The sequence below is a fragment of the Cibotium barometz genome, chromosome 40 (genome assembly GCF_041138505.1).
Source record: "Cibotium barometz isolate CiBa-2024 chromosome 40, ASM4113850v1, whole genome shotgun sequence".
Classification (NCBI taxonomy): Eukaryota; Viridiplantae; Streptophyta; class Polypodiopsida; order Cyatheales; family Cibotiaceae; genus Cibotium; species Cibotium barometz.
Genome location: NC_141085.1, coordinates 24,375,730 through 24,519,908, shown reverse-complemented (window position 1 = coordinate 24,519,908; position 144,179 = coordinate 24,375,730). Strand labels below are relative to the sequence as shown.

Below are 144,179 nucleotides of genomic sequence, written 5' to 3'. Positions count from 1 at the left end.
CAAACATACCTCAATCGTAGTAATGACTTAAAATCTAAGTCGTCCATGTACCTCGAACGAGATACTGAATTCAAATTGCAGGCCGTTGATCCTCTAGCAACCCTAAAATTAAGTGCATATCTTGGCCATTTGTCTCACTAACCCTAAAATCCAGAGCGTACATCTTGCAAACCCTAAAGTGCATGATGCCACCGAACCTCGTTCGAGGTTATAAAACCGGAAAAGTTTTTTTTTGCCTCATTTGTCAGAAGTCGTTTTCACTCTCCTTACTCTCTTGATTTGGATTAGCATTAGTGGGCCCATTAGAATTGTTTTATAGCTTCATTAGTGCTACTTAGCACTAAGCATTGGACCTTTAGGTTTTAGCATGGAGTCACGCGAGGAGAGCCATGAGGAGGGCCGCTCGTATATTGTGGACCTCATCACGGAGATAGACCGCGAGTTAGCGGCTATCCGTATATATAGGAGTGCTAGAGACACACCGTCGACATTATATATCGTGGTGGCAGACTTGGAGATGATGCTATTGTCCCTTCGTAGCCTTCACGATATTGTTTATATAGATGAGTGGATAGCCCACCATCGCACTGCTCCTGTGTCACATGGCCTGACATATCGTCAAGTCAGTGATCTTGGTCCGATTAGAGATGGAGCCTACTTAGATATTTTCCTCGATAGCCGTGGGATGAGGCCCTTACTATTTCGCGGTGTTCGCATCCTCGTATGGTGGCACACATATCTATAGTCGATATGTTGCCGCATATGGGAGGATGCCGAACAACGGCCAGATTCCCATATACTTCGCAATGCAATTATATGCGGAGTTTGTCTTAGGGGAGGAGGTGGATTACACTAGCCATCGGCGTGGTGGTGGTGCTGAGACCGAGGCCGTCTCAAGGACCAGGGTAGGCGGCCTCCACCAGCCCTTCTTCTTGTAGCTCCTACAGATGTGGCGTTTGTGCTGCCTATGTCGACAGTCGAGGCTCTTGGCACCTAGGTTGGCATCGACGTACGGAGTACCACGGAGAGCATCCACCAACACGTGGTGCACTTGTTCTCACATGATCGATACCGAGACAACAAATGTCGAGGTATTTACACACTTATTACTACTTAAGTTTTTTTAGTCATTTATTTACATGTTTATATGTACTTTTCTATATTTTTACATGAGCGGCATGGTTGATTGTGTCACATAGGGTCCCACACCTACCACTCAGAGACTCACTCAAGAGTTGGTAGAGGCGAGAGCGGAGATTGACTGCCTTAGAGATGCATTGCAGACGGCAGAGACAGCTACTGTAGAGGCACGGCATGCGAGAGAGTGTGACATCTCCAACAGGTAGGTTTCTCTTGTACGTAAAAGAGTTATAATTAAGGTCCTAAGTTATAAATTTCTTTAAGTAATACCTAATGAGAGAGACTAATCAATTATTTTTATGCTTTACTTTTTGCGTATGCTCAAGCCTCAGACTGAGGTAGAGAGTTCTAGAGCTGAGCAGCACATGATTATGGAGCGGATTGCACAGCATAGGGCAAAGCAGTTGATGCTGCATGTTCGGGAGTTCTGCAGATCCTCAGACGTGACAGTGCCCTACTTGTCTTTATATCCACGGCCTGTTATAAAAGAGTTATAATTAAGGTCCTAAGTTATAAATTTCTCTAATACCTAATGAGAGAGACTAATACCTAATGAGAGAGACTAATCAATTATTTTTATGCTTTACTTTTTGCGTAGGCTCGGACTGAGGTAGAGAGTTATAGAGCTGAGGCGCAGCAGCATATGATTATGGAGCGGATTGCACAGCATAGGGCATAGCAGTTGATGCTGCATGTTTGGGAGTTCCACAGGTCCTCAGACGTGATAGTGCCCTACTTGCCTTTACAGAGGTTTTTCGAGACGACCTCTCCCTCTCAGGATGCACCACCATTCCTTTGTGATGATGCTCACTGTGCTCTCTGTATATCAAGGACATTGATAGTACTTGTGGATATGCTCTGGGATGTGGACATTTTTTCCATTTGTCTTGCATCACCCAGGAGCTAGTATGCTTCTTAGCATGTCCCTCTTGTCTCGTGCATGCATCGACCTAGCAATATACAGAGTTCTGGGCATTGATGATCTTCACCTAGGCTTCACTCGAGTAGATGCTAGGATTGGCAGGCCTCTTGGTTTTGCCTTAGCTCTACTGACTTGGGACTCGACGCCGCCGATGACAGAGATCAAGAGCCTGAGGTGCCTCCAGAGATTGAATGGAGTGCACATGAGTTTGATGCATACCAGAGAGTCCTTCACGAGAGCTAGATCACATCATACGAGTGTGTGGGTGGTGCTGGTCTTAGTGGCACCTCGGGTGATGGTGCTAGTAGCAGCAGTGCTGCTTCTCATGAGTAGCGTGTCCTTACAGCAGAGGAGCTTACACGCGAAGAGTGGTAGACACGTATCATTGCTGTGATTACAGATTTTGGGTTTACAAATAGAGACGTCTCGCAGTAGCACGACATAGAGAGAGGGAGAGGGCTATAGCAGCTTATGGGACTTGTGAGCTCCCGAGTACATCGGCACCAGCTCTCATGATCATTCCTTTGAGGTAGACCTCCCCGCTGATATTCGACGATCCCCGTAGCCGGCACAGCCTCCTCGACGTGCACAGCAGTGCCTGGACGCGCACGTCGACCAACAGTAGAGATGACAATTTTGATTGGGTTGTCGTTGATAGTGACTAAACTCAGACTAGCTAGGTTAGCTCACTTACATTGTACTTAGATTTATGGGCAATGACTAACCTCAGACTAGCTGGGGTAGCTCATTTTCATTATGCCTTGATCTTTTGAGTCAGTGGTGGCTAAACCTAGAGTAGCTGGGTTAGCTCACATTCTGATGTACTTATTTGATGTTTATATCATTATGAGTTTTTTCATTTTTGAGTATCATTACATTTTAGTTGATGTTGGTTTTTTTTATTTTTTTAACACTTTGGCTATCATATTGTTTGTTGAAAATCCCCATGCCATTGTACCCAAACATGTTCCGATGGGGACCAAACTTTGCAAGCATGTGGGGGGGAGCCCACCACCACATGCTTGCAAAGTTTGGTCATGATGATCGAAGCATGTTTGGGTTAGTAACTAGCGCGCTCCTGTGCGGATTTTTCAAGTCTCTTGGTGCTTAAGAGGCCATGGAAAATCCGGGTCTTTCCCATACCATCGTACTCAAACAACATACTCCGATGAAGACCAAACTTTGCAAAGTTTGGTCATAATTGGAGCATGTTTCGGTTGGTAATTAGCACCCAGCGTGGATTTTTCAAGTCTCTTGGTGCTTAAGAGGCCATGGAAAATCCGGGTCTTCCCCATACCATCAAACCCAAACATTCTTCGATGGGGAAAAAACTTTGCAAGCATGTGGGGGGGCACCCCCACATTCTTACAAAGTTTGTTCATGAGATCGGAGCATGTTTGGGTTGGCACCTAGGGTGGATTTTTCAAGTCTGTTGGTGCTTAAGACGCCATGGCAAATCTGGGTCTTCCCCATACCATCGTACCCAAACATGCTCCGATGGGGACCAAACTTCGCAAGCATGTGGGGGGGCCCCACCCCCACATTCTTGCAAAATCTGGCCATGATCATAGCATGTTTGGGTTAGTAATTAGCGCCCAGTGCGGATTTTTCAAGTCTCCTGGTGCTTAAGAGGCCATGGAAAATCCGGCCCTTCCCGATACCATCGTACCCAAGCATGCTCCAATGGGAACCAAACTTTGCAATCAGGGGGGGCACCCCCACATGCTTGTAAAGTTTGGTCACAATCGAAGCATGTTTGGATTGGTAATTAGCGTCCAGTGTGGATTTTTCAAGTCTCGGTGCTTAAGAGGCCATGGAAAATCCGGGCCTTCCCCATACCATCGTACCCAAACCCGATGGGGACCGAACTTTGCAAGCATGTGGAGGGGCCCACCCCCACATGCTTGCAAAGTTTGGTCCCCACATCGGAGCATGTTTGGATTGGTAATTAGCGCCCAGTGGTGCGGATTTTTCAAGTCTCTTGGTGCTTAAGAGGCCATGGAAAATTTGGTCCTTTCCCATACCATCGTACCCAAACATGCTCCGATGGGGACCAAACTTTGCAAGAATGTGGGGGGGGGCACCCCCACATACTTGCAAAGTTTGGTCATGATTGGAGCATGTTTGGGTTAGTAATTAGCGCCCAGTGCGGATTTTTCAAGTCTCTTGGTGCTTAAGATGCCATGGAAAATCTGGGCCTTCCCCATACCATCGTACCCAAACATGCTCTGATGGGAGCCACACTTTGCAAGCATGTGGGGGGGCCCGCTCCACATTCTTGAAAAGTTTGGTAACAATCGGAGTATGTTTGGATCGTAATTAGCGCCCAGTGCGGATTTTTCAAGTCTCTTAGTGCTTAAGAGGCCATGAAAAATCCGGGCCTTCCCATACCATCTTACACAAACATGCTCCAATGGGGGACCAAACTTTGCAAGCATGTGGGGGGGACCCATTCCCACATGCTTGCAAAGTTTTGTCATAATCAGTATGTTTGGATTGGTAATTAGCGAGACTAATGCCGATTTTTCAAGTCTCTGGGTGCTGAAGAGGCCATGGAAAATCCGGGCCTTCCCCATAGCATCGTACCCAAATATGCTCTGATGGGGACCAAACTTTGCAAGAATGTGGAGGGGCCCACCCCCATATGCGTGCAAATTTTGGTCATGAGATTGGAGCATGTTTGGGTTAGAAATTAGCACCTAGTGTGGATTTTTCAAGTCTCTTGGTGCTTAAGAGGCCATGGAAAATCTAGGCCTTCCCCATACCATCGTACCCAAACATGCTCCGATGGGGACCAAACTTTGCAAGCATCTAGGAGGGACCCACCCCCACATGCTTGCAAAGTTTGGTCAATCAGAGCATGTTTGGATTGGTAATTAGCGCCGAGTGCGAATTTTTCAAGTCTCTTGGTGCTTAAGAGGCCATTGAAAATCCGGGCCTTTCCCATACCGTCGTACCCAAACATGCTCCGATGGGGACCAAACTTTGCAAGCATGTGGGGGGGCCCCCACCTCCACATGCTTGCAAAGTTTGGTCCCCATCGGAGCATGTTTGGATTGGTAATTAGCACCCAGTGTGTGGATTTTTCAAGTCTCTTGGTGCTTAAGAGGCCATGGAAAATCCGGGCCTTCCCCATACCATCGTACCCAAACATCCTCTGATGATGGGGACCAATTTTTGCAAGCATGTGGGGGGGGGACCACCTCCACATACTTGCAAAGTTTGCGGAGCATGTTTGGATTGGTAATTAGCGCCCAGTGCGGATTTTTCAAGTCTCTTGGTGCTTAAGAGGCCATGGTAAATCTGGGACTTCCCCGTACCATCGTACCCAAACATGCTCCGATGGGGACCAAACTTTGCAAGCATGTGGGGGGGACCCACCCCCACATTCTTGCAAAGTTTGGTCACAACAATGAGAGCATGTTTGGATTAGTAAATAGTGTCCAGTGCAGATTTTTCAAGTCTCTTGGTACTTAAGAGGCCATGGAAAATCCAAGCCTTCCCCATACCATCGTACCCAAACATGCTCTGATGGGGACCAAAATTTACAAGAATGTGGGGGCCCACTCCCACATGCTTGCAAAGTTTGGTCACAATCGGAGCATGTTTGGATTGGTAATTAGTGCCCACCACTGTGCGGATTTTTCAAGACTCTTGGTGCTTAAGAGGCCATGGAAAATCTGGGCCTTCCCCATACCATCGTACCCAAACATGATCCGATGGGGAACAAACTTTGCAAGCATGTGGGGGGGGCACCCCACATGCTTGCAAAGTTTGGTCACAATCGGAGCATGTTTGGATTGGTAATTAGCGCCCAGTGTGGATTTTTCAAGTCTCTTGGTGCTTAAGAGGCCATGGAAAAATGGAAAGGATGCGAGATGTGGCACTCACCTTACCCTTCATTTGGGAGCTACTTATGGCTACCCACAATAGCCCGTCGAGCAACCAAAGCGTCCGTAGAGTTCCTCTTCTTGTTAACTGTATAGGAACGACGAACACTTTGTAGCATCGCCATGCCAGCTCTCCTCTCTCTTCGACCTCCAATGTCGGAAAGCACCTTGCAATTGGCCATGTTGGGCAGATCGATCAAAGCATCAAGCACGCATGCCTGTGATGAAGGCATGAGGTCTTTGAAATAGGAATGGAAGATTGCATGGGCACGACGATGCGCCCCTAACTTTGATAGTTCTTTCCTATCCACACTATGGGTGCCCAAAGGAGGGGGTGGGTTCTTGTGGAAGAGAAGGAGGCTCAGGAAGGGCGGGTTCATGTGGATTATCTAAACTAAGGGGTAGTGGGGGGGAAGAGAGCGGAGGGAGAGGAAGTGGAAGAGGAGGAGCAAGGCTTGGATTATTGCCAACGGAAGGTGTTGCTCGTTGACGTGCTCTCCACTCTCTCTTTCTCTCATGAGCTACCCTTTGGGGGAAGTCTAGTCCTATCATGTTTCCGACTCCTACAACTTTGAGAACCCATTCTCAAGGAAGCTAAGAGAGTAAAAATTATGAAGGCTCAATGATGGGATAGTATTGGAGATAAGTGTGGGATAGTACTAGAGATGTGTGATTATATAGGAAAAATAGGGTATCCAGTTCAAATCTCATTGGATTTCCTATCTAAGATTGATTGGATAATTAAGATAAACATAAAGATAATTAAAGATAAACTATTATCCACTTAAAAATTAATATTATTAATATTTATTAACAAGTCTAAATATTTATCATTACTAGATATATAAATATATCTTTTATTTTATAATTATATAATTACATTTTCTTTTATAATGTATTTGTTTCAAATTTTATTCAAAGGTTTATCCTACACAAAATATTTTTAAGAAATATTAAATTTAAAAATTTATTTTTTAAAATTAAATAACATGAACTTTAAAAATAATATTATTGATTTAATTCCAAAATATAATCCTTTAAAATTAGTGATTTAATTTTTTATATATTAATAAGTTATATATATTTTATTATTTAAAATTTTATATTTTATTTCTCTAAATTACTAAATTAACTTTTTCAAAAATATATTTTTGAAAAACAATGGTGAGGTGGGAAGGAGGTGCCACGTGTCACATGCGTGCATGACATGTGGCATTCTCTTGACATGTGGCACTATTATGGCTGATGTGGCAATTCTATAATGTGGCATGCCATGTCACCAAGTGTGAGGTGGCAAGAAGATGTGGCACTATTATGGCTGATGTGGATCTATAATGTGGCATGCCATGTCACCAAGTGTGAGGTGGCAAGAAGATGTGGCATTAATGATGACTAGGATGATGAGGTGGGGAGTCAACTAGGTTGACCATGTTGACATGGAGGGTGGAGGTGGCAAGGTGAGGTGGCAAGGTGCTTATGTGGATCCTCTCGAAAAAGCTGATGTGGACATAAAGTAGCATGTATATATAAGATTTGTGCCTATCCAAGCCTCACACATGGAGGAATGATATCTAGGCTTTGAAGTTTACCAAGCCTAGATTTCCAAACCTAACTAGGATTGGTTTTAGACTTGAAAAAGGAAGAGTGGACACAATATGGGAATTTTCACTTGGGAGGATTGAAAATGGACCTTCCCATACTCAAATTAAGCCAAAATTTTTTAATAAATTCATGGCAACAAGCATATTGGTCTCTAGAGTTTTTAGATTGAAAGATTCAATTTTTGATTTTCTAGAATTAAATTACAATTGATTTAATGGACCTCTAACAATCATAACAAATTTTCCAAAGTAAATCTACAAAAATCCAACCGTTAGATTTGTAATTTACCTTATACTCACATTCTACTAATCTTTCCCAATCTAATCATCACTAGATCCTTACAATTTAAGCATTTTAAATGGTAGATGTGGTGGGAGGACAAAATAGCATTTTTTTAAACAATTCTAATGCCTTTTAAATATTATAAAAAATAGTAGAACACATAAAAAATTACTCGATAAATCAAGTTAAGCTCTATGTTATTTGTATTTCTGATATGCAAAGTGGGAACATCATATGAGTAATAATATAAAAGTTATAGGCAATTTACTCACATTCAGTGTACTTGTCTAAACCTCCGACAAGGCTTGTATACAATTTTGGTTCCCAAAGAAAAGGGGATTTGCAATTTGGATATTCGATCAGATTATAGTTTTAGGTGCCCAACTTTGCATATGATGTTTCATTAGAAGACCTTGAAGTGAAACTCCTTCGCTAACTAGGAGAGATTGGCTATTCTTCTTGAAAAAATGCCTGTTTTCAGGCTAAAGCCAAGGGCGCCCACTACATGAAACTAGATAACCTCATCTTGCAACCAACCACATATGACATAATATTAGAAAGCCCTTAAAAAGTAGATTCGAAATATGCTGAGTCCAATAAATTTGGATTTAAGGGCTTTCCAAAGATATGTCACATGTGGGGGTTTTGAAAAAAATGTCACATTTGGGGGTTTTGAAAAAAATATACGTAAGGTTCATCACATCCCCCTTTTTTTCCAAAGGTATGTCACATGTGGGGGTTTTGAAAAAAATATACATAAGGTTCACCACGGCTCTCTCAGTTTTTTCTAGAAAAGTGATTTTCTTAGAGGGTCCCCTTTTTTCTAGAAAAGTGATGTTCTTAGAGGGTCCTTTTTGAGTCCAAGTTTTTCCCATAGGTATCCCAAATTTTTAAGGTATTAAATTAAAAACTTCAAAAAGTAATATCCTTGAACTTATTTCATCATACCTTATCATTTATGTCCTTGACCAAAGTAGTCAACATCATAACTACTCTTTAAAGACCAAGGAAAATATGAATCTTTTAATCAGTCCAAGGATTGAAAAATAGTTGCTTAATGGATGGCTATGAAAATGTCTTTCACTTATGTCCTAGAAAGTCAAACACTAAGGGCAAACATGAACTTCTTTAGGAGTTGCATCAATAGGATAATTGAGAAAATTTCCGTTCAAGTGACCATAAACACTAATAAACACCTTTATTTTTAGTACTGTTTGGGAAACACATAGGCCATGTGGATAGATGTTCTTCCTTAGCCAAAGATTTAAGGAGGATGTGCTGGGATCATCATGGCTTAGAAAAGAAAATACTATGCAGTCCTTAGAAAAGTGATGTTCTTAGAGGGTCCTTTTTGAGTCCAAGTTTTTCCCATAGGTATCCCAAATTTTTAAGGTATTAAATTAAAAACTTCAAAAAGTAATATCCTTGAACTTATTTCATCATACCTTATCATTTATGTCCTTGACCAAAGTAGTCAACATCATAACTACTCTTTAAAGACCAAGGAAAATATGAATCTTTTAATCAGTCCAAGGATTGAAAAATAGTTGCTTAATGGATGGCTATGAAAATGTCTTTCACTTATGTCCTAGAAAGTCAAACACTAAGGGCAAACATGAACTTCTTTAGGAGTTGCATCAATAGGATAATTGAGAAAATTTCCGTTCAAGTGACCATAAACACTAATAAACACCTTTATTTTTAGTACTGTTTGGGAAACACATAGGCCATGTGGATAGATGTTCTTCCTTAGCCAAAGATTTAAGGAGGATGTGCTGGGATCATCATGGCTTAGAAAAGAAAATACTATGCAGTTCTTCCTTAAAGGAGGATGTGTTGGGATTTAAGTGGATTAGAAATTGCAATTTCAAGTTTTTCTTGACAGTAGTTAATCAGATATCTTGTGCTTAACCTTAGTCACCATAGAGCATCACCACAACTTTTGAATGTTATGGAAACATCTTGAACACACAAGGAGGGCATTTCAACTTATAAGACTGAGCACCTATGCCCACACATGGATGATAGTCCTTAAGCTAAGGACTTGCTAGAGATTTAGAAGGCTTTGGGAATAAATTTCTCTAACCTTGATTTTGGCAAATTGTAGCTAATGCTAATTAGGCGGCATGCCCTTTACCCTAGTCAAATATAGTAAGGTCCTTAAAGGCTCCTCTTCCTCATTTTCAAAACACCTAGACATTTGGAAATCCTTCCTCTTCTTCAGAAGACAGTTCTGAGGCGGTATGATTCCTTGATTTATACTGTGGTTACAAACAAAAGAATTGAGCAAAGCAGAGGATCGGAAGCACCACCACCAGGCCAAGGCCACCCACGCAGTGCGCACCGGCCACTCTCTCTCTTTTATGCCCACGGAGTCCGACTCTCCCAAACCCTCACGAGTCTCTCCTCTCACATCATGCCATGGCCACGGGCCCATAGCCCTCCAGGTCACAGACGCACAGTGTCACACGACTCACACAGGCTCGCGCGCGCTCTCTCTCTCTCTCTCTCTCTCTCTGGCGGCAGTCTCTAGAGACGCTCACCGACCCCTCTCTCTCTCTCTCTCACTATGCCGCTCACACTTCTCTCTCTCTCTCTCTCTCTCTCTCTATGCCGCCTTGTGGACGTGTGCACCCTTTCCCAACTCTACGACGGATCTAATCGGCTTATAATAAAACCCATTGTAGCTCCTCATTCACTCTTAGTACTAATCGCCTTATAATTTATTTATTGAAGCCGAGGTTTACGAGAATAGTAATCGGCTTATGTCCTACAGTCAATAACTAACGGCAAACATGAACTTCTTTGAGAGTTGCATCGATAGGATAATTGAAAAAATTTCCGTTCAAGTGACCATAAACACCTTTACTTTCGGTACTATTTGGGAAACATATAGGCCATGTGGATGGATGTTCTTCCTTGGCCAAAGATTTAAGGTGGATATGTTGGGATCATCGTGGCTTAGAAAAGAAAATACTATGCTATGCAACTCATGGATGTTCTTCCCTAAGGAGGGTGTGTTGGGATTTATGTAGCTTAGAAAATGAAATTTCAAGTTTTTCTTCACCATAGTTAATCAGATATCTTGTTAGTCACCATAGAGCATCACCACAACTTTCCACAACTTTTGAATGTTAAGGAAACATCTTGAACACACAAGTATAAGACTTAGCACCTTATCTTGAACACACAAGGAAGGCATTTCAACTTATAAGACTTAGCACCTATGCCCACACATGGATGATAGACCTTAAGCTAACGACTTGCTAGAGATTTAGAAGTCTTTGGGAATAAAGTTCCGTTAACCTTGATTTAAGGCAAATTGTAGCTAATGCTAAGTATGTGGCATGCCCTTTCCCCTAGTCAAATATAGTAAGGTCCAACATCTAGACATTTGGAAAGCAAACAGATACACTTCCTCTTCCTCACAAGACAAAGTTCTGAGGCGGTATTTTTCCTTGTGCTCTAAACTCTTCTAGTCCCTCGCAATGGCGGCCTGACGCCATAGACCCTCCTTAACTCTTTACTACAACACGATCATAGAGTCTTGGTCCCGATTTCCTCTAGTATGTCCTGTCGGCTGTGGGCAGCCATGGCGAATTGTGCGAATTGAGCCCTAAATCATATAAGCTCAAGGACAGGAATCTTTTGCTTGCCAATTTAGGTGTCCCATTTGCACAAAACAGAGAAGATTGATTTATACTGTGGTTACAAGAACTGGAAAAGCCAGAAGCTAGAGATCATATATATCGACTGAGCAAAAACATGCAGACATACATACTATGGCGAAGCCAGAAGCTTCGACTGAGCGAAAACCTGCATACATACATACATACTATGGCGAAGCCAAAAGCTAGACGATATTATATCGAGTGAGCTAAAATCATCCGACCAATACGTGAAATCGGCAGCCATGATCATGGGGGGCCGCCCACAAGACGTTTGCGCTTAGCCAGACTTGACGTTGTTGTTGCCGCAGGAGGCGGCGATTTGGGTGAAGATGGTTTTCTTGACGGCGCCGTTACGCCTGGGCGCAGGGGCGGGCGGGTTCAGGGCGCGATCGCGGAGGCTGGAGGGCGGCGGCTGGCCGCTCGCCATTTCTCTCAAACAAAAGAATTGGGCAACGCAGAGGAGCGGAAGCACCACCACCAGGCCTACAGCCGCCCTAAGGCCACCCACGCAGTGCGCACCGGCCACTCTCTGTCTTTTATACACACACACACCCACAGAGTCCGAGTCTGCCAGACCCGCACGTCGCCCCACCAGTCTCACATCGTCACAGACGCACAGTGCCACACTGTCTGTCTGTCTCTCTCTCTCTCTCTAGAAACAATCACCGACCACTCTCTCTCTCTCTCTCTCTCTCAACAATCACCGACCACTGTTTCTCTCTCTCTATATGCACAGACTCTCTTTTTCCCTAATGCCAGCTACCAATATACTGTACACGTGGGCCAACTCGAATCTAATTGGCTTATAAATCTCTTTCCCTAATGCCAGCTACCGACCACCAATATACTGTAGACGTGGGCACCATTTCCCAACTCGAAGACGGATCTAATCGGCTTGTACTTTTTTTATTGGTCAAGGTTTAAGAGAATTTTCATTTGCAGACTTGGTCGTCTTGGAAGAAAACATTTGTTATAATTTATTTATTGAAGTCACGGTTTAAGAGAATTTTCATTTGCCGACTTGGTCGTCTTGGAGGAAACCATTTCTCAATTGCATTGTTACAACTCGGTCGTCTGCGGTCTTTGCCAAAGGAATAGGTAAGTGTAGATAAGTATAGACCCAAGTTCAAAACCCAATTAACCTAGAAAAGGACCTTTTGTAGGAGGCAGCTTTTGCCTTATTAATATAAATATAAGTATAAATACTTATTGTTCAAAAAAATAATCCCATATTCACTCTATTCCCATTAATTAATTAATCACGCCTTGATGGGCATGATTAATTAATCAAGACCTTAGGTAAAGGTCAAGCCCAAGCTTAATTAATTAATGGAGACCTTAGGTAAAGGCCAAACCCAAGCTATGTGAGATGACTAGGCGAACATACATCCTCTCATGAGACCACCAGAGGCGAACAGACATCCTCTCTCTCTCTCTCTCTCTCTCTCTCAAGCGAGATGACCACCAACCACCGCAAACAAACAGACATCCTCTCTCTCCTGTTCGATTTTCACGCTCTAGCAGAATAGCTTGGCAAAAATGATTTTCGTCCTCTCTCCTAGGTGTAAACAAGTGCACACAATAAATTTCAATCTCTACACGGCTTGTATTTATAACTGCATGGGGCAATGAGAAGAATCTGGAGAGCTCACGATTTCACTTCTACATGCGTAAGGTTTTTTAATCCTCCCTAAGGTTCGATTTCCTAACGTTTAGGCTCTTGAATTCTTTCGCCACCCACACTAACAAATTATTTAATAGCAAACAAGCATTTTGGTCCCATATTAACAAGTGGGACATGGTGGTGACACGAGGGTGGCACTTGCTTTCCCAACTAGTTGACATCAGTTCTTACTCTTGTTTGTCTTTCGATGGTAGCACGTATCTTTCCTCACTCACATTTACATGTCTGTTCCTTGAGAGTATAACATCAGTGTTCAACTCTCTATAGTAGCTCTAACAGTCTATTTGTTGGTTTAACGTTCTATGCTAGCTCTAACAGTCTATTTGTTGGTCGTTTAACTTTCTATGCTAGCTCTAACAATCTATTTGTTGGTTCAACTTCTTTTCAGCAAACTATCTTCCAATTGAGTGCGTGCAAAGAACATGCCTATATTAAATTCCACTATTTTTTGCTCTATTTTTTTAAGTGAGAAAGTATGGTAATTCTTGTTATGCTTGCTCTATGTATGTTTTAGTAATGAATAAACCTTGCATTGTCCCTTACATTGTAGTGTGACACAAAATTGTGGGTTTAACTTTGGTCATGTCTCAAACCCAAAAGTTGAAGAAGGGGAGGCGGTCTTGGTGTCAAAGAAAGCAACAAGAACAAGCTCTCACCCTCTATCTCCCTAGATCAAAATAAATACAAAAACATCGAAGGTGAGATTGTAGTCCAGAAGAGGAAATAGGAAAGGCTCTAGGGAAGCATTACTTTCAGCCAAGAGATCAGCTCCAAAAGTGAGGGCAAGTCTTTGTTGGAAGAAAATATTTTGGCTCAATACGATGTGAATTGAAGTGGAAGGGGTATATTGATAAAGCTCATTTGGATAGAATGGATGGTTGGGCCGCATCATTTTCAAGAAAAGAAAGAAACTAATAAAACTTCCCAAAGTGAACAATCTTCTCTAATCAGATAGCTATAACTTTTTCTGTACTACTCAAAATAGAGTCTCAAAAATATCAATGCATAGAGCTTGAAAAAACAAAGATTTTGATATAAGTTTCATAAAAATCAGAGAAATGAGCACAAAGTTATGACTGTTTTAGTGAGAAGTGTCAAAACTGTCTCAAATACATAGTCTGCCTTGATCAGACAGACATAACTTTTTATGTGCTACTCAGAACAGAGTATTGAAAACATCAATGGATAGAGCTTGAAAAAACAAAGATTTTGATATAAGTTTCATAAAAAAACAGAGATGTGAGCACAAAGTTATGATTGTTTTAGTGAGAAGTGTCAAAATTGCCCCAAATACACAATCTTCTTTGATCAAATAGCCATAACTTTTTTTTGTGCTGCTCTGAAAAGAGTATTGAAAACATCAAGAGCTAGAGCTTAAAAAAACAAAGATTTTGATATAAGTTTCATAAAAAATAGAGAAGCGAGCACAAAGTTATGATTGTTTTAGTGAACACTACCAAAACTGTCTGTACCCGCCTGCAGCTATGGGGAGAGGCAACGATTTCCCTCACCAGAGAAGTAACTTCCAAGATGCATGGTGGGTTGAGGTCGCCCAAGGGAGTAGAGGATCCTCTTATAACAGATCTGGAAGCAAGATATTCATGTAGACACACTAAGCTTTGAAGTGAAGAGGGAAAAGATAGAGAAAGGAAGCAAAAGCTTGATTCATGAAGCAAAAGAGACTTCCAATTGGAGAGGACTACAAGAGTAGGAGAACCTAATGCTTAAGGGAGATGAAAAATCATGGGAGGAGCTGGATACAAGGCTATGGCAAGGTTATAAGGAGAAAAAAATGAGGTGCTTGAGAGAGAGGAGAAAGGCCTCTTTTATAGAGAAACTCTCACCCTGTTACATTTCCAGCCAGTAGATTTCTTCACCCCTGGTAACATAAGGACATGGGTCACCATCAATTGTCCTTTTGGGAAAATTTTGATAAGTTTTCCATCTAAAGATGCTCATGAATATTTTAAAATTGAAAAATTCAAGAGTCCTCTCACATGGAAGCCCATAGGGACCCTCTCTTTTCCACATGTCAACATCTTCCATATTCCACTTAGGATTTCTAGAAGGATTGCTCATGAATCTTTTAAAATTGAAAAATTCAAGAGTCCTCTCACATGGAAGCCCATAGGGACCCTCTCTTTTCCACATGTCAACATCTTCCATATTCCACTTAGGATTTCTAGAAGGATTCCTCCTGATCCCACACTCCTCCACACTCCTCCAAATGCCCTTCATGTGCTTGGCATGTGGTCTCCATATTATTTAAGTATCTTATTGAGTCCATGTAGACATTTGGCCTACCCTAAATACATGACTCATTTCTAACTTCCCAATACAATCCAATAATATTTCACTCTCAAACCACTCTATTCCCATACCAAGGTATTTATAATTCATACACAGTGTTTACAATGATTCGCTCCACTCATACTCACATCCACAATCATTCTACTAATTATTCTAATTAATATCAAGCCCATATTTGCTATTACATGAGATAAAGTAGTTGTCATTAAATGATTGACAAGTCGCGAATGAGATTAGCTGCGCCAGCTTCTCCATCACGCTTCTTGGTTCCCATGTCTCCATGGCTAGCTTCTCCATCACGCTTCTCGATTCCCATGTCTCCATGGCTAGCTTCTTCATCACATTGTGGGCCTTGCAAGATTCTCCCACAAGTTTCCACCTTATTGTTATTCTGAAAAAAAGTTATCAATTTTTGTTGTCACATATCCCCCCCCTCAAGCAGAAACCAATTGAACATCTCTTGTAGATAGTTTGTACGTGTTCCTCCTACAGAAGCTCCACCTCCATGTCTTGTATTTTTGAAATAAACCCCTCTTGCTTTATAATGTAATTTCTCCATCCCTTGGGTACTCCACATGTTGAGTGATCCATACTTGTTCATGAAATACGCACCATGCGCATAAACTATGTGCTGTACACATGACAATAGAATTTAATTAGAAAAAGTCAAGGTTAAAACACCAGTTTATTTTTTTATTGTATAACTTACCATATAGTGTGTTACTTTACTCTCTCCCCAAGCACCTAGCACACTTTTGGTGAATTCTATGATATGTTGTTGGAATGATGCTCATTCTTGGGTAGTTGTGCTACTTTGATTCATAATGCAAACCATGTTATTGAAATTTATCCAAAGCTGTTTACGCATATTTACAAGAGCTGGCATTGGACAATCTACATTTGTGGTGATTGCACACAGGTCTCTCCAGAGTCCCCAAGTCTTCTTTGAATTCTCTATGTTTGTTGACTTCTCTAAAAATCTCCTTGCCTTTGATCCAGTCATGGAGACCTTTTGAGCAACCTCGTATGACATACCAGAGGCCTGCTTATTCACTTCAATCTTCATGTTTCCGCCATGGCAGCCCCGAGAATTCAAAAGATGCTCTAATTTACCAAGGGCTGCAACTTTCCTCTCTTGTGTAGGCATTGTGAATGCATAATCGATATGGCACTTAAGCAATCGATCAAAGATTCTCATGAATGTATGAAGTGTGCAAAAGTGAATATTCTTTAGTGGAAAATTAATGATGGGGCTCCAATTTGAATTCCTGTTTGGTTCTCCTAGCATATCACAAGACATGACACCTTCCACCCATCTTGCATTCGGTTGTTCCTCATCTTCCTCTCATTAGTTGACTCGGTTGGATCTACTGCATCTTCTTGTTGCTTCTTCCCTTTCTTGGGACCTTTCAAGGCATCCTTCCCAACAGAACCAACCTTTTGTATACCTTTTCCATTTGTCTTTTTCTGCCTAGGAATATCAATCTGAGCATTGCAGTATGGACAAGGGTAGTATGGACAAGGCCATCTTGATGTTGCGCCTTGAGTACAACCCATCATGCATTTAATTGTCCTTAAATCTCCCCCAAGATGCCAATCCACCTTGAACTTTCTTATGTTTTCTACATCTAAAATTTGACCATCAATTTGCTTTTTGATTACATCTGTTATCCAGGGAATCCTTTCAAACATCCATGTCAATACCTCATGTGTCTCCTTCGGTACCTCAAATGCACCAAGCCACCAGATCTCTTTCTTAGATTGCACACTAAAACTTGGTTTGGTAGTCTTTTCCCATGCAGAGATCATGGCCTCATTCATGAGCATAATGCTCATACGTTCCAGCTTCCGACCTTTCACAATTTGGCACTCATCTAGCTTGAGCTCAAATGAAAGTGTGCTCCCCAAAATTGCAAATAAACTGTAATTTACAATATTCAAAACAAAATAATTGTCTTCATTTTCTACTGAAAAACATGAATAGTAGCAATTGCAAGTTCTCACCTTCTGGGGGGTGAAAGACCATAGAACTTCACCATAGCTTGTTGTAGTCTCTCAATATGAACAAAGACGTTATTGTAGACATCATAGTGAAATTTTGTACTTGTTGTCTTGATTTTCTTTCTGCTCCACCCTGTGTCTAATGTTAGTGTGCCCTCAACGTGATAAAATTGTCCTATAGCTCGCTGCACATCATCATTATTGATACGCTTGACATTGTGAATCACCTTGAGTGTAGGAAATAAAGTGCCAGTGATTCCTTGTCTTAGAAATGCTCTTTCTCGCGCCGGGGGGGGGGGGGGGGGGGGGGGGGGGGGGTTACTCATAAATATGTAAGAATAGCATGTGGGTTCAACATGAGAGGTTTTTAAAATGCCTTTTAAACACATTTTTTACATATATAAGGGTACCATTTAAAGGGGGTATTTAAAGATTGACTAGAAAAAGGGTGTGTTTTATTCATGAAAATTTTATAGATAAGGGGTTTTTAAATTAGGCCTTGAATGCACGTGATATAGAGAGTTTACATATAGTGAACCACCCCGAGTTCTCTTTTAGGCTCATAACTATATGCTAGGATTCCTTGGGCTAAGCCCATGAACGCACCAGATAGTGTTGGAGAAGAAGGACCCTTCTCCCTTCTAGTTTCTCGTTAAAAGGGCTCTCCATGGTTTCCCCACTACTCGATGATTCAAAATAATTTAGCCTTTGTAAAGGAAACATACTCCTTTGTGTGCTAGCTGTATGAGTTGACCTTAAGCTTCCTTGGTAGGAGGATCTCGGTTGGTTAGATGCACTGTCATCACCACCCAATAAGCCTTCATGACCTCAAGTGCATGAAATGGGTTTAACTGGAAAAAATGTTGATTATCTTTCTATGGGATCACGAGGATGTGATTATAAATTATGAAGTCATGAGTGTGATCTTGACAGAAATCACAATGCAAAATTTATGCTGGTGACCTTATAAATTCACTTGAACATCTATCCTAATTACATTCAAGGTCTCAATTGGTTGATATGATCTTGTAGGGTCAAGAATCACGACTGTGATCCTCTATAGAATTACGGTGATGATCTTCACCTAAAGAAGCTTAATGAATGTTTATATGAGTTCCTTGAGGCCCTTGATAACTATTTTAGATATATACATTAACAAATTCTCAAGTGGGGCGACCATGATTGGTGATGTGGCAATCACGACGTGATTACTAATCACAGACCATGATCCAAAGAAGGTGTGTCTTATGATGTGGCAGTCACATGCGCATGATCGTTGAGCCATAAACCATGATTTGTGAGCCAAGATAATGATTGGATAAGATAAGATAAGATGAAATCTATTAGAGATAGGGTGTATTTAATGTATAATCCTAGGGTTGGTGGGAAAGCTGGAATTATTAGAGAATCACAACATGACCAAAAATAGGAAGAGAATGCATATTTCATATTTAGACAGAGAGATATTTTAGGCATTGAAAGCTAAAAGTGAATATCTCTATTGGTTTATCTCGAAAGGATAGAAGTCAAAGATTAGAAGAGAAATCTAGAAGAGAAGCTAAATCTTCAGCACAATATTGATAGCAATCAATATGGTTCCTATTGAGTGATAGTCAAATCGGTCCATTTGAACTAGTCACAACATTGGCCATCCTATGATATGCCTTATAATATGACTAGCCATGGATATTATATATAGACAACTTTTCACTATATCTAGAATTCTAACTTGCTTTAGCTTTATGATAATCAAGGATACTATTTTATTCATTCATACTATATATTTTCTAATATCAATCTCAAAAGAGGTTTCCTGTTTTAATAACCTTTTTTTTGTCTTTCTTATGTGAAAAGAGTCACATATGAATATCTGAATAAGCTAAACAAGGGTCTACAATAGTTTAGTTATGCACCTAATCCCAAGTAAAGATCCTTCATTCTACCTATTTCCTTAACTGCGTCAAATTTCTCTTTCAATTCTAAGAGAAAAATGTCACAATCTTTAGGTCAAATTGGTCATATGAGTCTTACCTGCTGACAAATGTTAGAAAATACTTCTCAAGGTCTCTAGGAATTTTGAAACTCTATAAATTGTAAATAAACCACCATCATGCTCCGCCTATACAAGGGATGACTCTACAATCACACTTGTACTACCAGACACGAAGGAGAGACAACCTTTGCCTTTATCCTCCCTTGTTGTTGATATCATCGTCTCGCGATAAAAGCATCAATACAAGATCATCATGGTATAAGTGTCAAGATCATAATGGTATAAGTTTCAAGATAAGCAATAAGACAATATATATCGATATTACTAGCTACACTACCCCTCTCCTATTTCAATGGATAATGCCCACAGATTGTATCTCTGAAGACTTTGAGATATTCTAGTGGTAGCTAGCTCAACTTCTTTGCCTCCTTGCTCAAGCTATCACCATGAGGTTACAAGAATGCTCACTCCTCTCTACTCTCACACTCATAAACACAAGCATAAGAGGAACAGACACCAAGAATGAAGCTCTCTCCTCTCAACTCTCTCTCTCTCACACACCATAAGACTAAACTCAATTGGAACAAAGGGGAATTGTGTCTTGCAAGGGTTTGTTATTTATATGACTGGCCCTTACGATTGGGCACCCAAAACTTCAAAAAAGATGAACTAAATGATTACAAGTTACATAGGTTTGGGCATTGCCAACCATTCTCATAATTATAATATTTATAGTGCCGTTTCTTCATGACACTTAATTGTGCTATCTCTCTTATGTAATAGAGAGATGCTAGGTTAACCTAAAAATGAGGTTAACAATCGATATAATCATCGATATAGTCATCAAAATACACATTGGTATATGCATTGAAATGTGAACATTACCGAGCCTTACACCGACTATGGTTAACCGATGTTTATACCACCTTTTATATCAACTCTATAAATAAAAAAACAACGTTAGAAAAATGGGATAGACTAGGGGTCAAAAGATAAGGCTCCAAGCCTACAAAAGCATGTACTTATAAAGGTCTTAATGTTGAGAATGCAAGCTCATCGATAGCTGGTGGGCGGATAGTACTAGATATGTGGACAATAGTTTAGTATTGTGTGAAAAATAATGGCCATGCCTAGTTGGTCAAGTGTGTGTGGAAATTAGTATTAGGTTATGTTATGTGGTGTGAACTTATCACTTTTGTAGAATGCATTGATTTTGGTGGAGAATGAAGCTAGCTACTATGGAGCTTCTTACATTGTGTAAGATGAATTAATGAGAGTAATTAGGGTTTATGTGTGTCTCCTCTGGTCTCATGTATTCCCTTTTCATAGTATCAAAGCTTGGTGATCTCATTCTAGGGTTTTGTGAGTGTGAGAAAGAGTGGTGAAGAAGAAGAAGCTGTTTGGAGCAACAAGGAAGAAGTTGTAAAGCACCAATAGAAAGTAAACATAGAGCTTGGCTAAGATTTGAGTTAAACAAACCCTTGTCTTATGGATTGCAGGTATTTGGAAGCCAAAGCAAGAAAATTTGAAGCTCTCCATTAAAGCTTCCAAGTGGAAATGTATGCAAATGAAATGTACTGATTTATAAACATATGAAGAAAAACCTGTAGTTTGCCTACATGCACTGCTCAAAAGCTGACTATACCATGATAGACAAAATTTTTATTTTTGTAGATATGTTTAAACTACTCAAACGCTGGATTTGGATTCAAATAGCTCAAGTTATGAATGGAATAAGATAAGGGTGAAAATTTGGGATTCTTGCTACAACATTTAGTTGAAGTGTGATGTATGTGAAGTTTTCTCACAAGCTTAGTTCATGTTGCAAGTTGATCTTGACAAATTGGAATGTATACATTGTCTTGGTAAAATCATTTTCTATTACTACATGGTATTGGAAAGCTCTTGAGAAGCTAATTTACAAGTTGTTGCAAAGGGGGATTGATTTGGAGCTTATAGAAATTTGGTAGAACAATGTTCAGGCTTCTACTTGATGCCTAATGCAACTATATGTGTATGTGAAAAGAAAATGAGCACATGGGAGTGTAATGTGGAAATGTACATGGTTTGAGAAGGATTTTTAAAATGCTTTTGCATTGAGCAAGTTTACATTTATTGGTTGGTAGAGTATGCTTATTTAAGCATTATGTTTGGCCAAGATGGGCTTGAGAAGAACAACTTTCAGATTTGTAAGTATTGCATGACAACATTCTTAAAAGGCAAATGAATTTGGTGAGTGGAGTAGGTGAAGAGACAAAGCCAAGGGTTCCTGCAGTTAGTGCAACTCCAGCATAACGTTCTTGAAAGGTAAATGAATTTGGTAAACAAGTGAAGAGACAGAGCCAAGGATTCCTACAGTTAGTGCAACTCTAGCATAACTTACAGCACATAGAAATTGGTTGGAAAGAGCATTTAAGGTGTTGTATCACTTCTCACTTTGTGTGTGATATAGATAGAATGTTATGTCATATCTAGGATGTAGATAATCCTAAGGATGCATGGGATACTGTTAAAACCCTAAGATCTCTCTAGATAATTGTCATGCATAAACATGCATAAACCAGGCATAAACTCATCCACCCAACCAGCCCCGAGCCCAAGGGATGCACACATGAATTACAATGAAGTACCTCATACCTTAACCTTGATGTCCCATTTCAAGAGGTATGACTCCAATCCAGCAACATGTAGTTGTAGTGTGAAATGGCATGAGAGTAGATACAATCCTCTACACAAGAGAACATAACATAACATAGCCTCTCTTGAGTGTGCCCCATGCCCCTATTATATAGGAGGGCCCTCAAGTGACTCTTGACTCTCCATTTTCCATGTGTGACCCTTGGATGCCTGACCCTAACCTCAACCCTTAAAGTTAGCCCTAACCCATGCTCCCCTGCTCACAAGCCTAATGTGGGTTAGCCTCCTAGTATATGCACATATAATGTGCACATAACATACTTCCCCTCTCTCAAAACATTGCACTCTTGCAATGAAAATAAGGAAATATGTGCTGAACATTCTCAACTGACTCCAAGTCGAATCCTCTATTTCCCTATCTTTCCACCTAATTTTAACCTCAAGGATTAGTTGACTACGAGGTTTCCTTTCCCTAAATTCAAGTACCTTTTCAAGTTCATGTGGAACATAGGATAAATCTTCAACTTCAACAAGTTCTTGAGGAGTAACTGTGTTATCCTCACCTCCTAGTTTCTCTTTCAATCTACTGATATGAAAGACTGGATAAACTCTAACATGTGGAGGCAGTTTTAGTTCATACACAACCATGCCAATCCAACGTATAACTCGAAATGGACCACAATATCTAGGAGATAATTTCAAGCATATTCCTGTTGACAAAGTCTGAGAGTCTTTAGGAACTTTTAAATAAACTAACGCTCCTGGTTCAAAAGACCAAGGTGAGAATCCTCTATCAATATAAAACCGTGCACTATCCTGAGCACTCCTAATAGAATCCCAAGCTTCGGTCAGCATTTCTTGCATATCACACAAGAAATCCCTCGATGCATCAAGCTTAATGTCCTTAAGATCGACATCAATAGGTGCCCTGGGTTGATACCCATACATAAGCATGAACGGACTAAAACCAGTTGCTGTATGTTTAGAACTGTTATAGGCAAATTCCATCATTGGAAGATATTATTTGCAATTTGATGATTTTTTAGAGACATATGCATGAAGCATATCCTCTATAATCTGATTCACACGCTCTATTTTCCCATCGATTGCGGATGATCAAAGGAACTCATATTCAAAGTAGTATCCTTGTTGTAAACCATTCAGAATAAAGTAGGAAGACATGGCATTATAACGGCAAGAACCAGGGATCCTTCAGTGGCCCGACGTACCCACATCTGCACAGGGAATTATCGGCATCCCGAGTTACCCATATCAACATAGGGAGTCATCAATGTCTCAATGAGTCACATATGTACATCCATAAACCATCAGGTGGACTATATAAATCACCTAAAGGACGGAACTAGAGAAAGAAATGCCAACAAAGGAAGAATCCAAAATTCCTTAATCTGAACACAACAAAATAAACTCGTTGAACTCTAAAGAAAGAGATTTCAACAAGTGAAAATGCCGACGAGATAACACTCATCAAATCATGTAGGCTATAGATAAAAGAAGATTATCTAGAGAATTCCTACACTACAACTTCAAGTGAATTCAGAAAATGAGATTATCTTTGAATGTTGGGGTTAACATGCCAAGTAATGTTAGCAAGGCAACAATCTTGAGCCCAAATTATCCCCCCATAATATAATATATGCGAGGAATCTCTAGCATCCCATACCACCATGATACCACCCATACATACCTTACCAATTTGGAACTCCCTAGTATGCCGTCTAGGAAATATGAATAAAATCTTGCATAAAAGGAATGAAATGGCCTTATCCCATACTTTCACATACTAAAACCTGTCTCTATATATGTGAGACCACATCAAGAAATAACTCTTTCCGAGTACATCATTAGAAAATAATTTGAATTCTTGGCGCCTTTCTAATGATAACTACCCAATAAACACAATAAAGCTGGGGTAGAAAAATAATAATTCACCTAGATACATAAGCAACTAGGTATCTAAGTTGGAATATATATAAGAGTACAAGGAACATACTCCAAAATTACATGCAAAAACGAAGGCAAATGCTACCTTCAAAGCACATGATATTATCCAAAAGATCAAAAGATCCTTATAAAACCATGGATAGAAGTATAGAAGCACCTCTAATCCATGAAAACCATAGTTGATCATAAAAAACAATGCATGCCATCTAATGGTCATTAATCATGCCAAACGAAGCATTAAAATTGGTGGCCAACTCAAAAAATCTGGAGTATATGAATGCAGTGTTGTTCAAGTAGAACTCCCAAGTAAGCAAGAGAAACACATGTGTGTAGCATTCATTAAAAACCCCTAGACAGCTGATGAGTCTATATAAAACTTGGAAACCATCCAATAAAATCCACCAAAACAACTAGATAAACTAACCTATAAATACTAAATAACCCTCAAAAATAAGAATTCTCAGGAAAAAGAAATTACCATGATTTTTTTCTAATTTTTCCTAATTTTATAGGGCCTCAAAATACGCTAATTTTGAATTCCATCAAACCTAGCTTATGGCATTCCAAACCTATATTTTTCTAGAATTTTTTTATAGCAAAATTAGATTTGCCAAAATACCATTGATATTTTATAAATACCAATTTCTAGGATTTCTAAAAATAATTTCTAGAATATTCCTAATTTCTCCTCAGAATCCCATCGTTCACAAAATTTCCAATTCCGCCCGATAATTCTCAAAACCAACAAAAATTTACAATTTTAATGGATTTTCTAAATTTTGGAGCAAAAAATAGATTTTTAAAGGAATTTAAATGGTCACGGGCGCCTGAATAAACTCATCCACCCAACCACCCCCGAGTCCAAGGGATGCACACATGAATTACAATGAAGTACCTCATACCTTAACCTTGATGTCCCATAACATCAAGAGGTATGACTCCAATCCAGCAGCATAGTAGTGTGAAATGGCATGAGAGTAGATACAATCCTCTACACAAGAGAACATAACATAACCTAGCCTCTCTTGTGTGTGTCCCATGCTCCTATTATATAGGAGGGCCCTCAAGTGACTCTTGACTCTCCATTTCCCATGTGTGACCCTTGGATACCTGACCCTAACCTCAACCCTTAAAGTTAGCCCTAACCCATGCTCCACTAGAGCTTGTTCTTGTGCTCACAAGCCTAATGTGGGTTAGCCTCCTATTATATGCACATATAATGTGCACATAAGAGATACATTGGTGAAGATGTATGATACAAACACGAAGACAAGGAAGATTCAGTTAAAACAAAAGATACACATCATAACATGGAACAATATGAGTATACATGATTATGTGCAAGAGATCAAAGCATGTGCAGATGTATTGAAACCTATCAATGCATCAATGGATGATGATGATTTGGCTATTATGTTCAGAGGTTTGGGCACTCCCAAGGGTTATAAGTCATTTGACACTTCTATCACTATAAGAAGTGGTGATCCCCTAGACTGATTGTAAGCAGGGATGTTTGTTTTGATGAGATAAGCAGCTGGTATGCTACTGAAAAAGAAGCTATTGGGACTGATGTGAGTGGAAATGTGGTTGCACAGAATGCAAGTCAGCAATCACAATCTTTGAGTGGACCAGGAGTGTCCTCATCTAGTGGTTCAGTTGATAAACCATGGAGTGGCAGGCTGCGTCATAATACCAGTCCTGCAAATGTGATTAGTACATCAACATAAAGGCAAAGAGAAAGTGGTTGAGCCCTTAGTATGCCTGACATGTCTGTAGGGCATTCTCATGTTGATGGAGAGTCTAGTGGCTCAGAGATGAGTCTTGATGAGGATCTTGGGATACCAGCTATGAGAACACCTGGTGTAAAGAAGGCTATGGAAGCCTTGAATGCAAAGCTGCGAAGATCTGGAAGAGTGAAGAAACTGTGCAGAGGTTTACCTATGATGGTTATGTAGCACATCGCTATGCATACATGGCAAAAGTTGTACAGGTTGTAGAGCCCACATGCATTGATGAGGTTGTTGGAAATGTGTGTTGGGAGAAAGCTATGGATGAGGAGATGGATGCACTATATGGAAATGAGACTTGGGATTTAGTGCAATTGCCTGAAGGCAAGAAAGCCATTGGATGCAAGTGGGTGTACAAAGTAAAACATAACAGTTATGGAAGTATAAGCAGGTACAAGGCTAGATTGGTAGCCAAAGGATATGCGCAGACATATGGCATTGATTATGAGGAAACTTTCAGCCCAGTTGCCAAGATGGCAACAGTGCGAGTTGTGATAACAGTGGCTGTCAAAGCAATGGTCTTTACATCAGATGGATGTAAAGAATGCATTCTTACATGGGGATTTGCAGGAAGAGGTTTATATGTTGCAGCCACTTGGTTATGAGGGTGTGAGTCACCCCGAGCATGTTTGCAGATTGAAGAAAGCCTTGTATGGCTTAAAACAAGCACCAAGAGCATGGTCTGACAAGATTTCTGAATATCTTGTCACTATTGGCTTTCATGTAGCCAATGTAGATTTCTCGCTGTATGTGAGACATAGTGATAGAGGGGTTGTGCTTGTTGTCATCTATGTAGATGACCTGATCATTACGGGGGACCATGATGCAGAGATCTTTGATGTAAAGATCTTGCTTAGACAGAAGTTTGAGATGAAGGATGTGGGGGAGCTCAGATATTTCTTGGGCATTGAGGTGATTAGGTCACCACGTGGTATTGGATTACTGCAGAGACAGTATGGCTTGGACATGTTGTCCAAGTATGGTATGACAGGCTGTAAGCCTATCTCAGTGCCATTGGATCAGAATGGCAAGTTGAGTGCAGATTCAGGAGAGATTTGGGAGGATCCTACTATGTATAGGCACATAGTAGGAAGCTTTATCTACATGATGATCACCAAGCTAGATTTGAGCTATGCTATTGGGTTGGTGAGTCAATTTATGCAAGTTCCTCGGAAGCCGAATTTGGATGCATTGAGACGCATACTGAGGTATGTGAGGTCTACTTTGTATTGTGGACTATTTTATAAAACTTGGACAGAGATATGTGTATATGGGTACATAGATGCTGATTGGGCTGGTAGTATCTCAGATAGAAGATCTACTAGTGGCTTCATGTTTTCTTTGGGGAGTGCTGTTGTGACTTGGAGTAGCAAGAAGCAGCCTATGGTTGCTCTATCTAGTACAAAGGCCGAGTACAGAGTATGTGAGGTAGCTTGGTTGAGAAAGCTATTGCAGATTTGGGTCTATCAGTGGTGGATAGACAAGTTGTCATTTTCTGTGATAACATTAGCAGTATATAGTTGGCCAGGAACAGTTTTCATGCTCGCACAAAGCATATAGAGGTCCACTATGATTTTGTCAGAGAGAAGGTTTTGGCAGGAGACGTTGACCTTGTTTATGTCAGCACACAGGATCAGGTCGCTGACATCTTCACCAAAGCATTGGGTACAGAGAAGCTCCGCATATTTAGGGCTTCGCTTGGTGTACATGAGATGGTGTTAAGCTCGAGGGGGAGTGTTGAGATATCGAGCTCATCTAGTGAGGCGATGGACACTGACCCGCCTGGGGGATAGGCCCCACACTTACACCACTAGCATGGTTGGTGAGATCATGGGTGATATGCGACTAGTGGGGATGGCAAGCCATGTGACAGCCATTCTAGAGACTGGCATAGTTATAGCGCCAGCTCATTTAGTTGGGTTCACACACTATACAGAACCCTAGTATGTATTTGGTTGAGTACTTTTTCATATAGTGTGTACTCTTATCTTTGTATATGCTGTGTTGAGTGTTGTGTGAAGAAGAAGAAGATTTTCAGCCTCTCACCTTGTGTGTTCTCTTTTAGGGTTTTGTGAGTGTGTGTGTGCTTTGCAAGAGCTCAAGCTCTCTTCTCCCCTGCATCTTTTCAATGTTGGCAAAATATGGCATGACTATATGCAAGTCTATGATGGTGATACCATTGGAGAAAAGCATAAAGCTAAGGGCTAATCTTGGTGATGAGTTGGATGATGTTACTATGTAAAAAAAGATGGTTTGGAGCTTGATTTACTTGACTATCAATAGACCAAATTTATGTTATGCATTGGGACTAGTTAATCAGTTTATGTAGAGTCCTAGGAAGCCACATTTAGATGTTGTCAGGGGGATCATGGGATATGTGAAGACTACTACCCATTATGGTTTATTTTATGAGCATAGAAAAGATGTGATGGTTTATAGTTACACAGATGCAGATTGGGAAGGTAGTGCTTATGAAAAGAGATCTACTAGTGGTGTATGCATTTAGCATGGGAAGTGCTGCAGTAAGTTGGAGCAAGCAAGAAGGTTACTTTATCTAGCACAGAGGTAGAGTATAGAGGAGCAAATATGGCTACATGTGAAGTGGTATGGCTAAAAACATTACTTTGGTGATTTGCGATAGTATCATAATGGAGGAGTTATCATATGTTGTGATAACATGAGAAGTATTTAGTTGGCTATAGTTGGCTAGTAATCTGGTTTATCATGCGAGGACCAAACACATTAAGGTCCATTATCATTTCATCCATGGAGAAGGTATTGGATAGACAAGCTGACTTGATATCTATGAAGAGAAAAGAACATGTTACGGATATCTTTACCAAATCACTTAGTAAAGAGAAGTATGAGTACTTTAGAGAAAGACTTGGAGTACATGAGATGGACATGTTGAGCTAAAGGTGGAGTGTTGAGAATGCAAGCTAAAGGTGGAGTGTTGAGAATGCAAGCTCATTGAAAACTGGTGAGATAGCATTAGAGAAGTATGAGTACTTTAGATAAAGACTTGGAGTACATGAGATGGACATGGTGCACTTAAGAGGTTGAGAATGCAAGCTCATTAATAGCTGTGTGCTGGTGGATAGCATTAGATATGCCAGACAGTAGTCTAGTAGTGTGTGGATAATTATTGTCATGCCCAACTATGTGTGAACATTAATGCTAGGTTATGTTATGTGTGAACTTATCACGGAATGTGTTGATTTTGGTGAAGGAAAATAAAGCTAGCTATGGAGATTCTCTACATTGTTGCATGAGATTGATTAATGAAAGAAATTAGGGTTTGTGTGTGTCTCTACTGGTCTTATCTATTCTTGTTTCATCAAATCAATTAATCTTTCATTATATGGTGAAATCATTTTCTTTCTCTACATTGAGTTGGTTACATCTCTCTCTCTCTCTCTCTCTCTCTCTCTCTCTCTCTCTCTCTCGGTTACATCTCTCTCTCTCTCTCTCTCTCTCTCTCTCTCTCTCTCTCTCTCTCTCTCTCTCATCCATTAACCATGGACATCTTCCATCCCTCGTAGATATGATGTCTCCTCATGTACTCTAATATCAAACATGGTACTAGAGCCCAGTTCAAAAGCTTGAACCTCACTATGATCCTCTCACTTACACAAAAAATTAAAGTGCTTATGTGTCTCACTGTTGCTCAGTCCCATGAAGATCTGCCAGTGCTTTTCTTCAAGCCTATTGTGTCCACCTTTTACCTAGCATTTTCTTTAAGAACCTCTGAAGTATCCCTGAAGCTATGCTTACTTGTGTTTCCCTCCCATTCTATAGGTGTTCTTCTGCTCTGAAGTGCCACCAACCCCTGGCGGCTCAACCTATTTGATGGTAGTACACAAGTGCATACATGCCCATCCAACCACCACTAGCTTCTCTCCCATAGTACCTTTCTTATAGACGTAGTTGCACATGGTGACTCTCCCACAACTACTCTGCCCATCTACATGTGGTGGCTTGTCTAGCCTACTCTCCCGTGGTGACTTCTCTTCCAATCCATGGGTGGTGCAAGAGCCCAGTGGGCCACCATCTCCTACTTTTGCATACTGACACTTGTTGCTTATCAACTTTTTCTACACCTAGTCGTCTCCATCTCTCTCATATCATCTGCACCCATAGTGGCTCATTTTTATTCACGATAAGGTTTTGAAAAGCTTAAGGTAAACTATAAGGTGATTGGGTAATTTAAGGTTTTAAAAACCTTCGGTTAAACTCTAAGGTGATTGGTAGTATAAAGCTACTTTAATAAAGGGTAACTCTATGATTCTAATAGTGCATTGCATATTAGTGCTACAAAGAGAAGTTCACATGATAAAAGATTGGGTATGTAATTCTCAGGCACCACCAAGTGTTGCATCATCAACAAGCTTTCATTCCCATCAACAATAGTATTAAACACCATATTAGAGAATTTGGGAAAATTCCAATTCCCATTTTGTAATATTGTAAAAAGGAGACCATGGTAATTCTTTCTAAGCTTTTGTCAAAACCCCCTCATGTGACATATCATTGGAAAGAGCTGAAAGACTAAGTTCTAAGTGCACATTCTCCAACAACTTTCAAGTTCATATTCTTAAGACACACCAAAAAGTAGATTGAAAAGAAAATTTCCAAATTCTTGGGATTTTTCTAAATTCTCCAATACAATCTTATTATCAAAAACATTAGGGGAAGCTTGTGCTTCATTAACATTACCAACATGTACCTCACTATCATCATTTTTAGCACTTGAGCTCCAAGTTTCCATACCACGGAAATGATGTCATAAAAGGCATCTCGTCTCATTGACTCTCTTCCAAGCAAGGGGGGAATCTTCTTCTTGGACATTTCCAAAATTTCATTTGATTTTCTGTGTGTGAGTGTCAAGGATTCTCCACATGGGATGTCCCCCGAAATTTGAATTAAATAAACCCTATGTGTGTTTTCTCTTTTTATATGTTTGTAATACCTTGTGCTATAAAAGGCTCATCATTTCCTATCCATCCCTGCTTAGAGCAAGGGATTGTTGTTTACACTAGATTAATGTGAGTAAAAGTCATATGTGATCAAACACTTGTAAAAGTCATATGTGATCAAACACTTGTTCCCTAGAAAGACCATATTAGGGAGTTGGGGAAAATCCCATTACTGTGGGAATTTAGCTTTTAATTTACTTTTCTTCAATATACCAAATCCAAAGTTGTTGGAGAATGTGGATTTAGAACCTACTCCTCAAGAGCTCTCCAATGATATGTTATATGAGCTGGTTTTGACAAAAGCTTAAAATGATTCATGTAAGGTTTCCCCCTTACAAAATAGGGGAAACACTTAAGATAGTCCACTAAGTCTTAACTTGGAGAAAATTTCCTATTCATCAACACCTTGACCATGCAGAGATTCATGGATACGATTCATTAGGTAAGACCTAGGCCTATCCCGCAGGGGGAGCATGATCTTCTAAAAATCAAATCACCCATAGGGTAATTGATCATAATTTGGGCAACTACTAGTCTTGATTCTCCTAGAGACAATGCTTTTTTCCTCATCCATGTAAGGCACAGCCGACGCTGGCCTAGTCTTCTAGAATAGAATTGCCCGAGAACCTATTTATCTAGCTTAGGGCTTTCACTTAATCTGTTGGAAAGCTACCTGACTAATCGGGTCCACCTGTCCGTAGGATGGTGCCATTGGGGCATTTCATCCTCCCACTTTCCACCCTACTCACGTGTTAATTTTATTTTCTAATTAATTCTACTACACTGTTTGACATAAATGAACATGTTCCTTACTTAAGGCCCTTTTCACAAGGTTTGTTAAAACAACCCTTTGCCATAGTACAATAATGCCAAAGACAAGATTTATAAAAAAAGTTTATACATGAATCAATCCCATACAAGCCAAACCGGCTATCTTATTCTTTTCCTTTATACTGCCGATGATCTAGAACTCGGCCTTCCAGCCTCTACATGCTGGGAAAAACCCTATGGTACCATACACCTCATCGTCGGCTACTGGGGTGGCGAGGACTCAAGACGGCTTTTCGCCCTCTGAGGCTCCATCGCTCGAACCTCCTGCCCCTCTCAAAGGGATGTCTATGCACTAGGGTGGGCTTATTCACCGCACTAGCGTAGGCCCTCAGAACTAGACAACATCATAATCTCTCGCCTCAATCAGCGAACCTTATTCTCCCAATGGTATGAGGGATACCTTGGGCCATTCCCGAGCTTTGCTAACGACCTCGCCCAACGGAACAGAGTTAGCGTCGAAGCGAGGAAAAACTTGCACTCTTTCTCTTAAAGATAACAATTTCAATACAATTCATTGAATATAGCATCACTTCAAATCGTAGCTTCATATTAAAAAAAGTTTAAAAAGGAAAAGATACACATTTATTAACATCAATATTAAAGAAAAAAAACTCTTCTTTAAAAGATAACTAAGCTAACCTGGCCACCATTTCCTTGAGGAGCTTGTAAAACGGGAGAGTTGGAGAAGCTCTAATGGCTACCATCATGGGATAGCCATCAAGCTCAGTCAGGGAAGTAAGCACGAGAAGACTTGCTGGGAGTACATGATAACAACTAAGGGAGGTAATAGGTACCAGGGGGAGCAATCCTCAACCCCCAATACAACTTACTTCCAAAATTCAAACGGATTCTATAAGTACTCAAAGGATGAGTGCAATATATTTCCCCACTTCCAAGAGCATGAGGCTGGGAACAAGAGAAGATCAACTTAGATCTCCTTAGGGAATTGGCAGAGGCACCAGCTTTCAATATGGTAATGCACGGGGAAGGTTCTTCCAGCCTCAAAGGATTGAGGCATGAAGATGATTTGGTCGCACGAGGAAGTGCTAGGGGAATTGAATAGGAAATGGAGGAGGGTATGTCACCACTAGAGCCTATACTAGAGGAGTCTTGGGAGACTTAACCACTCTCAAAGCACCTCTCTCAGGAAATGGAGGAGGGTACACCACCTCTAGAGATTATTCTAGAGGAGTCTTAGGAGACTTAATCGCTCTCATAGCACCTCTCTCAGGAAACAAGGATGTGTTGAGAGAAAATTCAGAGAAAACTTACACACCAAGATAAAAGTAGATGCAATGTTAAGAAGCCCACAATTCCAAGAGTACATGAGAGGCTGTTCTTACAACAGGGGAATCTGGGAGAAGAAGTCTTGGATGACGATGCAAAAAGTAATGTAGGAGCTATTCTAATATCACCTAACCCAAGGGTACATGTAAATCGACATTCTAGATCCGCAAGTGGCCAAGGCATGGGTGCAAGAGCCCATAGGAAGGATGGCATATGACGCCCACCATAAGAATGGCTAGAGAAATAGGAAGGGGATTGCTAGGGAGTTAGGTACCACATTAGCACCACAAAGAGCCACATCGGTCAAGTCTAATTAATGTGGAGAGATTAATGAAAAAACTCAAGATATTTGAATCGGTGTGCAAAACTTGTGGTCAGATCAGTGACCAAACAAAAATACTTGTGTTCTCCCTTACACAAAACGGAAAAGTGCACCAATGGTATCGATCACTTAAGCTAGTTGATAGGATTAATTTTGCACATCTTAGAAGTGTGTTCGTACTGAGTTTTGCACAAAGTAGAGATAAGTGGAGCCTTATGGCTTAATTATACAACATTAAGCAAGGGGAGCATAAGTCTATGAGAGATTATATCTCACATCTGAAAAACCTGAACTCAAAGTGTAAGCCTAGGGAAAGGTTAACAAATGAGCAATTGCTACCATGCTTCCGTGGGGAGTAAGAGACACAACACGGATGCATGGCTACTTATTATTGGCTAAGCCAACATCACTTGATGATTATTACAAATTAGCCATCAACTTTGAGAGTAACATGCTTAAGTTACCACAACCTAATGACACCAAATTTGTCACCATGGTAGCTCCGTTCACATGCATCAAAAAGCCAAACAAGTGCTACAACCTCATAGAGACTAATAAAGGATATGATCTTAGATAAGCTAAGTAATGTGCTTCTAGATAAAATAAAGCTAAAGGAGTTGAGGTATGTGCCCACAAACCAACATCTATATTCCTGACTCAAAGAGACGAATAAAGGATATGATCTTAGATAAGCTAAGCACTGTGCTTCTAGATAAAATAAAACTAAAGGAGTTGAGGGATGTGCCCACGAACCAACATCTGTATCCCTAACAAGAGTTGGTATGGTGCTACATATGTTGATAAAATCATAAGTGTCCTCAGCTAAGGCCTCGCTTGCCACCATTGATGTATTGCACACATTGTATGTGACTTGGGAAAAATTGTGATACAAGTATGTGTAGGTACCCATGTCACAGACACAATAACTACAAGTACCTCAAGTACATCTGTTACCTTCTACATGACAACACTTATCTTTACCTACACCACCTAGGCAAGGGTATGCTATAGGGGAAAATCTATCATACATGCAAAACCAGACGAGGGGAATGTATAGAGTACTTGAAGTGCCTATACGGCCACCTATCTTACAACGAAAACCACGAAAACCTTGCATAATGCCAATTAATCAAATGATCATTATTAAAGAGGTGCCAAAAGAAGAAGAATATGCACAAGAACCTTGGTAGACCATGGAGGAGCTAGATGACATTTGGGAGATAACCCGGAGTATTTTTTGATGTAAGGGAACACACCAGTGCAAGTGTTCTAGGTTGCAACACAATGGAAGGGCAAGGGGGTGAGAGCATATGAACCTTCTTAAAATAGCATGCCCATGGACATTGCTTACAATGTTCTTGTTCCGGGGAAGAAATTTTTTGAGTTGTCTATTTACTTGAATTCAAAATTATTTGAGGGGAGTGAAAAGTTTTTTGGACCCAATTGTTTACTTTAATTTAATATTCAGAACTTGGAGGGAGAGTAGTTTAAAAAAGGTTTTTCAGTCGACGTTGCCCATGTGATCCCTCTCTAGCTGCTACTCTGCAGATTGAGTTTCTCACTCCTCTCTCTCTCTCTCTCTCTCTCTCTCTCTCTCTCTCTCTCAAAGCATGGAGAATAGAGCTCTAGAGGTAACACCCTATCTTGAAGGAGGCACTGTAGGATGCATGATTGTAGAGAACCCACATGTTTTTTTAGAAATGTTGGTGGAGGAAAAAGTTCCATTGGAGGATATTGAACTAAACTCAGTGGCCTTGACTAGTTTCTCAGGTCACAGCTCCATTGGGGGAGAACATATCTCCATTGGGGGGAGATTGAACCAAACTCAGTGGCCTTGACTAATTTCTCAGGTCACAGTTTCGTTGGGGGAGGACACAACTCCATTGGGGGACATTGAACCAAACTCAATGGCCTTGACTAGTTTCTTAGGTGGTCAAAAAAACTACTTGGGAGGCTGATGTGCATGAGATTGATGAAGACAGAAAGTAAAGAATCATCATTGATATGGTGAAGTTTTTCAATGACATGACAGTAGGCATGGGGACACAACTCATGTGTGAAATTTTTAATCGATTCTCACAACATCTTGTGGTGCAAGGATTATGAGATCAACTCTCTAGAGAGGAGGATCAAGTGCAAGGAGCCATCTTAGCCTATGTCCGCCACCGCAGGACATTGGCTACTATCAAACAACCAACAAACAAACATGAATTATTTTTAAAGAAGGCCATATCGACTATGGTGATGAACTCAACTCAGCACATGCCACTTTCAGAGGTCGCACGAGTCCTTCAGGTGTCTCTGTGTAGCTTGTATAGTGCAAGATCACATGTCTATGCTCAACTTGATCAAGGAAATCGATTTTTCTCATTGGCAGCATGTTGGAAGCAAAACCGTACAAGTAGAATCATGGATGAAATGAAAGATCTTATATACTCATTCTGGGAAACTCAGTCACGTGTTTCCCTCCAACAAAAAGGATGTTTGTAGAAAGAGAATAGGAATAAAGAGTTACATCAAGCACCCAATGCATCTACTTGACAAGTCTCAGGTATTGACTACAATCGGCTAGGTGCAATCAGTATGGTGCATCATAATGCTACTTGATGAGTCTCATGTATTGACTGCAATTGGCTAGGTGCATTATAATGTGACTTAATATCATCTGCAACTTCTAGCATATGTGAGATAGCATTTTGCATATCTTATTTTGTGCCAAATAGCACCTTCAAAGCATGGTAGCAAGCACTTGTTACTCACTTCTAACTGCTAGTTAGCATATCTACTAGTAACTGCTAATTAGCACATGCATACCTCTAATATATGTGTGCTAGTACCTGCAAACTATATGCTAATTAGCACCTATGAAACTCTGCTAATTAGCATCTTCAAACTACAAGTACATGCTAGCCAGCACTTACAAAACACTCCTAACTAAACCCTATTTTTTTAGAGAGATTTAAGTAGCATTGAAGGATCATCATAATGTTGCTAACTATAACCTACATCTTCTAGCATATGTAAGATACCACTTTGTACTACTTATATTGTGCCAAATAGCACCATTAAAGCATGCTAGCTAGCACTTGTGATTCACTGCTAAATTGTTAGGTAGCATCTACTATCTCTAAGGCGGTCAATCTCCGCTCTCGCCTCTACCAAGTGAGTCTCTCAGTGGTAGGTGTGGGACCCTACGTGACACAATCAACCATGCCGCTCATGTAAAAATATAGAAAAGTACATATAAACATGTAAATAAATGACTAAAAAAACTTAAGAAGTAATAAGTGTGTAAATACCTCGACATTTGTCGTCTCGGTATCGATCATGTGAGAACAAGCGCACTACGTGTTGGATGCTCTCTATGGTACTCCGTACATCGATGCCATTTATTTACATATAAACATGTAAATAAATGACTAAAAAAACTTAAGAAGTAATAAGTGTGTAAATACCTCGACATTTGTCGTCTCGGTATCGATCATGTGAGAACAAGCGCACTACGTGTTGGATGCTCTCTATGGTACTCCGTACATCGATGCCAACCTGGGTGCCAAGAGCCTCGACTGTCGACATAGGCAGCACAAACGCCACATCTGTAGGAGCTACAAGAAGGGCTGGTGGAGGCCGCCTACCCTGGTCCATGAGACGGCCTCGGTCAGCACCACCACCACGCCGATGGCTAGTGTAATCCACCTCCTCCCCTAAGACAAACTCCGCATATAATTGCATTGTGAAGTATATGGGAATCTGGCCGTTGTTCGGCATCCTCCCATATGCGGCAACATATCGCATACGAGGATGCGAACACTGCGAAATAGTAAGGGCCTCATCCCACGGCTATCGAGGAAAATATCTAAGTAGGCTCCATCCCTAATCGGACCAAGATCACTGACTTAACGATATGTCAGGCCATGTGACACAGGAGCAGTGCGATGGTGGGCTATCCACTCATCTATATAAACAATATCGTGAAGGCTACGAAGGGACAATAGCATCATCTCCAACTCTGCCACGATATATAATGTCGACGGTGTGTCTCTAGCACTCCTATATATACGGATAGCCGCTAACTCGCGGTCTATCTCCGTGATGAGGTCCACAATATATGAGCGGCCCTCCTCGTGGCCCTCCTCGCGTGACTCCATGCTAAAACCTAAAGGTCCAATGCTTAGTGCTAAGTAGCACTAATGAAGCTATAAAACAATTCTAATGGGCCCACTAATGCTAATCCAAATCAAGAGAGTAAGGAGAGTGAAAATGACTTTTGACAATGAGGCAAAAAAAAACTTTTTCGGTTTTATAACCTCGAACGAGGTTCGGTGGCATCATGCACTTTAGGGTTTGCAAGATGTACGCTCCGGAATTTAGGGATAGTGAGACAAACGGCCAAGATATGCACTTAATTTTAGGGTTGGTGAAGGATCGACGGCGGCTGAGATTTGAATTCAGTATCTTGTTCGAGGTACATGGACGGCTTAGATTTTAAGTCATTACCACGATCGAGGTATGTTTGACAGCGGTCGAGATTCATTTAATACCTCGATCAAGACATTTAAACGGTTGGGATCGCATCTTCAAATGTGCGTGAATGGACGGGTCAAATTTTGTAGATGAACTTCGTTCGAGGTTTTTAAATGGTCTTGATTTCATCTCTATATCTCGAACGAGATATGTGGATGGATGAGATTGCATCTCTATACCTCGAACGAGGTATTTCAATGGTCGAGATTTTATTTCAATATCTCGTTCGAGATATGTGGACGGTGGAGATGGGCTGGTCAAATATGCTGAATGTACATTTGAGCGGTATGTCTAGAGGGATACACCGTGTGGCATTGATGTGGATCCGAGTGGCATGAATATCTTGATCGTCGAGATAGTGTGGTGGCGGTGACCTGTACTAGTGACATGGATGACTGGAAACCCGGATCTCTAGCGTGGCATTAGTTGGTATCTCATTCGAGATATGTCGCTTTAGGCTTGGGAGGCACGTGTCGTGTTTTAATTGATGGCGATATCACGATCGAGGTACTCCGCCTGAGATGCATGGATGTCCCAATTTTAGAGAGAGTGAACGAAAGTCAGTACCCTCATCTTGCAACCACCCATGTGGGGGTTTTGACATACGATACATAAGATTCACCATGGCCCCATTTTTTCTTTAAAAAGTGATGACATGGATCGTCTTTTAGAAGGCCTTTTTTAAAAGTCTAAATTTTCCTAATTCGGAAACATAGTTGCATATATACATAGATTAGGCTTATTAGTAGTGTTGAAGAATAGAGTATTGGTAGTATTGTGAAGAGTTTACCAAGGAGGATGATGTCTGACTATATACCAAGTAAATGAGGAATGGGTTAAGTATATTTATTTCAATATGTTGAATAACCTAGAAGCATAGAGTATGAGTGCTCAATGTAAACATGAGGAAAATAAGTTAGTTAATTAAGATTTCATTAGAAAGATTACATGGTTGATTAAGGTAACGATCAAAGGCCAATGGCATGCAACTAATTTAACTGCGATGTTATGAATTGATATCAATGATCACCTCGAATTTTAAACTCTGTAAGTGCGTTGGAAATTTCAAAGTAGATGGCTGGATGATGTTAGCATATATATATATATATATATATATATATATATATATATATATATATATATATATATATATATATATATATATATATATATATATATATATATATATATATATATATATATAGATTAGGCTTATTGATAGCATTGAAGAATAGACTATTGGTAGTATTGAATAGTTTCCAAGGAGGGTGATGTTTGAATATAAGCCAAGTGCATGAGAAATGGGTTAATTATAATATTTATTTCAATATGTTGAATAACTTAGAAGCATAGAGTATGAGTGCTCAATGTTGTAAACATGAGGAAAATAAGTTAATTCATTAAGATTTCATTAGGAAGATTACATGGTTGATTAAGCCAATTTATCTTTTGGAACATTTGGCTTCCAAAGACGAAAAAGAGCAATATGAGGAATTGCTAGACAAGTATCTCAAGTTGTATTTTAAGGATTATACTCAAATAAGAGGTACCACTAATGTTGTTCATGAAATCAAGTTGAATGAAGGAGTTAAGCCAATAGCTCAAAAGATCAGGAGATTAGGGACAATACAGAGACAAATTTTGGAGACAGAGGTTACCAAGCTGCTCTACAGGCTGGTTTTATCTATCCACTTGAGGATGATGCTAAGTGGGTGTCTCCTATTATAATTGTTTCTCCAGTTGATGATGCTGAGTGGGTGTCTCCTGTTATAATTGTTTCTAAGAAGGGGAATAAGTGGAGAATCTTTGTAGACTATAAACCACTGAATGTTGCTACCACAAGAGACATCACTACCCTCTTAGGATGATATTCTAGATCAAGTAGCAGGGCATAAAAGTTACTCAATTTGTGATGGTTTTAGTGGATACAATCGTATCAGAATAGCTCGAGGACCAGAAGAACACAAGTTTTATTACTCCATGGGGAGTGTTCTACTACAGAACACTCCCCATGGAGTAATAAAATGTTGCTACCACTGAATGTTGCTACCACAAGAGACATCACTACCCTCTTCCCTCTTAGGATGATATTCTAGATCAAGTAGCAGGGCATAAAAGTTACTCAATTTGTGATGGTTTTAGTGGATACAATCGTATCAGAATAGCTCGAGGACCAGAAGAACACAAGTTTTATTACTACAGAGTGATGCCTTTTGGTTTTCCTAATACCTATGTTAGCTTTCAAAGTTGGGTGGACAAGATTCTTGCCCCATACTTTCGGTAACTTTTGTGAGGATATTCATGGTTGATTTCTGTGTATATAGTGACAGGATGCTGCATGTAGAGAAGCTTGATGTTGTCTTTAAGCATCTTGATGATGGTAGAGCTCAGTTGAACCCATCCAAATGAAAAATAGCAAGGGCTAGAGTAGTGCTTCTGGGACATGAAGTGAGTGAGAATGGAATAGCCTCATACCCATCAAAGGTTGAGAGTTTGTTTTGCAAATGGAAAGCCCCAAGTCAACCAATGAATTGATAAGCTTTGTTCAAAGCTCAGATATTTATCCAGATCGTTCTGTATGCTGGCTGAGTTTGTTTACCCTTTGCAAAAGGCAAGTTAGCAAGATCCTTTCAAATGGAGTCAAGTAGTAGAATAAGATGCTTTTGAAAGCCTTAAGGATAAGTTGTCTACCCTGCCAACAATAATGCTCCCAGATTGGAGCCAACCATTTTATCTAAGTCTCAGTGTTGGGAAACATGCAGTAGGGGCAGTGTTGATGCAAAAAGGAACCAAGAAATCATATACGAGGCCAATTCTTTGTTAACTTTCCAAGTACCTGCCTTATAACAAGCAAAGAGGACCTGCTTTTTTAAAGTGAGGTAGCTCCTACATTGTTTCCATGCCTTTAAGATATGGCATGTATCTAGGGAAGACAACATGAGAGCCCATGAATTGGCAGAGTAGGTCTTCTCCAAGGATTTACATGCTATGAGAGTCCAAGGACCATTATATCAAGGTAGATAAACCCTTTATGTGAGGAGGAACAGGTCCTTCTGATAGGTTTTGCAAGAAGAGAGCTGGATGCTTCAAAAAGGAGGGCAACTGTCAAAAGAGCTATGAAGTATGTTTTGATTGGATACACATTGTATCATAAAGGAGGTGATGGTATTTTGAGAAGGGTTTTATATTAGGAGATGAAATTCAAGATGGTCTAAAAGCTTGTCATGAAGAGGGATGATGAGCTTTTCAGAAGAAGATTCTAGTTCCTGAGCCCATGCATCACATTATGAGCCATGGGGCTTTTGAGAAGTGGGGAATAGATGTAATAGGGCCTCTTCCATGGACTAGAAGTATAAATTTTTACATCATCTACAGTGGACTAATTGACAAGGTGGCCAGAGGCTAGGGCAACTAGCAGTGCTACTAGAAAGTAGGTTTGTAGGTTTGTGTATGAAATGATTTGCTATAGATTTGGAGTTCCTTTGGAGATGGTCAGTGACCAAGGGAGGGAGTTCAAAGCTGGTTTAGTCAAAGATTTAACCAAGAAATTGGGGATTAAGCATAGGTTTACCACACCATAGCATCCCTAATGCAATGGGTTGGTAGAAAGCTTTAATGGAGTTTTGTAGAGATTGTTATTCAAACTTGTGGAAGATCATCCCAATGATTGGGACATGTACCTAAATAGAGCACTTTGGGCATTCAGTGTGTCTGAAAAGAATGCTACTCCGTATACCCCATATCATTTGGTGTATGGAGAAGACTGTGTGTTACTAGTAAATATGATGCTACTATCGCTTGATTTTTTGTTACAACATAACATGACCCAAGTGGAGAAAGAGAAAAAGAGGTTGACCATTTTATACTGTTGGACAAAGGAGAGGCTATTGAATGGTATGAAATGATCAATCAAAAAACACCATATTAGTGAATTTGGGAATTTCCCAATTCCCATTTTTGAATACTTAAAAAAGGGGGACATGGATAACATGTTTGTAAGTTTCTCAAAACCCCCTATCATATGACCTATCGTTAGAAAGCGCTTGAAAAATGGAATCTAAAGAGCTATAAAGCGCTCATTTTGGATTAGTGGTATTCAAGTTATGGTTAATCCAAACTTTTGACCACGTGTTCCAAACTTGTGGAAAATTCCCATATTCCCCAATATGGTGTTAAAAGAGGATATAGACTTTTAATGATAAGTTGGGAAGCAAATATTTGAAGAAGGGAATGTTGGTCTTAAGGTACAATAATGCTCTGTATACTACATTTCAGACTAAGTTTAGAGTCAAGTGAGAAAGGCCTTTTATTATACATGAAGTTTTTTCTAATGAGACCTATCAGTTAAGGACTTGGGAGGTTAGATGCATGAAGTTTTATTATACATGAAGTTTTTTCTAATGAGACCTATCAGTTAAGGACTTGGGAGGTTAGATGCATGCAAGCAAGGTTAATGTACTAAGATTGAGGCCATATCATATCAGGGTTATGTGAAAGTAGAAAACACAGTGTGAAACACTTGAAAGCGTTTCACTACAGGGTTGGGGCAATATGTGAGAGGAGCCTAGAGCTCAAAAAAAACATGAAATGTGGGAACATCTAATGTATATAGAAGGAGCATCGAAGAACAAGGGAGGTGACGCAATTGTTCCAGAAGGTGGCGAGGCGAAAACGGACCAAAAAGGGGGAATTGAGATAATTTATGGGAGAATCGTCAAATATACAGAGAGGAGAAGGAAGATGAGCAAGAGTGAGTGAAGTGTGTGAAGTACCTACAGTGAAGAAACTAGCTACATACAAGAGGATCTTCTAGTTTTCACAAGTTGCAAAAGTGGTTTTCTGAGCAATTGAGATGAAATTGGGTAAATCAGAGCAGCAGAGAAGGCACTAAGTCTAGAGAATCAGTCAAGAGATGTGTCCCCAGCAATTTCTATGAGGCCACTTTGTTAGAACATGGTTTAGTTCAATTCCTCTTCATCTGTAACTACTGGTGTCAGTCACTTCTATGTTGATTTGTATCTGTTTGGAAAGGACCTATGGTTTGTAGTTGTGGATTCACTGTGCAGTTCAAATTCGTGAGTGAAGCTGATAATTGGGAGAGTGTAAGATTCCTCCCCAGCCTCTCAAAATGTCCAGCATCTTCCCCTGTAATCAATCCCTCTTCAGAAATATAAAAGACTTGTTTCTAACTGTTTTAACCTAGAGAGAGAAAATATTCTAGAGAGAGAATATTCAAATTTTTAATATTTTTGGATAGAAAATTATCTCATCTTATTAAAATAAGTTCCCCTGAAACAGAAATTCAAAAAGAACTTTCCAATGTGCAATTAGAATTAATTGGAAATGGGTATAAAGGACCTTAGCCTAAGGGTCTAGATTTCCAGAAATTTTTGGATTATGGTCCAATTAAGGTTCCTATGGGCCAATAGCATCAATCCATGTGTAGGGAGGAGATAAATCCAATTTGTAAAAGAAGATACCCAAAAATGAGTAAATGCTCACATAAGATGAAGAGTTGAAAATGTACAAGGTTTATTAGTAAAAAACTATGAGCAATATTAAAATGACTCCATTATGACACATATGTAAGGAAGGGGAGTTCTTTAAAGGAGGTGCATATTTCACATAAGATGAAGAGTTGAAAATGTACAAGGTTTATTAGTAAAAAACTATGAGCAATATTAAAATGATTCCATTATGACACATATGTAAGGAAGGGGAGTTCTTTAAAGGAGGTGCATATTTCACATAAGATGAAGAGTTGAAAATGTACAAGGTTTATTAGTAAAAAACTATGAGCAATATTAAAAATATGAGATATTTTGGGTATAATGATTCCATTATGACACATATGTAAGGAAGGGGAGTTCTTTAAAGGAGGTGCATATTTCACATGCTTGAATGAGTTTTAAACTCATAAAAATTGAGATATTTCATCTCTCCTCTCTCCTCATTCAAGTCTAGTTCCAAAAAGTTAGCTTAACTGACCTAAAAATGGTCAAATATTGACCAAACTGATTTAGAAAATTCTAGAATCAGTTTGTTTGGTCAGGAGCTCAATTTTTCCTATAAATAGAAGCCTCCCCCTTGTTGAAAAATATATAGTGTTTATGCATCGTTACTCTACTCCACCTAAGCCAAGAGCTATGAATTCATTAATAATTCACTAGTTTTTGGAGCTTCCCTCTTCTTCAATCCCCATTAGTGGCTCCATCAACACACTTAACCAATTGATTGGTTGGGGGCCTCTACCGTGAACAAAGAATCAAGCAATTTGTAAGGTAATTAGTGAATATTGATCTTTTCTATAATTTCTCAATGTTTCTCTCTTCTCAACCCCTCTCAAGCTTGAGAAGCTTAATTGGTATGGTTTTTTTAAATGCTATTGAAGTTAATTAGTGAATAGTAGTGAAGAGTTACATAATTTAATAAATGCTATTGAAGTTAATTTCCATTTATGTTTAAATTCTAATGGTTTTTATGTAATTTCTCTCTCTCACTCAAGAAATGGTCATACTCATGACCCATTCTCAATCCAAATCAAGCTTTTCATAAAGCTTTTCCTTAACCCAAGATTAAGCTATGCTTGAGGTCAATTTAATGGCTTTTTTCTATGCTTTTAGTTTATGTATATTGATGATTCAATCCATTATGGATTAATGATCCAATTAGAGATCATTTTAATTATTTCCTTAATGATAAGCTTTATCCCTTAGAAAAATTGAGATTTATCAGTCATCATAGCAGCGGAGCTATGGCAAAATTTTTATAAAAATTATGCATAAAATAATTTCATTCAAAGCATAAAAAGAGGACTTCCTACCATATTCTAGGAATTATCATCCTAGATTAATTGAAAGAATTTCATTATAATCATGGAGAAATTGAATTTTAATATCATGCATAAAGGATAAGTTTTTATATCAAAAGTGTTATTTTTACCATTTTTATTTCATGCATAGAAGTATGCATAATGGATAAATTTTTATATCAAAAGTGTTATTTTTACCATTTTTATTTTCATGCATAGAAGTATACATAATGGATAAATTTTTATATCAAAAGTGTTATTTTTATCAATTTTTATTTTCATGCATAGAAGTATGCATAAAGGATAAGTTTTTATATCAAAAGTGTTATTTTTACCATTTTTATTTTCATGCATAGAAGTATGCATAATGGATAAATTTTTATATCAAAAGTGTTACTTTTATTATTTTTATTTTCATGCATAGAAGTATGCATAATGGATAAATTTTTATATCAAAAGTGTTATTTTTACCATTTTTATTTTCATGCATAGAAGTATGCATAATGGATAAATTTTTATATCAAAAGTGTTACTTTTATTATTATTTTTTTCATGCATAGAAGTATGCATAATGGATAAATTTTTATATCAAAAGTGTTATTTTTACCATTTTTATTTTCATGCATAGAAGTATGCATAATGGATAAATTTTTATATCAAAAGTGTTACTTTTATTATTTTTATTTTCATGCATAGAAGTATGCATAATGGATAAATTTTTATATCAAAAGTGTTACTTTTACCATTTTTATTTTCATGCATAGAAGTATGCATAATGGATAAATTTTTATATCAAAAGTGTTATTTTTATCAATTTTTATTTTCATGCATAGAAGTATGCATAAAGGATAAATTTTTATATCAAAAGTGTTATTTTTATCATTTTTATTTTCATGCATAGAAGTATGCATAAAGGATAAATTTTTATATCAAAAGTGTTACTTTTATCATTTTTATTTCATGCATAGAAGTATACATAATGGATAAATTTTTATATCAAAAGTGTTACTTTTATCATATTTGAATTTCATGCATAAAGGTATGCATAAAAGTTGATTATTTTACTATAAAAGTGTGTCTTTTATTATATTAAATTTCATGCATAGAGGTATGCATAAAAGTTGATTATTTTATTGTAAGAGTGTTATTTTTATCATATTGGATTTCATGCATAGAGGTATGCATAAAAGATATTCTTTTTATACTAAAAGTGTGATTTTCCTCATAAATGGATTTTATGCATAACTTAGATGCATAAGAGAAATTCTTTTATTCTAATAGTGTAATTCCTACCAAATTGAATTTATGCATAAGAAGATGCATAAAAGATTGATTTTAATTTCGAAAGCGTTAGTCTCCTTAAATGGAATTTATGCATAAATAAATGTGTAGAGAAATCTTATATCAAATATAAGAATTCTCTTAAAAAAGATATGAAATGTGATAAGATGTGATAAGAGGTGTATGAGATGTGATAAGATTTGATAAGATGCATATGGAAAGTGATAGGATGTGATAAGAGGTGTATGAGATGTAAAAAGATGTGATAAGATGTGTATGAGATGTGATAGAATGTGTTAAGATGAGTTAGGATGTGTTAAGATGTATATGGGATGTGTTAGGACGAGAATGGATGTAATATGGTTGTATGAATGTGATGTGGATGTATACATGTAGATGTATATGTATGAATGTGAATGTTGATGTGGATGTGGATGTATGGATGTAGATACGGATGTGGATGTATGTATGTGAATGTGGATGTATGAATGAGGATGTGAAAATGGATGTATGCATGTGAATGTGGATGTATGAATATGAATGTGGATGTGTGGATGTGGAAATGGAGGTATGGATGTATGAATGTGGATGTGGATGTATGCATGTAGATGCGTATGTATGAATGTGAAATTGGATGTATGATATGGACGTACGAACATGGATATGTATGTAGAATAATGAATATGAAGGTGTATGTGAGATAATGTGTAGTCTATATGAGTGAATGGATGAGAACGAGTACACATTGAATGGAATGTAGAATAAGTAATGTGGTCCGAGAGTGGATAATATGGAAAGACAAGAGTTCGTTATAGAAACTGTATTTTGTGACTGTTTGTAAATGACTGTTTTATGTCAAGAATGCTGGAGAAACATTTTGACCGTCTTGAGGATTAAGGTCATGAAGACCGAACTGATAAAGTTGCAACTCTGCTGACGGAGAGTCAATGGAGGACGTCTCGCGTAGCAAGGTTGATCGAGGTCTTGCCCAGCCTCGGTTCGATTTAAATGGTGAGCTTCCGGTACGGTGGATGAAGGACCAAGGAAGCGGCCTATGAGTGAAGCGCTAGGTCACCTGCCCGAAGGATCCTAGAGGGTGCTGACCTTAAAGGATTGTTTTAAAGCTAGTTGATGCTAAGAAAAAGGCAATTTCATATTGGGTGTATAAGTGGTGTGACTAGTTTTATGTTTGCATGAACTTCCCGGCTAGGGGGCCTTGGAACTCTTTTCCTTGGTACCCAGGACAAAACCTAACCAAATTCTTAATTGGATCCCATCACTACAGTGGTTGGGCGGTTGGCTAACCCATGGGACTGGATGGGGTTAGGCTGGACTGATGAATCTGTAAATCGAGATTTAATTTCTATTATTACGATAGATGAAGTAAATCCCGGATAGAAATTGTTCTATGGATAGGAATCAACGGCTGTGCCTCTTGATGGGGAAAAAAGCGTTAATCCCAATGATCCAAGTGCAAGTTTCTTCCTTGATTTGACCAAGTACCGTTAAAGGTGCAGTCAGATCAGTTGATCCGTAATGATCTTGACTACGTTAGAGTAAAGAGTTATCCTGGTGGAATCGCCCATGCTTTCCGGGTAAAGGAAGTTTTTCCGGTTTCGGTTTTGGACAAACCGACGGATTAGTCTCTTGTCCGGATATCCGTGGGCGAGGCCCCGAGTGTGAGACCCCTACCCACGCATGATGTGCTACTTCCGCTGCTAGTATCCCGAATCCGTTGCGCGGTGGAGACCGGGATCTCACAGTTGGTATCAGAGCGAAATTGAAAGCTAATAAAGATAATTAAATTCTTATCTGAAATTAGTAATAAGAATTCAGAAACAGCATTTTCATAATGTATTTTCATTCCGTCAGCTTCTTTAATGAAGAAATTTTAATCAAAGAAATTATTTTTTTAGATGGAAGTTCCCCATTTATCTGGTATTCCCAACCTCACCCAGTCTCAAGATATGATTGCATTTGCCTTCGAGCATCTCATCTCTTCCGCTTCAACTCAAACAAGCCGAGCAAGACTCGCACGCCATTTCGCGGATTTATATTTTCCTACCCCAGCGGAGAGAATACAACATAAGTGGTTTGCAGGGCAATATGTCCATGCCTCTTGCGACCGCCATACAATGCTGTGGCAGAATCTCTCATTGACTATGATCCTGTTAAAGCTGAAAATGGTGCGTGGTGTCATTCTATATCATTCGACGCCTCGAAATTTCAGACTTTCATGTCGAATTTATAGACTCCTTAGTCGATTTATCCCTAAGGAGAAAATTATAGCCCCCTTCGCAGTTAGAGAACTTATGTAACAGGGCATGACTATGGCCCAGTACGGTCCTCTTATATGTCTTCCGAGGAGATTTTGAACTCAGAGCCGAGTTGCTCTATGTACTTATTGCAACTTGTATATAAATATACAAATATTTTTTTTAAGTGATTGTTTACGGACGATCGGATAAAGAAAAATCTGTTTATCAGATTTATGTCATAGATCTCCAATAAGATCAACTGAGGAGCCAATTATGTCAAAAGTTATCAAGACGCACAAAAAGGTTGTAATTGCATGATATAATACAAATTGTTAATTCAAATTGAAATTCGTAAATTAGTAATTGGGTCTTCAATTGGAAGTACCGCAATTGTATGGAACCCTGACTTGCTTGAGGCCTAGACATGATGGTATTTACCTTATAGTTTCGAGTTTCATGACTATCCGTATATACCGAGGGTATAACTGTAACTCTTTACCGACAGTATATACGAGTAAATCTAAGACTTGAAATTATAAGCATTAATGCTATCCAGTTGATGAATTCAAATGTGGTTGATATGATTTTTAATTCTGTTTGGGAACTGATGAATTGATTGGGATTCTGATTGAAAAATGATGATTTTTGAAATTTAGTTGAAATATAATAACCTGAGCAAAACCACAATGAGGATGAATGGGACGAGTCCCTGTAATGATAAATGATGATAATGATTTCAGCAAATCACTATGAGATTAGTGGATTGTGCTGTCAAATTGCTACTGTTAATACTTGAGACGGTAGATCAAGTTAAGGGATGACAAATTGAGAACTTGCTTAACTGAAATTCCCGTGGAGGAATGTTCAGAAGGAAATTTTTTCGGTCTAATGGACCATTATCGTAGGAATGATATGATCTAAATGAATTATTATTTAATGATGAGTTCTATATAAGGAATATTTATCCCAGTATTCTGTTGGGTTGACCAGAATATAAGGAACCTAGAATAAATTGGATCTTAAGAAAAAGAGCTGTCCTCTACTTTGCAAGATGAGAACATCTCGCACCTTTTTAAGTGGGGTAGAAGTTTGTAAGATTCCTCCCCCAACCTTCGAGGTATACAGGAGTAAGAATCTCCGTTTCTGATCTTATTATTATTCCCTCTCTAAATAAAAGAAAGATTCTGTTTAAAAAGGGAAGACACTTTACCCAGAATACCTTCTCAGGAGCCCACCTATTTTAAAGATTCAGAACAATGAGTTCAGAAGTGAGAACCAGTGTTTTGGATGCCAAGGTTTTGACCATCAGTTAAAAGACTGCCTGACTCCTACCATGAAAAGGGCACAGGAAAGTCTAGAACCCAAATTCAGAGACCAATTCCTTCATACCAATCTAATCAGGATCCGTCTCGAACAAGATTGCTTAACTCCATTAACCAGGTCCGACCCATTGATTAGGGTCGAGATGACCAGTCAAATGCTTGGCGACTTAGAGCAACAGATGCAGGCAATTCATAAAGATATAAACGCTGCCTAGGATTGACAGAGACAATATACAGATAAGAAGAGGACAGTCAGAGAATTCAAAGAAGCAATTATAGTCTTCATTTGAATACGGACCAAAAGAATTTCTTTATCTCTAGGGAAGTATAAGTAGTTATCCCCCAGATATTGTGGACCAAAGAAAGTAAGTGACTTAGCCTACGAACTTCTTTTATCTCCTCATCTCAAAGTTCTTAATGCCTTCTATAGAAATATGTGCCAAACCCAAATCATGGAAAGATGGTAAAACTTCATGGCTTCTAGGTTACGCTAACTCCTTCCTTTATATAAGTCGTAACTTTACTTATCGCTCACAGTAATCTTACTTCCATCGATCTCCCTTCTTCTTAAACTCCTTCATGGCTTGGCAACAGGAATTAGTTTTATCCATGATGATTTCTCACCTTCAAGACGCAAGCGAGTCTGTGAAGAAGGATTTTATAGAACAGTATGAGCGCTCACTTTTTCCTCACTTGGGAACGTCTGTAGCTCAGACCAAATGGCGGACCTATCAAGACATAACTAGGGTAACACCCTGGGGTCAGCAGTACTTTCGTAACAATGTCCGCTTGGCCATGGTTATCGAAGCCTTGGGTTTGGGTCCCCGATACTACTGCGTCATGAGATCAAGACATCTTGGGTTTTCTGAGCGGGTCTTCTTACTGGCGTGTTTTCTTCCTCATCAGAAGATATGCCTTTACCCCGTTTTTGGTTTGCCTCTCAGAGGTCCTTTTGTTAGAACACCTCATACCACTGAGATAGGCGCGCCAATAACCAACAGAATCATTCCCATAGATGAGTTACCTTATACGTGCGCAGCTTGTGAGTGCTGCTTTTGTGATCATATGATGGACGGGCTTATGGAAGTGTAAAGAGTTCTTCTATCTTTACTGTATATGTTCCAAGAATGAATAAAGTTTAAATCTTGTTCTTGTCTTGACCCTTACTCTCTTTGAGACTTTTTTAATTGGTGATTAATCTTAATTAAAAAATTTCTCTCAGTCTCATACTTGTGCATCTTGCGAAATTACCCCCAGTTTGCGAGATGAGGGCATCTCGCGTTTTTCAAGTAGGAGAGAATGTAAGATTCCTCCCCAGCCTCTCAAAATGTCCAGCATCTTCCCCTGTAATCAATCCCTCTTCAGAAATATAAAAGACTTGTTTCTAACTGTTTTAACCTAGAGAGAGAAAATATTTTAGAGAGAGAATATTCAAATTTTTAATATTTTTGGATAGAAAATTATCTCATCTTATTAAAATAAGTTCCCCTGAAACAGAAATTCAAAGAAGCAGTTATAGTCTTCATTTGAATACGGACCAAAAGAATTTCTTTATCTCTAGGGGAGTATAAGTAGTTATCCCCCAGATATTGTGGACCAAAGAAAGTAAGTGACTTAGCCTACGAACTTCTTTTATCTCCTCATCTCAAAGTTCTTAATGCCTTCTATAGAAATATGTGCCAAACCCAAATCATGGAAAGATGGTAAAACTTCATGGCTTCTACGTTACGCTAACTCCTTCCTTTATATAAGTCGTAACTTTACTTATCGCTCACAGTAATCTTACTTCCATCGATCTCCCTTCTTCTTAAACTCCTTCATGGCTTGGCAACAGGAATTAGTTTTATCCATGATGATTTCTCACCTTCAAGACGCAAGCGAGTCTGTGAAGAAGGATTTTATAGAACAGTATGAGCGCTCACTTTTTCCTCACTTGGGAACGTCTGTAGCTCAGACCAAATGGCGGACCTATCAAGACATAACTAGGGTAACACCCTGGGGTCAGCAGCACTTTCGTAACAATGTCCACTTGGCCATGGTTATCGAAGCCTTGGGTTTGGGTCCCCGATACTACTGCGTCATGAGATCAAGACATCTTGGGTTTTCTGAGCGAGTCTTCTTACTGGCGTGTTTTCTTCCTCATCAGAAGATATGCCTTTATCCCGTTTTTGGTTTGCCTCTCAGAGGTCCTTTTGTTAGAACACCTCATACCACTGAGATAGGCGCGCCAATAACCAACAGAATCATTCCCATAGATGAGTTACCTTATACGTGCGCAGCTTGTGAGTGCTGCTTTTGTGATCATATGATGGACGGGCTTATGGAAGTGTAAAGAGTTCTTCTATCTTTACTGTATATGTTCCAAGAATGAATAAAGTTTAAATCTTGTTCTTGTCTTGACCCTTACTCTCTTTGAGACTTTTTTAATTGGTGATTAATCTTAATTAAAAAATTTCTCTCAGTCTCATACTTGTGCATCTTGCGAAATTACCCCCACCAGTTTGCGAGATGAGGGTATCTCGTGTTTTTCAAGTAGGAGAGAATGTAAGATTCCTCCCCAGCCTCTCAAAATGTCCAGCATCTTCCCCTGTAATCAATCCCTCTTTAGAAATATAAAAGACTTGTTTCTAACTGTTTTAACCTAGAGAGAGAAAATATTCTAGAGAGAGAATATTCAAATTTTTAATATTTTTGGATAGAAAATTATCTCATCTTATTAAAATAAGTTTCGCTGAAACAGAAATTCAAAAAGAACTTTCCAATGTGCAATTGGAATTAATTGGAAATGGGTATAAAGGACCTTAGCCTAAGGGTCTAGATTTCTAGAAATTTTTGGATTATGATCCAATTAAGGTTCCTATGGGCCAATAGCATCAATCCATGTGTAGGGAGGAGATAAATCCAATTTGTAAAAGAAGATATCCAAAAATGAGTAAATGCTCACATAAGATGAAGAGTTGAAAATGTACAAGGTTTATTAGTAAAAAACTATGAGCAATATTAAAATGACTCCATTATGACACATATGTAAGGAAGGGGAGTTCTTTAAAGGAGGTGCATATTTCACATAAGATGAAGAGTTGAAAATGTACAAGGTTTATTAGTAAAAAACTATGAGCAATATTAAAATGATTCCATTATAACACATATGTAAGGAAGGGGAGTTCTTTAAAGGAGGTGCATATTTCACATAAGATGAAGAGTTGAAAATGTACAAGGTTTATCAGTAAAAAACTATGAGCAATATTAAAAATATGAGATATTTTGGGTATAATGATTCCATTATGACACATATGTAAGGAAGGGGAGTTCTTTAAAGGAGGTGCATATTTCACATGCTTGAATGAGTTTTAAACTCATAAAAATTGAGATATTTCATCTCTCCTCTCTCCTCATTCAAGTCTAGTTCCAAAAAGTTAGCTTAACTGACCTAAAAATGGTCAAATATTGACCAAACTGATTTAGAAAATTCTAGAATCAGTTTGTTTGGTCAGGAGCTCAATTTTTCCTATAAATAGAAGCCTCCCCCTTGTTGAAAAATATATAGTGTTTATGCATCGTTACTCTACTCCACCTAAGCCAAGAACTATGAATTCATTAATAATTCACTAGTTTTTGGAGCTTCCCTCTTCTTCAATCCCCATTAGTGGCTCCATCAACATACTTAACCAATTGATTGGTTGGGGGCCTCTACCGTGAACAAAGAATCAAGCAATTTGTAAGGTAATTAGTGAATATTGATCTTTTCTATAATTTGTTTAAATTGTCTTTATTGAGATAGAGCAACTACGAAGGTATGTCTGACATCTTGGAAGTCAGAGCTATCTCTCATAATTGAAGCAGACATCTTTTGTTGAGAATATATAATTAGATAGGGTCAGAAGAGTGTCAGCTAGGAAGTTGTGCATCTAGGGGATCAGCTGATGAGATAAAAGAGTTGTTTAATCTTTTTGGATTCAAGGGAAGTTATTTTGAGTTAAGTCGGACAATCAGAAGAAGTCACACAAGTTTGTGGGTAAGTTGGTCATTCTGGATCAACTGTGACTTGATTGTGATTAGCTTGATGTCTATTGAGTTATATCTTTATGTGTTTTGAGTGTTTGGAGGGTTTAGAGGTGTTAAAGGTGTTAGAGGACTCATAGCTAAAAAAGTCTATTCTAGTTGAGTTAGTTGTCTAGGCGACAATCAGATCAATTAATAGTAAGTCGGTTGAGGACAACAAAGTGACTTAGGTATCATACCTTCATGAAATTAGGGCAGCCAACGGGGCTAGGAGGATTCAGACATAAAAGAGAAAGTTCCTGAACAACCAAGTAGGATTTTTAAGTCGGTTGGTTCTGCCTCTGGAAAGCAGAATTGATAACAGTTAAGACTATTTGGATCAATGTCAGCAGAAGGTCCGCAAGGCATAAGGGGATGTTTAGTGTGGTTCTGGGGTAGAGAGATTGAGGCTAGCTAGACGAAAAGGACAATAAGAGACTAAGTTGCATTATACATTAAACGAGATTCATTTTATATGCAAATAATATCTGTTTTATACATTTGCCCTCTTTATACGGGCATATTATACGATGACACATAACATATTTTGGGTTATACGTTTAGGCCCTTACATTTTAATTGATAACTTTATCAGTCGATCGATAAAGTTATCGATCGAAATAACTCACTATAAAAATAGTACATCATTCCCAATGTACTATGTGCATGACTTTCAATATCTGAAAGCTGTAAGCTAAACAAAGGAGGCATTTCCTTCCAAGGTAGTGCTTCTAAAATTGGAAAATTAAAAATATTTCTAACATATTAAGTAAAATAACCTTAGATATAGGTTTAGATGTATGTGTGCCTATGTTCGAAGTTTACTTCATGCTTGTACATATATTTTAGAAAATAAAAATTAGTTTTGTCTTTCATTGTGTTCGAAGCTTGCTTCACACTTGAAAGATAAAGTCTTAGAAATAGGATTTATCTTTTATTGTGTTTGAAGCTTGCTTCACACAGAATATAAAAGTTTAGATTTAGGTTTTATCTTTTATTGTGTTCGAAGCTTGCTTCACACGTAAAAGATATTGCGCAATATAGGAAACAGGTTTTATCCTTGAGCATTACATCAACGGGCCTTCCTCTTATGCCGGATCCATTTGTTGTTGTTGCCAAGCTCACGACACAGAATGCCAGCCTTGTTTTATGCATATGGTGCCAAGCCCACAACGAGATGCCAAGACTAGAACAATTTAGTCTCTCTCTCTCTCTCTCTCTCTCTCTCTCTCTCTCTCTCTCTCTCTCTCTCTCTCTCTCTCTCTCTCGTAGACCAGTCCCACATCAGCTCGTCCAATGTACCGTGACCCATTTGGGATGTAGGCCTAGGGCATCTACGTCTCTCTCTCTCGCTCTCCCTCACTCTCGACTCCCGCACCCCTACTAAAAATAATCATCTCTCTCTCTCTCTCTCTCTCTCTCTCTCTCTCTCTCTCTCTCTCTCTCTCTCTGGGGCAACAGTCCCACATCAGCTTGTCTAATGTACCGTGACCCATTTGGGATGTGGGCCTAGGGCATCTGCATCTCTCTCTCGCTCTCCCCGAATCTCGACTCCCATGCCCCTACTAAAAATAATCCTCTCTCTCTCTCTCTCTCTCTCTCTCTCTCTCTCTCTCTCTCTCTCTCTCTCTCTCTCTCTCTCTCTCTCTCTCTCTATATATATATATATATATATATATATATATATATATATATATATATATAGGATCTCTCCATTTCTCGAACGTGCCCCTACCAACTTGCCCCCCAACCCCCCTGAGTAGTGAGTAATATATCTCCCAGGGATGCTTGCTCCTGTCTCTCACTCCCATAGAAAAATTTTAAAATTATTGAAAACAAAGGTTTACAAATTTGAAGATTTTGAGGACGTTTAGCTATTGATTTTTCACATTTGCTTGCTAATTAAGAGATTTCACCTTTGCAATTTTCACAAGGGTATTACACACTTAACTCTTGACCCCCTTCACTCTAGCCAACAATCCCTTTCCTTCATCATAACCTTTGTTAATGATGGTTGTTACTCCTTTCTTTCTTTTAGGTTGCTGAAGCTAATGGCTTACATAAACTTAGAAAGTTTCTTGAACAAATGCGGGCTCTTACTATTATGGATTCACAAGATTTTAAACATGACTATAAAGACATATAAACTGTCATTTATATATGGTGGTGATATGTGGATGTAGGTTAATAATGGGTCTATGCACTTTTTCTCACATTAGAAGGTTTTTTTTGCCGAGCATATGTATGCACTTTTACGAGTGTGTATAAGTGACCTTATCATGTCACTTCACTTGTACTTCACTCATTCCCATGAACCTACTTTGAGTGTTGTGATTCCATCTATCTCTCCTTGCTTACTTCATCTATGTATGTGTTGCTACATTGATCTCCACTCCAATTAATGTTATTGAAATGGAGAATCATGTGTGCAAAACTCAAAAGCTAAGATATGAGAAATCACCATGAAAGATTGCATGTAGTTAAGATAGTAATCAAATATAAGACCATGATGCCTAAGTGATTTAGCCTCTCACCAAGAGGATGGAAACAGCCTTCCATAAGCCAAATGTATGTAACCTAAAGGCTCCAAGATTGTCCAAAGATACCAATAATGGCTCGTGAGCCCTTTTTATACTTGCACCATAACCATAATCCCTAAACCTAACTAATGAAGTTGCTACCAAACATCGCTTCCCAAATATTTTGTCCTCAAAATCTATCATATGTATAATTATACATCAATGAGATGTGAAGGTTTTATCATATCTATAAGACCATATAACAATAGATAGAATGATCTCCAAAAGTAGCCATGTCGATAGCAGCCAATGTAGAACTAGATCCTCTAAGTATGAGAAAAGAAATGTCCTTGCTCTTTTTGATTGAGTGAGCCTTGAATCACACCTAGAAAAATTCAACCCATAAGATTTGCTTCTATTGAAGAATAACAATCAATCCACATGTAGGAAACTATTATGACATCCATGTCATACTTGAAAGCCCTTGCAATTCCTTCATTAAAACACCTTGAAATGGGCTACAAATGAGTTGAGGCACCCCCAAACAACAAGCAAGCGTGAACGACGCGAGAGCCAGAGGAAGACCGAGCCAAGTGGGAAGGCTGGAGGCCATCATGACAATGCTATACAATGACAAAACAAATGCTCTCTCTCTCTCTCTCTCTCTCTCTCTCTCTCTCACACACACACACACACACACACACACACCATGTGCACACACGATTCAATCTATGCCCTTGCGCGTACATAAGTATGTCTATTGCCTCTTCGAACACATACACACAATAGATAATTATGATGCACTATGTTATTGGTCTAGCTGCAACACACAACTAAATGCTCCTCTCTCTCTCTCTCTCTCTCTCTCTCTCTCTCTCTCTCTCTCTCACACACACACACACACCACATGTGCACACACACAATATCCAAGCCATGCCATTGCTGCGCGTACTTAAGTATGTCTATTATCACTTTGAACACTCATACACACAATAGATAATTATGATCCACTATGACATTGGTCTTTATGCTATACAATGATGAAACAAATTCCTCTCTCTCTCTCTCTCTCTCTCTCTCTCTCTCTCTCTCTCTCTCTCTCTCTCTCTCTCTCTCTCTATCACACACACACACACACACACATAAACACACACCCCATGTTCACACAAGATCCAAGCTGTAATACACACAATAGATAATTACGATGCACTATGACATTGGTCTATTTGCAACAAAATTACAAAGGTTATAATGAGGTTCAACCGGTAGCACATCTATATACGAATTTTAATAGGCACAACTGTCATCATCAAAAAATAAGCATCGTTGTCGGTCATATCGACAACGTGACCTTGTCATATCGACGATCGATCTCCCGAGCCATCTCCAAAGCAATCACCTCAGCATAATCTGGCAAAGACACTTAACATGGAAAAAAAACTTGCTCAACCAATTAAGACCTTGTAATGACATTATAGAAATGTAAACAAAATAGTCACAACCAAATAACAATCTTGGACATGATCTTACTCAATTTGCATCCGCCACATGTGCACACACACCACATATGAGTTCATGCATATAACATCACCAATCAAAGATCTAAAGACGTGAATCTCATCCAATTTATCATCAACAATTGTTTTGATTACATAACTAAAACATAGTTATAGTGAAACCATAACAAAAGGTAGCAAGCCGCAAAAAAAAATGTTATCTTAAACGCATGAAACCAAATGTCATAGTGTAATTGAAATATGGTGCAACAAAATGAAAAGGCGAGCTGCTCACTAGTTGTATGGAGAGACCCCTGCCAAAAGATCCACCTCATCTTTGGCAATCTCTGATGTGCCTGCCCTAACTCCTAGTTGCCTCTTCTTCTCAAGAAGGAGGGGAACCACATGTGATGTGATGAAGCACATCATCAATGTCAATGGCCACACATAATCGGTTAGAGTCCATGCACACCCGCACACCCGAAGGAGGGGAGTAGTGCCACAACCCAACTCAAGTGCTATCCCATCACATGCGATGACAGAGAAGCTCCAAATAACATGCCACAAAGGTGTGGCGCCTCTCCATGCCCCCTCTCCAATCGCGTCCATCAGAGGCCCTAGCCTTGCTATCAGAAGAAGGTAATGATGGTAGACAATGGTGTCCATAGGACTCAGCCACAAAGCCTCAAATAGAGGCTGGCTAGAATTGAGGTAAACAGGAGGATCACAACCATGTCTAAGAACCAAGAAGAGCATAGAAGTTGAACACTGCACATCGAAAGTAAAAAAATTTAGCGATTGGCATTTGGAACAAGTTCAATCATCTAACTGAGCAGCATAGTTATTGATTTTATCTTTGTACCATAGACGAAGAGCCCATAAGCTCTATAGAACCATAAGGTGTGTGATGCATGACCACCACACGATGCCAAATGTACAAGCCACTCACCCTAACATGTCTCTCAATCCAACCAGTGGCTGGCCCTGTAGACAAAACAAACGAGGCAACACCATCCAATCATCGACACTCAAGATGACCTGTGAAACTCTACTTGCATACCTGCATGGGAGCTCATAACAACCATCCACTGTTTGACATGGAGGCGGAAGCCACACGTATGCCATAGCGCACGTGCTCCTCACTAAGAATATCCCACTGTGGGCAAGGCGCCGGCTCAAAGAGCACTCCACCAAATGGCAAGTCCAAGAAAACAATATCAACCGACCAACTGACCGATCTACCATTGCGGACATACTCTCTACCCTTAGGACAAAATGTCCTGAAGTGATCATGTACACCTAAGTGTACATGGAGTTTTTTTGTCCACAAGCAAAGTCTCTACCTATGGCCACATAGTCCCCCACAATGGCTAGACAATGGTGATCCCTACTAGATGCAACAAAGTTACGTTTGTGTGCACCAACAAAAATGAATGTGCATGTCCTCTTGGCGACAGAGTGCTGTTGTCACGCCCTATAACATCAAAACAACCATTCTTCAAAGCATATTAAACAATAAGCCAAGGCAACATGGTCGATAGCGAGAGAGAGAGAGAGAGAGAGAGAGAGAGAGAGAGAGCATGGGAGAATGGAGAGAGAAGGGCGTAATATAGTAATGTGTGTAAGGGAAAGAGAGAGATAGAGAGATATTACAGCTGTGTATAATGGTATCTCCTTGTCAAGGGAAACCAAGGCTCGGCACCCTTGGTATTCTTTCTCCTAATTCTCATGATCAAATCAACATCTTCAAGAGACAACTCCTTAAGATATTCCTCCAGATCAGTAGGTAGTGCATATATAAACGTATTCACCAACTCATACCAAAGAGATATAGCAACCAAAGCATGTGTGTTAAGACTACATGCAAAATCTCAAGTTAGTCCAAATCACAAAAATCAACATAATTTTAAATAATCAACAAGCAAGCTTTAAGTAATCAGACACTTACAAATTCATGCGTTGGAAGGAAGAAAGGAGAGCAATCTTGCTCACCTTCCTTGGATCAATGACCGTAGAAATCACACGCACATGCTTCTCACGACGATGAAGGAACCTCTCGGACAATGGCCCCCATCCAAGCCATGGTTCGATGATTACCCTCCCAAACATAAAACATATTATTGGACAAATGTTTCAAGCAAGGATGCAAGCTCAACTCATCTTCAAACTCCTTGTTCACATCTAGCCAAATGGGATCCCAAGTAGCCATAATCTCAGCAGCAGTCACCAAACTAACCTCACCCTGGTTAGTGCAAATGGAAACTATGAAAACCCCCTTTTGAGGCACATATCCCTCCTTACCAAATGTAATCTTTAACCTAGATAGATCATCCCTAAGTCCTCTCACCTTTGCAAAAACACTCTTAAAGAGGTTTCACCTCTTTCAAGGGGTTCGAGGCATTTTGCAAAACCACAGAATTACATGTGCATCATACAATCCCCAAAACATTATCTCTCTCACTATGTCCCTCTCTCTATCTCTCTCACACGTGCTCTCTCTCTCCTCTCACCTTTGCACTGTTAAAGAGGTTTCACCTCTTTCAAGGGGTTCGAGGCATTTTGCAAAACAAGAATCTCCACTGCAAAAACCACAAAATTACATGTGCATCATACAATCCCCAAAACATTATCTCTCTCACTATGTCCCTCTCTCTATCTCTCTCTAACTCTCTCAATCTCTCTCTCACCTGGCATCCAATCTCTCTCTCTATCTCTCTCACACATGTTCTCCCTCTCTCTCCCTCTCTCTCAATGATGTCTCTCTCCCTCTCGCTCTTTCGAGCAGGCAAAGAGAGAGAGATTGATCACACTGATCACACTATGTAAAGGGTTGAAATCAATTATATCAACATTTGTACCATGTACCAGAACCACACATATAAATGATAAGGAAATAAACAAGCGAAAGCAGAGGAAGAGGGTGAGGAAGAGCATATATAGTTTTTTGTAGATAATGAATTTTTGTTGCAAGCCTAATTGAACACATTTGACCACATGAAAACAATATTCTGAAATGACAAACATAGGCCACTTTAATCTAGAACTTCTCCCTTCCTTGTTACTTGCCTTGCATTATCATACTCATTGGCATCTGAATACATATAGAGGCATGCGAATCTCTCTCTCTCTCTCCCTCTCTCTCTCTCTCTGCTAGCTCGAAAGAGCCTATGCCGACACAGGCTCTTTCGAGCAGGCAGAGAGAGAGAGAGAGAGAGAGAGAGAGAGAGAGAGAGAGAGAGTTTCTTTATCCATTCAAAGGGTCCTTTTCCGATTGACAGAGTACAATGAACCGAAAAGGTCTAGTACCCAAGAATACATAAGGACTGACCATTTCTAGGGACACTGATCACACTATGTAAAGGGTTGAAATCAATTATATCAACATTTGAACCATGTATCAGAACCACACATATAAATGATAAGGAAATAAACAAGAGGGTGAGGACGAGCATATATATATATATATAGTTTTTTTGTAGACAATGATTTTTTGTTGCAAGCCTTGTGGGAAACCAGTCAGTATTGAACACATTTGACCACATGAAAACAATATTCAATGATTGAGAGAGAGAGGGAGAGAGAGATCCGCATGCCTACATATGTATTCGGATGCCTATGTTTGTCATTGGGAGCATGTTCGGGTCGCTTTTGATGATTTTGATGGCCCGAAGCCTCTCTCCGGCATGAGTTCCTGGGGCGGCATGCCAGGATCCGGCAGCCATTGCAGCAACCTGCTCTTGTCAGTCGTAGCTGGCGCTACCAAGCCGGCTTAATGGCCGACATAGGCAGCATATCTGGGCTTTCTGAATTCGGGGCCTTGTCAAGCTGGCCCGATAGCAGAGTAGCTGAAAACCACCTCCATCACGCAACACCAGGTGGACTGGGCAGTAATGCCAACCCAGCTGGGTTCTGCAACAGTAACAATAACAGCGGTGGGTTGGCAGTTATGCCTTCGTTGTCGTCTCTCTTCAACCAGGCCCAATCCTCTTCCTCTGCTCAAATGTCATGCAGCAACAGCAGCAAAGACGGCCTTCTGCTGTGTTTGGAAACAAGGACAGCCCAACTGGAGGTGGTGGTGGTAACAATAGCGAATATTCAAGGAACACCACTATGGATAATGCAACTGCAGCTAACATTCAAGAGCTGCTATCTTCCAAGGTGCCGGTAGCCAAGAAGATATGTACTTTAAATAGCTATCTTCCATATGCTTAACACAGCTCTTAAAGCCAAGAAGATATGTACTTTAAACAGCAGAACTTATCACTTAGACAGCAAGTACCTCAAAGCGCACGAGGATACTTATCATGTCATTTAGTTAAGCCAAGTTGTGACATTCAATTGTGTCATGGAAGACACCCAAGGCACAGAAAAATGACACTTATTCTCCAAGTGGGATGCCCTATAACTTCAAAGTGAAAAGTATAACAACTTCCCCCATCACCCAAATTGTACGTTGCACATCAAGGTCAAAAACCTTAGATTTTGCCCCAAGCATATTGTATAACCTCCACATTCCCATCACAAAACTTTGCATATATATATCAACAAATCCACCAAGCATTGCCAATGCTTCATCAAAAACATTCCCTTGCCTTCTGTTTCACTATTGAGCCTTTGCATTATTCCATAGCCTCTCTCTCTCTCTCTCTCTGTCTCTCTCTCTCTCTCTCTCTGCTCGAAAGAGCCCGTGCCTCTTTCAAGCAGGCAGAGAGAGAGAGAGAGAGAGAGGCTATGGAATAGAGAGTGAGAAATGCGCTTACACACATATCAAAATGGGAGGCCTATCTCTTCCATACCATGCGCTTGCAAACAAGCAGTGAAGAGGAGGAGGAGGTTCTCTTCCATAGCCTCTCTCTCTCTCTCTCTCTCTCTCTCTGCCTACTCAAAAGAGCCTGCATCGGTGCAGGCTCTTTCGAGCAGGCAGAGAGAGAGAGAGAGAGAGAGAGAGAGCACAACAGCACTTCAAATGTAGAGGACAATGGGCACTTACCCGGGACCGGCGAAGCCGCCACCCATAGATGCAAAGGCAGCAGAGGATCGGCGGATGCAGAGGTGGATTGGCATATGCAAAAATGCAAAGGACCAGCAGAGCCATGGATGTAGAGGAGGCAGGGACGTGGATTCAGAGCTGTGGAGGTGCGGAGGTGGAGGCGAAGACAAATGAGCCAACATGCACGGAAGAGAAGAGACAAATGAGCAAGAGGCACGACGCAGACGAGCAGACATGGATGAGCATAGAGGGAGGGAGAAGGGAGGGAGAATAGAGAGTAGAAGAGCTGCTATTGTTCCCAAGAGGAAAATAGGGAAAGAGGGCTAGGGTTCCCAAGAAGAAAAGAGGAAAAAAGGGAAAGAGGGCCAAGAGATAGTCTACTCTACATGGTGGGTGAGGTCTAGGAATGGGAAATCCAGGCTGTAGTGGAAAGGTGGGAGTGCATCCATCATAAATCAAACCATACGTGCATCTAGGTGTATCAACATGTGTCTCCCTCCTCTGGAAACTTGAAAGAGATGTGGGTGCACTTTGACCACGTTCACAGGGTTGCTGGTTGGTCCACTATGGCTGCTCATGTTTGCAATCCTTTTTTGCAAGGGTTGTTAACCATTGCCACTTGTGAATTCAAAGTTGAGGACAGATTTTCCCAAATAGAATTCAGGAAGATGTTGAACGAAGTGGTGCAAAATTGTGGTTTTGACAAGCCTGAGTTTCGAGGATTTATGGCAGATGAGGCAAGTGCAAACTGGATTGTTGTCCGCTTTGTGTATTTTGGAGGGAGACCTTGTCCAAACAGAGAACGCTCATGTGTGTTTCATTGAGAGAAAAGCATGGTGGCCCAGACAAAATGTAGTATTAGGTCACCTTTCCATGAAGAGCACAAGATGTTATGTAGAAAATGGAGAAATGCTTGTTCAGAAGTGGCAGCTACAAATTGTAAATATGCCTTGCAACAGTGGTGGAGGAAGGGACATGCTATTGAGAGCGAATTGGCATCACTTGAAACATGGATTGCTTGGTGGGAGGTCCGAGCAGCACATTGGAGTTCATGGTTTCTCAGGAACAAGATGGCCCTTTCCTGCCCCAACAACAAATCTTGCAGAGATCAAACACTCGAGCATGAGGACTGTTGTTGGAAATAGAAAACAATTGTCATTGTACGAAGCAACTGCAGTGGATCTAACTATGGCTATGCTTCAGAGTGCCCAAAGTAAGTTGTAACGCTCACTTGGTGGGAGGGTACAGAAGAAGTGGACCTGGATTGCAAGAGATGAAGGATCAATTTCTTATGAGACAAGTAGGGTCATCCTCTACAAAGAGGTTGATTGACTTGACACATGTTGCAATGGATGAAGCTGGTATTCAAGGTGAGAAGGCTAGGCAGCAAGAGTAGAGGTCAGTGTGGCGTTAATGGCCTACTTTGTCAACACCGAGAGAGGTACTTGACAATGATAGCCATAGGCCGGAGTATGTGACGTACACAGTGAACAAAAGACAAAGCACAAGTGTGAATGTGCCATAGGCCAGAGTATGTGACGTACACAGTGAACAAAAGACAAAGCACAAGTGTGAATGTGCCAGAAAGCCCAGTAACCATTATCAAGGAGAGAGAAATAGCAAGGACATTGTGGGCTATTCGTAGAGTGGATGCCAAGTCCAAGATCACTTGTTTTGGCCTGCTCGAAGAAACAAAACAACAATGTAGTGCATTAATTTATTATCCAGGAGCGACTCCTAAGAGAGGTATACCAGCACCATGCTTCTCGGGGCGTCGTGTCTACCCTGAATCCACAATTGTGCCTGGTAGAGTACGTGAGGGGTTTGTATGGTTTTGTGCTTCTACAAGCACACATTGCTAGAATGTGGACACAACATGGGTCATAGCTCCCCCTGGTCCAGCACCTGGAGTGTGGCCTATTTGCTAAAGGAACAAATCTTTCATTGGTTGAGGTGGCCAGTCTTGAAAGGACCGACTTCTTGTTGGAAATAGATAAAGCCACTACCAGAATGAGTACAAGGGTGACAACGAGCGTGGGATCAACACCAAAGGTCCTAAGCTCATTTTGACCTAAGTATCGAGGTGCAAAGGTGGCGTGTTGGCATTCAAATCTTACTAAAGAATTTCAAGAGAATGTGCAAAAGGGACACTCACTTGTTGCTACCATTACAAGAGAAGATATTGTCATATGTAATGAGTTTCACATGTTTCATGTGAGCACTGTGAGGGATCCCATGCAGCTAGGGTGCATTATGTGGTGACACTCGTAGAGTTTCCAGCCTACTCATATCCTGATTTTCAGATGAGGGAAGCAAAACACGAGGCATACCTCCCCTGCAAACACATGTATTATGCGTACTTGCAGGTTTTGAATCTAGATGCATCTGTCCATGAATTCATGCACCAAGCAGCCTTGACAAAGGTAAAGTTATTCTAGGCACTTTTCGGCCGTCGTTACCATGCAAACCTCAGTGTGCCATGAGATATTGTCCCTTGATTGCAAGCTCTGACAAGATTAGGAGATGCCATATAACCCTATGCCTCCAAAATTTTCTTATGCTTGGGCATGGCGCATGGGAGCTTCCTGCAAGTTTTGGTTAGTATTGTTTTCTATCTAGGGTTGCGGCTTTATTGTATGTAAAGTAGAATGGTTGCTTTACATACGAGAATGGCTGCTTCTTTTTGTAGGCAAAAATATAATTATGGAATTTTGGTAAACATGCTATGACATAATACCTCCTGTGTTCTTTCCTTTTGGTGGATTCTTTCTTGGCAAGTGTCTTTTTCTTTGCTTAGGACACATAGAAAATCTAACAATGTTCATGTGTGAAGATTGGGACGGAAAAAAGACCGCAAAGATAAATTCTGCATTGAAAGCTTTCTTTTGGAATTTGGTTTAAACTTCACTTGTCCAGCACTTTCACATGTGGGAATGTCTCTTTTAATGCTTCTTTGACTATCTAATAATACAAAAGAGTGAAGAACAATAATGCGATGACATGCACGGTTTTCCTTTCGCACTTGCTCAAGGCAGGGCTTGGCTCGTTCGCGGTTGCTCGTGAAATGGGCATCCTCCAAATGAGTTATACACATTGTTAAAACGTTTCCATGTCATAGAAAACTATTAGACATCCATGTCAAAGTTGAAGCCCTTGCATTTCCTTCATGAAAACATCTTGAAATGAGCTGCAAATGAGTTATACACAAAAGCATAAGTCTTCATCATAATAGCCATTGGAATCCATTAAGATAGAGAAAAGACCCCCAAATATGCCTCTGCAAAATCTATCAAGAAAATTATAGAATTTATATCTTCCCTAATAAGAGGCAAAAAGTCTATGGAAATCATGCGACATAGTCAAGAAACATCCTCCATAGATAGACCTTATTGTTGCACATAGGAAAGTAGTTGTTCCATATAGCTTCATCCAAGTGTAAATGCTTCCATTTGATGAGGAACTCCTCTATGCTTCTGTTCAACTCTCTTGTCCTTCTTCCCACAATCCTCTCTAGCTCATAAATTATTTCTCCCTCTTCATCCATAGGTGAAAACTCTTCCACTTCTTAAGGTATAGAACCCACATACTTCTTGAGATTAAATGCATGGAATACATTATGGATTCTTGTAGAAGAAGAGACTTGGTCAAACTTGTAGGCCAAATCACCAACCCTTTTGAGTACAAGGTATGGACCATAGTACCTATGAGTAAACTTGGGATTATTGAAATGTGCAATGTAAAATAAACGGGTTATTTGGTTGAGTGTGTGAAAGCACCCTAGAGGTGCAAAATATTGTGAAAAGATAAGAATGGCACATAAGATATTGTGTGAATGGTGAGAGCCACATAAAAGAATGTGAAAAGGGGATAGCCACATGGCATGATGATGTGTAAAGGAGATTGTACTAAAGTCTATCTATTAGAAGACTTTCATTGCATGGTTCATAACACATTACAATACATTGAGTTGAGTGTGCCTATCTTGTCTACCTCTCATTAGTGTGCAATTAACATTATGGAGTTTCTTGATTACTATGAGCCTCCTTAAAAATACGATTCATATGTGATTAGCACTAGGATTAGCATGATTTTGTCTTTTTTAACATGGTATCAAAGTAAGGTTTAGCTAAGCCTAGGTTATTATGTGTGTATAGTTTGTGATTGATGTTTTCTTTATGTGTTTAGTGTTTTAAGAAAGAAAAATGGCACTCATTATTATGTAGAGGCTACATTCATTGGAATGCTGAGAAGAAGGGGGAGCTACCCGTCATCAATAATCTTCAAGGAGTTGCAATGCTGAAAATAAAAATTATGGTATTATTGCAAGTTCAATGTTGAAGTTTTTGGTTACAATTTATGTTAAGATGCTCATGGATTTAGGAAAGATGGAAGGTGCCTCAAAGGGAACCACTTTGTTACTACAATTTTTTAATCACTGGCTTGGATGCTCAAAAAGGTTGAGCATGTGTGTGGTGTTAACCATGAGGAAGAATATTGTGTGCACAAATGGGTGCATGATGGAAGCTTGGACAACAAGAATGTGAAAAGACAGGACAATCTTGCAAAATGACTGAAGCTCTGTAGATGAAATTAAGCAACCAATAGTCATGGAAAAGCTTGTGGAAGCTTTGAAAAGCCTCAATAGATGGAGGCATAATATGCAAAAGAGTTGAGCCAGTAAGAAGACCCAGAAGAGAAGCTAGGAGCAGATAGAGAGCAGAAGGCCCTGTTAGCTCCAGCTGCTTTGATTGCTAGCAATGCATGAAGGCTGGGGATATATTTCATGCGCTCCCCCTTGTCGTGTAGCGGGGGAGTTGCTCTCGTGCCAGCTCAGCAAGCTACGACACTATTGTCCAATGGCTTACAAGTCTTCGCAATAAAATACTTGACTACAACAAATCATGGGATCCAAATGCCTTTCTTGTTGATGATGCAACCGCCGAGATAAATGCCATCAGGTAAATCATGTGCATGCCCACATTATTGCTCACAAAGTATTATCTCTTTCTCTTTGTCAAACTAGCTAAACTTTTATTTCTAATTTATTGCAATCTTGAAAATAGGGTGGTATTCAACATACCAATTTATTTATGTTTATGGCACGTTCGTCGAAGTTGGTTGAAGCACTTAGTGAAGAAGGTACAAGATTAGAAAGTTAGAGCTATCATGTTTAGACGCCTAGGTGCAATCATGAACATGCATGTCCAAGGGGGAGCTTCGGCGGAGGCCATTGCCATAGACAATATAAAAGATAGTGTATTGCCATAGACAATATAAAAGATAGTGTATTGGAGTTCTTGGCCGACTTTTCACATGAGGAGGCCTTTATTGAATATTTCCGTACTTATTGGGTTTCAAAAGTTGGTAAGTTCAACCTTCTAAGCTTAAGAAGTTGAAAGTTTGATTGAAGCTTTAATACATCATTGGAACCTAATAAGTCAATATTAGATAAAGTGGGAAAAATCCCATTCCCATGAAAAAAGTGAGGGTATGGTAAACTCATCCAAAAGTTTGTCAAAACATATTCATGTGACATATCATTGGAAAGAGCTTGAAAAGTAGAATCTAGATCTACTTTGTCCGACAAATTTGGAGTTTGCATGTTCAAGTTATGGCCAAAACAAATTTTTTAAATACATTCCCATTTTGAGGGATTTTTTCCATTTTATCTAATATTGACTTTAATGTACTTTTTATGCATTAGTACTCACCTGGGCCTTATCTTTTTGTAGAGATGTGGGCAAGAAGCTTGAGGATGCTTCCACATGCAAATCAAGATACAAATGGAGCTATCGAGTCATATCATGCTACTTTAAAGTCTCGTTTCTTATGTGACAAGAAGTACATATGGGGACGTAGAATTGATTGGCTTTTGCACAAACTTATGACGGCATGTTTGTCGTATTTTTGGTATATAGATGAGACAAAGAAGGGTGGCTTTGTCATAAATAAAGCCATAAAAAGATTGATTGAGCATTCACTGGAAGGAGCTCAGAGCATCCCAGATGGAGATGTACTATTTTTTAATGAAGGCACAAGGGTTATGGCAAAGGTAAAAAGTCAATCCTCGGGCGCCAAGATCCATTACATTGTGTATAATGCCGATTGTGATTGGGGTTGTTGTAATTGTGGATGGGCAATGAAGGACAATATGTGTAAGCACCAAGTAAAGGTCATGCTACTAAAGAGTTTTAATTTAAATACTATCATTGGTAAGTGTTTGGAGTTGTATGACAATGGCCATGACACATGTATTGGCTCAAATTGTATTTCTGTCATGGAGGAGACTCATAGCATTGAGAATGTAGACCATTCTCAACAAGGTACTCAAGAGCCAAATGCGAAGAAGCCTAATGCGACAGATTACTATAAGCGCATTGTACACATGGTGGAAGGAAAACCAAGCTTACAAGCACATTTTGATGCCTTAATGCAAAGGTTATTGCTTCAAATGCAAGAGGTGCAAGCAAGGGACGAGCATGGAGCATTGCATCCTGCTGAGAATTTTCAGATTGTACAAGTTGGTTTTGGAAATTCTATACAACGAGCAAGACCATTCATTGAGCGTCCTCTTGGGAGAAAAGCATATACAGAAAATAGTGCTCTTCCTTTTCCACGGCCTGCAGCTACCAAAAAACGCTCCATGCAAGCAACTTTGGATGCCAAAGCTTTGGATGGGGATGCAGAGTGATCATTGTAGCTAGTGACATGAAACACTTGGGCTTAATTTTGTTCTTCATTATGCTTATGTTAGTGCTTTTTTTTAAGTAGCTTCCTTTTAATGGATATGAACTTTTTTGAACCATGTATAGCATTGATGCATGTTGATCGAAAAGTCTTTCTTATAAAAAGCACCTTGGCAATTGTGTATTATGCCGATTGTGAATGTGGGCATGTGAACGAGACTCAATTGATTGTGTATTATGCCGATTGTGTATGTGGGCATGTGAATGAGACTCAATTGGGTATTACTAAATTGATCACCTCCCAGATCTCAAAGCTCCCCACGATTGGCTCCATGTCCACAGGATCATCCCATGTCATGTTGCCTATAGTGTACTCATATATTTGTTGATTTGCATTCATGTGAGCGACCATTGTGATTTCTCGTACAAGAGGCTGCATGACCTCCACCACCTCCAAAATATTGGACAACAATAACAACCGATAGTTATTTGCATATGCAATCATATTAATGTAATTATTCCCATTACTATTAACATTAGCCCATTGACAACCATGATGAGCATATGATCATATAAGCCGAGAGGGCTGGTTCTGCTGAGCTGGCATGAGAGCGGGCTCCAGGTGGAAAGTGTTTCATGCACTCCCCCGCTACACGACAAGGGGGAGCGCATGAAATATATCCCCACCCCAACCAAAGTGACGCATTGAAGGCAAATCCAATCAGAAGGGATAAAGAGAGGTGGTGATCTCGACTATCGCACGATAGCCATGTAGCTCCAAAAAAAAAAAGAACCGACAGCACCTCATAGGAGGGAGAGAGGAGGGAAGACAGTGATCATTCTATCTTAGAGACAAAGTGACGATGGCAAGAGCACAGAGAGCAAGAGGTTATGCAGGAGATCTCCACGTAAAATTGGGTGGGTTACGCTATTGTTTTAAAAAGATAAGATAGGGTTTCAAACCCTAAAGTATAAAAATCCCTTCACACCCAACCACGTCTTTATTTTAGCCCCTATTCACACAGTTTATGGTTGAGATTATTTTGATTTGGAAAGAACTTAGCTTCATGTTACAGGCATGCAATTTGGTCAAGGCATATGTGTTTTTTTATACACATAATTTTCTAATTCCCTTCATAGCCTTGAAATATCATGCAAATATCAACTTTTTTACTACATTTGATGAGTGCTCTACCCTTGCCTTGATGCATAAAAAGGATTGTATTTTTTCTCATCCAAAATTAAGGGTACCCTGCCCGAGCCTGGGGAACTCAAAACGGATGTATTTGTGTTGTGTGTTGAGTTGTGAATGCATGGGAATCACACTTTGTGGGTTGGTTTCTTCTCCCAGGCACATGGGTGTCCAAAAAGCACTTGGGTGGATCCACCCGAGCAAAATGGTGCTCGAAACGAACTTGAAGTTTCTAGGTTAGTAAATACATGCGCACATACTTGATGCACACTCCAATTTGCATTGAGGGGGAGTGTTGAGATTGGCGATGCCAAATTGTTGGGGGTGAAAAGGTGAGTTGGTCAAAGGAGGGATGGTTAGTTCATACACCTAAGTTTACATTGAGAAGGGGTGTTGAAATGTGTAATGTAAAATAAACGGATTATTTGGTTGAGTGTGTGAACGCATCGTAGAGATGCAAGATATTGTGAAAAGATAAGAATGCTACATAAGATATCGTGTGAATGGTGAGATCCACATAAAAGAATGTGAAAAAGAGATAGCCACATGGCATGATGATGTGTAAAGGAGATTGAGCTAAAGTCTATCTATATTAGAAGCCTTTCTCATAACATATTACAATACATTGATTTGAGTATGTCTATCTTGTCTACCTCTCATTAGTGTGCAATTAACATTCTGGAACTGTGCATCATAAACAACTGCTCACTTATGTCATCACCTCCCCATTTGCTTGATGATGCATAGTTGCCTTGTTGCAACTTTCCACTTTTAATGTCATTCTACTTTTTATAGCAGTCCTTTGCCATGTGCCCTGGTTTGCCATAATAATAGCACTCTATGCTATTTGCATTTTGATTTCTTTGCCAACCACCTCGGTCTCCTTGGCTCCCCGTGCCTCTAGACTGGCCTCTTCCACCTGTGTACGATTGCTGCTATGAATCATTGAACTATTGTTGTCCAGAATTCTGATTTCCTTGTCAGCCACCACCTTGGCCTCGACCACAACCACGACCTCTACCTCTGCCTCTACCTGAATTGGAGTAAAAAGCTTGTTCTGATGTGTTCTTGCTTTGTGTGAAAAAGAGTCCTCACCTAAAGACTTTTCTTCTATGATCAACATAGACACGAAGTCCCAAAAGTTGAAAATATTCTCCCTGAGTGCAATGGAGGTCTTGAATGGCTTGTACTCTTTGCCAAGCCCATTCAAACAAACACTTACCAAGTCATCATCTTCCACCGATACATTGATAGACCCAGAGAATTCAACAATGTCCTTGATCTTTAAAGCATACTCATTGATAGACATGCTTTTCTTTTCCACAATATGCAGCTCTTGTTTTAGAAGCAATTTTCTTGCCTTTGTGTTGGTTTGGAACATCTGCACCACGCTCTACCATGCAACTACTGCAGTGTTGGCATCCTGTATGTGTCCTATCATCATGTCTGTGACACTAATTGAAAGCCAGTACATGACTTTCCTTGCACCCTAGTTCCAATCCTTGAATGCCTTTATGTCTGCTGGAGTGGCATTCTCTTCAAACAACTCAGGAGGCTTCTCATTGTCTCCTTCGACATAGTCCCAAAATCCTTACCCATAAGGAAATTGGTCATTCTGAACTTTCAGGCATGAAAGTTGTTCTTGTCCAACTCCTCACTGACAATCTGATTGATTCCGTCAGACATGTTTTCTTGCAACACATAATAGTACTCCGTACCACATAGGCACCTCCAAGTCTGCGAAGACAGCTCCTCAATCGAAGATGGGTAGCTCCTAGAGCTACCAAGGGGTGTTGTATCTAAACCAAGAAGGGAAAGAGATGATGATACTCTTACCCGTGTACCGCTTCCTTTCTTACTTGTTCTTGTCTCTTGCATGCCTCCTTATCTCTCACACGAACTGGAGCTCTGATACCATAAAGAGAATGTGGGGGAGAGAAAGAGCTTGAGTTCCTTGCAAGCAAACACACACACACACACACAAGAGAGTGCAAGACACAAGAAAGAGATAGATGGCTGAATTTTCTTCTATTTTCTTCTCTTCTCAACAACCATATAACTAAAAGATAAGAGTAAATACATAAAGGGAAAGTACTCTCCTACAACAAGATACAAAATGGTTGGTCTATAGTGTGAACCCGACTATATGAGCTAGCACTATAACTATGCCATAACTCTAGTACTCCAAAGTGGCTCTCACAAAGCTTGTCATCCATTTGGCGACATATTGACCATAATCTCACCAACCATGCCAGTGGCATAAGTGTGAAAGTTGTCACCCAAGTGGATCATCAATGTCTGCTGTAGCACTAGTTAAGCTCGATATCTCAACAATTAAGATTGGCAATGCCAAATTATTGGGAGTGAGAGGTGAGTTGGTCAAATTGGTTGGAGGGATGGTTAGTTTATAAACCTAAGTTTACATTGAGGAGAGGTGTTGAAATGTGCAATGTAAAATAGATGGGTTATTTAGTTGAGTGTGTGACCGCACTGTTTGTGTATGGTCTCAGAACACCACCTAGCTCTACCCAGAGGAAAGGTGAGACTGCTTGTGATCAGATTCATCATTCACGGTTTCTGTACTCGATAAGAACATTTGCCTGGTTTGTGATTTTCATTTTGCATGGATTATGTTTTGGCCAAATCAGGCTTGGTGTAAGCCCATGTACCTTGTACTTATAAATACTCCAAGAAATACAATAGTCTTGAGCTTCCGGCCCCAGTGGTGGTGTCAAGAGTACATTTTTATTTTCAGCTTTGCCTTTATTGTGTTGTTCCATTAAATCTTAACTGTTAACTGAACTATAATTGTGTTTCGACTTTCGATTACATCCACAAGATCATTGGGTGCAGTTTCAGTAATAGTATTACATACCTTTAGGTGGTAAGTACTCATGGGATGATTTATTAGGAGGGATCTAGAGCTTGTGGGCTAATAGGCTAGTCAACGTACATCATGGGATTCTCCATAACTAGACGTAGAGGGTAGGAGATTGAGGAGCAGACCTAGGGCCATAGCCAGGTAAGGTGCTTATGTGTGAGGACAAGTAATGTACTCATGATGGTGCCAAAGCCATGCAAGGTGCTCATTTGAGAAGTCGCAATTACATGGCCAGGTGATCTGCCCATGATGTTGCCATAGCTAGGCAAGGTGCTCATGTGAGAAGACATAATGTCTGGCCAGGTGGTGTTGCCATAGCTTGGCAAGGTGCTTATGAAAGAAGACATAATGCCGTGGCCAGGTGATGTGCTCATGATGTTGTTGATACCCCTGAGGCAACAGAGTGGGGTATGATGTGAAGACGTCGAAAGTGAAGCACCTCCCAATATCTATGGTGAATGGGAAAGTAAGATTGCGACGCTAAGGCACTGGTGCAGGAAACTAATTGTAGGCTTTTACGAATTCTATTAATATTGAGGGAAGAAGCTTGCACACGTTTAAACTAATTGTAGGCTTTTTCAGCAGTAGCACGATGCAATAACATGGAACATAGCCTGGATCAAGGTAGGTTAATTTCAACCAATGAAATCAGTTCCCCATGCCCAGAGGCCCGCATTCCATAGCAGCCAGAGGCACTCCCAGCTATCCACCATCAATCACTTCTAGCCTAGAATCGCATGAAATCTTACATGGAAACAGCATGATGCCTACCAGGAGAACATTCTCCGATCAATAGCAAGGATTTGTAGGACTCAAACTGTTAATAATCTCATTCCATGAAAAGCGGGCCTCTCCAAGACTGTTAGGAAGGAAAAAGCTCATCCTGCTGTTCCCTGGCTTCATGTACTTATCCCATTGCTACAGAATCAAGAAGCCATAGCTTACACCAGAAATGGAATTTTTTTAGTTAACCAACAAGAGTACAAGAAGATCTTTGCAAGTCAATTTACAAAATAGAACGAGCAAAGCTCATAATGTACAAAGGCATTGGCTTCTAGTAAAATATATGGAAGGGTCTCTCTACAAGTTAGAGAATGGAGGACTGGTGTCAACATTATCTTTGTTTCACTATTGGAGATGGTCTCACACCCTTGCCCTTCCCTTTCTTCCCACTGCAAAACATGTCATCATCCTCTTCATCATCCTCGTCATCAAACTTCCTCTTCCCCTTTCCTTTCTTCGCAGCAGCATGATCTTGCACTGTGAAAATAGTAACCTTATTCTTAGCTTCGTCTTCAGATTCCGTGCCCTTGTCATCATCTCCCATCTCATCTTTTGGTCTCCAAATAAACAAAGACCTACAAAAAAATCCAAAAACAGTAACAATCTAAGACGCTACACATCTGCAACAACAAAGAAACCCAAAAAATGATGCGATATCCAATTTTTCACCTTGAACTCCCTGAGGCGAGGACATTTAATCGAGGGTGAAGCTTATTTACAGGAGTAATAGTTGTAATGTTCTTGTCCACAACCTCAGCTACGAGCTGCCCTGTGCTTATATCAATAAAGTCAATAGGGTGCAACGCAATGCCGTCAAAATCGTCACTTATATAGCGGCCAATGACTGCCAAATTCTCTGCAGAATCCTGCATAATATAGCACTTCAACTTGATAAGGTTCACTTAGCAGAGCTACTTAGGGCCCTTGAACACATAAACCAGCCACAAACTTTATCAGATGGTGTGCAAGGGCAGGATATACAACCCACCCAGTAACAATGTACTCGGACTACTATGTAAAGCCCATGCTATGACAACATTCTACAGAAACACACAAAAAATGACAAAAGAGTTACAACCTTTGGATCCCATTCAGCACGAAAGCATGTGAGGTAGCGGTTGAAATCATGACTGTGCACAATCTCCCTGCTAGGTTCTGCCAGGTTACTAAAAATGCAATCAAATACTCGTAGTCGGTTATCCTGGCAAGTTGTTAAAATCTTGTTTCCTGTTATAGGTGAGAAGTATGCCGAGTTCACCACTCTCGGATGCGGGAGTTCTGCTAAATGGCTCTTGGAATCCAGATACCTCAGGTCCCAAATTCGTGCCTGGTTACGCAATGATATAAACAACCTTCATAAACCATGAAAGCACAATGACAGGCAAACACAGGAGACCAGCAGACATAATACCATTACCCAAAATATAGAAACAATGGTACAGTTGGACATCTCAAAATTCATAAATATGTACGTGTATACGTATGTATGTATGCAGGTGTGTGCATGAGTGCACGTCTCCACACATGCTCATACCAGTGTATGTTTGCATGTATGCATGTATAGGCATGCACACACGCATACAAGCACATGTACGAGCAAACATGCATGTAGATACGTATGTACAGAAGTATGCACCCATGTACATATATGTCTGTGTGTCTATGCATGTATGTATACCAGGTGCACATTGCCTCAACTCACCATATGATCATTGCCACAGCTGATGAAGAGGTCCGAATCGACTGGGTTGCAATGTAATCCAACAACCTTTGATCCCTTCTTATGTATTAGTAGTGGATTTCCTATGGTTTTATTCGTCCTTATGTCAACCCTGAAGACCAGCCATATATTTCAGAAGAAAATCACAAGTCGCTGGGCAAAAGGGTTACATCTAAATGTTGCATATGCTCAAGAGTGGAAAAGCATTGAGATAGCTAACGCATGCACATAAGCTACACCCTATCACATAAGGGCCATAACATTACTTACTGATACAAAAAACCAAAGTTGTCGCTTGCAAGCACGACATTCCTGTTTGAATTGACATCCATTCCATAAATCATTCCCCACGTTGAAGGGCCCTGCACGTACATGTTAACATGAACGTTTGTTCAAAATATTTTGAACCAAGAACTTCTCAACTTTAGTTACACCCACGAACTCACCCTCACGCAGATACACATTTGTGCGTACGTACACACACCATAGCACATGAAATGGTTTTGATCATATCATTCCACAAACAGAGTGAACTACATCCTGATTGACGAGACAAATACTTACGTTCCATCCATCAGGGTTTAAATCAATTGCTTTAGTAGGCAGCCCAGTCTCCAGGTCAGTACAGTTTATTGTACCATCAGAGCCTGAGGTATATATCATGTCAAAACTGGCAGGATGAAACCTGCAACAGTGTGAAAATATATCATCTATGTCAAGAAACACCATCTAGACAAACTGTAAAAAGCAGCAGAAAAGATGGGAATAATACCTTATACTATTTACGATGCATGTATGTATCGTGCTGTAAACAGTCTTTTCGTAAACTTTCTGGAAGTCCCAAATACCAATTTGACCCTTCTGTCCAACTCAAGAAAAAAAGAGCGTTAGAGAGACATATAGAAAGAGAAGGGGAGGGAGGTGTAAAGATAGGCAGGAGAAAGGGATACAGAAGTGTATATATATATATATATATATATATATAGAGAGAGAGAGAGAGAGAAGTATAGAAACGTGTAGAGAGAGGTATATAAAAATAGATAGACATGTAGAGAGAGGTATAAAGATAGAGAGAGAAGGGAAGGGAGGTTTAAGGAACAGTCACCTTATCCCCTGAAATAAGTATGTTGTCTTTAGTTGGGTGAAATTCTAAATAAGTCACCCGCCGGCTGTGCAGCTTAATGATGGCACAATCCACACGATTTGGGATAACTGGGGGCGGCACCATCTGCAGCACACAAAGGTCCAGAACATAAGCAGGGAGCATCCAGCCAAAGTAAAGATTCATAAAATACACAATCCTTTCACTGAAGTCCACTAACAGTCTACCTCTTCCTCTTGGTCCCCACCAGCAGACAGTGAGGGACAGGTAACAGGAAGAGTAAAAGGCAACAGTTCAGAGGGGAAGGAAGAGAGAAAAGGGTGTGGGGGAGGGGAGGGTGGGAATAAAGAGGTTCCTCTAGTGCTGTACTCCGCTGTCAAAATGCCCCATCAGTCAGCATATGTAGCACTAGGTCCAGGAAAACCCAAAACCTGGCCCCTATAAATAAAGGTATTGACACCAAGCCTAGAAGGTAGAGTTACACTGCTCTTCCCATGCCCCATCCGAGGCAGGTGTGTCAAGACTTTCAGCCACCTGGAAGGGAATTATCCAGGGGATGTCACCTGTGCTGAAGGCACTTGAATTTCCCGCTACAAAAGGAAACTTTCAATATGCACTATCTACTTGATAGTGCAGTTGTGTGACCCAAGTGTGTGCAAGATGTCAACCGAGTGCTGCTGGCAAGAGGAGATCATAACCAGGGAGGACGGGAAGTAAATGAGGTAAAAAGGGGATGAAGGAGAAAACGAGGGGACTAGGCAGGCAGAATAGATCCTCATGCAGCTGCGGGTGGGAGGCTGAGGTAGCCTGCGCTAGCTACAGCGGATGGTAGAAATACTGGTACAAGTTGTGATTTGCTAGCTGAGAGGGGAATACACGCCCTGCAAGGAGTGCAAACATGATTTTTTCAAAACAGAGCTGCTATTTTTGGGTCGTATCGTAAACCAAAATGGTATCTAGGAAGACCCAGATAAGGTGAAGCAAGTCCCGTGAGTGGCCAATTGTGAAGACAGTATGGCAAGTGAAGTCTTTTTTGGGTGGGTTTCAGAGGAACTATGCCAAGAAAAAGTTCAATCCTTTGCTTGCTTTTTGGTTTAGCCTCAAATTTAGCTTAACATGGATTTCAGCCCGTAATCCGAGCTTGGGCAACCCCTGGCCGCAGAGCACCAGATGGATCTTCACAGAGATACGGGCCCACGGCTTTAGCTCAGCTTTTGAGGATAGATTTGCAGCCAGCCTACTCCGAGCTTGGGATCACCTCAGGCCGGCCCTGTTGGAATATATTATCTCTAGATGGTCTACATCACCATTTTCATGCTTGTACTGGCCATTTATGAGGCCCTGCATATGCATATTTATTTAGGCATTGTTTCCCATTTTTTATGCCTTTTATAGCATTTTTATGCTATTATGTTGCTGTCGGCCTATTGTAGCTGGCCGACCAGCTCTCTTGAGGGGTATATAAGGGTTGTCCCCCTTTCCCCTCATTCAATCTCATTTTTCAGCATTCTCTTGAGGTCATTAGCAGCTGCTTCTACTTCTTATCATTGTGCAACACCTACGGGCGTCCCTCGTGCTCAGTTTTCAGCAATAAACATCAGTTTCCAGCATTTACACGTCTTGTACCTAGCCCTACGTCTGTGTTTTCTATTTTCTTCACTTTCTTTCAGGCCCTTCAGCAGTTAACTCCGGTAGCCTCGAAGAAGCGTCTTTGGCAGCCCCCGCTTTGGAACCCCCTGATCCATTTACCTAGTGGCCACATGTTGAGGGCCCAACCTCATGTATCATGGGGAGCGTTGAGCATAAGACCTGCAAGGTCCCTTAGAGACTGACTTGAATTCAGACAGCTTCCCCTGGAGGCTCGAGAGAGGCCTGGCTGGGATCCGGGGTAGACACAGACTCAGCCTCGACATCGACTCTGCTATTCCCCAAGAGTGGCTAACCCCCATCCCAAACCCGACCCCCTGTAGTAGCTGGGCGTGTTTACTAGGCATGATATTCTCTTGGCAGTCCGTGGCCCGGATGAGAGCTATGCCTTGCTCACTTTTTCTATTGGACCCCATGGCAGACTAGAGAGATCAAAGCCCCCTTTGGATGATTTCAGTGGCGGCACCTTACAGAGGGTGAGGGTGATCGGATTTCAGGCACGAGTGGCACATTGACCCCCACCGGCCAAGGTGGCCGGGGAGAGACTCTGGCAGTTATGAATTTGGGAGAGCCGGGCCCTAACACGGCTCCAGTGGGACCTAGGGGAGTGGACTTGGCGTGATCATGCTGACCGGGAGGAGACACTGGATACCCCATTCTTCACATACACTGCGCGGTTAGGCCGCCGGATTCAGATGCCCCAGGTTGAGAGCACCCCGGCAGCAGCAGTACACTTGGGCCTCTCACAACAATTTCTCTCAAATTTTTGGAAGAGGCTCTAAGAGAGTTTTTGGCATCGAAAGATCACCCTCTTTCTTTGGCTGTTGGCACAGGAGTTTAGCAGTTGGCACGTGGTTGGCCATTGGCAGTCGACGAGCACCTTGTCCGAGGTGCGGCCACCCTCAGGAGTTTCAATGACATTGTCTTTGGGATTGGCCGAAGGCTTAGCACATTTGGCATGGATTCTCTACATTTTCACAAGGACAAGACCTCGACCCATATCATTTCATGGGGCACTGTCGCTTGGGCCACAGAGGCTGAGGTTGTCATGGCTTATGAGGAGGAAGGTGGGGGGCTAACCCTTCAGGTCTCTCACCTTTGCATTTCGGCAGTTCTAGTCCCAGCCCCATCAATTGATCATTGGACTCCGAGCTCATGCAAAAAATGGGAGATTCATAGCAGCATTGCACCCTGGCACATCTGGAGAGCTTGATGTAGTGTAGCCATTGAGGGCTGGGCAGCCTAAGTATTTGCAGACCAGCCTGGTCAAGGAAGTAAGGGTTGGTCACCTTTAGCCCAGTTCGAACACGTTAAGTAATTTAAATGACACTTTTGTAGGGCTTGCAAAAGACTTCACAAGACAAAGTAAACAAGGAAGGAGACATCAAAAGGTCACAGTCAAGGGTTTGTTGTACGTGTTTCAAATTCCATACTATAAGAAAATACACCGAAAGGTGGGGACTCTTCAATGGGTTTTGGGACCCAATGAGGTGTCTTAAGTTTTCTCTCTCTTCTCTCTTCTCCCAAGTTAATGCACCACAGTAATTGCACAATTAACTCAGCAATGTGGCAAACAGCTTTCATGTGTGGCATTATTTTAGTATACATAAATTAAGAACACAGCAAGTAAACTTTAAATATTCATTCACACAACATCTGCACAGGGCCAGGATGCCCCTCCTTTATCAAAGTTTTTCTGTAAATAGATGATAATGAGAGTATAAATCTGTTGCCGTGCTCTTCATGCAAACCAACCACGAATGATGGAGAAATTAATTTTCTCTTCCATACTCTTTGTAGAATCTGCAGGCCTGAATTGCTCTTCAATGGCTGATTTGGGCTGGATTTAGACTGCTGGTAAAAGCAGCTCTACAGTCTTCCACTTGGAATGGTGATGGAATGAAAAATGATGGGACATTGGGGAAGGGGAACCACCCCTAACACGCTCGGCCAAGCTGTAAGGGCCCTATCACTAGCCTCGACATTTCCCAGTATGGAAGGGGTCTGGTGGACTCCAGGATGTCTAAATATTTGGAAAGTACAAGCTTTGGGAATGGGGGATTATCCTAGAATACAAAGGACCACACTCTAAAATTTAGGAGAGTTGCTATTTTTGGCCCAACCCCGATGGAAATTCTATTCGCGTCATTACATCTGGAATTCAACAGATACCAAGAGTTGGCAAAGTGCCTATGACAGAATGTCTACTAGTTGGGATATTTTTAGAGGTAAAGATTATGGGAGAATCCATCCCTTAGATTGGGACATGTGGCAAGAAAGTGGATCAAAGTGAGACAAGTGGCCTCACACTTGTCAGAAAGTGGATCAAAATGAGACAAGTGGCCTCACACTTGTCACTCTAGCTATTTTGTGGCTCTCCACTTGTCATTGTAGCCTTCTCTTGCCATTTTAGCTCATGGGAGTCCCAAATCTATAAATTGGAGCCCTCTCTCTTCATTAATGGAGGCTCTCTTGCTGCACACTAGCCTCTACCACCGTTACAGGCTACCCTAATGATGGCTACTCTCTTTCTCTCTCTCTCTCTTGAAGGCTGCCCATGAAGAATACCAGCTGTTGGGGACTTAAGGCAAGGGTATTTAATCATTTTATTATGATTTCTAGCCATTGTACTTGTTGTACCAACCATTGTACTTTCTGTACCTGCTGCACCAACCACTGTACTGGCTGTACCAGCCCTTGTACCTGCTGTACCAACCACTGTATCGACTGTACCAGCCATTGTACTTGTTGTACCAGGCACTGTACTGGTTATACCAACCATTGTACTTGCTGCAGCAGCTTTTGTACGTGTTGTACCAGTCACTATACCTACTGTACCGACCACTGTACCTGTTGTACCAACCATTGTACTTGTACCGGCTGAATGGAGAGTTGTACTTGCTGTACCAACTCTATTGCATGAAGACCCGTGGTTTTTGGGGAAGAATCAGTACCCACACGGAGGTATATGGATTATATTGTTGGCTCGGCATTTCTACAGCCTGTGTTCCGGCTTGGTAGCCTCATGTTGGGCTGTGTTATGGCATTTGTATATGGATTATCTGGCATCTCCCGTGGGGAGAGGAAGGCCCTCAAAGCTTGTACATCATATTATTCTCCTTGGGTAATAAAATACTCCAAGGGGGGGGGGGGGGGGGGCCAATCCGGCCTCTATGCGGTGTCACATGTGCAAGCTCCATTTTCAACATTTGTGGATGTTTTGTCCAGCTTTTATGTCTTATGCAAAGTGGGGGGGGGGGGGGGGGGGGGGGGGGGGGGGAATCCGGCCTCTATGCGGTGTCACATGTGCAAGCTCCATTTTCAACATTTGTGGATGTTTTTGTCCAGCTTTTATGTTTTATGCAAAGTGATGATGGATATGTGTTAAGGCTGTGGCCATGTTTAAATGTTTTAATGTGCATTGATGGTATCAACAAGTGTGCCAAAGGCCCTAGTCCCCCGGGCACCCGCCGCGAGTTACATTGGTATCAGAGCATAGGCTTTCTTGGAAGCGGAGGCTTTCTTGGAAGCGGAGGCTTTCTTCTATCACTAAAGAAGAGAAAAGATCTCAAGTGGGGGCCACACTTACCATCATTGCTATTAAGCATGGGCAACCACTTCATAGCCTATGAAGCAAGAGCATGAGCAATAGACAGCTTGGTCTAAGGATTTATGAATTCACAAAATTTATCTTGGAAGTATGGACTTGGCTTTATGTGCACACGTTTAGCACTCTTTCCATATGGATATTGTGGATTATGTTATCAAGCTTACAAGCAAGCTATATCGAGATATATCTCATGATATCTTAAGGATATGGTGACGAGATATTTCTTTGGGCTTCATGACCAACCTGGAAAAGAAAAGCTAAGTATACTTTAAGTTTGCAAAGTTGGTGCTTTGGCTATTTACTATGAAGTGCTTTTGATGTTCACTAACCCTTGTATAGCCATGCAAGGAGAAAGGTGTTATCGTTTGCCTTGAGATGGTTTCAAGGAAACATTGTTTATGGCTCCCTTTATTGGGATGGATTATATCTATGGAGATTTCTTTCTTGGACGAGATTTATATAGATATTGGGCTTCGCAAGCAATTTCTATGGACGAATCTGTCCAAGTTTATAGAGAAGAAATCTTTGGATATCTCATGGATATGATGCTTTTATGGATAAAGTCCACCTCTACTCCAAGGTGTGTGGTTAGCACGGAGTATGTGGTAAGAGTTATGGTATGCAAGGATTATGGTATACAGGTCTATGGATTCCTCGACTTCTTTTCTAGGGATTTGGATTCATCCTCAGGTTTATGGATTATGTTTACGACTCCCTTTTACTGGGCTGGATTATTCTTTTTGGCTCCCTTTATTTGGGATGCATTGGACTTATGAAACTCATTGTTCACATACCCTGTGTAGTGTTCTCTTGTCCTACGTGCTCTCTTGAAGATTGTTTCTACCATATCTGGGTGGAACAATAGAGAGCGGATGGAAGGGAACATGGACACTTGAAACCGGCCTTTAGAAACTCGACGGGCGGTAAGCACACTTAATCATACTTAAGACTCTTTATGAACTGGAATAATAAACTTGGAGGAAGAAGAAAAAGAATAAGTGGAGCTAGAGTGCTCCTGCACAAAAGACCAATTGGCCCCAATGCGTGGCGCCCCCGCAAGTATTTATTTATCACTTGAAGTCGGCGTAGCCCTTGTACAATTCCCGAGAAGATGCCTCCTTGCTTCACGTGGAGGAGATCTCCTTGAACTTTCACCCCAGTTTGTGTTGTGGGATACAAGAGCCTTGGCCCCCTTTTTATACAAATTTGGGGGTGAAAAGCATAGCTTTTCCCCCTAGGAAAAAAACTACTAGAAGTGCTTTTCTCTCCTTTATTGAAAATAAACTCTTCGAAGGTTTTTCACTCTTCTTTTTTTTTCCCTTTTAAAAAAAACAAAACAACAAATAACACATGGCGAATAGCGTTTTCGAAAATCCACGCAACTTTTCCTTGCGTTTTGGGCTGTCCGTCGCCTTCGCGTTCTGCTGCTTGGCGTTTTCTCTTGCGTTTGCTGCCCGGCGCTTTCCTTGCACTAAGTTTGCCTACTCGCCTCTTGCGCTGAGTCCTACTGGACTGCTAGCTAGGCCTGCCTCTGACACATGGCAGTGCCTGTGCCATGGAATGCATTATGAATCCTCCAATGATCCGATAGCTGAAGACGATAAGAAACATCACTCATCTTCTCAATCACCTGAAAAGGCCCATAGTACCGCATACTTAGTTTAGGATATAAGTGTTGTTTACCCTTCATTTTCTTGAGTCTAGCCTTCTCAAATCTCAAAAGCACCCAATCACCCAAATCAAAAACCAATGATCGACGGTGAAGGTTTCCTGCTTTCCTCGGTTTCTCTTGAGTCCTTTGAAGAGCCAACTTGACCTTCTTGTAAGCCTCATCCATATTCCCCTATCCCGATAACGAGATAGTATTTGCTTTATTACTTTGGAGAGAATGATTGTGGACTGTAGATAAGCCAAACGCAAGATCTCGGAGGATCGGAAGCTTGGCTGAACTGTACACAGCTGTAGAAACACCTCAATGAACTGATCTCGAGCCTATGCACTCTTCCCAAGGGCATGAGGAAGGACTGCACACCTGAGGCTGAGAAAAGAAGGCGGTGGACTGTTCTAAGCTATGTTAGAATGCTGTAAATGCTTGTGAATGATAGAATACCTTTACCAGATGACTGGTGTATGCTTGGATGATGCACTGAATGCTGGATACTGATGTAGACTGATGAATCAAGGCTGAAACTGCTGGGACTCTGCAAACGCAGGTCTGTAGGGCTGAATACTGTTGTAGGACTGTTGTAGAACTGAAAACGCAAGGCTGGTCTGCTGTAGAGCTGTAAACGGCTGTAGTGAACTGAACACAGGCCGGCTGTGATCTATGCAAAAAACGCAGAGATGCTTGCTGTTTTGGGCCTGTGGATGTATTGTATGGTTGTGCCTATGGTCTATAGGGACTGCAGAACTGCTGAATGGTCTACTAAACTACTGCGTTGGACTGGTAGGGCTGATGGAAGCAAAAACGCAGGTTCTCAAGGCTGGAGAAGCAAACGTAGAAGCTCCAAGGTTGTTAGGGCTGAAGGCAAGGGTACTCCTAGGGCTGAGGAGGAAAGCTCTTAGCACACTAAAGACTGAATGAATAACTAAGCCCTATGCAAGCCTATTTATACTAGATAGGAGTTGGTCAAGTTGGCTGGTCATAATTTAATAAACTTCATGTTTATAAATGACAATAAATGCTAAATAAATACCATAAAATATAGAAAAAATACTAGATAAATCCTAGTAAATTCCCTAAGGCTTCTGAGATGTTCTACATGATGCACAGGCATATGAATGCATATTATACAGGATGCAGAGTGCTTTCTGATGCAAACCCTAAGGCTTCTACTCACTCTACATGCATGAATGATTCTCTCCAAGTGGGTTAAGGGACTTGACTGAGTGACTAACCCGCCAAGGCTGAGGAATGACCTACGTAGCTCGTGCCTGACTTATCCTGGACTGAGGATGTACAATGGGGTCACGGCGTACGACAAATATCATCCTATTGGGTTCTAATAATGTACAAATGTTGCACTGCTGATGATGAGCCAGTTTGTCACCACGCACTAAGTGCAGAGTGCATGTGACATTCCCTCCTGCTTAGCTTGGCGGCAGGTTCATGGCTTCTAAGTAGTCTGCCAACAACTGGGGGTACTCCTGGAAGAACTCCTCGTCTAGCCATACGGCTTCGTGGGTACCTCGATCTCGGAATTTCGTATAGAACTAACGTATCCGTCGACCGGAACCATGCTTCCATCGATGAAGAAGGATCTGCTCATGCTCAATAACTGTTGCTTCGTCTACTACGTCTGGCTGCTGTTCATCTGAAACATCAAACACTTCTAGACCAACATATGGTTTTAGCCAAGAAACATGGAAAACATCATGCATTGTCCAATTGGTAGGCAACTTTAATTTCATGGAGACATCACTTAACTTCTTAACTATTGGAAAAGGACCAAAACTACGGAATGAAAGCTTGGGACAACGTTTGCCCACTTGTTTCAATCTCTGTTTCATGATACACAAATAGACCCAATCCCCTTCCTTGAAGTGGACATCTCGTCTAGACTTATTTACCTGTCTGCTATATGCTTCCTGAGCTTTGGTAGTGGTCCTTGACTGACTCAATGATCTCGGAAAATGCTTCCGTGGTTTTATCAACCTCTAAAGATGGAGACACCATTCTCGTCAAAAGAGAAGAAAAACGGCAACCAAAGGGTGCTTCATATGAAGTCCGTCCAACACTGGATGAATGAGTGTCATTCAAGATAGCTTGGACCAATGGAAGATAATGTTCCCATTTGGACTGCTGGTGATGACAGTATGACTTGAGAACATCAAAGGCCAACTAGTTATAAATTTTTGTTTGGCCATCCAACTGCAACTTAGTTCCGAAGTTTTCAAATAATGCCCTCCAGAAATGCGAGGTAAACTTGGAATCTCTATCTGATGTTATGGTGCTAGGCAAACCACAAACTGGATACCAATGCTTGGGAAACAGACGGGCTACGTCCTCGGCTGTGGCCATATGCTTACATGGGATGAGCATGCAGAATTTACTAAAGCGATCCACAATGGTAAAACACTAAGTGTTACGGGATCCGGTGGATGCTGGTAGAGGCCCTACAAAGTCCATAGATATGTCGATGAAAGGTCCGTCGGAGATAGGCAAAGGTTGAAGTAAACCTGCCTTCTTTGTATGGGGAACCTTGACTTTTTGACAAATCTTACAGGCTTGTACATGTGCGTAGACATCACGCCTCATCTTTGGCCAATAAAAGGACCGTTCTAATTTCTCAAGGGTACTGTTGATACTCCTATGTCCTCCAACTAAGGAGTCATGGGCATCATGGAGAAGAGCGGAACGCTTTTCCCTAGTAACACAAGGACGGTTCTTGTAGAACAACCAACCGTTCTGTACTGAATAGTGGCTAGGCTCAGAATTGAGGACCAAACTGTATTGAGTACCAAACTCAAGGGAGTCGACATATTGGTCTTTCATACTATCTAAGTCCTTCCCCGTGATTTCAAGAATGGTATATTCTTGGACTGCCTGGATGCTGGACTTTCGACTAAGAGCATCTGCTACTGGGTTATGCTTACCAGGGATGTATTCAATCATACCTCCAAACTGTTGGAAGATTTGACTACCTGGCCTGTCGATCACTCCACTGGGCACTTGGCATAGTCTGAAGCCACTTAAGTGCTTGGTGGTCTGTTTTCACTGTGAAAGCCTATCCATAAAGAAAAGGCTTCCAATGCTTGAGCGCTGTGATCACACCCAAAAGCTCTTTGTCATATATCGAATAATTCTTTTCGGCGACATCCAACTTTCTACTGTAATATGCCACGGGTCTATTGTCCTGCTGGAGGACTGCACCTACGGCTACATTGCTGGCATCACTGATGACCTCGAAAGGTTCGTCTCATGATGCTAACTTTAGTACAGGTGCTTCTGAGGCAGCTTTCTGGAGTGCACGGAATGCATCAAGCGCCTTGCCTGTGGAACAAAGTGGGTGTACAAAGTCAAAAGAAAGTCTGATGGTACTATTGACAGGTACAAAACAAGACTTCTGGCTAAAGGCTACTCCCAGAAAAAGGGAATAGATTATGAAGAGACTTTTGCTCCTACTTCGAGAATGACCATAATAAGATCAGTGATTGCATTGGCTGCCCATAAAGGATGGAAAGTGCATCAATTGGACATCAAAACTGCAATCTTAAATGGGGATTTACAGGAGGAAGTATATGTAAATCAGCCCATTGGTTTTGTAGTTCCTGGTGAGGAACATAAAGTATGCAGGTTGCACAAAGCATTGTATGGGTTAAAGCAAGCTCCAAGAGCTTGGTATGATAAGATACATGCTCATCTAACCAGCCAAGGTTATGAGAATAGTCCAGCTGAAAGCACATTGTATGTGAAGAAAACCGATGCCGATATTCTCATAGTCATCTTGTATGTAGATGACATGCTCACAGGTACAAGCAAAGCACAAATTTCAGATTTCAAAGCTGATTTGAAAGCTGAATTTGATATGTCAGATTTGGGACCTTTACACTACTATCTCGGCATACAGTTTATGCATATAGATGATGGCATTGTTATGCAGCAAACTAAGTACATAAAAAGTTTGCTAAAAAGGTTTCACATGGATGAATGTAAGCCCATTTCTACTCCGGTAGAACCAGGTGTACGGCTTAATATGCATGATATTGGAGAGCCTTTTGAGGCCGGCATGTACAGCCAGGCAGTGGGATGCCTCATTTACTTGTGTAACACGAGGCCAGACATATCTTTTGGAGTGTCTTTGTTGAGCAAATTCATGCACAGCCCAGGCACAAAGCATTGGCAAGCAGTCAAACGCATTTTTCGTTATCTTAAGTGTATCCTAGATCTTGGTTTGTTCTATCCCAAGGGGGTCAGCTTGCAGCTTTATGCATACAGTGATTCAGATTGGCCTGGTGATTATGATACCAGGCAATCCACCAGTGGGAATTGTTTTTTTCTTGGCAGTTCATGCATATCTTGGTTGAGTAAAAAGCAACCCACTGTTGCTACATCTACTTGTGAGGCTGTCATGGTTGACATATACGTACGTACGGATCCGATCCGTACCGTACGGCCGTACTGTACGGATCGATCCGTACGTGAGGTTTTTTTTGGCTGAAAATCGTCGTGCGCACTGCATTGTCTGATTGGGCGCCCGCGTGGCCTTTGGGTACATACTAGGCCTTTGATTATTGGGCTTTGTATTGTATACACTTATTGCAGAGAGCGTGCGTTACAGAGAGGCGAGAGCAGAAAATTATCGAAAAAGACCACGCGAACACATTTGCACAGCGTTGGAACTTTGGCGTGCGTGTAGGTAAACTGAGCATCTTCCTCTCTCTCTCTTTCTCTCCCTCTTGAGTCTTATCTCTTTCTCCGCATCACGCAAGACCTCTGGCTTGCCGCTTATAAGTTATTCCTGAGTCCTTTGCATATGTGCTGCGCACTTGGCAGGTGCAGACAAAAGTCTCAAGAGCCATCATGCCAAGCCAACTAACCCGTATTGGCAAGAGCACACCAATGTCATCCGCATTGTCAACACGCCAGGGCAAGCTGGATCTGGCACGCGACGATGGCAATGCAAGTATTGCAACTTTCAGCTCACCAGTACCATTTCTCGCGTCGTTATGCACTTGACAGGCATTGGCACAACCAATAACTGTGCAGGGTGCAAGGCAGTACCAAAGGACATTAGGGATAAGTTGATTGCTGAGAATTTTCCGGCAATGGGTGCAGGGAAAAAGGTGAAAGGTAGTCAACAGACACAGGATGCTCTCCATGATGCACTCTTGGGAGACTTGGGTGGTTCTTCACAGGTTCAGGAGGAGCAGCCCTCTGGCAGTAGGAAGAGGGCTCGTACCAGGCATGAGCAGCAGGACTATGTGGAGGATGATGGAGAGATGCATGCACCAAGGCAGACTACCTTGCCTTCTCGAGTGGCCTCTCTTTCTTGGGTGAAGGAGCGCCAGAAAGTGGCTGAGATGGAGATTGCTCACACTCTCATTGAGTGCAACATCTCCTTTCATGTCTTGAGGACTGAGCAGTGGCAGAGGATGGTCAGAGCCATAGCCCAGGACTGGTCGGGGTTGGAATACAATAAGATGCGGACCACTATGCTTGAGGAGCAGAAAGCATTGATAGATAAGGCATTGGTACCAGTGAAGGCAGGTTGGGGGCAGTTTGGGTGCACCATCATTTCAGATGGCTGGAGTGACATTCGTAGACGACACATCATTAATATTCTTGTGTCGTCTTGCCTTGGCACATACTTTTTGCGTGCTGTTGATGCAGGGAAGGCTGGGGAGCGAATTACAGGTGAGTTTATCTATGAGCACATCCGGCAGGCTATACTTGAGGTTGGCCCAGAGAATGTGGTGCAGGTTATTACTGACAACGCCTCCAATTGCAAGGCTATGGGTGAGATGATTGAGGCAGAGTTTAAGAACATTGTTTGGACTCCATGTGCAGCTCACTGTCTTGACTTGTTGATGGAGGACATTGGGAAGTTAACATGGGTGTTGCCTATTGTTTCCGATGCCACAAAAATGACTACTTTTTTCCGCAAAAAGCACAAGGCATTGGCTATCTTTAGGAGTCACAGTACACTTGACATGGTGCAGCCCTTGAAGACCAGATTTGCATATATGTATCTTGTGTTGCAGCGACTCTATGCAGTGAGGGATCCACTTCTACAGACAGTAGTGGACCCGAAGTGGAGAGAGATGCATCACGCACAGGAGGAGTCCACTAGATACATACAGCGGCGGGTGCTTGATGAGTCCTTTTGGTCGGAGGTGCAGGCTATGATAGCAACATTGCAGCCAATTTATGTGTTGCTGCGTGTCACAGACATGGAGGGCTCCACCATGGGCCTAGTCTATCATCTCTTCTCAGAGATGAAGACACACATCAGAGGCTGCAGATCATTGGCGCTTGATCGGTATGTACTTGCTTCTGTAATGATTACTCTATTAAATATTTAGTATAATACTATAATGTATAATACTATAATCAAAATTCAGCCTGTTAACTAATGTTGCGTCAATGCTTTTACAGTCGGGAAGAGATCTTGGCTATTGTAGACAAGAGATGGACATTTATGAGTCGGCCCATTCATGCGATGGCTGCATTGCTTCATCCTTTCTACAAGAAGCCAACTCTTTTTAATGACAGGAGTCTACTAAAGGGCAAGGATGCGTACATTGGCTTGATTTGCGAGGAGGATGAGCAGTTGGACATTGATGCAGAGATCGCTAGCTATGAAAATAATTTAGGGTCATCCTTTACTAGAGCTGTGGCGTTGAGGCCGGAGGCAACGAAGTTCTCTCTTACATGGTGGCAGAGTTATGGAAGACAAGGTCTTCCAAAGCTCACTCGTATCGCTTTACGTGTCCTCTCACAGGTAAAGTTTTCTATCTTTACATTTTCCATACATGTGTTATGGACCTGGGACCATGGTTCATTGTCCAATGTCTATTGTCTATGACCATGTCCAATGTCCATTGTAATTTGTCACCATTGACACGTCACATGTGACATGCAGGATTGCTCTGCTGGTGGATGCGAGCGCAATTGGAGCGCTTATTCGCTAATTCATACGAAGATCCGTAATCGACTCAGCACTGCACAGCTAGAGAGATTAGTCTACTGCCGAGCAAATATGAAGCTTGTGCGAGATTACCACGCTTTGGGGACACCCAAGCAGGTTAGAAAGTTGAAACTTTGGGCTAGCGTTTATACATATTACAAGCGAATATTTGTAATTACTAATTACTACTTTCTATGCTGTTAATAATGTGAACACTGAATTGCATTTTGTTTTTTAACAGACAGATCCATCAAAATTGAAGTTGGTCTCGGAGGGGAGTGCAGAGGAGACTGAGCAGCAGCAGCAGCTTGTGAGAAACGATCAGGAGGAGATTATTCGCATGCTGCACAGAGAGCTGGAGAGTGTGGATCGACGTGTGACGAGGTCACGTGCGCGAGTTCTCAGTCTCCCGTTAGTCGGGCGAGATGCAGATCCAGAAGTTTCACGAGAGACCATTCGGCGAGGAAAGCTTCCTGTCCGTACTCCTCGGAGACGGGCAAATGAGGCTGTTCCTCTCATTCAGCCTACGGAGGATGATGATCCAGGACAGCAGAGTATGATGGCAGAGCCAGAGTATGATGAAGAGGGCAACGTCCTGACAGATGGGGACTTGCTCTCTTCAGGAGTGTCATCATCCTCATCCGATGAGGAGTTTTGAGATTCAGAGAGTAGAGTCTCGAGAGTCGAGTCGAGACTCTTTGTTATTGCTTAGTGTTTTTACTTTTGAGTCTTGACTCTTGACATCAGACATTTATGATTTGTTATTTGTATGCTCTAGTATGAGCCTTTTAGGTTGACATCAGACATTTGTTATTTGTATGCTCTAGTATGAGCCTTTCTACGTCTATTTTGTCTTGACAGATATACAATGTGCCATTGTGTCAAGTATATGATGTGTGTTTTGAAATTAGTACATGCAAAGTGGTTTATTTTGATTCTTGAATATTTTATGTACCTTAAATGTAGAAAGGTGTTGAATGTCCTATTGTTTGCCAATGGTACGTATTTTTACGTACATAAAAAATTTTACTGTACGGAACACCGTACAGTACGTACATATACACAACGTACAATACGTACACATCAACCTTGGAGGCTGAGTACAGGGCAATCTTTACAGCTACAGTAGATTGTGTATGGTTGAGGAGATTATTGGCTGATCTTCGTGAGTGTCAGCAGACACCCACCAGCATTCTCACTGATAGCCAGAGTGCTATGGCCGTGGCACGAAATCCAGTATTTCATGCACGTACCAAGCACACAGAGATTCATTATCACTATGTCAGATAGAGGCTACATGTAGGGGAGATCAGTTTATCTTATTGCCCTACACAGCATAATGTTGCAGATCAAGGTTGATGCGTACATACTGTACGTTGTGTATATGTACGTACTGTACGGTGTTCCGTACAGTAAACTTTTTTTATGTACGTAAAAATACGTACCATTGGCAAACAATAGGACATTCAACACCTTTCTACATTTAAGGTACATAAAACATTCAAGAATCAAAATAAACCACTTTGCATGTACTAATTTCAAAACACACATCATATACTTGACACAATGGCACATTGTATATCTGTAAAGACAAAATAGACATAGAAAGGCTCATACTAGAGCATACAAATAACAAATGTCTGATGTCAACCTAAAAGGCTCATACTAGAGCATACAAATAACAAATCATAAATGTCTGATGTCAAGAGTCAAGACTCAAAAGTAAAAAACACTAAGCAATAACAAAGAGTCTCGACTCGACTCTCGAGACTCTACTCTCTGAATCTCAAAACTCCTCATCGGATGAGGATGATGACACTCCTGAAGAGAGCAAGTCCCCATCTGTCAGGACGTTGCCCTCTTCATCATACTCTGGCTCTGCCATCATACTCTGCTGTCCTGGATCATCATCCTCCATAGGCTGAATGAGAGGAACAGCCTCATTTGCCCGTCTCCGAGGAGTACGGACAGGAAGCTTTCCTCGCCGAATGGTCTCTCGTCGTGAAACTTCTGGATCTGCATCTCGCCCGACTAACGGGAGACTGAGAACTCGCGCACATGACCTCGTCACACGTCGATCCACACTCTCCAGCTCTCTGTGCAGCATGCGAATAATCTCCTCCTGATCGTTTCTCACAAGCTGCTGCTGCTGCTGCTCAGTCTCCTCTGCACTCCCCTCCGAGACCAACTTCAATTTTGATGGATCTGTCTGTTAAAAAACAAAATGCAATTCAGTGTTCACATTATTAACAGCGTAGAAAGTAGTAATTAGTAATTACAAATATTCGCTTGTAATATGTATAAACGCTAGCCCAAAGTTTCAACTTTCTAACCTGCTTGGGTGTCCCCAAAGCGTGGTAATCTCGCACAAGCTTCATATTTGCTCGGCAGTAGACTAATCTCTCTAGCTGTGCAGTGCTGAGTCGATTACGGATCTTCGTGTGAATTAGCGAATAAGCGCTCCAATTGCGCTCGCATCCACCAGCAGAGCAATCCTGCATGTCACATGTGATGTGTCAATGGTGACAAATTACAATGGACATTGGACATGGTCATAGACAATAGACATTGGACAATGAACCATGGTCCCAGGTCCATAACACATGTATGGAAAATGTAAAGATAGAAAACTTCACCTGTGAGAGGACACGTAAAGCGATACGAGTGAGCTTTGGAAGACCTTGTCTTCCATAACTCTGCCACCATGTAAGAGAGAACTTCGTTGCCTCCGGCCTCAACGCCACAGCTCTAGTAAAGGATGACCCTAAATTATTTTCATAGCTAGCGATCTCTGCATCAATGTCCAACTGCTCATCCTCCTCGCAAATCAAGCCAATGTACGCATCCTTGCCCTTTAGTAGACTCCTGTCATTAAAAAGAGTTGGCTTCTTGTAGAAAGGATGAAGCAATGCAGCCATCGCATGAATGGGCCGACTCATAAATGTCCATCTCTTGTCTACAATAGCCAAGATCTCTTCCCGACTATAAAAGCATTGACGCAACATTAGTTAACAGGCTGAATTTTGATTATAGTATTATACATTATAGTATTATACTAAATATTTAATAGAGTAATCATTACAGAAGCAAGTACATACCGATCAAGCGCCAATGATCTGCAGCCTCTGATGTGTGTCTTCATCTCTGAGAAGAGATGATAGACTAGGCCCATGGTGGAGCCCTCCATGTCTGTGACACGCAGCAACACATAAATTGACCGCAATGCTGCTATCATAGCCTGCACCTCCGACCAAAAGGACTCATCAAGCACCCGCCGCTGTATGTATCTAGTGGACTCCTCCTGTGCGTGATGCATCTCTCTCCACTTCGGGTCCACTACTGTCTGTAGAAGTGGATCCCTCACTGCATAGAGTCGCTGCAACACAAGATACATACATGCAAATCTGGTCTTCAAGGGCCGCACCATGTCAAGTGTACTGTGACTCCTAAAGATAGCCAATGCCTTGTGCTTTTTGCGGAAAAAAGTAGTCATTTTTGTGGCATCGGAAACAATAGGCAACACCCATGTTAACTTCCCAATGTCCTCCATCAACAAGTCAAGACAGTGAGCTGCACATGGAGTCCAAACAATGTTCTTAAACTCTGCCTCAATCATCTCACCCATAGCCTTGCAATTGGAGGTGTTGTCAGTAATAACCTGCACCACATTCTCTAGGCCAACCTCAAGTATAGCCTGCCGGATGTGCTCATAGATAAACTCACCTGTAATCCGCTCCCCAGCCTTCCCTGCATCAACAGCACGCAAGAAGTACGTGCCAAGGCAAGACAACACAAGAATATTAATGATGTGTCGCCTACGAATGTCACTCCAGCCATCTGAAATGATGGTGCACCCAAACTGCCCCCAACCTGCCTTCACTGGTACCAATGCCTTATCTATCAATGCTTTCTGCTCCTCAAGCATAGTGGTCCGCATCTTATTGTATTCCAACCCCGACCAATCCTCTGTGTATCCAACCTGGGCTATGGCTCTGACCATCCTCTGCCACTGCTCAGTCCTCAAGACATGAAAGGAGATGCACTCAATGAGAGTGCGAGCAATCTCCATCTCAGCCACTTTCTGGCGCTCCTTCACCCAAGAAACAGAGGCCACTCGAGAAGGCAAGGTAGTCTGCCTTGGTGCATGCATCTCTCCATCATCCTCCACATAGTCCTGCTGCTCATGCCTGGTACGAGCCCTCTTCCTACTGCCAGAGGGCTGCTCCTCCTGAACCTGTGAAGAACCACCCAAGTCTCCCAAGAGTGCATCATGGAGAGCATCCTGTGTCTGTTGACTACCTTTCACCTTTTTCCCTGCACCCATTGCCGGAAAATTCTCAGCAATCAACTTATCCCTAATGTCCTTTGGTACTGCCTTGCACCCTGCACAGTTATTGGTTGTGCCAATGCCTGTCAAGTGCATAACGACGCGAGAAATGGTACTGGTGAGCTGAAAGTTGCAATACTTGCATTGCCATTGTCGCGTGCCAGATCCAGCTGGCCCTGGCGTGTTGACAATGCGGATGACATTGGTGTGCTCTTGCCAATACGGGTTAGTTGGCTTAGGCATGATGGCTCTTGAGACTTTTGTCTGCACCTGCCAAGTGCGCAGCACATATGCAAAGGACTCAGGAATAACTTATAAGCGGCAAGCCAGAGGTCTTGCGTGACGCGGAGAAAGAGATAAGACTCAAGAGGGAGAGAAAGAGAGAGAGAGGAAGATGCTCAGTTTACCTACACGCACGCCAAAGTTCCAACGCTGTGCAAATGTGTTCGCCTGGTCTTTTTCGATAATTTTCTGCTCTCGCCTCTCTGTAACGCACGCTCTCTGCAATAAGTGTATACAATACAAAGCCCAATAATCAAAGGCCTAGTATGTACCCAAAGGCCACGCGGGCCCCCAATCAGACAACGCAGTGCGCACGACGATTTTCAGCCAAAAAAAACCTCATGTACGGATCGATCCGTACACGTGCGGATCCGTACAGTACGGCCGTACGGTACGGATCGGATCCGTACGTACGTATATGTCAACCATGTTGCAGATCTATTCACAAAGGCTCTACCTCGAGAAAAGTTTGAAGCTTTCCGCAAAGCTTTGGGCTTACTCTCATATAGAGAGTGATCTGCTACCTTGTACAGGTTCACACTTCCACTACAGGGGGGATTTGTAGGCATATGCTCACTTATGGTAGTGCTATGTGTGAACAGGGCTTAACCAAGGACACTTTTTCCCATGTGGTTTTTCCCCTTGGACATCAAGTGTGAAAGGACACTCGTAACATATAATATTTTGTACTTCTATATTATATGGATGTGGCACACATGCAAGGGTTGACTTGCATTTTGTGGATACCACACTTTTGGCTCTCTCTCTCTCTCATTTTCTGTGTGTGAGCTTCTCTACCCTGCACCTAACCCTAATGTGCAGGTTTGTGTGTGTGAGTGTGTGAGTCCAACACCCAACAATGTAGAGCTGATTATCTTGCAAAAGTTGCAAGACTTTCTCCACATCTTTCTCATGCTGCTCCGCAGTGGCTGAGAAGACTAGTATGTCATCAAGGAATATGAAAACACACTTCCCAATGTGGACTGCGAAAATCCTAGACATCATCTTAGTGAAGGTTGCAGGTACATTTGTAAGTCCAAAAGGCATGACTATGAACTCGTAGTGACCACGCTCTGTCCGAAAAGTTGTTTTTGGAATGTCAGCTTCAAAAATGCGGACCTGATGGTAACCACTCTTGAGGTCGATCTTAGTGAAAAACTTAGCACCGTCTAAACGCTCCAAAATGTACTCTATCCTTGGCATAGGAAACTTATTCTTGATAGTGAGTTTGTTTAATGCCCTGTAGTCTACACAAAGGCGTGTGGGACTGTCACTCCATAGGGAGGCTCATGCCTGGAACTGTGTCTTACCTATGGGACTGTCACTCCATAGGAAGACCAGGATTTACGTTTTACGTCGTGCCATTTTTGTGCCGACAGATATTTTGTACTTGTTCCATGAACGAGAGATATGTCCATGATACTATTTGCACATGCACTCATGTTTTGCATGTTTGAAACTGTTTTCGCATGACTTGTATTTTTGTGTTTGCCTGCTTGACGTGCCACTTACTGAGCGGGGATGCCTGCCAGTGAGTCGTGAAGCTTGCTCTGTCTTCTGACGAGTTTTGTTGCATGTGAACAGGTGGTAAGTGTATTGCACATGTTGGTTTAATACTTTATTCTCTAACCTTTCATTTTATAAGGTTGTATGTTCACATTCACTTAAAAGTGGGCACCCACTTAGGGGCCAAGGTGGGGAGCCACACTTAACTTGTGTGTGTGTGGGGGTGGGTGCATGGTCACCTACCCACACCACCATGGAGCTGGCCGCCCACATGCAAACATGGGGAGTCAGCCAGCTCTAATTGTTTACTCCCCTCCAACACCCATAATAAAGGCAACCACCCTTCGTGGAGGAGCAACCGGCGATCGTTTCCACCATCTATCCGGCGACCATCTCTTGCGCATGTTCTCCCAGGCTGCGCTTCTGCTCCCAGGTGGCTGCTGAACTGGCTGCGCTGCTCCTCTGCAGGCGACTGGTTGCCAACTCCACCAAGCTGCGCATGCTGCCACCCCTAGCAGACTACGCTGCTACTCTACTGGCGGCTGTGCGCCTGTTCTCCAGCCAGCTGCGTTTCTGCCCTTCGGCGGCTGCACTACAGGTTGCTGCGCAGCCTACCACACCAGCCGGCTGTGTGTCCATCACCAGCCGGCTGTGTGTTCATCTCCAACAGGCTGTGCTCTGCAGCCAGGCCGTTGTCCACCACCAGCAGCAGGCTGCGCTCCAGCTCCAGCAAGCGGCTGTTGACTGTGTGTTTCATCTCCAGCAGGCGGCTTCTCTTCAAAGTGGCGGCTACTACTCCTCTTCCTTCTCCACAAGAAGGTGGCTGTGACCTGCACAGCGGGTGGTTGTTTTCCTTTATAGGCGGGTGTGCCTCCTTTACATAGGTAGCATCTCCTTTCTTCAGGAGGTTATACTTTTCCCCAGGCAACTACTCCTCACGACATGCTGCCGCACCTTGGTGTCCCGCTCAAGTAGCTGCACACAGACACCATGGGTATTGGTCTTCCACCTGCAATCTACAAGTAAGTGAATTTCAGATTTAAGTAAAGAACTTTGTGGTAAATCTGATAAGGGATTCTCGCCACGGCAACACCCGTTCGGTGCCGGGTAGTCCAAGCTCTTGGAGAACCACGGTCCAAAGGTGCTGAGATCAGGAGAGCCAGGCGTTAGTACGGGAGCGCCTGTTTGTGCGTGGTCTTGGAACACCAGTGGGGCGCTCTCCGCAGAGTCCAGTGAAGGCACAGAACCGTAGAGACTGGACCATGCAAGTGGTCGTTCTACTTCGAACGTCGACTTCGAGCCTCTTGTTTGGTACTGTATTCATTTGTACATGGACATCATCTGGTTCTTGGAACCCATGGAGCATTGTATTTGTTAAATACTCCCAATAATATATCATATATGTGTGGGAGAAGGAAGAATTAGGGTTGGGTTAATTCATGTGTGTGGGAGACATACACAGAGAGAACAAGGGAGAGAGAGAGAGAGAGTTGTGGGGATAAGTCAACTCATCAAAGATGTGTGAGTGTGTGACTCCCCTATCACACATGTATATTGCACTAGTACACATAGTGCACTTAGTACATTAAAAGTACTAAGTGTACTATGTACTATAACTTATGGGCTTGTACACACTATAAGGGTGGGCATAGTGCCTTTACCCCAACAACCTCCCACTTAAAGGCAAAGTGCCCTTAAGTAAAGGAAAAGAAAAAATCAGCATGTACATGATAATATACAAGGCCATATCAAGGCTGAAACTGGCCTCATCCAATGCCCATCAAGTTTCTGCAATGAGCAAACCGCTCCGGAGGCAAACTCTTTGTCAACAGATCAGCCGGGTTGTCATCCGTATGAATCTTAACAAGCTGAATTTGCTTGTTCTCTATCACCTCTCTGATGAAGTGATACTTCACATCCACATGCTTCGTCTTTGCATGAAAGACAGGATTCTTTGCCAACTGGATGGCACTCTGACTGTCACAATGCAACAATGGAATATCCCCTGTATAACCCAAATCAACCACTAACCGAGATAGCCATAATGCCTCCTTGCAAGCCTCTGTGGCTGCAATATACTCGGCCTCTGTAGTAGATAAGGCAGTGCACTTCTGCATCCTGGATATCCATGACACAGCACCTCCTGTGAATGTAAACACATAACCGGTAGTAGACTTCCGGTTATCTGGATGACCGGCATAATCCGAATCCGTGTAACCATGCACTAATGCATCCTGTTTGCCAAAGCAAATGCACATATCCTGTGTGCCCTTCAGGTATCTCATGACACCTTTCACTGCTTCCCAATGCTTCTTGCCAGGGTTGGCCATGTATCTAGAAACCACTCCCACTGCAAATGCAATGTCCGGCCTAGTAGCAACCATGGCATACATGAGACTGCCACAAGCTGAAGCATACGGAACCTTGGCCATATCAGCCCTGTCTCTATCCGACTGTGGGCTGTCCATAGCACTGAGTTTCACATATGGAGGCAAAGGAGTACTAGTCTTCTTCCCCCCGTCCATATTGAACCTCTGCAAAACTTTGCCAATGTATTCCTTCTGAGACAAATACAACACATGCTGATTTCTGTCCCGAAGTATCCGCATACCCAAAATGTGATTTGCATCACCCAAATCCTTCATATCAAAGGTTTCATGCAGCCTCTTCTTCAAGGCATCCATCTCTTTACGAGATTTCCCGGCAATCAACATATCATCAACATACAAGATGAGGATCAATAGACTGCCATCCAAAGCTTTCTTGGTGTACAAGCAGTGATCTATGTCACTTCTCCTGAATTTCTGAGATTTCATGAATGTATCAAATTTATGATACCATTCCCTTGGTGCCTGTTTGAGCCCATAAAGACTCTTTTTCAGCTTGCATACAAGCTTCTCCTTTCCACTTACTGCATAACCCTCTGGCTGTTGCATATATATCTCCTCATGGAGATCACCGTGAAGAAAAGCAGTCTTCACATCCATCTGAATCAAGTCCAGATCATCATGCGCAACCAAAGCCAACACAGCTCTAAGTGTGGTCATTTTGACCACTGGAGAGAAGATCTCATCAAAGTCCACACCATATTCCTGCTTGAAGCCCTTAGCCACTAACCTGGCTTTGTATCTTGGCTTTGCATCTGGTGCAACTTTGAGCCTGTAAACCCACTTACATGGCAAAACCTTCTTGCCTGCAGGCAAATGCACCAACTTCCAAGTTCCATTTTTGTGCAGAGAATCCATCTCTGACTTCATGGCACGCTCCCAAAGAGCCTTGTCTGCCCTCTGTAAAGCTTCCTTATAACATGAGGGCTCCCCACAGTCAGTGAGCATCAAGTAGTCAACCCCTGGAACAAACCTGTCAGGGGCTCTGGAGGGTCTTGTGGACCTCCGTACCCAATGACCATCATTTGCAGGTTGCTGTCCAGCCTGCATATCACCCATTGGTGGCTCCTGTTCCATGCCATAAGGCTGAAAAATCATGCCCGGTATCTCCTCTAACTGTGGTATATCCATAGGGATATCTTCTGCCATCTCTGGCTGTCCATTTGGACCATTTTCAGCACCATTTAAGGGCTGGTTTTCCTGCTGTAATGGCTGATTTACAGCCCTTTGTTGTTGTCCATGATGTCCATCATCATCAAAGATGACTCTGCCAGGCTCCTGTTGCCTTGCAGGCTCCTTATACATGCATGTTTCATCAAAAATGACATCATTGTTGCGTATGATCTTTCTATTCACGGGATCCCAAAGTCTATACCCCATTTCACCTCTGTCACCATATCCTAGGAATATGCATTTGTGAGACTTAGGATCAAGTTTGGTGCCCATTTCCCTGCGTATGTGCACGTACGCAACGCAACCAAACACTCTCAAGTGCTTGTATGACGGAGGCTTCCCTGTCCATACTTCTTCTGGCACTTTCCCACCAAGCCTCGTGTTAGGTGACCTGTTTATAAGATGAACGGCTATCATAACAGCTTCAACCCAAAAACCATGAGGTAATGCAGCATGTGACAACATAGAACGGACCTTCTCCTGTATGGTCCTGTTCATCCTCTCTGCTGTCCCGTTTTGTGGAGGATCATAAGGAGTAGAGAGCTCCCTCTTGATGCCTTTAGCATCACAAAAGTCCTGAAACTGTTTGGACATATACTCTCCACCATTGTCGGAACGCAAAGCCTTCAGTGTTTTGCCAGTTTGATTCTCAACAAGAGCAACAAACTTCTGAAACACCGAGAATGTATCACTCTTCAAACGAAGAGGATAGACCCACACCTTGCGTGTGGCATCATCAATAAAAGACACAAAATATTTTGCCCCTCCCAAAGAAAGCTGAGGCATCTCACATACATCTATATGCACAAGCTCTAACTGAGCATCTTTCTGTCCAAGAGCTTTCTTGTGGGGGCACTGTAGTTGCATACCATATATACAATGCTCACAAAACTGAAAACTTGAAAACTTTAGAGAAGGCAAGTAACCCAAACGAGACAATTGCTCCATTCCTTTGACACTCATGTGTCCCAACCGGCTATGCCACATAGAGATTTCCGGCAGCTCGGTTGCATTTACATTAGCATGGTGACAAACACCTGCATGCATGAAGTAAAGAGTGTCCACCTTAGAGCCTCTGGCAACAACCAGTGAGCCCTTACTAATTTTCCACTTTCCACTACCAAATGTGGTAACATAATCAGCATCATCAAGCTGTCCAGTAGAAAGCAGATTCTTCTTGATCTCAGGCACATGCCTGACATCATGGAGCATAAGCTGTGAGCCATCTGAAAATACAAGCCTCACATCACCTCTGCCAAGAATCTTGCATGCATGGTTATCACCCAAATAAACCACTCCTTCATTGCCAGCAGTATACCTGACAAACAAGTCTCTGCAACCTGTGACATGAAAGGAGGCACCTGAATCAATGATCCATGAGTGCATACCATGACCACCTGTAAGAAGTGAATGGGCATCAAGTGAAGACGTAAATACGACCTCATCCTCACTGCCACCTGCATGTGACACATTGATTTCTTCAATCTTGACTCCACTTTTGCCCTTTGGCTTTACATCTTTGGCTTCATCTTTGTCTTTGTCTTTGCCTTTTCCCTTTTCTTTTTGATCATTTTTCCATTTGTAGCATTGCTTTTTAATGTGTCCCTTCTAGCCACAATAATGGCATTCCAAATCCTTTTTGGAGCGAGACTTGCTCCTTCCCCTTTCTTGGCTTTTTCCCCTTTGTTGGGATCTCCCACGTGCATTCATTGCATTGGACTTTCCAACAGAGTTGTTTTTCCTGTTCATCTCTTCTTGAAGAAGAGCACCCTCAACATCTGCATATGACAGCATAGCATGCGAATTGCTAGTGGCTGTCCTGAATGTGTCCCAACTCTCTGGCAAAGTGCATAACAGAAAAGTGGCTTTGAACTCATCGTCCATTGCCAACTTTTGATTAATGACCTGGCTGACAATACCATTAAACTCATTTAGATGGGCTGTCATAGACGGCCCTTCCTTCATCTGAAGACCTATGAGTTTCTTCAACCAATACACTTTGCTTGAGGCACTTTGTTGGGCATACAAGTCCTGCAATCTCTGCCACATTCCCCAAGCTGTCTTCTCTTCACGAATGCTGAAAGTAATGAGTCTAACACAGACAACATGATAGTAGATCTTGCCAGCTCATCCATATCTTCCCACTCTTCAGCAGTAAGAGAAGCGGGCATTACATCCCTTTCTTTGATAGGCTTGTGCTGCTTTTTCTGGAGCAACACATTGTAGCACTGGGTCTGCCAAATATCATAGTTATGTGAGCCTTCAAGCTTCTTGATGTGAAGCAATGAAGAGCTCTCACCTGTGGTTGCCATAACAATATGCAACCTGTCAATGCCTGACTCCCTGCAAAATGTGCAAACACTGCACCAAAAGCACACAAAGTGCTCACTGTTGTTCTCCCAAGCTTTATCTCCCACTGCGGAAGCACAAATGCAACTTTTCTCCCACTTTATGTGATGAAATCATCAAAATCTGGTTGCTGCAGATTTTGGACAGCACCTTAAATGTGCTCTGTTGCCCTTCCAAAGTACTGTACAGCAGTACCAAGTGCTCACCAATGATGTACCAAACCTGTACCGGCAAGTACAGCAACTGAAATTGAACCTTTTGGTCACTCAAAACAGTGTACAGCCATGCCAAAACTTGCACAAAGCTGTGCCAAATCTGTACCAGCAGGTACAATAGCAATAAATGCTCTCCTGGCTGTCCAAATGAGTGAAAATCAGACTTTTACAATCCTGTATACTGCATACAACAGTCCCGAACAGAAATTGGGCAAAAGCCCCTTGACTGCAAGCTGATTTTTGAGGATTCAAGGCATAAATGTCTTGCCTGCTGCTTTGCCAAGCTCAACAAGCATACGAACTTGAAAAGCCCCTTGATTTAAGATCAATTTTTGATCATACATGGTACATTGACGCACATGAAGGCATCCAGAGTGTTCACGATGCTTCCCCCTGGCCACATATACATCAAATACATGAAAGCCCCTTGATTTACAGGCACATTGCGTGCTTGTAAGGCATCAACACATTATCCACAGCATCAAATGCGATTGCCTGCATGCAAATCAATCCAATCGGCACAAAAGCCCCTTGATTTGCACTGCAATTTGCTGCAATTTTGCCCAAATGTGCGATTTTTCACATCATACAGCATGTATAAGTGCTTAATTGCACAATTACATCAAAAGCCCCAAATATCGACATCCAATTTCCTGCAAATTGATCCTGATTGTGACCAATGTCACCCAATTTTGCCAATTTTGCTCAAAAATTGAGCAATTGGGCACCTGTACCTGCTCAATTGATTGAATTGATAAGAAATTCCCAAAATTGAAGGCAAATACCTCTTAATTTTTTATTTTTCTTTTTGTTGCAAGAAAAAGGGGTTGATGATTTTTGCTGTTGCAGAAAATCTGATGCTGTTGCAGATTCTTGGAGGTGATCCTTGCTGCAGATTTGATGGATGCTTTAATCAAGCTGATGCGTTTGTTGCTATACGGATGACGGAGGGCTGGTGCAGTCGTGAAGAGCAGACGAGCTGCCTTGTTGAGAGAGATCATCGAGTGCAAAGAACGCGTATGAAGGCGGAGGGGTATGCGTTCTTGCTTCGACGCCAAGAGGCAGGTGCAGGTCAGCGCTGACGTGGAGCGAAGCGCCTTGGAGAAAGTGACGTATTCGCCTTCGCCTGGCCAGCGCTACACGTACTCGCTCACGTAGCCAGCTGTCGACCAAATCGCCACGCTGCCTTCGCTTGTGTTTGCCTGCTTCGCCTAGCGCTCGCTTTGCTGCCTTCGCCGTGTAGAGCTACACGTGTTTTCGCTACACGTTCAGAGAACGTGCGTGCTCTTGGGTGTCCCGCTACCACACTCGCCTGGCTGCTACACTCGAATTGGATTCAGCGCTTCAGTCTCCTACCTGCTGCTCTCAATGAACACAGTGGCCTCTGCGTTTCCTAGCATGGTGGTGGAGACTTGAAGAAAACTGCCTCTTGTAGCAACATGGGAATGCACTCTCAAATTAGAGGAATCTTGAAACCCTAAAACACAGCCTGCTCTGATACCAGTTGTGTGGGAGAAGGAAGAATTAGGGTTAGGTTAATTCATGTGTGTGGGAGACATACACAGAGAGAACAAGGGAGAGAGAGAGAGAGAGTTGTGGGGATAAGTCAACTCATCAAAGATGTGTGAGTGTGTGACTCCCCTATCACACATGTATATTGCACTAGTACACATAGTGCACTTAGTACATTAAAAGTACTAAGTGTACTATGTACTATAACTTATGGGCTTGTACACACTATAAGGGTGGGCATAGTGCCTTTACCCCAACAATATATTGAGGGGGGGGGGGGGTCGGCCCGTTCCGGTCCCAGTGCTGGTGTCCATCTATTTCATTTCATTTCATTTCAAATTTCAGTTGTTATTTAGTTGTCCATTTCAAATTGTGATTTTAAGTTGTGCTATTACGCGTGTGGGTGTCCAACGCCCACTTGACAGGATCGGTTTCATTGGTATCAGAGCACGGTTGTTTCCCTCTTCCTAGTGGGGAAACGAACCTGTGTATTGGACACCCCGCTTCTAGCACACTTAACACAATGGACAGCCAAGGCAACCCTTTGGAAGTGCCTAATTCGAGAGGCCCATCAAGTGCCTCGCGTGGTTCTGATGCTCTACGAGGAAGGCACAAGCCCCTTGAAAGGGTTAATGATAGTGAATCAAAGGGTCAACTGTCTCAAGGAAAGACAGTCATGCTAGAAGAAGAGCCTGATGCAATGAGAGCTGAATTGGAGCATATGAGAAAGCTTCTGCAGGCACAAGAGCAAGAGCTAAAATTTTTGCATGAAGATCCCCATGTGCAAAGTGCCATTGAAGCAAGGAAAGCCGATGCAATGGTTGATGTGACTTTTGAGTCCATGGCACGGGAAGTGGGCAAGAAGCTGTCACATGCACTCTGCACTCAGTGCATGGTGACAAGATGGCTCATCATCAGAAGTGCAGCAGTTGTACAGTTTTAGAACCCAGTAGGATGATATTTGTCGTACGCCGTGACCCCATTGTACATCCTCAGTCCAGGATAAGTCAGGCACGAGCTACGTAGGTCATTCCTCAGCCTTAGTGGGTCAATCAGTCAGTCAAGTCCCTTAACCCACTTGGAGAGAATCATTCATGCATGTAGAGTCAGTAGAAGCCTTAGGGTTTGCATCAGAAATCATTCTGCATCCTGCATAATATGCATTCATATGCCTGTGCATCATTTAGAACATCCCCGAAGCCTTAGGGAATTTACTGGGATTTATCTGGTATTTTTCCCATATTTAATAGTATTTATTTAGCATTATTTGCATTATTGGGCATTTATAAATATAAACTTTATTAAATGACCAACCTCCAGTTAGTATAAATAGGCTTGCATAGAGTCTATTTTCTCATTCAGTCTTCATTGTGCTAAGAGCTCTTCTCCTCAGCCCCAGGAGTATCCTTGCCTTCAGCCCTAGACCAATCCAGCCCTTGGAGCTCATAAGCTTGCTTCTCCAGCCCCTTGAGAACCCCTTGCTTCAGTCAGCCCTAGGCGCCTGCTATCAGCCTCAAATCAGCCTTGATTCAGTCCTCTACAGTCTCTAATTCAGCATACTGTCAAGCCTCAGTTCAACGCCAGCAATCAGCCTGCAGCCAGCCTGCGTTTTCTGTCCTGCAGCAGTACCTTCATGCGTTTCAGTCCAGCAGCATCAGTACCCTGCAGTTTCTGTCCAGCAGCCCCAAAACCTCTGCATTTCAGTCCATCAGCAGCCCTACAGGTCTGCGTTTCTGTCCACAGCAGTTTCCAGCCCTGAATCAACAGTCTACAGCAGTTTCCAGCCCTGAATCTGCAGTTTGCATCAGTATCCAGCCTTCTGTGCATCATCCATGCATGCAGCAGTCATCTGGTGAAGGTAACACAGCATTCATAAGTGTTTTCAGCATTCTAACATAGTGTAGAACAATCCACCTTCTTCTTTTCTCAGCCTCAGGTGTGCAGCCCTTCCTCATGCCCTTGGGAAGAGTTCATAGGCTCGAGATCAAGTCATCGAGATGTTTCTACAGCAATGTACAGATCAGCCACTCTCCAATCCTCCGAGATCTTGCGTTTGGCTTATCTACAGTCCACAGTCATTCTCTCTAAAGAAATAAAGCAAATACTATCTCGTTATCGGGATAGGGGGCCCTTCAGTGGGTAATTCGGGACCCAATCTGGTGTACAGTTCTCATATATCTCTCTCTCATCTCTTTAAAGTTTGAAGTATTGAAATGGATTGCTAAACTCACGAAACTCAGGATACAGAAGACGGTGTGAGCATTTGTGTGACAAGATCTTCCAATACAAAGACTTCCGTTGCATATCACATTGGTATCAGATTCAGATTGTCCACACACACCGTATCCTAGCGTGGGGGCATCCTTGGATGGTTAGATTGCGTTCCGGCATGACCACCGACTTCAGCATCATGTCTACAAGAGAGAGTACTCATCAGCCGGAAGACGTCTCCCCCGAAGGAGACCTCGTTCTTCCGCCTATAGCAGACACCATAGCTCTTCTTAGAGCTCAGAACCAGCTGCTCATGGAGCGTCTCCAACTCTTGGAGGCAGCAGCAGCACGTCCTTCTACACCTCCAACAGCACCCGACTACATCTCCCTCTTCTTTCAGATGGAACAACAAAGGAGAGAGGACGAGGCCCGAAGGAGAAGAGAAAAAGAAGAAAGACGAGACTATGAGGAAGCCCAACGCAGGATCGACGAAGACCGGCGTCAGGCTGAACTCGCCGCTCGGGAACACCAACGTGAGCTTGATCCTCGAGAACGTATGTTACTCGAACACCAACGGGAAAAGGAGGCCATACACTTGAGGTATTAGCAGCTCTCCTCAGTCTCCCCAGTCATAGGTGTCACCAGCCAGCATCCCGCAGCAGCATCAACCACCATCATTCGCAGTCAACCAAATTTCAGTAAGTATGATGGTAAGTGTGATCATTCATCAGTTAATCAATTTGTTCATCAGTTTAATGCTCATTTTCCATTAGCTAGGATCACAGACCCACAAGACAAAGTCCACTTAGCGGCTCCCCATCTCACTGGTGAGGCAGTCACTTGGTGGCAGCATTGGTCTAGTATTCATACAGACCAGGCCACAGGTGTCACAGCCTTTGACTGGGACATCTTTGTCCATGACCTGAAGACCAGATTTCTCCCGCCCCAGTACATGACCGGTCTGAAAGACGAGTTCTATGAACTCAGACAGAACGGATCCCCAGTGCTTCAGTTTTCCGGTAAGGTTATTACTTTAGCACAGCAGTTAGGGTTATCTGAGCAGGCTAAGATGGAGCAATTCATTCGTGGATTGGACTCTACCATTCGGTTCACAGTTCGTAACTTTGAACCAAGTACATATGACCGGGCTCTGACTCTCGCTCAGAATGAAGAAATGAAGCTGAACGGAGGCAAGCCCAAGCAGTCATCTCAGTCCAGTACCAAACCCCAACAGGGGAAGGGTAATTCGTCTTCTAAAGACACTAAGAGAGACAACAGTCCTAGCTCTAGTTCAGGGGGTAAGGAATCCAAGCCTAAGAAGACCCCTGAGGAAAAGGCTCAAGCAGGCATCACTGGAGGCTATCTTCCTCCCGAGGAGCAAAGACAGTATAAGTCAGAAAATAGATGTTTTTTCTGTCATACCATTGGGCATGGTAAGAAAGATTGTCCAAAAAGACAAGCGGAGCAAGCCTCCAAAGAGCCTTCTGCCACAGTTGCCACAGTATCCCCCGCTCCTCCAGACCTGCCTGCTACCACCAATGCGGTTCAGATCTTACCTTCTATGCATTCAATGCCATCCGTGGTACTTGATGCTCAGCAGGAGGGTGAGGCAACAACCACACAGAAAAGCCTGATCCGAGCTTATGGCTCTGCCAAGGGCCAACAGTTCATAATTCTTTTTGACATGGGCAGTTCTGAGGACGCCATCTCTCCCCAATTGGCTACCAACATGAGCTGTACCTTAGTGCCCTATCATTTGGAGGTAGACGGGTTTACACCTGGTCTCCGCACCCACATCTCTCAGAAGGCACAACAATTTTCTTTTCAAGTTCAAAAGGCCTCATTCCAGCGAGATTTCATTGTCTCTCCTCTTTTGGGATGTGACATGATCTTAGGAATCCAGTGGTTTCGTCAGTATGAACCTATTCCCAATTGGGGACAGGACACCTTTATTATCTCTAAAGGTTTTCCTGAGCCTGTCATGATTCGGAGGGATAGGAGCATTCTTGGCGTTCCTATGATTTCTCATCTCCAGGCCCGACGAGCTATGTGCAAGGGAGCAGAAGGAGCATTAATTTATGCTCAGACAGCTTCTATCTCATCAATAACCGCTGTCTCATCATCTTCAGTCCCTCAGTTGGCAGATCTCCTTTCTCATTCAGACATTTTTAAGGATGATCTCCTACCCAGTATCCCACAGTTATTAGCAGAACCTCCTAGCAAGTTTCCCTCTTGTCTTTCCAAGACTTTCAAGGGCAAGTTAGAACAGCAGTCAGTTCTCAAACATTTGAAACATGTTCCTTATGGACACATTTTCACCACAGACCACCAAGCACTTAAGTGGCTCCCGACGATGCCAAGTGCCCAGTGGAGTGCTCAGCACACTAGACAGGGTCAGCTCTTCCACCAGGTTGGAGGAATGATCAAGTACATCCCTGGTCAACATAACCCAGTAGCAGATGTTCTTAGTAGAAAGACCAGCATCCCGACCAGTCAGGAGTCTACCATTCTCAACATCTCTGGAAAGAACTTAGAAGATCAGTATGTCGATTCCGCAGAGTTTGGTACTCAACCAGTTTGGCCCTCAATTTTGAGCCTGGCCATCATTCAGTTCACAGACACGCATGTAAGTTTAGACGGGATATCCACTTCAAGGAAGGGGATTGGGTCTCTCAGTGCATCATGAAACAGAGATTGAAACAAGTGGGCAAACGTTGTCCCAAGCTTTCATTCTGTAGTTTTGGCCCTTTTCCAATAGTTAAGAAGATAAGTGATGTCTCAATGAAGTTAAAGTTGCCTGCCAGTTGAACAATGCATGATGTTTTCCATGTTTCTTGGCTAAAACCATATGTTGGTCCAGAAGTGTTTGATGTTTCAGATGAACAACAACCAGACGTGGTAGACGAGGCAGAAGTGATTGAGCCTGCGCAGATCCTTCTTCATCGATGGAAGCATGGTTCCGGTCGACGGATTCGTCAGTTCTATACGAAATTCCGAGATCGAGGCACCCACGAAGCCGTATGGCTCGACGAGGAGTTCTTCCAGGAGTACCCCCAGTTATTGGCGGACTACTTGGAAGCCATGAACCTGCCGCCAAGCTAATATCAGGAGGGAATGTCACATGCACTCTGCACTCAGTGCATGGTGACAAGATGGCTCATCATCAGAAGTGAGCATAGAATCTGTCCTTAAACTCCTTCCAGGTACAAATAGGGTCCTTGGTGATCTTTTCAATGACCAATGAGCAGTGGTCCCCTTCAAAAACATGCTAGCATGGCGTACTTTAGACTTCTCAGTGAAGTCCTCATCGCTAAAAGCAATGTCAAACTGTGCCACAAATGCTAACACTTTGGAAGCATCATGCTCTCCATGAAAAACATCAAACTTAACAGACTTGTCACCTGCTTTAAATTCCTTGAGCTTTCTGGCATGAGGCTCATGGTCCTCTCTTTTTCTTTTCCCTTTATTCAACGGGGCAGCCCTATCTGCATGGGCTTCATGGGCCATCATGGAAGTTTCATGAAGCACCATGGCATGTGCTCCACGAACTTGAGAATCGGATGCATGTGACTTTCCTGCATAAGGCAATGTCTCTCCATGAGACAACTCAGAAGGCAAAGCTCTTCTAGTGGCAGACCTACCATGTAGGTTTGCATGTAGAGATGGGGCCAGCCCATAGGGCTACCCCAGTGCGAAGAGTTGCACCCTTAGTGTGGGCATGGGGGAGGTGTAGAACCACCCCCAAGGGGCCAGGAGGGCCCAAGCTGTGCCCACCAGCCATGGCATGGGCTGGAAGGGCTGTCGGCCAGCTTTAATGCTGCTGGACAGGCAGCCGACAGGGTTAGAAACCCTACCCAGCAGGTCGGCCAGGTGTAGGGGCAGTCCCACACCCATGCGCAGATGTGCCCAGCAGCCTGGTACTGTCCCACACAGGCATGCGCAGAGTGGCCAGCTTATTATATAGTGTGAAAGCACTTTATTGAAAAAGACCTAGTCGTGGGGCTTTATGAAGCTGGCCGACTGGATGATAAAGGGAGTATAAATACTCCAGCCAATAATCAATGAAGTCATCTCATAATTCACCAAGTGCTCCAAGCAAACAAGGGCCAAGACAGCCAAGAAGTTGCTAACGCAAAGGGGTGAAGGACTGAAGGTCAAGGGCAGGATTTTCCAGCCAAGAAAAGGTCAAGTTTCTGTATTTGTTTTCAGATTTACATCATTCTAATAAAGCAAATACACCATCCGTGGGGTGGGGGCCCTACAGAGGGTAATTGGGACCCAATACTGTGTCCTCTCCATCTCCCCTTTCTCTCTCTATTTTCTGCACATCTCCTTTCAGTTTGTGCGTTAATTCCATCGCGAAAAGAGTGCTGATTTCTGAGTTTTGAAGTACCGATCCTTCTCCGAAGCTTCTGCACATTACAGTGGTATCAGAGCCTACTTCAAGGACAAAGATTCAGCAAAGAAAACCAGAAAATTTTTTCGCTCGTGTGGTTGGTTTTTAGACACCGGTGGACTACCCCTTTCGGAGTGACTCCTGTCCCTCGAAGGGCGGTTGGTTTTTAGCCTCCGGAAACCTCCGGAAGTCTCCCACACAGATAGTGGATGGTCAGATTGCGTTCCGGAAAGGAATTGCATTTTCCCGCTATGGCGAGTTTCGGCGACGAGAGAGAACCAGAACCATGGGACCAGAGTGCACCAGGCAACCCAGCTAGGGCACCCGGCTTGAGTGTCACAGACATGTTCCGGCAGATGATGCGGGCAATCGCAGACCAGACAACCAAGTTGGATGAGCAGAAGGCGAGGATTTTGGCTCGGGAGGAGCGTTCTCGCTCTCCAGCGTCGCGTTTTCCATCTCCTCCTCGCGTTTTCCATCTCCTCCTCCCTCTCCTTCCGTATCCCAGATACCAGATCCTCGTCACACGACGCCATGCGACGAGTGGAACACGAGCGTTACCTCAGAGCTTTGGACGCCAGATTGACACCGGCGGCGCCCTCGAATCATTTTCCCGAGAAAATGAATTTCAGTAAGTATAATGGTAAACTCGATCCCACTACTCTTTATTCATGGTTACATCAATTTGAAGCTTACTTTGCCGCAGTTAGGAAAACAGATATTGACAAAGTGATCTTAGCTAGTTGGTAGGCCATTCCTTGGTGGACTCAGTGGGCTCATGCCCACACCAGAGCAGGTATGGCAGCTTATGTGTGGGACGAGTTCGTCCGCGACCTTAAGCAGCGGTTTCTACCGCCCCACTACCTTGAGTGACTCGAAGACGAGTTCAGGGGAGCGCGTCAGAACGCGCAACCAGTCCTTCAGTTTGCCAATAAAATTTTGACCTTGTGTCTGCAATTAGGCTTATCTGATACGGACAAGAAAGGGCAGTTTTTGTATGGCCTGGACACGCAAATCCAATGGGAGGTGCGTATGTTTAGGCAAGCCACCTTTGAGGACGCACTCTCGCTTGCGCAGAGTGCAGAAATGAAACACAATGGTGGCAAGCCCCCGACTTCCCAGCCGGCTACTCCCAAGGCTAACGCCTCGGGGGGCAAAAGCCAGAACCAGACGGGGTCTTCCCCAGGACAGAGCCCGGGAGCCTCTGGCTCCAAGAACTCGAACAATGCGTCTAAGCTTACTCCAGACCAGAAAGCGGAGGCAGGCAAGACAGGTGGCAAGTTGAGTGCTGAGGAGCTTGCTCAGTACAGGAAGGAGGGTAGATGTTTCTTTTGTCACACAAAAGGACATACTTCTCAGGATTGTCAAAAGAAGCCTCCAAAGGCTGCCGCCGCCTCCACAGCTTCCGTGGTGAGCACAGCTCCCACACAGACCCCAGCGGCTACCCCTAGTTCTTCAACCCCCGGTGCTTCAGTTGGAGCAATTATTAGCCAGGAGCTCGAAGATAAGTAGAAGGGCGCCCATGACCAGGAGTATGAGCGCAACGAATTGCTCAAGTCCTTTGGCTACATAGGTGGCCAGAGGGTCGTTGTCTTGTTTGACAGCGGCAGCACGGAGGATGTGGTCACGGAACAGGCCGCTAGGCGTGCCCGTTTCAAGCCGACTCCGAAGGACAAACAAGTTGAGGGTTTTAGCACAGGTATGACAACGAGCGTTAAGTATGAAGCTCTAGGTGCTAAGTTAGTGATTCAAGACAGAGAGTTTGTGCGTGACTTTATGGTTGCCCCTCTTGTAGGAGCAGACATAATTTTGGGTATCCAGTGGTTTCACAAGTTTCTTCCTGATGTCAAGTGGGACAAGCACACGTTCCAGATCGATCGGAATGTGTCAAACACCCCGGTGACCATTAAGTGTGAGCCAGGTATTCCAAACTTTCCGCTCATAAGCCACTTGCAGGCTAAGCGAGCAGTCAAGAAAGGCGCACAGTGTGCGATGATTTACATCCAGACAGCCCAGACGGTGGCCAGTGCTTCCGAGAAGTACTCGGTTCTCCATGAAAAGTTCCAGAAGATTTTTCTTCGGGACAGTCTCCCTCCCCAGCTCCCCCCGTCCAGACCGGAGGATCACAAGATTGACCTCCTCCCACGCTCGGAACCCCCGAGCAAGTTTCTGTATCGCCTTTCTAAGGCAATGGAATCGGAGTTGGACCGCCAACTCCAAGAATTCTTGCAAGCTGGCTTCATCCGCCCCAGCGTGTCGCCATTTGCAGCACCGATCTTGTTTGTCAAGAAGAAAGATGGGTCTTCTCGGTTGTGTGTCGATTATCGTGCACTCAACAAGCTGACTATCAAGAGCAGATTCCCGATGCCTCGAATTGACTATATTCTCGAGAGGCTGAATGGAGCTAAGGTGTTCTCCATACTAGATTTAAAGAGTGGGTACCACCAGGTACGGATTGTAGAGGGGGATATCCCCAAGACAGCCTTCCGTACAGAACGGGCCCACTATGAATTTGTGGTTATGCCATTTGGATTGACGAACGCCCCAGCTACATTTAACCGCATGATGATGCGTATTTTCCGGGTGTTGATTGGAGAGTGTGTGTTCATATTTCTAGACGACATACTCATATTTTCAGCTACAATTGAGCAGCATGACATTGATGTGGAGAAAGTCCTTAGGTTGCTGGAAAGCAACGAGCTCTATGTCAATGAAAAGAAGTCAGAATTTTATGTGTTCCAGGTACATTACTTGGGATATATAATTAGTGCTGAAGGCATTCGACTTGATCCGGCTAAAGTGGCCGAGATTGTTCGGGACCCAAATATCTGCGATTCAGACCACTAGACTTGACCTTGTTGGTACAGGACTAGAAGACATGAAGCACACGTACGCGGATTCCGAGGAATTAGTGGGAACAGGCATTGGATGCCACAGGACCATGCCATTTTCTGATACGCGATGGTTGGCTTTTCTACAAAGGCCGACTATGTGTCATGAAATCATTCCGGGCAGTTCTTCTCCATGATGCCCATGACGCCATTACAGGTGGTCATAGGGGCATGAATTCGACTCTGGAGAAATTAGAACGGCAATACTATTGGCCAAAGATGAGGCGTGATGTGTTTACATATGTACAACGCTATGACATTTGTCAAAAGGTGAAAGCTCCTCGTGGAAAGAAGATAGGGTTGTTACAGCCTTTGCCAATTCCTGAGGGTCCTTTCCAGGACATTTCAATGGACTTTGTCACAAATCTGCCTCCCAGTCCGAGTAAGCGTAATACGCAGTGTTTAACTATTGTTGATAGGTTCAGCAAATTTGTTATGCTTATTCCTTGCAGGACCAATGTGACCGCCGAGGATGTTGCCCAGCTATTCATTCGGCATTGGTACCCGATTGGCGGGATTCCTAGGACCATAGTGTCAAACCGAGATGCCAAGTTTACCAGTCATTTTTGGAGGGCATTGTTTGATAATTTTGGTACTAAGTTGAATTTTTCCAGTGCATTCCACCCACAGACAGATGGCCAGACAGAGATATACAACCAGTTGGCCTTTGATGTGCTGAAGTGTTATGTCCACGATCAGCAAGGTAAGTGGGAATCGTTTTTGCCTTTAGTTCAAGCTGTTTTGAATGACTCTTTTTCTTCAGCTATTGGCAGGACTCCATATGAGGCAGCGTTTGGAAGGCCTTTCCAGTCGTCGTTAACCAGGACTTCGTCTTCAGTACCGGAGGCGAACAGAGTGACGAAGTCTTACCAGGAGATCCTAGAGTCCGTTAAAGACAGATTGGCTAAAGCGCAAGAGGCCTACACTCGACAGGCCAATAAAGACCGAAGGGACATGAAGTTTTCGGAAGGGGATTGGGTGTGTATCTTCGGATTATGAAGCAAAGATTGAAGCAAGTGGGCAAGCGATGCCCAAAGTTGTCTTTCAGGAGCTTCGGACCATTTCCCATCCGGAAAAAGATTAATGAGGTGTCTATGCAGTTAAAGCTACCTCCGAGTTGGACTATGCACGATGTATTTCATGTCAGTTGGTTAAAGCCATATGCAGGTCCACCCCTTCAGAGGTCAAAGACGAAGCGGAACCAGACATTATTGATGAAGCAGAGGTAATGGTTCCAGAACAGATCCTTCTGCACCGTTTCAAACATGGCTCAGGCCGAAGACTACGATAGTTTCTCACGAAGTTTCAGGACCGAGAAACTCATGAAGCGGTATGGCTCGACAAAGAATTTTTCGAAGACTATCCGGCATTATTGACGGATTATTTGGAGGCTATGCAGCTTCCGTCAAGTTAAGCAGAAGGGGATGTCACGTGCATCCCGCACTTGGATGCCACGTAGACATTTCTGTACAGAAGGTGCAGGACCTGGGATGGTGAACTGGTTCCATGTGAGCCCAGTCCGGGACGAGTCAGCCAGGGATCCATCTCAGTCGTCCGAGGTCAGGTGTGCATTGTCCTGCACATGAGTCCAAGGTCAGGTGTGCACTGTCCTGCACATGAAACAATGCCAGTCCGCGCTGTGAGTCTCCCTCTGGAATGATGTCAGATGTTCTGTGTATCTAGTTTGCAACTGGATGCCAGACCTCTGTGGGCATGTAGGTTTGCATGTAGAGATGGGGCCAGCCCATAGGGCTACCCCAGTGCGAAGAGTTGCACCCTTAGTGTGGGCATGGGGGAGGTGTAGAACCACCCCCAAGGGGCCAGGAGGGCCCAAGCTGTGCCCACCAGCCATGGCATGGGCTGGAAGGGCTGTCGGCCAGCTTTAATGCTGCTGGACAGGCAGCCGACAGGGTTAGAAACCCTACCCAGCAGGTCGGCCAGGTGTAGGGGCAGTCCCACACCCATGCGCAGATGTGCCCAGCAGCCTGGTACTGTCCCACACAGGCATGCGCAGAGTGGCCAGCTTATTATATAGTGTGAAAGCACTTTATTGAAAAAGACCTAGTCGTGGGGCTTTATGAAGCTGGCGACTGGATGATAAAGGGAGTATAAATACTCCAGCCAATAATCAATGAAGTAATCTCATAATTCACCAAGTGCTCCAAGCAAACAAGGGCCAGGACAACCAAGAAGTTGCTAACGCAAAGGGGTGAAGGACTGAAGGTCAAGGGCAGGATTTTCCAGCCAAGAAAAGGTCAAGTTTCTGTATTTGTTTTCAGATTTACATCATTCTAATAAAGCAAATACACCATCCGTTGGTGGGGGCCCTACAGAGGGTAATTGGGACCCAATACTGTGTCCTCTCCATCTCCCCTTTCTCTCTCTATTTTTTGCACATCTCCTTTCAGTTTGTGCGTTAATTCCGTCGCGAAAAGAGTGCTGATTTCTGAGTTTTGAAGTATCGATCCTTCTCCGAAGCTTCCGCATATTACAGGAAACAACCGTGCTCTGATACCAATGAAACCGATCCCGTCAAGTGGGAATAGACTCCGTTGGACACCCACACGCGTAATAGCACAACTTAATATCACAATTTGAAATGGACAACTTAATAACAACTGAAAATTGAAATGAAATGAAATGTTGATAGATGGACACCAGCACTAGGGCCGGAACGGGCCGACCCCCCCCCTCAATATATGATATATTATTGGGAGTATTTAACAAATACAATGCTCCATGGGTTCAATGAACCAGATGATGTCCATGTACAAATGAATACAGTACCAAACAAGAGGCTCGAAGTAGATGTTCGAAGGAGAGCGACCACTTGAGTGGTCCAGTCTCTACGGTCCTGTGCCTTCACTGGACTCCGCGGAGAGCACCCCCATAGGAGTGACAGTCCCATAGGTAAAACACAGTTCCAGGCACGAGCCTCCCTATGGAGTGACAGTCCCATGAGCAAGACATGGCACAAATACTGGCTCTTCCATGGCGTGACAATCCCATGGATAGAACACACTCCAGGTCATACACGGGTGGCACCAGTCTGGCTCCCGTCCATATACGACACCATCCTACTAACACACGGGTGGCACTAGTCTGGCTCCCGTCCATGTTAAGCAAAATTACTGGCCTCTTCACATGAGACACCGGCCTGGCCTCAAGTGAACGAGACACAAAACTAGAGATGGACCAAATGGTCGGCCAATTGGTGACATACACAGAGTAAAACATGATCAATGAATGCTAAACATGTTTAAACATAATCACAGTGCTTAAGAAAAGAGGTAAAATATTCAGTCCTATAACAGCACTTGAGAGAGTAGTGTCGAGCACAACATACCGTGTGTAGTGTTCTCTTGTCCTACGTGCTCTCTTGAAGATTGTTTCTACCATATCTGGGTGGAACAATAGAGAGCAGATGAAAGGGAGCATGGGCACTTGAGAGGGTAGTGTGAGTTGGTGGCTGAAATGCCTACAAACTATTGGTGGCCGAAATGCCTATAAACTATATGTAGCAAAAATGCTTATGGAACACCAAGCTATCTATGCCTACGAGTGATTGTTTTATCTTGTTACTTGAGCCCACCTCTCATCCAAGGTGTGTGGTCAGAGTACCAACACGGAGTGCAAGTGGTAAAGTGGACATGACACCTGGTTGGCACGGGACTTATTTTGTCTCGCCCATTTACTTGGGACATGGATTATGATATCTGGACTTATGGGACTGTTTTGTCTCGCCCATTTATTGGGGACATGGATTTATTTATTTTTATGCCATATTAGAATCACTCTCTCCCCATACAGAGGCCAAGAGGTTCATTGTTCATCTCACCATACATGTGGATTCATGTTGAGATTGTGAGAGGGAAATTCAATGAACACTAATACACGTGAATTCGTGTTGCGATTGTGGAGTGAGTGTTTCATTGTTTCCACACCATGCTTGTTGATCACAGTTGGGATTGTATGGGAGAACATGGGAACTGTTAGGATTGGGAGAACTATGGAGAACCAGCTTTTCTGTCACCATCGTTTGTGCTCTTGAATGGCACCAGTTTGTGTGCATAGCACATGTTTCTGTGCGAGGCACTAGTTTCTTGTGCATGGCACTTATTTAAGTGTCTTAGCACTTGGTTGGTGATTTTCTTTGGCATATGATTCTCTCATTGATATTGGTGATTGAGACACAATTGGCTCTTGTGCATATGTCTAGCATATCTTCCACGGAATTCTCACCCATTTATTTTGGAACATGATTTTAATATTACTATTATGGACACTTATTTAGTCTCACCCATTTCTTTGGAACATGGATTCTTCAGTTATATTGGATTTTTGAGACTGTCTCATCTCGCCCACTCGATGGGACATGATTATATCTTGAATATATGACTTGAAGCTTAAAGTTGCGGACAACTTTTAAGAAGCTGGGGAGGATGTCACTAGCCTAGACATTTCCCAGTATGAAAGGGGTCTGGTAGACTCCAGGATGTCTAAATATTTAGAAAGTACAAGCTTTGGGAATGGGGGATTATCCTAGAATACAGAGGACCACACTCCTAAAATTTAGGAGAGTTGCTATTTTTGGCCCAACTCCGATGGAAATTCTGTTCGCGTCATTACGTCTGGAATTAAGTAGATACCAAGAGTTGGCAAAGTGCCTATGACAGAATGTCTACTAGTTGGGATATTTTTAGAGGTAAAGATTATGGGAAAACCCATCTCTTAGATTGGGACATGTGGCAAGAAAGTGGATCAAAGTGAGACAAGTGGCCTCACACTTGTCACTCCAGCTATTGTGTGGCTCTCCACTTGTCATTGTAGCCTTCTCTTGCCATTTTAGCTGATGGGAGCCCCAAATCTATAAATTGGAGCCCTCTCTCTTCATTAATGGAGGCTCTCTTGCTGCACACTAGCCTCTACCACCGTTACATGCTGCCCTCATGATGGCTACTCTCTTTCTCTCTCTCTTGAAGGCTGCCCATGAAGAATACCGACTGTTGGGGACTATTTTGGAGGCTCCCATCGTGAAGAAATACTTAAGGCAAGGGTATTTAATCATTTTATTATGATTTCTAACCATTGTACTTGTTGTACCACTCCTTGTACTTTCTGTACCTACTGTACCAACCCTTGTACTAGCTGTACCAGCCCTTGTACCTATTATACTAGCCACTGTATCGGCTATACCAGACATTGTACTTGCTATACCAACCATTGTACTGGCTGTACAAGCCATTGTACATGCTATAGCAACTTTTGTACCTGTTGTACCAGCCACTGTACCTGCTATACCAGCCACTGTACCTATTGTACCAACCATTGTACTTGTTGTACTGGCTGAATGGAGAGTTGTACTTGTTGTACCAGCTCTTTTGCATGAAGACCCATGGTTTTTGGGGAAGAATCAGTACCCACACGGAGGTATATGGATTATATTGTTGGCTCAGCATTTCTACAGCCTGTGTTCCGACTTGGTAGCCTCGTGTTGGGCTGTGTTATGGCATTTGTATATGGATTATCCGGCATCTCCCGTGGGGAAAGTAAGGCTCTCAAATCTAGTACATCATATTATTCTCCTTGGGTAATAAAATACTCCAAGGGGGGGGTCGGCCCATTCCGGCCTCTATGCGGTGTCACATGTGCAAGCTCCATTTTCAGGATTTGTGGATGTTTTGTCCAGCTTTTATGTTTTATGCAAAGTGATGATGGATATGTGTTAAGGCTGTGGCCATGTTTGAATGTTTTAATATGCATTAATGGTATCAACAAGTGTGCCAAAGGCCCTAGTCCCCCGGGCACCCGCCGCGAGTTACAGGCCCCATAATCAGAACAAATCCCCTTTTTAGCCCCTTTGGATTTCCACAAGGTCAGTCCCTGGCCAAGCCTTAGGCACCTGGCCAGGGCTGCTTCCAAGCTGCATATCTGCTACAGAAGTCCTCCAACGTAACCCATTCCCACACATACTTCTCCCTTGCAGCTTTCTGCCCATTCATTGCTGTCCAAACCTGATCATATGTTCCAGGTCAGCTCATTCTTTAAGGCAATGCCTCCGGACACTTTCTCCCATCACACGCATGCATCCTAATCCACCTATGTGCACCCCTAGATCTTACTGTCGCTCAGGATTTTTTCCTTTTATCAAATTAGGTGCTCACCCAATTCCCCAGGAGAATTACACATGCACCTATGCTCGGGACGATACCTGTGACACTTCATGACCCGTCAACTGTAATACCCCATCCTAAACCTCTACATTGCTTTGACTGATAAATGTAAAACTCAATTATAACAGTATTGCATGCAACTGCTGTGGGCTTGCCTTCCTAGACAGCTGCAGTAAGATACAGACCTTTGGGAGTTGACTTCGTAACTGTCGTTCATGTACAAAGTCCATAATGCCCAAAGACTGTCTTCTTGGAGCAGGTACAACTCCATGCTCCGTCGCAACACGATGGGGACATGTCGCAGTTGTATGACCTGCATGTATTCAAGATGATGCTATAGATAAGCAGAGAACTGCTTGGCCTGCAGAACCTTCACAGATATACTTCAAAATAAACAAATTAGTGCATACATGAGAAGCCATACCAGGTTGTTTGCAGAGGAAGCATGGCCTGTTAGGGCAGTCCACATAAATGGAACCCACAAAACCAGCTTGATGATCCTTGGCCTTACAAACCTGTGATTCAAAGCACACAAAAAAAGAAATGAGTGGCAAGTTCTACAATCAAAATAGCCACGTGCTTATTTGAGCTACATGAACTCTTGAAATCCTCGAAGAAATTGTGAGTTGCACAATTACGGCTATTCAATCATCATGCAGAAAAAAACCTAGCTATTACAGCATCTCACAAAGGCAATTATCATCACATGCATTTCATACTCTACCATGAAATCTTATATGACCCTCACCAATAATAAATACTTCAAAATCAATCTCATAGGAAAGAACTAATGTACTCTCTCTCTCTCTCTCTCTCTCTCTCTCTCTCTCTCTCTCTCTCTCTCACACACACATGCGCGCATATGTGTGTGTGTGTGTGTGTGTGTGAGAGAGAGAGAGAGAGAGAGAGATTTTGCAAGCTGCAACCAATTGTTGTAAACAAATTGGGCTTGGCTCAACTTGAAGCTAAAGCATAATCTTATCATGAAAAAGGCATGGATAAACAACAATTCTGAAAACCAAGTCTACGAGCTTTGGATGCGGTGTTGGTTAGGTTAACCTAGAGCTAACTGAAATTGCATGTTGCAACAACAAAATGTGGGTAAATTATGGTAACATTAATTACAAGCAAAACAAGAAAAACAAATGTGATTAAGGAGTTAACCTTGCACAGTTTAGCTGCCTTGAGGCTGATGGTGATGGGTTTTTGTCGCTGTTGCTTCTTTTTGAGAGGGAGAGAGCCATTTTGTGTAGCCGAAGGGCCTACTGTATCAGTCCCGGGCTCTTCATCTTCATCTTGTTCTTCTGAAATACCCTCTTCTTCTTCTTCTTCGTGTAGTAGGTCGCACTCATTGTCCATCTCTTCGTCAGAGCTTTCCTCAGAATCGCTCTCCCTCTGCACCACAACCTTGCGCACACTCCTCTGAGGCCGACCCGCCATTATTTTTGCCTTTCAACTGCTGTCTTTTCCTGCTCCGCCTTTGCTTTCGTCTAGCCGCCAGAACCCGTCACTCTCTCTATTATAAGACACCCTCTTTTCGCGCGAGACTCAACTGGCACGTTCCCAGCCGTTAGATCTTGTCCCCACCGACTCCCCAAATGCGCCACTTCAGCACCCACACTCGTGGTGGTGTTTTGTCCAAGTGGCCTGCCACGCAGTCATCCAACGCCCTGCTGGCTAAGGGTGTTTACACACTTGGGTGGAAGCCCACGAAAAAGTTTTGTCTAACCAATCAAATCACCACAATCACTTGCCCGTCTGACATTTCTTTACAGATTGTGACCACGCCCATGCACCCTCAGCGCTGATGTGTTTGTTGACTAGAGCCCAACAACCACCGTTCCAGTTGTTTATCAAAAAGGTGCCTGCCCACAACTCTCAACCTTTTTTGTGGGCAGGCCCGTAGTCTATAAACACCCTAAGTGCTCTTAGGTGTACTCACCAGAGGGACGAGTGATAAGGTTCAACCTTGATAAAGGCTAAAAAAGATATTAAAAAAGGGACACACATCATAGAATATTTGACTTTGTGCAAATGTGTCACCATTTCATGTGGATAAATGGTGAGCTATGTCTAATTTGTGGAGAAGTGTCGCCATTTCATGTGGATCAAAGGGCAACTATGTCCTTGTGTCATCGACAAACATGATACAAGTACTAACAAACATGATACAAGTACTCACAAACATGATACAAGTACTGTAAAGGTACACTTCATGCAAAGCTCTATGTTTTTATAGGTGTGAGGACTACCAATGTCACTTCTTCCATTATCAATTTGTCTTATCCAAGATCACAATTTGCCTTATCCAAGATGACACTTTTTCCATCACCAAATTGTCTCATCCATGATCCAAGATGACAACCATGCTTTCTCTTCTAAAAGTATAAAAGTGATCCAATCATTGTCGCATCCATGATCCAAGATGACAACCATGCTTTCTCTTCTAAGGATATAAAAGTAAGTACATCCAATCAATATCTTCAATCCAAGAGTATAAAAGTGAATACATCCAATCAATATCTTCAATCCAAGAGTATAAAAGTGAGTACATCCAATCAATATCTTCAATCCAAGAGTATAAAAGTGAGTACATCCAATCATTGTCTTCAATCCTTCATGTTAACTCTTTGGCCCCTTATAGTCATATCCTTTGTGCTTATTCCTTTTTGCTATCAAGTGGAATAGACTTGTTAAACACTCTTACTTATTTTACATAGCCAAAAATGTTCTTTAAAGCTAAGCTTACCCCTTGAATAATCACTTAGACCTAGTCTCAATACACACACCATTAGAAGAACAAATTGTGATAAATTTGAGATTAATTCACACAAATTTGACAACAGTAAGGCATATAAAAGAAGATGTGACACAAACTCTCACCCACTAATGGGTGACCATGACTCAAGGGGTTCACACACCATTGCTTCTACAAATCATATGTATTACTTCTTCTTTTTGAGAAGGAGAAGCACACACTCTTTCACTTCTTTGTGGAGTGAGGGGGAGAGGTCCCCCCCTCTCTCTTCTATCTGAAGATTAACAGTAAGTAGCCAATATGTAGAGAAGTTTGTCATCAACATCTGCATGTTTTTGAGAGTTTTAATGCAGTGATAGTGATGATAGAAAAGTTAATTCATCAACATCTGCATGCTTTTGAGAGTTTTAATGCAGTGATAAGTGATGATAAAGAGGACTCCTTTGTCCTCAAGACTAGCCAAATCAGACATTGATGGTAATATCATTCATTCAACATTGGCATTGAAGTATGTTGTTATGTTAAGGGAAATTTTAGCTAGGGAAGGCAAAAACATTATTGATTCAAAGAATGCAGAAGATCTATTAGTGACTCATGAGGTTAATAAGCCAGCAACATCTTCATTTGTGGGCTTAGATGCTCATAATAATACTCATGATGAGAGAACGGATGTGTCACAAAGCATCATTCCTTTGCTAATTGGAAATACAAAAAAGCAATATTCTAAAGGCACACATTGCTAAGTATCAAGGATTCCGAGGGATTACATTGAAAAATGGAAACCTAATGTTAGATTTTTCATAGAAATTTGGAAGAGTAAAGGTAATTAGGGCATAAGTATGATGGGTATTATTAAGGCATAGAGTTTGTGCCAAAAGAGGATGGTGGCATAGTAATGTCTTGGACAAAGTATAGATTTCTCTTTCATTTAACTTTTACCTTTTGACAATAGATACTTATATACCTATCTCATGATAGTATAGTTGCTCCCTTACCTATCTGATGGAATCTCTCTTGTCAATGAAGGCCTTATCTTTTAGTATTAATTTTTAGTTTAGGTACTCCCTGACCTATCTAATGACATCTCTCTTTAATTTTGTTAATGAAGGCCTTATCTTTTACTTCTGACTTTTAGTGTTAAAACCCTCTCTATAGACACTAGCATAATGACCTTCATCCCATATATCATGTCACCATGTATACCCCATTATACATTTAGTTTGGTGTTATAGTATGATCATATGTACACTTTTCACCTTACCATGTCTCTATATATTTCCATTACAACAAGTAAGGTGCATAATGCAAACACCTAATCAAGGAGTGAGGAAATATTTTTGTGACTAGTCAAATTTCTCTCGTTAAGACAAGGGTAATGTTAAGGGTGGTCCAAATTTGATCTAAACTAAGATGGAGCAAAAAGCATGCCTTGGGTTATGACCTTAGTCTCTACACACTATCACTTTGGTGAAACCATCTCTAGTATTATCTAGCCTCATAAATGAATCTGCTAAGTGATTATTATTTGCATTTGTTTTGATTCTTTTATTTTTATTTTTTATTTAATAAGAAGATAAAAATATAAAAGTAGGGCACCACCCTGTAGAGACCCAAGCAATGGCACAGAGACCTCATACAAGAGTATTTAAGAACCGCTAAGTATCTCTACAATGATGGTTTTTTTTTTAAATAAAGCCCTTTATTAATAGGTTTCTAGCCACAAGGTCCCATCCCATGGAGATCAAAGCTATGGTTCCAAGGGTCTCTCACTAAGAACCAAAATTCCTAGCTAGATTGCACATGGCGATGGTTATCTTCTTGAGGGTTTTTTTATTTATTTTTTCTTTGTTTTTTTTAATAAACTAGTTTCACTTTCACAATTCACCTAGAAGGCTCTATTCTAACTAAAGGAGGGCACACTAAGGAAGGTGGAGTACTTGACACACTTTAAGGTCGATCTCAGAAAGGATTGTAGTAGACCAAATCCTAAATGGTTATCCAAGTAATAACTAGAAAAGTGATAAACTAGTTACGTAATGATGCAAGCAAGCACTCAAAAAAACACTAAATGGAAAATCATAAAAAGGATTGAAATTGAAAGTAATAGCAATAGTTGAGGATGGGTTTAGAATACACCTGGGCAAGTGGGAAAATCCGGTCCATATTGAGGTTGCACGTCCACTGAAGTTGTAAATCTAGATCTGGTCTGCAAGACTGTACCTCAATAACATGTAAATCAAACTTATCTAGCAAGCTCATCATCAGATAACCATAGCTCATAAGCATGCTCCAATTCGACATCACTCGGTTGATTTATCCCCTCACTTGGGTTTGCTTCTAACATATATGTTTCCTCCTCTGGTAGATGAGGCAACGGTCTGAGTGCATCCTCACTGTGATATGGCATGGTTACTCTAGGTAAGTGAGCTAAGTAGCTATCGTAAGCTAAGCTATCTAGGAAATCACCCACCATGCTCCAGAAGGGACAAGGAATAGATAACATTATTTCATAGAATGATGGTGTAAGTCCATAAGTTCTTTCCCTCCTCTCCTACTCTACAAGCTCTTCCTGCACATATCTTACTTGATCGGGTCCTGGGTAAAGGACACTCACGTCATCATGTCATTGTGGTGTCTCTCCTATCATGGATTGCAATAGTCCTATACCATAGCACCTAAAATAAGTTCTATAGTGCCAACATAAGTAGGATGCTGTGTACAACATGCGATACAACTGCAGGTAGAACATGTCCACAAAGGTGGCTCCACAACATCGCTCCCCTAGTGGTACATAAAAATAGCATGAGTGGGTTTGAAAAGGAGGAATACTTAGCTACCCTTGATAGAACCATTCCAGGCAATCCGGGTCTAGGATAGGGTCACTCGTATATCGATCCACGAAAAGTCCATACTCATGGCATGTAGTCATGTAGTCCATACTCATGGCATGTAGTCATAGCAGAGTCATACTTCATTCTCTTATTTGACATGTGCTCTTTCTTATCATCTTTTTTTAAATGATTAGTCAGATTTTTAGTACGTGTATAGGTGCTATATTTCTGTACATGGTGAAAGCTATATTTTCATGGGCTAGCTTTTTCCAACAGACTCCCTCTGGATATGGACATGAACTTTGTCGGGGAGAAAACCGTGGAGGGTAACAGTAATGATATTAGCATAAGTCTCCCCTTCCTACTTTCTATCATACCTTGACCTCGCGGAAGGTGTTGTAGGTTTTTTTCACCATGTCTCGTGTTATAGGGTTTCTCTTTGAGATCTAAACTTGTTTGGGTGTTGGTGGTGAAGGTTATTTTACAATAGTTTGTTGGGATTTGAGCTATTGAAGCCTTTATCCATATTGATGTGAGGAGATTTGGAAATTTGTAAGTGAAGGTAGTGAGACTAGTGGTATACTTTTATGTTTTGGTATTCAAATACAATGGTTACCCTCATAGTAGCTTAATAAGCATTTGGGAGCTAGCACCTATGGTTCTTAACTGACCTGAAAAAAATAACAGTATTTTTGGTGCCAAAAGGGTTAAGAAACAAAAAAGACGTGTTTTGGAATAACTTTGGACAATCTAAAAAAATGTCGAAAAAAAAATATTTTAAAAAATGGAAAACTTCCAAAAACTCTCAAACTTGTCTGGGGTATCCATAGGGCCTTCAAACACCCCATATTCACATGCACCTATGATCTGGGTGTCTATTAGAGGCCTATTTAGATGATATTGTGTCTATCGAGCTACATGCCTACCAACCTATACTAGGCTCAAGACCTTTAATGTGGTCGGAACTCAGTTTAGCATTGTACAAGGACCTGCACTCATTGTCAGATTTTGAGCCAATGGAAGGATCACCAATCCCAAGAAGTGAGAATCCTAATCAGACCTCATCAATCAATCCAGCTACCATTTTTTTTTTTATCGTAGCTACCTTAGAGGTTCGGCCTCAACCGCTACCTCTGAACCACATCTTACTACATACAGACCACATGATAAAGGAGTTGAGGTAAACTCCAGAGAGACACCTGGGGTAGTGTCATCGTTACAAGCAAGGAGCGTTCACGTTGATATCCCTATCCATACAACTCCTGTTGCACTTGTTGCAACTGTGACTATCAAACCACCCCATGCACAAGTGTTTATGATAGTGGTAGAACATTAGATGAAGTGTACGCAGTAGAGGTACTAATCCAAGCTGCTAAAGCAAAGTAGAAGAGACTTTGCAATTAGCACAGCAACGATAAGTAGCCCAAATAGTTCACGATACCCAAAACGAGTCCCAAGCCAAGACTGCGCAAGTAGTACCCGACAGTCTTGATACAAGTAATACCATTATGTCTACCTCAGGGAAAGAGCTAGGATCGTAAATCTTGGATCAACATCTTCTCACAAATGATTGGGAGTATGACGCATCAATAGAGACTCTTGTGGATTTTGCCACAAGCCAAGCTATGGTGTTAGTTGGGAAGGGGTTGTCCAATCAATATCTGGGGCCACAACAAAGGAGGAACGATTATAGGGTATCTATAATTGCATATATAGGATCATTGAAAATGAAAGGATCCAAAGACCTATGGCACACATTGGGACATCCAAAGCAAGAATATGCACCATCAGAGAAATGGTAACAACCGAGCAGATCCTACTTTTGTAGTATCACCCGATTATACCATGGACTAACCCACATCTTCTAACCCACAAGGCCATGCAAGGAGAATACTAGCATGAGCTTCACCTTCTTAAATGCAAGAGTTTCCCCCACCCACGACACTACTAGTACGATGCCTCACCCACAGTGGTAAGCACCACACCACCTATGACTAACACAAAGTTACCTTCTTTGAGCCACATGCCCCATGGCTACCACGATAGCCACCACCACTTTATACATGGACCCCCCTGCGTGCCTGGCATATCTACTATTAGGATTTTGGAGTTCTGGAGCACCCGACACCAACTACAAAGGTTAAGCACAATTGGGTGCAAGGGATAAAAGTAAATATCCTGAGGATCAGTTAATACTATGTTCCCCCCTAAAAATTTTCCATAATGATAGTGGGATCAGCATCACATTCGATATTTTGCTTAATGAGTGTTAGTTCTCCTAGGCTTAGGTCCTCATATAGGTTTATATCATATTGAAGCAATAAGAGGGTTAGTGTAGACAAAAAGAGAGTAAAAGTTTGAGGAGGGGCTCGAGGAGTTACTACTAGCAAACACAAATGACCTATCTCCGAGGCTCGCTCAAGGAGTAGGTGCATCTCATCTGTGGGTTCTTGTCGTTGACTTCGTTTTTGGATGGCCAGTTGACGTTCCAATTCTTGGATGTGTGAATCCTTGGTGCTAAGAAGGTTTGAAATAATTATTTCTCTGACCATCCTGGTAGCATCTAGCTCCTCAAAGGGCCTTGTTGCTTCTTCTTGCGCTCGTCTAGCAGTAGCCTCTCTTCCCTGAGCCTCAGTGATCCTTTGAAGTTTTTTTGTAGCCAATTGTTGACTATCTCGTAGCTGTTTTGTGACTTGTGCCATCACTTCTTGGTGGGCGATCATCATTTTCTGCATCTCGGACTGATTGGTGTGCTGATGGTATCATTAAGCGTTCTAATCTTCTCCGCATTTTCTTTGTTGTTCTTTTCTCTTTCTTGCTGCAAGTGGGTCACTCTATTTTCTGCAAGTGGGTCACTCTATTTTCTCCGCATTTTCTTTGTTGTTCTTTTCTCTTTCTTGCTGCGAGTGGGTCACTCTATTTTCTGCTTCCTTCAAAGTTAAGGATAGTGTTTGGATTTGGCCCTATAGCTCTTCTTCCTTGGCTAGGGAAGTGTGCTTGAGCTCATGTACCTATTGGGAATGGATTATAGCACAACCGTCAGACTAGGCGGCTACCTTAATGAAGAATGCCACATGTCTTTCTACGATTGGTCTAGAAGAAGTGATTATTTCACGAAGTGAAGCACTTTGGACCAGTTCACAGTGTGAACTGTTTTGTACCAGTTTACGGCATGAAGCATTTTTGGATCAGTTCATGGCATCAACTGTTTTGTACCAGTTCACGGCATGAAGCTCTTAAGATCAATTTATGGCGTGAACCTTTTTAGACCATGCGTGTGCCAGATTGATAACTTATATTTCTCTTCATGCTCAGACGGATGAAAAAGTTGAATATGCAGCGGAATAACATGCCTTGGGCTTGGGAAACGAGAGCATACGGCTTATGACATGCCTATGCCTCTTACAAACAAGAGCCTTAAGGATAATACACAACAACATTGAAGATGAACACTTAGTGTACATGTGCTTAGCTTAAAACCACTCAAATATTGAGTTTGTTGATGAAAAAACCAGAAATCTTCAACCTCTTTGGCTTATGAGATGAAGACAATTGGTTCATGGTTGCATCATTTCTCCTTGGAAGAAATGGGTTAACGATGAAGACTTGTAATGTGGCACTTATGGTGTGTGCCCGGCCTCCAATGTTGATGAAGAAGAGCCTCCTTAGTGTTAAAGACCTCCTCCTTTGATGGTTAAGACCACATTAGTGTTAAGCAACACTTTGGTTGGTGATTAAGATCACCATTAGTGTGTAGAAAACACAATTAGTGCTTAAAAGCATATTTTTAGTGTCAAATGATACTTATTTTGGTGATTAGTTTACCATTAGTGTTTAAGAACACTTTATAATTACTTCCCTTTGCTGGATTAACAGATTAATTACTGTTAAACAACACTATTAGTGCTCATAAGCACATTTTGAAAGCTTTGAAAGCTTGAAAGTTGATGTTGATGATGAAGCTCGATGAGAGTTAGGCTTATGGATACCTCATGTGGTTGGCCACTCTTCAAAATCAAGAGAAAGAACAGCAACAATCATTCACATCATCACTTGGATGATTAGGGCAAGGGAGGAGATGATTTGAGCAAGAAAAAATCAAAGTTGAAGCTTTAATGGAAAGCTTCCATGGAGAAAGAGAGAGGCGACTGGTTTTTTTTACTGTAGCAGACGATTTAGTGCATCAAATGAGCTCAGATTTGAACTGTGGAGTCCTCATTGAGTGGACTACCAAAGCCCTCAATCACCTTGACTAATGATGACCTACAGTCGGCGTATGGCTGTACGGCTAGCGCTGCTGCAGGAAAGTGGCCGCCGTCGACTTGCTGTAGCCGTAATGCCGCCGCGTGGAGACTTCTTCTCTTCAAATTGGCCGTACGACGACCTGATGCACCCACAGCTCCTCTACGTCTCCCATGTTGAAGTCTCAGAGAGATATGCCCTCTACACGCTGCTGGAAGGCCTCCACCAGCAGAGGGTTGAGCTCCACACAAGGGAAGATAAGAAAAAGTGAAGATTTTTGACCTATTCTACACCACAAGAGTCCTAATCAACCTAGGCTTTGATACCATGTTGAGAAAACGTGGTGCTCATGTTGAGAAAACGTGGTGCTCATGCTAGATCAAGTGTGTGGAGAGGAGAGACACAAAATACAAGAACAATATCTTGCTTATTATATGTTGTTTATGAATACAACTAGGCCTTGCTCAATACAAAATGCCTCCTAGCTCCACCTTTAAATAGATGAGATAGTGGACCTTAAGTCCCTTCACACTCACACCCTTCTCATCCACTTCTACATAACCTTAGTCTCTTAATATACTAGGAATCCAACAAGTAAGTGATCAATCACCTCATTAATGAAATGTGAACCGTGCGATCACTGACTAACTCTAATGGGCAGCCGAATCTTGAGAGAATTTGCTCATATAAGAACTTTGTTGTTGCTCGTGCATCAGCTTGCTTAGAGGCTTTGGCTTCTGCCCATTTTGTGAAATAGTCCGTAGGCCACGGTTACATATCGGGCTTGTGATGGCGGGCTTGTGATGGATGCACCGCTGAACTAGGTCCAACAAAATCAATCCCCCATTTCTCGAAAGGTTGTCTTACAATGAGACAGGGGTGAGTGGCATCATGTCCCTATGTTGCGGCGGGATAGCAAATCGCTGACATTCTTTACACCTTTTGACAAACTCTATGGCATCCTCGAACAACGTAGGCCACCATAGTCCTACTTAAAGAACCTTGCGAGCTGTAATCTCTCCAGCAAAATGTCCTCCGGCTATCCCTGAATGTGCTTCATCTAATATCATTGACGAACTCATCTTCTCTCATGCATATTCTTAGGACATTGTCCTTCCTTAGCTTATATAGTTCTCGCGCAATTAATTGATAAGGTGCAGCAAGCTTAACAAGCCACCACATTTTATCTTTGTTCAATGGTCATTCTTGGCAGAAAACCATAAGCTAGGTAATCGGATATTTCCCCACTCCATTCGGGCACCATGTCTAGTTTGAACAAACAAGCATCAGGAAGTTCATCATCAACACCAGTTGTTGCCGGTTCCCCATTTGGAAGTCTCAATCAGCCAACACATGTTGTGTCCCCTTTCTCACCATAACTGTGAAGTCAAATTCCAATAGTAATAGCAACCAACGTGTGATTCTTCCCATGGTGCAAGGCTTGTTCACCAAATATAATAAGGCCTAATGATCCACAAAGAATACGAATTTGTTGACAAATAGGTAATGTCAATATTTCTTGACTACATAAATCATGGCCAACCCCTCACTCTATGGTAGTGTAATTCACCTCTGCATCATTCAATTGACGACTAGCGAAGCAGACTAGGTAGTCCAATTTGAACTCACCAGGCTGTGCCTATACACATCCAATAGCAAAATTCGATGCATCGATATGCACATGAAATATAAGGTCCCAATTAGGTGGTCTTAGAATTAGCGCGCTAGCCAATGCCTGCTTCAATCGATCATATGCTTCTTGGCATTCCTTGATCCATTCAAAGATAATGAGTAGCTTGTATAATGGCATGGCAATTTCAACATAAAAGATTATGAAGCAGCGGTAATACCCAACGTGGCCCATAAATCTTTGCACACCTTTGTAATTAGTGGGTGGTGGTAGTTCCAAGATCAACTTGACCTTTTTGTCATCTATGGATATACCATTCTTAGAGACAATGTGTCCCAATATCACACCGTGTTTGACCCAAAATTGGCACTTTAAAAGGTTTAGGGATATACGATACAATCGACATCGCTTAAACACCTTCCTTAAGTAAGCCAGATGGTCTGTCCATCGAGAGTGTGCACACATATCATCAATGAATACCTCCAACCACTTCTGCAAGTAGTCTTTGAAGGCTGTACACATAAATTGTTGGAATGTTGCTGGGGCATTGGTGAGACCGCAAGGCATGACTTTGTAATCAAACGTCCCCCACATTGTATTGAAGGATGTCTTATGCTGGTCTTCTGGTGCTACAGACACCTGATTATAGCCTGAAAATCTGTCCAAGAAGCTATAAGATTCTTCACCAAATACTCTCTCCAAAACCTGTTCCGTATAGGGCAATGGATAATGGTCTTTCCTAGTAGTTGATTGACCTTTTTAAGATCGACACATACCCTAAGTTTCCCATTCTTCTTAGGCACTATTACAATTGGTGAGACGACCAATCCGTATGTTCTATCTCATAGGTGAAATCCGTAGCAATGAGTTTATCGATTTCCTCCTTTACAAGTGCCGCATATTTAGGATTCATCTGGTAGTGGCTTTGCCTAGTTGGTCTTGATCCTTCCATGATTGGGATCGTATTTGCACCACCTCAAGTGGTACACCCTTCATCTCTTTGTAGTTCCACGGAAACAATCCTTAAACTCCTTAAGGAGAGTAACAAGCTCATTTTCTTCAACCGAAATCAAGTCCTTAGCAATATAAACAGGTTTGGCTTCCTCCCCTAGTCCCGCAAAACAATATTCAGTTGGGCCATCGTATGATGTGGACAACCCATCTTCCTTAACTCTTTTTGCCGTCAGTCGGACCACCTTTCGTTCGTCAACTATGTAGGTTTTGAAATGGTTTGGTACTACTGAATGCAAGTTTGGTTTATCCTCATTCTCAATTTTTGTTTTAGCCATAACTTTCCTGGCTTCTCGCTCAGCTTCTACCAAAGCTTTGTTTCATTTTTGCCCCCTAGCTTTTGTAAGCTTAGTCATTTCTAGTTCTTGAGGGATGACTTCCTCCTTATGTTTCCCTTCAAGTGATATCTTACTCAATTTCTCACCCCAATCCTTAGAAAACTTGTCGTGTACCTTAGTGGTTTCGAGGTATCTCAGCCCCACTGGGCATCCGTGGGTTTTCTTCATAGTAGGGCATTTTGTTGAGCAATATATCGCTTCTGCTTTCGCCATCTTCCATTGGGCGCTAGTACGGCCCTGTGACCTAGTCCCTTCTATCCTCATGTTTGAGTTTATGTCCTTACCCTTTCACTGTACCATGGTTTGAAACACAGGTACTGGCGTGTTATTCTGCAGGACAGAATTCTTGTGCGATCTCCACAGCTTCCTCATAGTACTCTCCACTAAGTTCTACTTCACACACCATATCCATATCTTCTAATGGCTCTTTAAACAATACTTGGTTGATTTTAGCCTGTGGCGGTTGTGCTGGTAGAACAGGTGGCGGCAGAGGTGAAGTGTCCTATACCCGAAACATCCCCCTAGGTAAATAGGAAGAGTTTGGTTGTCCTGCAGCTATAGTGATTTGCACAGGTGGTGCTGGTAAGGCCAATGGAGCTATAGGTGCCGGTAGCTGTGCTACTGTTCCTTGGATATTTGCACATGGAGGTGTCATGATTCCCTAATTTTACACAATGTGCACAATAGAGTAGTGGCCTTGCTCGTAACTGTGGGCATTCGGTGGTAGTGTGATTCAATCTGCACATAGAGCACCACACCAATTCTCTACGGGGGTAAAGATGGGTATACCCATGCCTAGATGTTTCTCTTCCCTCCTTTACCTTAAATTTTTCTCGTATTGCATTGCTGTGAGTTCATCCACAGTCATGTTTTCGATTTGCTTGCTCCGAGTTCCAATCTCTTGGTGACTCAAAACACGCAAAGTCGTTGCTGTCGAAGATATTCTGACATCTTCCAGTTGTGGCAATTCTAGCATATTATCTTCATATTCAATTGCCAGTTTACAAGATGCATCTAGAGTTAGCCGCTTGATCTAATACCAGATAATTAGGCATCTTGTGGTCTCTAACTCCTCTCCGGAAGCAAGGTAATAACTGATCTCATCAGTTAGCCTTTCTCGTAGTTTGCACCTTGAATTTAAGTGCTTTAGTCGAGACACAGTCTTGCATATCGACTCCATTTCCTTTTGTTTAATGTTGTGTAGCTGTGCCACAGGACTCCAAATGTCACCACTTCTGGCAAAGCTCGGCACAAACACATTCTTGAGCCGTGTGAAATTAACCTTATCCTTGGGTTTGAGGATTCGGAACCATTGATGCGTTTTTCCTTCTAGGGTTAGTGAGAAAGCATAAATCATTGTTACATCATTGTCTGGCCCGGTTTCGCATGTGGACTCAAAGATCTCTACATGTTGAATAGGATCCCCACCCTCAAAGAATTTTTGAACGAGCTTTGAAATGATGTGTGGCTTCATTTAGGAGGGTCGGGATTCTAGAGCAATGCCTAGTTCCCTGACCATTCCTCGGCCCATTTCCGCAACCATATTCAACAAATCTATCCTTGTGGCTGTATTAAAATCTATGGTTGGATCCGCCCTTGGTCTTTGAGGAATTGCTCCCCCTCTACCTAGACCTCTTCCTATGTTGGCTCTTCTAGGCATTTCTGGTCTATGGGACGGTCCGACCACTTCATTCTGGATCATCATTAGTCGCCTCTGTACGCCTTTGCAAAATTAAGAGTTCCATGTCCTGCAGGAACGTGGGATGATTGATCATATGCTCGATGTCCTTTTTGGTGTACAAACGGTCTTCCACTTCACCCGCTTCTCTTGGAAGATTATCCCCTTTATCTAAGATTACAAACCCTTCCTCCGCTCTGGGCTCTTCATTAATGGGTTCTAAGTTTGGAATTTCTCCCACTTGTGCCCATGACTATTTCTGGCTCTTTACCCTGTGATTGAAGTAAGTTTACACTTCCCATCTCCTTTTGTTCATCTCTAGCCCTTCGAGTATCAAGCTCTTGTTTCCTTAAGCTCAGTTCTCCTAGATGTTGTTCTACCTCGATCCTTTTCGAATCTAATTCTACTTCCTCTAAGGTTATAGGAATAATACTTGACTAGTCCTGGCTACGCTTTCCATGTCTCTTCTCATTCAGGGGGTGCCAGTGTTGTTTGACATCCTCGAATTTGAAGTTTGGATAGGTACTTATCGCCTTGGACCAAGTGCAACACTGGTTGATGGACCCATGCCCGTAGATTACGCTTCTTCATCATTGCTAATTTGGAGACTAAAAAATCCCCGGGCTATATCAATGATACCGCTGGATCTGGTAGGGGAGGGTGGTTTCTCCTCTTCCCCAAACCTAGAGTATCGCAGCCCTTCTTCCATGGATTCTTCACTACTAGTTTTGAGGGTGGTCAGATTCCTTGACACTCAACTGAGTGCTTACTAAGTGGCCTAAACCCACACTCTTTTGATAGGAATATCCTAGGTGATTTGATGCACTATTGTTAGGAGTGAGGTCTTCTCCGATGAGCTTTTTAGACCTCAGGTGCATGTGAATATGATTTGATAAGCTATTTTGCTGCCCCAATTAAATTTTGGTAATTCTGTCGACTCGTTTTTCTAAGGACGTGATAGTGCAATTCACGACGTGAAGTGTCAGAAAACTATTCACGTCGTGAATAATTTTCTACACTTTCACGTGTTTAAAATTTTTGCTTTGGACTCAGAATTGCATGTTACCATGTTATGATTTTCAATGGTCTCAAGAACTTCCTTAGCCTTAATGTGACAATCCCTGGTTCGTGAGTTGGATTTGATTAAGGCGTGAAATTGCAGAAACAGTTCTCGCCGCCCGTGAAGGGAAAAAGTTTCACATCGAAAAGTAAATGGTTCACATCTCGTGAATTGAAAATGGTTCACGCTGCGATGGGTTCCAAAATGGTTCACCTCGTGAAACGAAAATGTTTCACGCCCTGAAATGCTCTAAAATAGCTCACGTCATGAACAATTTTCTACACTTTCACGATTCTTAATTTGTCATACCCCATGGTGTTAGAGGTGTCAAGATAAGACTACCTATTTTTGGCAAGCTAATCCCGTGAATTGTAGCGCTGATGCCGGGAGTGTTTCACAATGTCAAGTTGTATAGAGAATGGTTCACGTTGCAGAGAACTTCCCACGTCGACTAAAATCCTTATCCAACTGCTTCCAAGATAACTTTGCCACACCTAAGGAATGTAATACAAGTTCAAGGCACAATTAATGGCTCCTTATTTTTGTGAATTTTGTAAATTTTTTAAAAGAAAGAAAAATAGAACACCACCCTGCTCGTTCGCGTTGATGATTCTGGTGATGCAAACATCAAAACTAACTAGAAAAACAGTGGAGCTCTTTTCCAAGACCACTCCACCACATTAATACACAATAAACACAACCAATTTCTCACAATTTTTCACCTCCACTCAAATCTTATCCATTCATTTCCTACATAATACACTACCAAAATGCAAAGGCAATGATGAATCTTATGTAATGGGAGCTAAAACTCAAAGAGGATAGAAAAAAAAAGGTGTTTCCCCGGCAGCGATGCCAAAAATGTTATGGGCTACCACACCTCTAAGAGGGAACTCAATGCATTCACCTAAGGGAAGAGAGCAATAGAACACAACTGTCATAGGACACTTACCAATGCTTCGAACTTGTGTCCCTTGAGGCCTCCAAGCTCACTTGAGAAGCTTCAACTCCACAATGTCACTGTGTAGAGTCGCTCGCACCACCGCATAAAGCAATCACTCTGTCTCACTCTTCAACACAAGCATGCAACATACAAGTATAGAAGAGGCACAAGTGCTAGAATGCTCTCTCTCAATCTCTCTCTCAAGACACAAAACAAGAGCTCTCAATAGTACAAAGGGGGATTGTGTCCATTCATTTTATGAGAAAATTCCTTATATACAATTGGCCCTTATTCACACTTGGGCGCCCAAAACTTACTTAACTAAGGCCTTGGGTGGCCAATATCTCATAATGTACAACTTTTATAGTGCCTTTACATGACACTTATTAATGTCCTCAAATGGAGGAGCATATATATTAATCCAAAATGGGATTAACAATCCATTTGAGCTAGTTAGTGATCAAGTTAAGCATCAACAATGTAATAAAAAATCTCACTAATACATTTATAATCTCACATCGTAAGTCAACACCATATTACCCACAAGAAAATTGCCAAGCACAGAGCTACAACATGGTTCTTATTTCGATATTGACAAAGACTTTTGAGGCTCAATGCACTGACTCGGAGTCTAAGATCACAACAGCTTTTTGGGCCTGTCGCACATCTTACAAAGTTGTAATTGGTTGCACGCCATTTACGATGGTGTATGGAATTGAGGTGGTAATGCCTTGGGAGTTCATGATCCCAGCTTAAGGGTAGCTCTAAGTGAAAAGCTTGATGGTAATGAATTGGCCGACCGGTTGTTTATTTTAGAACAACTTACAGAGGAAAGACAAATTACAGTGAAAATCATGCTGACAGAAAAGGACTGAAGAAAGAAGTGGTTTGACCAAAATCTCAAAGATAAGGAGATCAAGGTAGGAGATCAAGTACTCATGTATGGGGTCCGTAGTGAAAAGAAAAGGCTCAAATATACAGGGAAGGAACCATTTAGGGTTTGCAAAGTTACTCCACAAGGTTCTGTACGTGTTGATACTCTTGATACCTCTTCAAAGGTGAAAGGTATCCATGGTAGAAATACCAAGGTTCTTGGAATACTACAAAAATAGAGACATAATATGATGGCAATAAGTACTTGGTGGGAGACTTCCTGGCTATGCCTGCTAGAACATTACCTGAATCGGTAATACTTGGTCGTACATGGATGAAGGCTACTGGATGTATGATTGGCTGGTCGACAGGATGTGTCTCTGTGGGTGAAGCCACAGTTGAACATTCTACTCATAAATCCCTACCACCTCTCACTATTATTGAGAGTCGCAACAATGAGAAGGAAGCTTCAACATCCAGAAAATCTAAGGAAACCCCCTCCACTTCGGCGTCCCCACTGTTCAAGGAACTCCCGATTCTTTTACCCCCACAAGGCAAACCCTTGCATGTCAAAAGGATGACCAGATATGACAAGCTACAAAAAAGTGGCAACCCAAATCTACTTTGAAATGGGTTCCCAGAATTTCTCCATCTGTGCCACCTCAACCAACAAAACAAAGAGAGCCTGAACACAATAATCGACATAGGAAGTCCAAATTACAAGTTACCCCAAAATGGATACCCATAGTTAAGGAAGCTCCTTATGGAAAAATGGTTTTTTTTGGGGTGTCATACAAGTTGCGTTAACACGATCGCAACAGCCTAAAACATGTATTAGGCAAACTTGTGCGTGCACTTTTCGAAAAATTTCTATACCTTGCTTTGTGTGAAGGGTTGTTGACGTTGAGGTTTGGGGGTGGTCTTCATATTTTCTCAGGTGGTTTTGGATTTGCATAATGGTTTGAGGGGGTGGTCAAATATGTTCAAGTATATATAGCTCACCCTAGCTTGACCTAGATCTCACCTATATATACCTATGCACTATAAATAATTTACACTACTTTGGGAGCGATGTCTCATGCACCTCTCTTTCTTTATTGCTCTTTATCGTATCTGTCAACATGGTATTAGCGCGAGTTACCCTTTCAAGAATGCAGAAGATTGGTTTGAACAATTTTGAACGTTTTTCATTTTGCAACAATTTATGGATTTTGTAGGTTTCTTTTAACAAAAATCTATGTTTATCTATGTAAGTATCTATGATTTTGCATGAAACATCACTTTTGTCCTTGTGTATTGAAACAAGTTGCAAGATTTTGATCCCTTGAGCTTGTCGACAAATTTTAAGGGGCTTCTGGTCCAAATTTGAAGATTTGGCCGACAAATAGGATTTTAGAGCCGCTTGTGCCCTCACAATTTTGAATAAAAAAGCTTTGAAAATGGAGTTACAGGGTGAAAGTTATGATTGTTTTACTGTTATGCAATTTTTTGGTCTGTTGTTTTGATCCAAATTTTTACTTGAAATAATAATACCACTTATTTATTATTATTTCTTTATATGTGGATGATACCATCTCGGTTGCCAATGATTTATCCTTCCTTCTACATACTAAGAAGCTCTTATCCTCAACATTTGAAATGGTGGATCTTGGTGAAGTTCATTCTTGTCTTGGTATTCAAATTTAGCGATCTCGCGAGAAAGGTATTTTGCTTCTTCAACAAACAAAAATCATTATTGACGCTCTTGAAAAATTTCGATTGGTCGATGCACATCCAGTATGTACTCCTATTGTTATGCATTTTGCTAAGAATCGGCCTTCAAAATATGATCATCCTTTGATGGATGATTGACCATATGCAAACCTAGTTGGTTGTCTACAATTTGTTGGTCTCAATACATGCCCTGATGTTCTTTTCTTCGCAAATCTTCTTGGTCAATATATTGCTCAGCCTTCTCATGGCAATTGGATTGATGCAAAGCATGCTTTTAAGTATTTAAAGGGATCATGGTCTCCTCTATCGTCGACAGGAATCTTCATCTCACTCTTTACCTTTATGTTTAGTTGGTTATTGTGATGCTAATTGGGCAAGTTCTCATTCTTCAATGAGATCTACAAGTGGAAATTGCTTTTTTGTTAATGGATGCTTGATTTCTTGGATGAGCAAGAAACAACATTGTGTTGTAGTTTCAACTACAGAAGCAAAATATGTAGTGGTGTCATTGGAAACTCGTGAGTTGATATGGTTACGTTAGCTACTTTTCAGACATTGGGTATCCTCCACCTTCTAACATTCCTCTTCAATGCGATAATCAAAGTGCTATCAGTCTTGCAAAGGCTTATGTTCAACATAGCAAAACAAAACACATTGTTTTTCATTATCACTATGTTTTCCATGAAGTGAAGAAGGGATCTATTATGGTTGAATATTGCCCAACTGATCAAATGGTTTGGAGACATTCTTATTACAAAGGGACTTGGTGAAGATGGATTCACTTGTCTATGCAATGAACTTGGGAGTGATAGTGGCAATTTCTTAGAAACTAATCTATAAGTTTAGTCACATGCACCACTCAGCACATTCATTCATGGTTTATGGACATCGATGTATATATATATTCTTCAGCACTTATCACATTCATGTACATGTCGATTATCACATTTATATATTCTTCAGCACTTATCACATTCATGTACATGTCGATTATCACATTTATATATAAATTTTCGTAGATGTACGTAGGAGCTCGGATTTTCCCCTTGTACTCCTCAAAGGGTTTTTTCATCTGTAGCTAGAGACCCTAGTTTGAGCAGGAGTGTTGGACTATATTTAGCTCACCCTACCTTAACCTAGATCTCACCTATATATAGCTATGCACTATCGATAATATACACTACTTTGGGAGTGATGTCTCGTGTACCTCTCTTTCTCTCTTGCTCGTTAGCATATGTGTCAACAAAATACAGTCAGTGATGTGAGAAGAGTGTTGAGTGTTAGGAGTTATCGAGGTGACAGCTTTACAATCTAATGTGCTGGGGATAGGCTTGGTATACTGTTAGGGGTCAGCTGAGGTGATGGCTTTAGAATCTAAGGTGCTAGGGATAGGCTTATAGAATGTTTCACATAATGATACGAGGGAGGCTCAATATAACCAAGATAATCCATGATTAAAACATGTGGACACCAATGAGAACACTCAACCAAAATATTATAATATGCTATAACCATATAATTAGAGGCTTCTAATATATATAGCCTCTAGCTAAGACTCTTTACCATGTGCATCCTTATCCATGCATTGTCACTTTTCCAAGATAGAACCTATGCATGTTCTCATCCTTCCAATTTTACACAATTGATATTATCCAAATTATGCTTCCAACACTCCCCCTATATTGTATAAGTCTGTGACACCATATTTTCTTTCACTTCTCCTTGGTGTCACATAATTGATCTTACCCATATTCCACAACTCCCCCTCAATCACATAAATATGTGACACCATATTTTCCAACACTCCCCCTCAATCACGTAAATATGTGACACCATATTTTCCAACACTCCCACTCAATCATGTAAATATGTCACACCATATTTTATAACTCTCCCCCTAAAGTTGTGTCACACATCACACCACTCTAGGAGAACTTCTTTGCTCTCACCAATTTTTGAACACGTCTTTTGGTGTTATATTTCAACACTCTTTTATATTCACACAAAAAATGTTCCTCTTTCATGACTGTCATACACATACATGCCTCTCTTGGTAAAACTTCCATTTTAAGTCTTTTCATGGCACGGGAAGGACACCCTCATACAATTATGATGAAATAAACTTCAAAACATGGTGCTCATGGCCATCATGTTTCTTAATTGGGACACACACCACATATGAAACTCTTGGGCATTATGTATTGTAGCATAAGCACCAAATCTTGGGCTGCACTTGATTCTAATGTCATCTTCTTGAGAGGCCTTTCCAAGATACTTGGATATCGCGACCACCAAAATAAAAAGTATGCCTCATTGTTAGTATTCGTGTAGATGAGTGTAACAACTTTACACAACACTCTGTTCTTATGAAAAACTCTTTCAACCATATTTTTTAAGGTTACTCCATTGGGTGTGCTTTGATCCACACAAAAATGAAAGAATCTAATCTCTAAGATTTGTGCCACATATCCCTCTTCTTGATTTTTGTGTTTTTTAAAATGTTTTTTCAAGTTATGCACCCATTTGGTATTCAAAATTGCTTGATTTGCTCCAAGGCTATTGTGTTCTCTCAATTCGAAAGAACCCATGGAGCAGTACCGTAAAAGTACCCAGTTTTGATTTGAGTTTTGTTGAGGCCATACATGAGGTTTACTTTCAGACTTGACAAGATTATTCCTAACTATGAGCAAGCTTTTCTCGCATCGTGTAAGATGTTTCTAGAGGGAGTATTCAACATTCTTAAGAAATTGCAAAAGGTTGAATCTAATTCTAGTCCACAAGTAGGATAAGCACAATGCCCTTTTGTAGTAGGATAAGCACAATGCCCTTTTGTAGTAGGAAAGGCAATCCATTTTTCTCTTGATTAGTGCAATGGTAAGTGACAAGACCATGACTTATGGATATTACATTCCATATAAAAACATAATGAAAAGGAAGGATAGTCATGAATGGTCCATGTGAGTATGAGTTGAAAAAGGAAGTTTTGATGCTCTTCAGATCTTGATTCATTATCCATCTTGAAACCCTATCAAAGCTCTTCTAGATCTTTGACAAGAGGTGCTAGGTACATGTTTATGTCAAATACTTGGTGTTTTTGTAACCTATCACCAAAAAGACTAGTGAGTCTTGCACCATTATACAACATGGTAAACAAAGAAGAAAGAGACCCAAAAAAATTTACCAACAAAGAATCAGAATAATCAGAATCAAATGTTGCTTTTTTATCACCAGGAAGGTGGAAGATTATAGTTATCCAACACAACAGGACATGTTGACAATTTGGATGTTGGTACGGAGAAAAGGTTGATCCCATCACGGGCTAGTCCAAGTCATAGATTACGGGGTTTTTCTTGGAAGATTGTCCACTCTCATTCAATGTGTTGAAATGGCTCACAGTCTACAGGGATCTATAAATTTCCATCGATAATTATATTTTTTGCATACCATCCCATATATTCTACAAGGGATGGATAACCAAACATAAATTTTAGACAATGTTTAAAAGGAAAATGTGTATGATTTTTTTGGTCACTTTACTATTTGTAGACTCCTCTTTAAACTGCAACTCATCGCCATTTAGAACAATGCATGTTTTCTATAAAGTGTCCATTGTAGAAGATACAATCACTAATTTAAGCATGAATACTCTTGTAATCCATGCCCAAATTGATAGGAGAGAGTTCATCTCATATCTTGACTTTGATAATGTATTGTTTTCATGTAGTAATCTTGTTGATATAAAACTTGTAAAAAGACACATAATTTTTAAAATTATGGATTTCCTATATGCACCAACATTGAGATAATATAAAATATACTCTTACATTCAATATTTGTGAAGAGGAGAAAGGTAGACATACTATACTAGTGTAGTCACAAGTTAGTAGTCCATCCATGTTGAGTTTGTAGATTCAAAATAAGTAGGCATGTAGAAAGCCTCAAGAGTTTTTCATTTTCAAAATTAGGAGTTAGGGCTTCATTAATTAAATTTCCATGGCTATGTCAATTAAAATCTCTTTCCTTTTTCCCACTTAGTCCAACTAGGTTACACGTTTCACGGTTGTCAAATATGTTGCACACCATACCAACTAGGGCCTCATCCCATGTGTCATCATATCATACTCATGAGTATATGCTGATTTATATTTTAGATTTTTCCCAATGGGATCCCTAACTCTTTTAAGATTACCATATTCTCATGGGTGGTAGTAGCAGCTATGAAATATGTGGTCCATGATGAGACTCGAGATCTCTAGAGGCAACATTGTCATTTGGTTCCTACACCAATAAAACAAAAGAAAAACTTAAGAGTTGACTCTCTCCCTCTCTCTGTGTCTTGGGTTTGTACACACCAATTGATTCTCTCTCTCTCTCTCTCTCTCTCTCTCTCACACACACACACACACACACACACACACACACACACACACACACACATTTGTACATACGCATTTGAAACATGTTATGGGACATTTACGAATAAAATACAAAAGGAACATATAATGGTAGTCCTTCATGCTCACGTTTATATACCGTGAGTGAGAGTAGCTTTAAGAAATGAGTATTTCACCAACAACTTCTCCCCAGCTTGCAAACTCCTAGCAAGAACCACTACATAGCTTTAGATTGCTCGTGGTGACATGTACTGCTTAATGCCACCAAGATTCTAAAAAATATAATTTTCCTGCACTCCTAGCTATCCCATATGACTATTTATGAGTCCTCCTATCTTCCCATGTGTACAAGGGCAACCATGTATATGTAAGTTTGCTACCAAGTATGTGCTCTCTCTCTACTATGGATGTTGTGTTGAACATATTGTACATGGCCATGTTCATTATGTAGCAACAATTAACCTATGAAAATACTTCCCAAGAATACATGGGA

General features: G+C 41.8%; 3 protein-coding genes across 3 annotated transcripts; 1 reads left to right on the top strand and 2 right to left on the bottom strand.

Annotated features, from left to right (window-relative positions):
• Positions 1-74,242: 74,242 nt before the first annotated feature.
• On the bottom strand, positions 74,243-121,734 carry DDB2 (damaged DNA binding 2). Its single transcript, XM_086779417.1, has 11 exons — positions 121,380-121,734; positions 120,640-120,730; positions 120,401-120,528; positions 76,910-77,032; positions 76,577-76,665; positions 76,369-76,489; positions 76,075-76,166; positions 75,787-75,916; positions 75,163-75,411; positions 74,754-74,950; positions 74,243-74,659 (listed from the first exon to the last, which is right to left on the bottom strand). Exons 1-11 carry the CDS (start codon positions 121,653-121,655, stop codon positions 74,416-74,418), a joined length of 1,740 nt encoding a protein of 579 aa, XP_086635543.1. The 5' UTR covers positions 121,656-121,734; the 3' UTR covers positions 74,243-74,415.
• On the top strand, positions 88,235-91,715 carry LOC147615338 (uncharacterized). Its single transcript, XM_086778872.1, has 6 exons — positions 88,235-88,249; positions 88,429-88,522; positions 88,660-90,145; positions 90,262-90,607; positions 90,749-90,910; positions 91,035-91,715. Exons 1-6 carry the CDS (start codon positions 88,235-88,237, stop codon positions 91,449-91,451), a joined length of 2,520 nt encoding a protein of 839 aa, XP_086634998.1. The 3' UTR covers positions 91,452-91,715.
• On the bottom strand, positions 92,422-120,044 carry LOC147615337 (uncharacterized). Its single transcript, XM_086778870.1, has 7 exons — positions 119,945-120,044; positions 106,174-106,277; positions 95,532-95,621; positions 93,892-95,390; positions 93,430-93,775; positions 93,127-93,288; positions 92,422-93,002 (listed from the first exon to the last, which is right to left on the bottom strand). Exons 1-7 carry the CDS (start codon positions 120,042-120,044, stop codon positions 92,580-92,582), a joined length of 2,724 nt encoding a protein of 907 aa, XP_086634996.1. The 3' UTR covers positions 92,422-92,579.
• Positions 121,735-144,179: the final 22,445 nt, after the last annotated feature.

Bases quoted from the DNA above. Each gene is read 5' to 3' on its own strand.
- LOC147615337 (XM_086778870.1), bottom strand. From the start codon at position 120,044: ATGAATGGGCAGAAAGCTGCAAGGGAGAAGTATGTGTGGGAATGGGTT. The intron at 106,278-119,944 runs GTGCCTAAGGCT...TGCTGTGGACAG, and splicing joins TTGGAAGCAGCCCTGGCCAG to AAACGCAGACCTGTAGGGCT. The intron at 93,289-93,429 runs GTGAAGTTTTCT...TGTGACATGCAG, and splicing joins CTTTACGTGTCCTCTCACAG to GATTGCTCTGCTGGTGGATG.
- LOC147615338 (XM_086778872.1), top strand. The intron at 90,146-90,261 runs GTATGTACTTGC...ATGCTTTTACAG, and splicing joins AGATCATTGGCGCTTGATCG to TCGGGAAGAGATCTTGGCTA. The intron at 90,608-90,748 runs GTAAAGTTTTCT...TGTGACATGCAG, and splicing joins CTTTACGTGTCCTCTCACAG to GATTGCTCTGCTGGTGGATG.
- DDB2 (XM_086779417.1), bottom strand. From the start codon at position 121,655: ATGGCGGGTCGGCCTCAGAGGAGTGTGCGCAAGGTTGTGGTGCAGAGG. The intron at 77,033-120,400 runs GTCTGTATCTTA...TGTGTGCTGCAG, and splicing joins TACGAAGTCAACTCCCAAAG to ATGGTGCCGCCCCCAGTTAT. The intron at 76,167-76,368 runs GTAAGTATTTGT...ATGTACGTGCAG, and splicing joins TAAACCCTGATGGATGGAAC to GGCCCTTCAACGTGGGGAAT.